Here is a 144,179-nt window from a genome sequence, read left to right as displayed (position 1 = left end):
CAAAACAGAAATGTCAGAGATGTATGCCCTCCTGAGACCTGAGGAGACAGAAGGAGCCAGTGATGATGATGATGATGACCAGGAAGAAGAAGAGACTTCTCTGCATTTCCCTGATCTGTATCCTGACCCTAACGACAATTAGTTGTATACAGTAAACTTAAAGACCTCCTGCTACTTTTTTAATGACATGTACAGATAAAACACACCATGATGTCTTAACTGAAAATCTGAGAAGAAAAGGTTAATGATTGATGTATCAAGTGTTTAAAACATTTATAAAGAGGAGGAAAATGTTAGGGTTAATTAATGATTATATATGTTTTAACTTTAATAGAAGTGAAGCTTGCTGTTCAGAGTGATTATATCTTATATGTACAAGAGCTGCAAGATAGAGACAGGATGTTCTAGAACATTCTGTCAGTGCAGCTGTTTCTAATCATTATGAGTGTGCATCTCTCCCTTTTTTGTGCTTGGAACATTCTGTAACCAGGGCCTCTTCTCTTATGAATAAAAGGCAGAGAGAGCAGGGGCTGTTTCAGAGTGTTGGTGGAGGATTGTAACTGAGCAGCCTCTGAAACACTCTCACCTGCAGGTTAAAATGAACTAACTTCTCTGTGTCTTTCTTTGTGCAGAATTGTGAAAGTGTTTGGTGTTTAAACCTAACAGATAGTAAACACAAACAGCTCTGGGAAAACGGCGGATCCCGATATCACATAACACATCAAAGTTTCAACAAGCAAGGTTACATGCACATATTATTCAGAACACATGAGATCCTAACCAGCGATTCCGATCGCTTCTACAACCTCTGACCCTGCCCAGGCCTTCTAATAAAGCAATAAAAGATAAAATAAAAAGGTTGGTTTTACTTGGTGTCGTCTTCTTCCAAGTGAGGGAATTCGAGCGAGGAAAAGTGGGGTTAAGTTAATGTGCGTCCACAATTAACTTCAGGGGAGCGGTCAGTCTTTGTCCTTTGGTCTTCTTGACAAAAAGGAAAAATATGATCTGACCATCAAAGTCGACTTGAAAATGAAACACGATAGCGGTTCGTCTCTCCGAAACTCCGTGTCTTCAGTTACGTGTTAACTCACGTCTTCGATCGGCAAAGTGAAATCTCTGGCCTTCTTAGTCCAAAAACTTCCGTTATGAATGGTTCGTTGTCCAACGAGTGAGAATGAATGAACTCTGCACAGAGTTCTTCTCTTAAAGTGACGCGCTTCAGTCGCTAGACCGGTTTTCTAGCAGAAGGCGAGTTTTCAAACAGGAGCGCCTCCTATATAGCACCCTGTGATGTCAGACTGGGGACGCCCAGTCATATCAGTCGCAATGCTCGATGGGATATGTAGGAGCGGGCTGTCCTGGGTACAAAATGGCCGATGCCATTGGAGGGGCACAGTGACGTCCAGCAACGTGCAGATAATCCAATACTCAGCAAACAAGTGGTCCAACAACGGAATGCGTGATGGCAGGATTGAGGAGATCCTCGAAGTACTCCTTCCACCGCCCGATAATGTCCTCAGTTGAGGTCAGCAGTCTCCCGCCCCCACTATAAACAATGTTGGTGAAGCACTGCTTCCCCCTCCTGAGGCGACGGACGGTTTGCCAGAATCGCTTCGAGGCCAACCAGTAGTCCTTCTCCATGGCCTCACCGAACTCCTCCCAGGCCCATGTTTTTGCCTCTGCCACAGCCTGGGCCGCAGCACGCTTGGCCTCACGGTACCCGTCAGACGCCTCAGGAGTCCCACAAGCCAACCACAGCCGATAGGACTCCTTCTTCAGCTTAACAGCATCCCTTACTGCCGGTGTCCACCACCGGGTTCTGGGATTGCCGCCGCGACAGGCACCGCAGACCTTACGGCCACAGCTACGGGCAGAATATGGCAGAAGAGATCACACTCTCCACAACAGACTTATAGAAGATATGCAGCATCTTGCTGCAAACACCAAAGGACCTAAGCTTCCTCAAGAAGTACAGTCTGCTCTGCCCCTTCTTGTAAATGGGTTCACAGTTGCATCTCCACTCTAGTCTGTTGTCCAGGTGAACACCGAGGTATTTATATTCCTCCACGTCCTCCACTTCTTCTCCCATGATGGAAATAGTTTTTGACTTATTCCTGTTTCTCTTAAAATCCACAATCATCTCCTTTGTTTTAGTCACGTTCAAGATGAGATTATTGTTTCCACACCATGCCACAAAGCGGTCCACCACCTTCCTGTACTCAGCTTCTTGTCCATCTCTGATCCACCCCACGACTGCAGAATCATCAGAGTATTTCTGCAGATGACAGGAGTGTGTCTTGTACTGGAAGTCTGAGGTGTACAGAGTGAAGAGGAATGGTGAGAGTACCATCCCCTGTGGTGCTCCTGTGCTGCTGACTACCTGGTTAGACTCACAACCCTTCAGTCTCACAAACTGTCGTCTGTTTGTCAGGTAGTCTTTGATCCAGGAGATTGTTGAGTCCTCCACCTGAGTCTTCTGGAGTTTCTGACAAAGCAAATTAGGTTGAACTGTGTTAAATGCACTAGAGAAATCAAAGAACATGATCCTCACAGTGCGGCTGGCTTTGTCCAGATGACAGTGGGTTTGTTGAAGCAGGTGTATGATGGCATCTTCAACCCCAACTCCACAGCGATAAGCAAACTGAAGGGGGTCCTGATGGTTCATTGTTCGCTTACTCTTGTGGGCCAACAGGAGTCTCTCTAGGACCTTCATGATATGGGATCTCAGGGCAACAGGACTGATGGGCGAGTTTTCTTTGGTACCGGAACAAGACAGGAGGTCTTCCACAACTCTGGAACCTTCTTCTGGGTCAGGCTAAGGTTGAAGAGGTGCTGCAGAATCCCACAGAGTTGCTCTGCACAGGTCTTCAGGACTGTAGGGCTTCAATGATGCTTCAGCCTGTCAATCAGCCTGAGAATGTTGACGTTTTTATCTTTAAAACATTTTTCTTCTAAAACTATGTTGATACGATGTTAAAAATGAGCTAAAAACACAATAACTTTACTTTCAGGATATTCAGGAGCCAGGTATTGACTGGGATGTCACAGCTGATTTTGGAGAAGATGTGCATGGAGCAGTGGGGGTTCCTGAATCAGAATCAGAATCAGAAAAGCTTTATTGCCAAATACGTTTTTGGACATACAAGGAATTTGTTTTGGCGTAGTCGGTGCAATACAGTACAAATTAAACAGTATAAACATATTGTTGGACCACTTGTTTGCTGAGTATTGGATTATCTGCACGTTGCTGGACGTCACTGTGCCCCTCCAATGGCATCGGCCATTTTGTACCCAGGACAGCCCGCTCCTACATATCCCATCGAGCATTGCGACTGATATGACTGGGCGTCCCCAGTCTGACGTCACAGGGTGCTATATAGGAGGCGCTCCTGTTTGAAAACTCGCCTTCTACTAGAAAACCGGTCTAGCGACTGAAGCGCGTCACTTTAAGAGAAGAACTCTGTGCAGAGTTCATTCATTCTCTCTCGTTGGACAACGAACCATTCATAACTGAAGTTTTTGGACTAAGAAGGCCAGAGATTTCACTTTGCCGATTGAAGACGTAAGTTAACATGTAACTGGAGACACGGAGTTCAGAGAGACGAACACGGTAGTGTTTCATTTTCAAGTCGACTTTGATGGTCAGATCATATTTTTCCTTTTTGTCAAGAAGACCAAAGGACAAAGACTGACCGCTCCCCTGAAGTTAATTGTGGACGCACATTAACTTAACCCCACTTTTCCTCGCTCGAATTCCCTCACTTGGAAGAAGACGACACAAGTAAAACCCACCTTTTATTTCTTTATTAGAAGGCCTGGGCAGGGTCAGAGGTTGTAGAAGCGATCAGAATCGCTGGTTAGGATCTCATGTGTTCTGAATAATATGTGCATGTAACCTTGCTTATTGAAACTTTGATGTGTTATGTAATATCGCGATCCGCCGTGTCCCCAGAGCTGTTTGTGTTTACTATCTGAACGCGGGTGCGTTGCAAGACTGGACTGTTAAAACGACCTCATGGTAAAATTCTCCATTTTACCTTTGTCTTCAATCTCACTCTGCTAGCTTGCCACCAAAAGTTATCAATCCTTTGTGTTCAGGAGTTAGGGGGAAGTTTTATGATGAGAAGATTATAAAAGACACTCTAAGCTGCGCTCCAACCCCCCACCAGTTGCCACCACACCCCCTTTCATATCCTCTCCCTTCGTCTGTAGTGCCATAAACTGCTGGTTGACTCAATACATACCCACTACCGTTTGTTGATTTTGCTTATTTAGATGTGTTACCCCTGTGTGTGTAGAATTTTGCATGTTGAGTAGGTGAAAATTAATAAATATTCACATAGATAAAGAGAGAGCGTTTGGTGTTTCATTGTGTGCAAAAGTGATGTGTCAGTCAAAATAAGGTTCAAGTTCCACCTGTTTCGGCAGAAACGGTCGATTAAACAGTGACATCTCCGGCAATAGTTATTCATTATTACGGAGTATTTAACGGTTGTAATTGTCAGAGGTGTTGAGCCACAATTACAACACCAGAAACCTCTCTGGTCTCGATTCGTAAATGAGGATTTTTGGTTAAGGAATTGATTTTGTCAGATTATGATTTGTAAGTATAATTATTGATCAAGATTATTCAATCACTAATCATAATCCCAACACATATCTACAATATAATATAAATATATGTGCACAGTTTTAAGTGAGTGAGAGTAGATATAGAGCAGTATTGGGTGCGAGAGCAGTACAACAGTGCAGGTGATCATTGTGCAATTATGGCAGTCCAAGTAAAGCAGGACTCCAAGCTGAGCGTTAATGTAACGCATAGAGTTACAAGTTACAAGTGTCCTGTCAGCAAAAAAGGGGGGGTGTGGGGGAAAGGGAGAATGTCAAGGTGGTTTCTGGGCTTTGTTAACCAGGCTGGTGGCAGATGGGAAAAAACTGTTCTTGTGGCGTGAGGTTCCTGGACTTGCCAGAGGGGAGAGTCTCAAAGAGTCTGTGACCGGGGTGGGAGGGATCAGCCAGAATCTTCCCTTCCCGCTTCAGGTCCTGGAGGTGTACAGTTCCTGGAGCGACAGTAGATTGCAGCCAATCACCTTCTCAGCAGACCGAATGACACACTGCAGCCTCCCCTTATCCTTATACCAGATGGTGATGGAGGAGGTGAGGATGGACTCAATGATGGCTGTGTAGAAGTGCACCATCATAGTCTTTGGCAGGTTGAATTTCTTCAGCTGCCGCAGGAAGAACATCCTCTGCTGGGCTTTCTTGATGAGGGAGCTGATGTTTGGCTCCCACTTGAGATCCTGGGAGATGATGGTTCCCAGGAAGCGGAAAGATTCCACAGTGTCAATTGCGGAGTCACAGAGGGTGATGGGGGCAGGTGGGGCTGGATTCTGCCTGAAGTCCACAACCATCTCCACTGTCTTTAGAGCATTGAGCTCAAGGTTGTTCTGGCTGCACCAGTCCAACAGATGGTCCACCTCCCATCTGTACGCAGACTCGTCACCATCAGAGATGAGTCCGATCAGGGTGGTGTCGTCCGCAAACTTCAGAAGCTTGACAGACTGGTGACTGGAGGTGCAGCTGTTGGTGTACAGGGAGAAGAGCAGAGGAGAGAGAACACAGCCTTGTGGGAAACTGGTGCTGATGGTCAGGGAGTCAGAGACGTGCTTCCCCAGCCTCACGCGCTGCTTCCTGTCAGACAGAAAGTCAGTGATCCACCTACAGGTGGAGTCGGGCACACTCAGCTGGGAGAGCTTCTCCTGGAGCAGAGCTGGGACGATGGTGTTGAAGGCAGAGCTGAAATCCACAAACAGGATCCTGGCATAGGTTCCTGTGGAGTCCAGGTGCCGGAGGATGAAGTGAAGGGCTAAGTTGACTGCATCATCTACAGACCTGTTGGCTCTGTAGACAAATTGCAGGGGGTCCAGGAGGGGGTCGGTGATGTCTTTTAGGTGTGAGAGCACAAGGCGCTCAAAGGACTTCATCACCACTGAGGTCAGGGCGACGGGTCTGAAGTCATTAAGCCCGGTGGTCCTTGGCTTCTTGGGAACAGGGACGATGGTGGAGGACTTGAAGCAGGCTGGCACATGACATGTCTCCAGTGAGGTGTTAAAAATGTCTGTGAAGACTGGAGACAGCTGATCAGCGCAGTGCTTCAGGCTGGCTGGTGAGATAGAATCCGGTCCAGCAGCTTTCCGGGGGTTCTGTCTCCTGAAGAGTTTGTTGACGTCCCTCTCCTGGATGGAAAGAGCCGTCCCCGGCGTGAGTAGAGGGCTGGTGGGGGGGAACTTCAGGGTGGGGGTTGGAGGTGCCAAGGCCCCTCTTTGTCCCTCTTTTGTCCCTTTGTCTTTCAAAGCGGCAGTAGAACTCGTTCAGGTCGTTGGTGAGGCGTCGGTCATTGATGGAGTGGGGGACTTTCGGCTTGTCGTTGGTGATCTGCCTGAGCCCTTTCCAGACAGATGCAGAGTTGTTGGCTGAGAACTGGTTTTGGAGCTTCTCAGAGTACAGTCGTTTGGCCTCTTTCACTGCCTTGCCAAACTTGTACTTCGCCTTTCTGTATATGTCTTTGTCCCCACTCCTGAAGGCCTCTTCCTTATCCACTCTTAACCTTCTGAGTTTGGCTGTGAACCAGGGTTTGTCGTTGTTGTAACTCACCCTGGTGCATGATGGTACACAGCTGTCCTCACAGAAGCTGATGTCACAGCCTCTGTGTACTCGTCCAGACTGTTGGTAGTAGTCCTGAAGAAATCCCAGTCTGTACAGCCTAAACACGCCTGGAGATTCTCCACAGCCTCACTGCTCCACTTCCTTGACGTCCTCACAACAGGTTTGCAGAGCTTTAGTTTCTGCCTGTATGCAGGAATCAGGTGGACCATGATGTGGTCGGATTGGCCCAGTGCAGCACGTGGGACAGCGTGATAAGTGTCTCTGATGGTGGTGTAACATTGATCCAGAAAGTTGTCTTCTCTGGTCGGACATTTAATAAACTGTCTATATTTGGGGAGTTCGTGGGTGAGATTACCTTTGTTAAAGTCACCAGCGACGATAACTAAGGAGTCCGGGTTCGTCCGCTCCACACTCAGTATCTGGTCGGCAAGCATGCGCTGTGCGACCTGCACGTTAGCTTGCGGCGGGATGTAAACACCGACCAGGATGAATGAAGCAAACTCACGGGGGGAATAGAAAGGCTTACAGTTTATGATGAAGGCTTCCAGGTCTGGAGAACAGTGCTGCTGAATCACTGTCACGTCTTTGCACCAACCACTGTTGAGGTAGAAACAGATTCCTCCACCTTTCGCTTTGCCGGAGAGTTCCGTGTCTCTGTCCGCTCTGTAGAGCTGGAATCCTGCCAGCTGCAGCGCAGAGTCCGGTATTAATCCACACAGCCACGTCTCCGTGAAGCACAAAACTGCCGATGAATAAAGGTCCCTGTTTTTCCCCAACAGCAGTTGTAGTTCCTCAATTTTGTTGGGAAGTGAGCGCACGTTAGAGAGAAATATTCCAGGTAATGGTGTTCGTAGTCCACGCTGGCGAAGACGTACCAGCACCCCAGCCCGTTTCCCTCTCTTCCGGCGTTTCACCGCGTGAGCAAAGGTGAGCGCACCTTTGTCCAGAATGTCCAAAAATTCCAGAGCAGTGGGCAGAAAAGTGGGAAATAACTCCTCTAGTGTAGTAGCCCTGATGTTCATGAGTTCTTCTTTGGTGAGAGAGCTTCGGGTACCATCACAGTTGACCGTTTTAAAGCAAAAAACAAAACAAAACAATGTGCACCAACACGCCGAGGCGACCATCTACGGCCATCTTAGATGTAAATTTGACTGCCAGTAACTGAAGACCAGTTGGTGTCAGAATCTCATCAATGACAACCAAAATTGGACAGCAGGTTCTTGTACCTCCTGTGTCGTGAATATCTGGCTACTTCAAATGCTTAATTCATAAAATGTTTATATTTGAATATTTGGTACTTAGTAATAATTTGTAATGCTTTGAAATCACAAAACCCTACATGTAGTTACTTTGCAAATACACCCACCTCTGCATGCAGTCAGTGATGTCATAGAGGTAACTTTTGGATACCCAGACACATTTGCTTGTAAATAGTTAGGTTAATGTAAGATCTAGGTACAAGTGCACATGTAACTACAATAAAACTGCAGAGCAATTCTTTGAAAACTTTTTTTTCTGAAAAAGTTTACGCTTTAAATATTTTTCAGCCTTTCAAATACAATAATAGGGTTGAAACAATCACAAGCCAACTTTAGCTCCAAAACAAATCATAACTCAAGCTATGTTTTTAAGTAGTTATTTAGTACCTACTAAATTCATAACCAAACTCTAGTGCAGTGCTCAGGTTCTTCTCAAAGTCACTATATGTCTGTAAGTGACATATGGAAATGTCACACTAACCCCACAGGCATTGACAACTGGGTAACACATACCATGTTCCCCATAGACGGAGTTGCAGTTATGCTGAAAATTGATGGTGATTTTGAACATGCTTCGCTGAGACTCAGTGGTATGTGAGCATGACCTGTGACCTACTGAAAGAAATTCTGGAGTGAGAGATGTTGGCTTCCCTTGCCAGCTATTTCTTCTCCACTTGCAGCTGGTTTTTCTTTAAGTCAGAAACAATAAAGAAGACAGTTTTTTCTATAAATACTGATCATACTAATAGCAGTCACCAAACGAAAAATGTCCAAACTGGAATTGTTTGACACAAATTCTCAAATTTTGTCAGTCTGGCAGAGAACAGGGGTAGCAGACACAAGACCCATCATTATGTGTCAAGTTCTTCCATTAGATGTACCTAAAGGAACTTGCGAGAACTGAAACGCTTACCATAAATTCTCTCTGAAGGCAGGTATTCTTAACGGGAGCCAAACACTTGTACATACTCCTTAAAAAAGTGAAGTCAAACCTGTATCTTAATTATTCATGGATTTCTTAATTTAATGAATGGAAGTGTGAGACTGCTTTCACTCTGTATTCATTTTGCTTTCTCTTAAAGTGAAATAGTTAAATAGTGGAGGAAAGAACTGTAGAATGAACTGATAATCTGTAATATGGACATTATGTCTCTGTTCCCTGTCAACCATTTTTCTTTGAGTTAATGTTGAGATACAATGCTCAAAATAGGCTTAATATGTCATGTCTTATGTCTGTCTTCAAGATTCTGCAGGAAGTCTTTCTGACATCTGGTAGATCCTTCCTCAGTTAAGTTTGGAGAAAGAACACCAACTATGATGTCTGCATCCACCTGAATCATGAAAATAATAATTAAAACCAAACTATAAATCCTAAAACAGAAAGAAATAAGAAGCTGCACAAAGTACAAATAAATGACACTCTTTATATTTTTATAGATCATAATTTTGCTACAGCATGTTTTGGTAAAATTATCACAAATGTTGAAATGGAGGAAGAAAACAAACAAAATACAGATGTAAAAACAGTCGGATTAAAAGTATGGAATATTTCTTCAATATATTGCTTACTTTTGTAATACTGCCAGGAACAAAATTTCCTGATAGAGTTGCTCGTGCTGTGCCAAAAACTCAGTTACCCCATACAAATTAAACCCCTGACGGAGCTGAGTCACAATCGGGATCAACCTCACCACTGAATGCAGACCAATGGCCCTAATAAGCAGTAAGACAAGAATGCTTGCTGAGTGAATTTAGATAAAATGGAAGCATGTGAAAATGATACTAATAGTGTTACTAATAGTGTAGATACTTTGTGATAGCATTTTTCTTGTCAACACTTATTGGTCCTTGGTAAACACAAGCAACAATAGCATCTGACAATTCTATAATTTTTTCATCATCTGCAATAGCACCTAAAAGTGTAAATTCATCATCAATACAGCCCTTCATCAAAAATTTAAAATAATATGGGTAAATATACAATGGGAAAGAAAATGATCCCAAAATGTAGGATTAAAAATTGTCATTATTATTATTATTATTCTGCAATGGACTGGCGACCTGTCCAGGGTGTACCCTCCCTCTCGCCCATAGACTGCTGGAGATAGGCAACAGCTCCCCCGCGACCCACTATGGAATAAGCGGTAGAAAATGACTGACTGACTGACTGACTGACATAATTATTGCTATTATGAAAGATTATATAAACTATTTCATGGCATATTCTTTAATATTAGTTTGGCATATTCCAAGCTAATATGAAAAGATACACTAAAGAAAGTCAACATTTTAATGCAGTGCTGTACTAGGCTGTAGTGACAAGCAAACCAATCTATTTTTTTAAACAACTGGGTTGAAAGAAAAGCACAGGTGACCGGGTATATAAAAGTGTCAAACTGGTTGATTACAATACATTAACCTTAGTGTATAATAGTTTGAGTGACACACTGACAGTGACAGTGAAAACAAAGAACATCAGTTTGTTCCGTTTGTACCAGTACCTCAGCCTTCAGGTTTTTCATGTCCTGAGCCTTAAACCTTCTCAGGAACATCAATGCTCATCTCCCCGTGGCACAAGAAATTGTAGCACCATGCTGTAAGGAAATTTGGTGCAGGACCTCCCTGCACCAAACTTGTGGTTAGAATCTCCTCACAAGTCCTTTTGTGACAAAAATACAAACTATTAAGAAGGTAATTCAGTACACTTACCCTTGATATAAATTGTTTTGCAATGTACTTGAAATTGTAGTCTTGATAGTCCAAGATACTGTATTTGGGAATTTTGCCTCTTTCCCCATCTCCTTCAAAATTGCTTCAGTTCCACACACTATTTCTGTATAAAGAAAAAGCACTTTCTCACACACGCAATATATGACTTATATCAGCACTTTTCTGTACTCATCTTTAATGACCTGAAATAGGCTTAGTGGAACACATACCAGTAAGGAACTATTTTCGTTGAGCACCTTGATCTATTCCATGTTCACAGATAAAGGAAACACGAAGGAGATTCTTCAATGAGGCCTTTTCTTGTCTGACCCACTGCTTCACCCCCCTTTGAAACTGTACAAAAGACTGTAATTTACCTCTGGCAAGTAGGGAAAGTTAAGAGCGTCATACCTGGAGCAGATCGACGCATGAGGACGCATGAGGACCGCTGTCGTTCAAGTTAAAGGCAGAACTTACAATCGTCCAGTTGTTCGCCTCATTAAGCTGCCAGCCCTACCACAGGACAATGAAGACACCTAGGGGGCAAATTTGAATACCACATTTGGGGGCAGCTGTACAAAAGACTGTAATTTACTTGTTTTCAGCCCTCTAGTTCAGTGTTTCCATTAAGGTTGTTTTTTTTTTCATGTAGTTCTTATTTCTGCCACTAAATGGCTATCAGACCACAATAATACAGACACTGTAGTTCTGAGCATTACAATGTTCTGAGAGGGATCAGCATGAAACGGACATTGTTTATTCCAGGCTCTTAACTGTGTGCGTCAATTCAAAGTGAGGAATACTATTTGTGCTCTACCCTTGTCTCTTAAAAGCCTTAAAGCTGTATTGGAGCAAGTTTGAGAGAGTTTTTCTGTGTAGTTTGGGGGACTACCTGCTAGCTGCTTAGTATTGGTAATTAAGCTCTGTTTAACTCCATTTGATTCTGTTAATGTTGTTGCTCTCGTTTTAAATTTAAAATGACTTATTTGTGCTGTAAGTTTTTATCATTAGACCATTATTGGCAGATGTGGTTATTGTTAACTCTTAGTCTTATGGTAGACATTAGTCACATGTTTATTCCCCCTTGTGGACAATTTTAGTTATCTTTGTGAAAGGAGTACTTACAAACTAGTACTAACAATTGCTTATTGGTTTATTTCTCCTTGTAGAAACCACACACACACTCACACAAACTGCTGATACCCGTATGGAACAATGTTGATGCCTTATTAGAGATAACTCAAAGATACATTTTAGACCCGGACATTGTGTTGTGTCATCTCAACTCGCCTGAACAGATAAATTGCTGTCCTGGTCCGACACCCTAAAGTGATTTCTAAACCTCCTTCTAATAAGTTACAGTCCTACATTACAGAAACAAGTCCTCGCTTGTAACTGTGATGTTAAATGTCACAAAAGTATTCACTCTCTTCTCTAGTGCCATCAGGATGTCTGATACACTAAACAGCTATATAAAAGCATTATGTATAAGCCAGGCCAAATTAAAGCCCACAGATGAAGATGTGCATCACTGTCATGATACAAAGTGCTTTTCACTGCATATCTGCTGCAGTGCCCATGGGTCTTCTCACAAACAGTGAGACAGATCTTCAGCTGCGTTTTTGTAAAATGTGACAACAGGTTTTCATATCTGTAAAATATTTTTGAAAACCATCCTACAAAATAAATTTTAAATTTTGTTACCTCTCCCCACAAACACTTGCATGCACACAGATGTCATCCTTAGTAAAAAGCTGACTACACAATGAACAAGCAACCTATAAAAATAAGAAGTCAAAGTTATTGTACAGCAGAGCATCTAAAGTGGCTTTTACCAAGTAATTAATTATTAAAAGTGTAGGTTTTCAAATTATGTCGACCAAATAATACATTTATATCTTATAATGTATACTGTGGTGTGCTTACCTTAAACATAATTGAAGTGTAATGCTCAAATCTCTTTGCAGTTCAGTACTTACAATACAATTATTTTGTAATAAAAAAAGTTTGACTCAATCTTGTTTTGTATCTCTGATTATCATAACTATCAGGCACAGACAAACTGAGGAAAGTGTGACAACTATTCAAAAGAGCTAAATAAATTATGACAAAGCATTTGCAGTTTCAAGTATGAGGGGAAATTTGTATGGTATGACAAAAATGACCTGCTTTCCCACAACTTCACATAATTACATTGTGCAATTATAATGTTTAATATAATAACAATAATTAATAACTCACCTCATCTACACCTATGTATCTGCATCATCCACAAGTGCAATCTGTAAAAGTTGAGAGAAAGAAAAAAAAAAGAAACAGAAGTTATGTATATAGTACTAATTAGGAAAGTGCTAAACATGAATCTCCACCTTACTGTGGTGGAGGTTTTTTAATGCCTAATAATCATAAATGCTATATTGGGTGGGTTTCTCCCTAAGCAGCTCAGGCTAAATAATTCCAAAAATAGTTTTAGGGGGAAATAACCTATCTCTGATTGGGCCTTTGTTCAGAGCTAAGGTGTTTTTGTACATGTTCAATCAGGAGAAGGTCTATTGGCATAACCAATACAAACTGTAGAGAAAATATTTCTCAGCTGGTCAGGGAGCATCTTGGTATCCTACAAGAGGAACTAGAGGAGGATGAGGGTAATAGGAAGTGTGGCATTTTCTGTAAAGGAATCTGCCCCTGTGACCAAAGGCATGACTAGAATGTAAGAGGTGTCAGCAGTCATCCTAAACAATAAATTTGCCTGAACAACAGGAAATTAACAGGTTGCATATGTCTGACAGCCTTACCTCATCATCATTGCCAATACAGATGTTACACTCCTTAACATGGAGTGCAAGAAGCTGCTCAGGTATTATCAAAGACCTCTGAAGTGGTGGTCTCTGCATTGTCTCCTGCCTGGAGTCCCTAGCTGCTTGTTGTGTGGTCTGTCCCTCATCTTTATAAATAATACATGTTACATAAAAAACATCAACTCAACAACACATAAGTTTCACTTTTGAAATAATTTCTGGTGCTGTTTAGTGACAGCTCAACTACAGTCAAGTGCTCCATAGCTGAAAAATTATCAACTGCAAGTGATACTTGTTGCTGGATTATTGAGTGTTCTGAGCATTTCTATAAAGTTCATTGCAGCACTGTGCACTTCATCCTAAAGGATTTTGGAAAAATGAATGAATGCACTAGCAGAAAACAGTAACTCTATTTTCTTTTTCTTTTTTAGATAATATCAACCTCTTTTGGGTCTGCCATTTAGAGATTTGGAAAGATGATCTGGAGGTACACAAAACCAGAAGTTAGGTTTATGAAGTACACTGCTCAAAAAAATGAATCAAACTTCTGTGAAATCAAATTGTCCACTTAGGAAGCAACACTGATTGACAATCAATTTTACAGCTGTTGTGCAAATGGAATAGACAACGGGGGGAAATCTTTGGCGATTAGCAAGACACACTCAGTAAAGGAGTGGTTCTGCAGGTGGGGACCACAGACCACTTCTCAGTACCTATGCTTTCTGGCTGATGTTTTGGTCACTTTTGAATGTTGGTGGTGCTTTCACACTCGTGGAAAGTTCATCCAGGATGGCACATCAATGTTAGCTGTGGCAAGAAGGTTTGTTGTGTCTGTCAGCGTAGTGTCCAGAGCCTGGAGGCGCTACCAGGAGACAGGCCAGTACACCAGGAGACGTGGAGGAGGACGTAGGAGGGCAACAACCCAGCAGCAGGACCGCTACCTCCGCCTTTGTGCAAGGAGGAACAGGAGGAGCACTACCAGAGCCATGCAAAATAGGGTTAGGGTTAGGAGTGTGTTTTTCCACTTTAATTTTGTGTGTGATTTCAAATCTAGGCCTCCATTGGTTAATAAATTTGATTTCTATTGATGATTTTTGTGTGATTTTGTTATCAGCACATTCAATTTTGTACAGAACAAAGTATTCAATGAGAATATTTCATTCATTCAGATCTAGGATGTGTTATTTGAGTGTTCCCTTTATTTGTTTGAGCCGTGTACATAAAGTAAAAAAATACATGAAGAAAAAAAACAAAAAAACCCTACGTTATTGTCCAGTTGTTGTCTCCATTGTGAGATCAATAAATTTGATCTTATCTTATCTTAATACTTAAATACCCACTCAACCTATAACTGAAGTGTGTCAGACAGCTAGCTACAGAACTAACACGGCTCATTAATTAAACAAATCCACAGCTAACCGTTATCCAATAAAATAAATGTAACCAGTAAAAAAAAAGTGTTGCAATCAACAACCAACTTTTCCTTTCCTTTCCTTTCCTTACCTTCTTATTCGTCGTTTTCTTCAATGCTTTGAATCCACGTCATGTTTCTTGCTCTTCTTCTTCCCCAATAACGCTATGTCCTGAGCTGGTTGAACATTAAACATTTTTATATTATATCTTCATGAGGTCCCTCACGGTGCAAAGAGGTACCCCAGTGGATGAGAGGGTCGCATCTCTGCGCCTTCGGGTTGGGGAGAGGTCTCTGACTATCATTTCACCCTACGGGCCGAGTGGTAGTGCGGAGTACCCGGCCTTCTTGGCGTCCCTGTCGGGGGTGCTGGATAGTGCCCCTCCTGGGGACTCCATTATTCTGCTGGGGGACTTCAACGCCCACGTGGGAAACGACAGTGACACCTGGAGAGGCGTGATCGGGAGGAATAGCCTCCCCGATCTGAATCCAAGCGATATTTTGTTATAGGACTTCTGTGCTAGTCACGGATTGTCCATAATGAACACCATGTTCAAATATAAGGGTGTCCATCAGTGCACTTGGCACCAGGATACCCTAGGCAGGAGGTCAATGATCGACTTTGTTGTCGCATCATCAGACCTTTGGCCGCATGTTTTGGACACTCAGGTGAAGAGAGGGGCTGAGCTGTCCACTGATCACCACCTGGTGGTGAGTTGGATCCGCTGGGGGAGGAGAAAGCAGTACTGACTTGGCAGGCCTAAGCGCATAGTGAGGGTCTGCTGGGAACATCTGGCGGACACCTTGGCCAGGGATGTATTCAACTCTCACCTCCGGGAGAGCTTTGACCAGATTCCAAGGGATGTTGGAGACATAGAGTCCGAGTGGACCATGTTCTCCGCATCTATTGTCGATGCTGCTGCCCGTAGCTGCGGCCGTAAGTCTGCGGTGCCTGTCGCGGCAGCAATCCCCGAACCCGGTGGTGGACACCGGCAGTAAGGGATGCTGTCAAGCTGAAGAAGGAGTCCTATCGGCTGTGGTTGGCTTGTGGGACTCCTGAGGCGGCTGACGGGTACCGTGGGGCCAAACGTGCCGTGGCCCGGGCGGTGGCAGAGGCAAAAACTCGGACCTGGGAGGAGTTCGGTGAGGCCATGGAGAAGGACTACCGGTTGGCCCCGAAGCGATTCTGGCAAATCGTCCGGCGCCTCAGGAGGAGAAAGCAGTTCTTCGCCAACACTGTTTACAGTGGGGGTGGGGAGCTGCTGACCTCGACTGGGGACAATATCGACCGGTGGAAGGAATACTTCGAGGATCTCCTCAATCTTGCCATCATGCATTCCCTGGTGGAAACAGAGGCTGGGGACTCGGTGTTGGACTCTTTCATCACCCAAGCTGAAGTCACCAAGGTGGTTAAAAAGCTCCGCGGTGGCAGGGCTTCGGGGTTGGATGAGATCCGTCCTGAGTACCTCAAGTCTTTGGATGTTGTGGGGCTGTCATGGTTGACACGCCTCTTCAACATTGCCTGGCGGACGGGGACAGTGCCTTTGGAATGGCAGACTGGGGTGGTGGTCCCCCTACATAAGAAGGGTGACCGGAGGGTGTGTTCCAACTACAGTGGGATCACACTCCTCAGCCTCCCTGGTAAGGCCTACACCAGGGCATTGGAGAGGAGAGTCTGGCCGACAGTCGAAGCCCGGCTTCAGGAGGAGCAGTGTGGTTTTCGTCCCGGCCGTGGAACACTGGACCAGCTCTATACCCTCTACAGGGTACTCGAGGGTTCATGGGAGTTTGCCCAACCGGTCCACATGTGTTTTGTGGACCTGGAGAAAGCATTCGACTTTGTCCCTCGTGATGCCCTGTGGGGGTGCTCCAGGAGTATGGAATCGGGGGCCCTTTACTAGGGGCCATCCGATCTCTGTACAAGTGGAGCAGGAGTTTGGTTCTCATTGCCGGCACTAAGTCGGACCTGATCCCGGTGCATGTTGGACTCCGGCAGGGCTGCCCTTTGTCACCGATCCTGTTCATAACTTTTATGGACAGGATTTCTAGGCGCAGCCAAGGGCCGGAGGAGGTCTGGTTTGGGGACCAGAGGATTTCGTCTCTTCTTTTTGCAGATGACGTGGTCCTGCTGGCCCCCTCTAGCCAAGACCTACAGCATGCACTGGGGCAGTTCGCAGCGGAGTGTGGAGCGGCTGGGATGAAGATCAGCTCCTCCAAGTCTGAGGCCATGGTTCTCGACCGGAAAAGGGTGGCTTGTCCTCTTCTGGTTGGAGGGGAGTTCCTGGCTCAAGTGGAGGAGTTTAAGTATTTCGGGGTCTTGTTCACGAGTGAGGGAAGAATGGAGCAGGAGATCGACAGACGGATCGTTGCGGCTGCCACAGTAATGGGGGCACTGTGCCGGTCCGTTGTGGTTCCTACCCTCACCTATGGCCATGAACTTTGGGTCATGACCGAAAGAATGAGATCCCGGATACAAGCGGCGGAAATGAGCTTCCTCCGTAGGGTGGCCGGGCACTCCCTTAGAGATAGGGTGAGGAGCTCGGCCATCCGGGAGGGGCTCAGAGTAGAGCCGCTACTCCTCCACATCGAGAGGAGTCAGTTGAGGTGGCTCGGGCATCTATACCGAATGCCTCCTGGACGCCTTCCTCGGGAGGTGTTCCAGGCACGTCCCACCGGGAGGAGGCCCAGGGGGCGGCCCAGGACACGCTTGAGGGACTATGTCTCTCGGCTGGCCTGGGAACGCCTTGGGCTCCCCCCAGAGGAGCTGGAGGAGGTGTCTGGGGAGAGGGACGTCTGGGCGTCTCTGCTGAGTCTGCTGCCCCCGCGACCCGGTCCCGGATAAAGCGGAAGATGACGAGTACAAGTATCTTCATGAGGTGGTCACCTAAAATGGTTTTCCAAATAGTTCTGAAATAATTTCCCAGAGGTTAATTAAGGGACGGCCCAAGGTTATTATTTCAGTCATCTCAGCAAAGGGTGGCTACTATAAGGAATCTAAAATATAAAACATAATTCAAGTTCTTTTACAATTTTTTGTTTGTTACATAATTGCATGTGTTCATTTACTGTTTTGATGCCTTCAGTGAAAATCTACATACAATGTAAAGAGTCATAAACATAAAGAAAACCATTAAATGAAAAGGGCGTTCTAAATTAAATAAAATTACACAGATTAAATGTCGCCTGTTTTCCATATTGCATTAAATTACTTTAACCCTATTACCAATGTTATGACAAAGCATAATAAAAAGACTGTCTTTAGCTGAAATGGTTATTTTGCACTTCTGATTGCTCTTTACAGTTTCCAGTCTTAGCTGTGTACTATTACAAATGTTTTTTCTAAAGGTTTAGCCTTATCTGAGTTATTTATTGTAGTTTTGTCTTTATTTGTAAACACTGGTATCTATATTCCCTTCTAAGTATTTATTCCACTATGGAAGACACCTCTTGGGAAGGATTTTGGTTTTCGGCTATGATGTAAAATACTACCATATTATTATATCCTTCTATTTCAGAAACTTTATCTACCTGGACTTTAGCGCTTATCACATTGCTGTTTTCTTCGAATACTTTCCAGTTTGCTTTATCTAGATTTTATCTAGGAATGCATATTTGTTATGATCACTGGATGTTAGATTTTGGTTCTCATTTGTGTTAATTTTCATTATTCTCCTGCTGGTCATTATGTTCCCAATATTCTTATCATAATCTAATCATTTCTCTGTGTTTAGTCTTTTTATTTATCCATGTGTTCCATTGTGTATTCAAGTATATTCCCCTTATACAAGTATTTGCCTTTTCTTCTTGATTTAGTGTTTCTCTGAATCTCTGTTCAGGTCCACTGGTGTTAATTATTCTCAGCTGATCCACATATCCCCGATTACTCACATCTGCATTCTGTAATTTCTCCACTCATCGCTCAGTGTTCAAGCTCACTTGTTGCCATTGCTCTCCGCCGGATCCACCTGTTACACACTCCATTCTCATGTCCTTGATTCTTCCTGTGTTCCTCGTCCTGTTTCCTTTGTGACTCCTGTAAGATCAATCAATCCTTCTCTCTGCCCCTGGGTTTTCCTGTGCTACCACACCTTAAAACAATATTCTCTGATTTTGTTGCATTCTTATACATATAATAACTGTAATGGAATAACCATGGGTTGCCCATGGTTGTCTTCTTCTGTATGTCCCATTCAGTAACATTGGTTATTCCACTAGAATCTAATGTGAGATCTATTGCACTCTCTGTATTATTTCTGTAATTATATCTTCTTCCATTTTCCATCAAATCCTCATACTAATGCCTTCTCCCCTATGTATTGTTCTACAAGTGATCTATTTGAATGAGTACTCCCGCTTCCCCACATCAAATTGCTTTCTTGATTTACGAATATATAGTTATTCTACAGCAAAGGTTATAATAATCAAGGACTGTTAAATTTCCCTTTTTTATATGTTTCTGTGCGTATATGTACTACGTTTGGTTCTTATTACTTACCAATATTTATTAATTTATTTGGTCCACTTTCTATGTAGATTGAAATGCTCCACCCATTTACCTTTTCCCTGTCCTTATTTCAACCTGAAAAGACTCACAAATGAGAGAAACACAGAAATGGCAATTAGAGAAGTTTATTACCTGATGTTTGTTTTCTTTTGGCGCTATGACCCCTGTGGAAGACATGGATGCTGATAATGAAATGAGTTTGAATGAATATCTTAGGGTTTGAATTAGAGAAGTCTTCCCCCCAGGATCCTGATACAGGTGGTGGAGTGGAGGTCTGAGGAGATAAGGGAGTCGGAAGGAGCTTGGAAGCCAGATGGTGGAGATAAGGTTGACGAGGGTCGAAGCTCAGCTGAAGAGCAGGAGATTCTGTGTATGAAGATCTTTTAAAGCGAAGCCTTGAGGGATGATTGGCTGAAGAGGAATGCAGACCAGAAGCTGATTGGTTGGAGCGGAGACTGTATTGGAGTAGTTAGACGGAGCCGGAAGTAGAGGTGAGTCTTTCAAGTTGAATTTTCGTCTGAACTCCATATACAGTACAGACCAAAAGTTTGGACACACCTTCTCATTCAAAGAGTTGTCTTTATTTTCATGACTATGAATATTGTTGCTTCAAACTGAAGGCATCAAAACTATGAATTAACATATGTGGAATTACAGGTCCTTCTCAAAATATTAGCATATTGTGATAAAGTTCATTATTTTCCATAATGTCATGATGAAAATTTAACATTCATATATTTTAGATTCATTGCACACTAACTGAAATATTTCAGGTCTTTTATTGTCTTAATACAGATGATTGTGGCATACAGGTCATGAAAACCCAAAATTCCTATCTCACAAAATTAGCATATTTCATCCGACCAATAAAAGAAAAATGTTTTTAATACAAAAAACGTCAACCTTCAAATAATCATGTACAGTTATGCACTCAATACTTGGTCGGGAATCCTTTGGCAGAAATGACTGCTTCAATGCGGCGTGGCATGGAGGCAATCAGCCTGTGGCACTGCTGAGGTCTTATGGAGGCCCAGGATGCTTCGATAGCGGCCTTTAGCTCATCCAGAGTGTTGGGTCTTGAGTCTCTCAACGTTCTCTTCACAATGTCCCACAGATTCTCTATGGGGTTCAGGTCAGGAGAGTTGGCAGGCCAATTGAGCACAGTGATACCATGGTCAGTAAACCGTTTACCAGTGGTTTTGGCACTGTGAGCAGGTACCAGGTCGTGCTGAAAAATGAAATCTTCATCTCCATAAAGCTTTTCAGCAGATGGAAGCATGAAGTGCTTCAAAATCTCCTGATAGCTAGCTGCATTGACCCTGCCCTTGATAAAACACAGTGGACCAACACCAGCAGCTGACACGGCACCCCAGACCATCACTGACTGTGGGTACTTGACAGTGGACTTCTGGCATTTTGGCATTTCCTTCTCCCCAGTCTTCCTCCAGACTGTGGCCCCTTGATTTCCGAATGACATGCAGAATTTGCTTTAATCCGAAAAAAGTACTTTGGACCACTGAGCAACAGTCCAGTGCTTCCTCTCTGTAGCCCAGGTCAGGCGCTTCTGGCGCTGTTTCTGGTTCAAAAGTGGTTTGACCTGGGGAATGCGGCACCTGTAGCCCATTTCCTGCACACGCCTGTGCACGGTGGCTCTGGATGTTTCTACTCCAGACTCAGTCCACTGCTTCTGCAGATCGCCCAAGGTCTGGAATCGGCCCTTCTCCACAATCTTCCTCAGGGTCCGGTCACCTCTTCTCGTTGTGCAGCGTTTTCTGCCACACTTTTTCCTTCCCACAGACTTCCCACTGAGGTGCCTTGATACAGCACTCTGGGAACAGCCTATTCGTTCAGAAATGTCTTTCTGTGTCTTACCCTCTTGCTTGAGGGTGTCAATAGTGGCCTTCTGGACAGCAGTCAGGTCGGCAGTCTTACCCATGATTGGGGTTTTGAGTGATGAACCAGGCTGGGAGTTTTAAAGGCCTCAGGAATCTTTTGCAGGTGTTTAGAGTTAACTCGTTGATTCAGATGATTAGGTTCATAGCTCGTTTAGAGACCCTTTTAATGATATGCTAATTTTGTGAGATAGGAATTTTGAGTTTTCATGAGCTGTATGCCAAAATCATCCGTATTAAGACAATAAAAGACCTGAAATATTTCAGTTAGTGTGCAATGAATCTAAAATATATGAATGTTAAATTTTCATCATGACATTATGGAAAATAATGAACTTTATCACAATATGCTAATATTTTGAGAAGGACCTGTATATACTGAACAAAAGAATAGTGAAACAACTGAAAATATGTCTTATATTCTAGGTTCTTCAATGTAGCCACCTTTTGCTTTGATTACTGCTACGCACACTCTTGGCATTTCCTTAATTGGTCTTTAATATACTGGAAATGTCTTTTAATGTTTAACTGAAAATAATGAATGAGGTATCTTGGTAAACTTGATAAACGTTGCTGGAAAATTTCTTACATACCTGAGGTACATTTACTAGATTTTATAATGCATTAATGGGACAAACAAAATATAGTTTAGTCAGACCAATGTACTACAGGTCCTTCTCAAAAAATTAGCATATTGTGATAAAGTTCATTATTTTCCATAATGTCATGATGAAAATTTAACATTCATATATTTTAGATTCATTGCACACTAACTGAAATATTTCAGGTCTTTTATTGTCTTAATACAGATGATTTTGGCATACAGCTCATGAAAACCCAAAATTCCTATCTCACAAAATTAGCATATTATTAAAAGGGTCTCTAAACGAGCTATGAACCTAATCATCTGAATCGACGAGTTAACTCTAAACACCTGCAAAAGATTCCTGAGGCCTTTAAAACTCCCAGCCTGGTTCATCACTCAAAACCCCAATCATGGGTAAGACTGCCGACCTGACTGCTGTCCAGAAGGCCACTATTGACACCCTCAAGCAAGAGGGTAAGACACAGAAAGATATTTCTGAACAAATAGGCTGTTCCCAGAGTGCTGTATCAAGGCACCTCAGTGGGAAGTCTGTGGCAAGGAAAAAGTGTGGCAGAAAACGCTGCACAACGAGAAGAGGTGACCGGACCCTGAGCAAGATTGTGGAGAAGGGCCGATTCCAGACCTTGGGGGACCTGCGGAAGCAGTGGACTGAGTCTGGAGTAGAAACATCCAGAGCCACCGTGCACAGGCGTGTGCAGGAAATGGGCTACAGGTGCCGCATTCCCCAGACCTGGGCTACAGAGAAGCAGCACTGGACTGTTGCTCAGTGGTCCAAAGTACTTTTTTCGGATGAAAGCAAATTCTGCATGTCATTCGGAAATCAAAGTGCCAGAGTCTGGCGGAAGACTGGGGAGAAGGAAATGCCAAAATGCCAGAAGTCCAGTGTCAAGTACCCACAGTCAGTGATGGTCTGGGGTGCCGTGTCAGCTGCTGGTGTTGGTCCACTGTGTTTTATCAAGGGCAGGGTCAATGCAGCTAGCTATCAGGAGATTTTGGAGCACTTCATGCTTCCATCTGCTGAAAAGCTTTATGGAGATGAAGATTTCGTTTTTCAGCACGACCTGGCACCTGCTCACAGTGCCAAAACCACTGGTAAATGGTTTACTGACCATGGTATCACTGTGCTCAATTGGCCTGCCAACTCTCCTGACCTGAACCCCATAGAGAATCTGTGGGATATTGTGAAGAGAACGTTGAGAGACTCAAGACCCAACACTCTGGATGAGCTAAAGGCCGCTATCGAAGCATCCTGGGCCTCCATAAGACCTCAGCAGTGCCACAGGTTGATTGCCTCCATGCCACGCCGCATTGAAGCAGTCATTTCTGCAAAAGGATTCCCGACCAAGTATTGAGTGCATAACTGTACATGATTATTTGAAGGTTGACGTTGTTTGTATTAAAAACACTTTTCTTTTATTGGTCGGATGAAATATGCTAATGTTGTGAGATAGGAATTTTGGGTTTTCATGAGCTGTATGCCAAAATCATCCATATTAAGACAATAAAAGACCTGAAATATTTCAGTTAGTGTGCAATGAATCTAAAATATATGAATGTTAAATTTTCATCATTACATTATAGAAAATAATGAACTTTATCACAATATGCTAATTTTTTGAGAAGGACCTGTATATAAAGGGATACATAAAACATTATAGGCCTACTTCAGGTATTTGACGTTGTTACATTTAGCATACAAAAAGTATGTTAAACATCAGCTTTTTGGGGGTTTAAGTTCAAATAAAATGTACAAAGCATTAACATTAGTTGTTCTTAACGAGCAGCTTTTACATATGCTAAATCTTAAACTGACTCAAAATATACTGATCAGTCTGCAAGTATGCCAAGGTAAAAATATATGTATACTTAATATAGCTTATTTTCTTTGGGGACAAAAGTCTATTTTTTTCAAATGCAGCCGAAATCTTTGAGGTCACATTCCTTTTCAAATCCACATGGTGGCAGTGTTGCCTTAACTATAGTCAAGCAATTCTCCGCTCTAGTTTATCTTCCAATAACGGTTTGTAATAACAGACAAGAAGCTGCTCAAGCAAAACAGCATTTTAAACTGGTCTCCACTGCATGGCTTGTGTAGTAAACTTTAAAATCTGTCCACTTCCAAAAATGGACAGCTCAAGGCAGATGAATTTCATTTCAGTAAATAAAAAATGCTGTGCTCTTTGTAAGGTTCTGAAATAAACACCAGAAATTAAGCTAATTTTACTCACTAAACAAAGTATATCAACTAAACTGTGTTTTCCGAGGAAAAAAGTTGTAACACTCAATTCCCAAAGCTGGTTGTATTCTGAAATAACGTCGGTGAGATGTTTCTTGTAACCATCTATAGCCTGTTTCAAATCATCCCCAGAAACTCAATGAGATCAACATCTGTACCAAAGAAGGCACAGCTTTCATACTGAAAGTTTGTGGTAGGGAGACAATCCAGATGTATGAAACTGTAAGTAAATATGCTTTTATGAATAGACGTTTAATTCAATATATGTGCAACCTATTTGTGATGCGCAAACATGTCTCACAAATGCACGTTGGCCTCCTCAACTCAAGATTCCTTTATACTACAAAATAATTATAATACTTGTGTTGGGAACAAACCTCAAGTAGGGACTGTGGCTTCTAAGTCAATATTTATGTGATGTGTTTAATGGTTTTAAAGATTTGAAGTACTTCACAAGTTTTTCCACTGAAAGAAACCCTTTTTGGTTCTCCTGAACTGTCTCTGCCTGATGTGAATGAGCAGTGGCTCTACTCCGAGTCTCTCCTGGATGCCAGGAATTCTCAACCTATCTAGAGGAGAGCCCACCTAATTTGCAGAAAAACTAATTTCAACCGACTGTATCCGTGATTCTCATTCTTTCGGTCACTACTCAAAGTTTGTGACCATAGGTGAGGATAGGAACGTAGACCAACTGGTAAACAGAGAGCTTTGCCTTATAGCTCTGCTCCCTCTTCACCACAATGGATTGATACAGAGCACACAAAGCTGTGGAAGCTGCACCGATCCATCTGTCAGTCATATGGTCCCTTTTTTCATCACTCGTGAACAAGACCCTGAGATACTTTAACTCCTCCACTTGGGGCAGCACCTCATCTCCAACCCGGAGAGAGCAGTCTACCTTATCCAACTGAGGACCATGGCCTCAGATTTGGAGGTGCTAAACCTCAACCAAGCCAGTTAACACTCGGCTAAAAAAACGCTCCGGTAAGAGATCACAGTGCAATGACACTAACAAGATTACATCATCCGACGTCACCGAACCTGACCCCTTCTCCCCCCAAGCTACATTGAGAGATTTTGCCCCCCTCCCCAAGGTATCCCAGGAAACACAGTCCAATGCCTTCTCCAAATACACAAGTACACATGTAGGCTGGTTGGGCACAGCTGAGAGGTGGTGGAACCCGAAATTGATCCTCCGCGGTTCGACTACCGACAGGACTTTTACAGCACCTATGAATAGACCTTACCAGGGAGGCTGAGTGGTGCAGTTCCCCAATAACTGGAACACACCCTCTGGTCTCCCTTCTTAATAAGGGGAACCACCACCCAGTCTGCCAGTCTCGATGTCCATGCACTGTTGGCGAAGGTGGCTCAGGTGGTTCGTCTTGTAACCAGTGGCCGTCCGTCTCAGTTGTTATGTCCTTGGGCAAGACACTTCACCAACCTTGCCTACTGATGGTGGTCAGGGGGCCTGGTGGTGCAAATTGTTTGGCAGCCCTGCTTCTGTCAGTCTGCCCCAGGGCAGCTGTAGCTACAATGTAGCAAACCAGTGTCAGTGTGTGAATGTGTGTGTGACTGATTGTATTGTAAAGTGCTTTGGGGTCCTCAGAGTAGTATAGCACTTTACAAATGGCAAATAGCCTCATTTACCAATGTTGCAAAGGTGTGTCAACCAGGACAGCCCAGCAACAACCAGAAGAAGGAACTCCCCGGTGCGCTGCCGGAATTTTTAGCTACCTCGGCAACCTCAGCCCGGGTACCCCTCAGCTGCCTCTGGAGTCCTACCAGCTAACAACCATCTTCAGCTTGACAGCCTCCCTCACCTGGGGTGTCCAGCATGGCTGCCACAAGAGGCACAATCAACCTTGCTGCCTCAGTCTGAGGCAGCCGCTTCGACAATCGAGGCACGGAACATGGTCCACTCTGACTCAATGTCCCCTGCCTCAGCTGGGATGCAGTTGAAACTCTGCCAGAGGTAGGAGTTGAAGATCTTTCTGAATGGGTTTTCTGCCAGGCATTCCCAGCAAACTCTCACTACACATTTGGGTCTACCTGGTCTGTCTGGCATCTTCCCATGCCATCTAATCCAAATTGCCACCAGGTGGTGATCAGTTAATAGCTCTGCTCATCTCTTCATCCAAGTGATCAAAGCTTACGGCCACAGGTCAGATGACATGACAATAAAGTCTATTATTGATCTGCGGCCTAGCGTGTCCTTGCGCCAAGTGCACTTATGCACACCCTTCGAACATGGTGTTCACTATGAACATATCATGACTAACACAGAAGTCCAACAACAGAACACAGCTAGGGTTCAGATCAGAGCGGCCATTTCTCCCAGTCATGCCCCTCCAGGTTACACTGTCATTACCCACATGAGCACCGAAGTCCCCCAACTGAGTCACCAGCCAGGGCACCTTCCAGCACCTCAGCTAAGGACTCCAAGAAGGTTGGGTATTTCAACCTGCCATTCGGTGCATTGGCACAAAGTACAGTAACAGCCCATTCCCCCACCTGAAGTCACAAGGAAACTACCTCCTCATCAAACAGGAAAAAAACACAAGTGGGCTATAAGTAGACCCACACAAGCCAGGCACCAGTCACTATGGGCAACTCCTGGGTGAAATCTTTCTGTGTGATATTTATCTATTTTGTTTCCCTTTATGAATTAAGTTACTGAAATAAATTGACTTTTCAATTTTATAATGGTCTGTTAATTTATACTTTCTGTCAAAAAAGTCAAACATTTGCAAATTCTGTTTCGTTGGATTGCCTTTAGCTGTGAAAACAGCAAACATCTGCTGTTGCACCATTTTTCTGAGCTTCTATAATGTTAGTGTGTGTAAAAACACAAATTAACTGAACAGAAAACAATACACAACATTTTGAAATACATATTTGCTTTATTGGTGACAGGCTGGTGATGGGGCATTAATGCAAAAATATAAACTGTAGACTGCATTCAAACAAATGGGTGATACAAGACAAAACAATGCAAAAAAGCAAAGACATCTGTGCATTTACAATTACCACTAAAAGTGCATGTAGTTTTTTTTAATGTTTTTGTTTTTGATAATCAGTGGGGCTGAGTGATCCCAGCAAAAAGCTTATTCCTTTTTATTTAAAATCCTTTAATTTCAGACTTTATAAACCTTGATAGATGGCTACCTTAAATCATTTCTGTTGAACCACCTAATTTCAGACTGGCTGACCAAAATGCCCTTGACAAAATAAGTGTAGATTTATCAAAGATTCAGATTAAAGCTGCTACATTGGAGTAACCTATGCATTACATAAAACAGCAATTGTTTATTTAAGAACACAATATAAACATGGCTTTCGTTGGTTCTTCAAAAGTAAGGCTATACGCTGTGAGCATAAAGACAGGAAGAGGACTAACCTTAAACAGACATTTCATTTGTGAATCTGTAAAACTAATTAGCTTTCTGTTTAGCCATACCTGTGAGGCTCATGCAAATCATGCAATATAGAAATTGTGCCAAAGCAAAAGGAGGCCCTTTAAGCTTGTTCAACTTTGTACATTAAACCTGAAAATTAGACAGATTTCATTACATTTAGCAGATTACATTTAAAGTACTCTTAATTTTGCAAATGGTTCATCCGACTGTAAGTAAAATTATCTTTTGGAGTGGCCATGCCAGAGACTTTACTTGAATCCGATTCAGAATTTGTATGAGCTAAAGATTAGGGAAGGGGATATTTCCATGTAAACACACAAATTAATCAAAGAAAATTAGTTTACGACAGAAGTTATGGTTAAAAAATAAGAATGGCCCATGGATAATTATTTAACACACAGAAATTTATTAAATACCTTGTGGAGAAGGCTTTCTTGGGGTTAAAGACTTCAAGACTCCCCCTGTATGGAGAAGCTAGTTACATACAAGACCCAGGTATGATTTTGGCCTATTCCTGTCTAAAGCTGTATTGAAATCAAGGCAACTCTTGGGATCATTTAGATGCACTCATTCCATTGTGTTTTAATTATATACAGGTCTGGTGATTGACAGGGACATTCTAGTTCTAGTGTTTGGAACTAATGTCTTTTGTGGAAATCCCCACTTATTTTATTTTCAGGATCTTATCAAGAATGCCCTGGCTATATATATATACAGTGCAGACCAAAAGTTTGGACACAACTTCTCATTCAAAGAGTTGTCTTTATTTTCACGACTATGAATATTGTAGCTTCACACTGAAGGCATCAAAACTATGAATAAACACATGTGGAATTATATACTGAACAAAAAAGTGTGAAATAACTGAAAATATGTCTTATATTCTAGGTTCTTCAAAGTACACTCTTGGCATTCTGTTGATGACCTTCAAGAGGTAGTCACCTGAAATGGTTTTCACTTCACAAGTGTGCCCTGTCAGGTTTAATAAGTGGGATTTCAAGCCTTATAAATGGGATTGGGACCATCAGTTGTGTTGTGCAGGAGGTGGATACATTACACAGCTGATGGTCCTACTGAATAGACTGTTAGAATTTGTATTATGGCAAGAAAAAAGAGGCTAAGTAAAGAAAAACGAGTGGCCATCATTACTTTAAGAAATGAAAGTCAGTCAGTCCGAACAATTGGGAAAACTTTGAAAGTGTCACTAAGTGCAGTCGCAAAAACAATCAAGCGCTACAAAGAAACTGGCTCACATGAGGACAGCCCCAGGAAAGGAAGACCAAGAGTCACATCTGCTGCGGATGATAAGTTCATTCAAGTCACCAGCCTCAGAAATTGCAGGTTAACAGCTGCTCAGATTAGAGAACAGGTCAATGCCACACAGAGTTCTAGCAGCAGACACATCTCTAGAACAACTGTTAAGAGGAGACTGTGTGAATCAGGCCTTCATGGTAAAATAGCTGCTAGGAAACCACTGCTGAGGACAGGCAACAAGCAGAAGAGACTTGTTTGGGATAAAGAACACAAGGAATGGACATTAGACCAGTGGAAATCTGTGCTTTGGTCTGATGCGTCCAAGTTTGAGATCTTTGGTTCCAACCACCGTGTCTTTGTGCGGCGCAGAAGAGGTGAACGGATGGACTCTACATGCCTGGTTCCCACCGTGAAGCATGGTTGGAGGTGTGATGGTGTGGGGGGTGCTTTGCCGGTGACACTGTCGGGGATTTATTCAAAAGTTAAGGTATACTGAACCAGCATGGCTACCACAGCATCTTGCAGCGGCATGCTATTCCATCCGGTTTGCGTTTAGTTGGACCATCATTTATTTTTCAACAGGACAATGACCCCAAACACACCTCCTGGCTGTGTAAGGGCTATTTGACCAAGAAGGAGAGTGATGGGGTCCTGCGCCAGATGACCTGGCCTCCACAGTCACCGGACCTGAACCCAATCGAGATGGTTTGGGTTGGGCTGGACCGCAGAGTGAAGGCAAAAGGGCCAACAAGTGCTAAGCATCTCTGGGAACTCCTTCAAAACTGTTGGTAAACCATTTCAGGTGACTACCTCTTGAAGCTCATCAAGAGAATGCCAAGAGTGTGCGGAGCAGTAATCAAAGCAAAACGTGGCTACTTTGAAGAACCTAGAATATAAGACATATTTTCTGTTGTTTCACACTTTTTTGTTCAGTATATAATTCCACATGTGTTAATTCATAGTTTTGATGCCTTCAGTGTGAAGCTACAATATTCATAGTCATGAAAATAAAGAAAACTCTTTGAATGAGAAGGTGTGTCCAAACTTTTGGTTAAGCAAGCTTCAATGTGCTCTTCCTTTAGCGGTGGAGCCTTGCAGTGACTTTCCACAGATGCCATTGTTGTTGCATGCGCTGCTTATTAATATTAAGGGAAAAACTATACCTGCTATTCCAAGTTATTCTGATGTTTTCTGATGTTTCTGATTTTCATGAGTTCAATAGTAATTCTCTGTGTCATTCAAATTTTTTACCCATAACTTACTTTCAGGACAAATTTGCTTTGACTTCTGTATGTGTGGATTACTTGTTTTTCTTTGCTGACATGAGGAAGAAATGTTACCAGCAGTATTTAAATAGTAACTTTTCTTAAAGTATAAAAGCATTTTCTATTGCATTTTCATAAAAACAAATGCTGATGCTGACTTTCCAGCAAAGCTACTTTTGTCTAACATGAGAGCTGTGACAAATACAGGTCCTTCTCAAAATATTAGCATATTGTGATAAAGTTCATTATTTTCCATAATGTCATGATGAAAATTTAACATTCATATATTTTAGATTCATTGCACACTAACTGAAATATTTCAGGTCTTTTATTGTCTTAATACGGATGATTTTGGCATACAGCTCATGAAAACCCAAAATTCCTATCTCACAAAATTAGCATATCATTAAAAGGGTCTCTAAACGAGCTATGAACCTAATCATCTGAATCAACAAGTTAACTCTTAACACCTGCAAAAGATTCCTGAGGCCTTTAAAACTCCCAGCCTGTTTCATCACTCAAAACCCCAATCATGGGTAAGACTGCCGACCTGACTGCTGTCCAGAAGGCCACTATTGACACCCTCAAGCAAGAGGGTAAGACACAGAAAGAAATTTCTAAACGAATAGGCTGTTCCCAGAGTGCTGTATCAAGGCACCTCAATGGGAAGTCTGTGGGAAGGAAAAAGTGTGGCAGAAAACGCTGCACAACGAGAAGAGGTGACCGGACCCTGAGGAAGATTGTGGAGAAGGGCCTATTCCAGACCTTGGGGGACCTGCGGAAGCAGTGGACTGAGTCTGGAGTAAAAACATCCAGAGCCACCGTGCACAGGCGTGTGCAGGAAATGGGCTACAGGTGCCGCATTCCCCAGGTCAAGCCACTTTTGAACCAGAAACAGCGGCAGAAGCGCCTGACCTGGGCTACAGAGAAGCAGCACTGGACTGTTGCTCAGTGGTCCTAAGTACTTTTTTCAGATGAAAGCAAATTCTGCATGTCATTCGGAAATCAAGGTGCCAGAGTCTGGAGGAAGACTGGGGAGAAGGAAATGCCAAAATGCCAGAAGTCCAGTGTCAAGTACCCACAGTCAGTGATGGTCTGGGGTGCCGTGTCAACTGCTGGTGTTGGTCCACTGTGTTTTATCAAGGGCAGGGTCAATGCAGCTAGCTATCAGGAGATTTTGGAGCACTTCATGCTTCCATCTGCTGAAAAGCTTTATGGAGATGAAGATTTCATTTTTCAGCACGACCTGGCACCTGCTCACAGTGCCAAAACCACTGGTAAATGGTTTACTGACCATGGTATCACTGTGCTCAATTGGCCTGCCAACTCTCCTGACCTGAACCCCATAGAGAATCTGTGGAATATTGTGAAGAGAACGTTGAAAGACTCAAGACCCAACACTCTGGATGAGCTAAAGGCCGCTATCGAAGCATCCTGGGCCTCCATAAGACCTCAGCAGTGCCACAGGCTGATTGCCTCCATGCCACGCTGCATTGAAGCAGTCATTTCTGCAAAAGGATTCCCGACCAAGTATTGAGTGCATAACTGTACATGATTATTTGAAGGTTGACATTTTTTGTATTAAAAACACTTTTCTTTTATTGGTCGGATGAAATATGCTAATTTTGTGAGATAGGAATTTTGGGTTTTCATGAGCTGTATGCCAAAATCATCCGTATTAAGACAATAAAAGACCTGAAATATTTCAGTTAGTGTGCAATGAATCTAAAATATATGAATGTTAAATTTTCATCATGACATTATGGAAAATAATGAACTTTATCACAATATGCTAATATTTTGAGAAGGACCTGTATGCCTTCAAAAGGTCCATCACTAGATTAGAAAGGCCGAAAATGGTATTCGAAAAAATTCAGGCATATTAATACGCTGATATATGGACACAAGAACATTTAGATGTAAACAGCTGTTTCATTTCAAAAAGCCAACCAATCTGTTTTGCCTTGAATCCGAACATTGATATTTGTTATGGATGAAAAAGCTATCCCGTTTTATCAGTAGTATGTAGAAATTCAGTATATCCAAATTTAATGGACTGGGTTTAATGTAAAAAGAGTTGATTTGAGTCTGTCTTTGAACGTGCCCTCGGATAGCTTTTGTTCTGATTTGGAAATAACATTAAAAAACTGAAATAATATGGAGGGGGTTCTGGGAAAACAGCAATAAAAGCAGCATAAAAGGCACATAGAGAAAGCTTACTGTTCAGAGGCCAACAGCACAGAGGGAAAAAGAGGAAATGGTCGATTTGAGAAATGTACAATTAAAGTTTGTACATGATGCACATCTATTTCATTATCTGAATGTTTTGGTAAGGAAACAGTTACTAATGTCCTTACATGAGGTTGGGGTGAACACCTATCTAAATGTTTAGACAGGTGTTCTCTCTACACACTGTTACACACTGTGTCTTTAAGTCATACTGGTTTTCTAATAGAAGTCTATAAATAAAAGGGTGAAATAATGCAGCGGATGTTCTGTTACACCCTGTATCATATTTAATTTAGAGAAAGTACTCTTTTTCTTTAAAAAAGAAAAGAGTATTGCATAAATAATTATTGCAAATGGTGTCTCAGTCCTTTTACAAAAGAAATTAAATAACTAACAGCTACCAAATTTGATTGTTATTTGGAAGAGTGGAAAGATTAACATAATACACAAATGATTTGCCAATTTTACTTTAAATTAAAAATGTTCATTTTATATTTAAAAACAAGATTTGTTGTCTTTATAACTACTGTACTCAAAGCTCTGCATAAGAATGCTTGTGTGCAAATGTGCTGTGGGTCCTACAGTTATGTCTTTCTGTACAAAAGAAAAATCCTCCCCAATATTCTCCCAAGGATGATGTGTGCAAAATTCAGATAAGGGGGATAAGAATTTTTTCAGATAAAAACCTTATGAGAATAGAGCTGTATGTAGTCAACATTTAATATTACCACAGCCTAAATATTGTAGAATTTTGTACCTGTTTTAATCTGTAGCCAAGTTACCACATAGAACAAGGTGGAGATCCAAATGTTTGAGGAGCTAGTAGTAGTAGTAGTAGTAGGAAGACAAGACTGGATTTATGAAAGGGAATATTCCCCCTACCATAATGCACTCTTACTTGTATATGCATAAAGTTATAATACATTTTTTTTAAAGCTTTTACAGCTGGAAAAACAAACCAGCACATCTCAATAATTCTTTATCTGATGTTGGCTGCACCAGTCTCCATCTAGCTCTGTCTCTGGTGTGCTTCTCTCTTACACCACTCATCTGCACATCCTCTTTTAATACTTCCATGAACCTTCTCTGTGGTCTTTAGTGCTCCCTCCTCTGTGGCAACTGCACAATTACTATCCTAAAACATTTCTGTGATTATTCAAAAACAGCCTTGTTCAATGGCATTATTTATAATGATTGAGGTTATTAAGGACCACATATCAAATTTCTGAACATGAGCAGAAATTTGTGTTGGTCACAAGCATAACTGCAGAGGAAAACCTTTATTTGAGAACTGCTGATGCAACACACACCCAAACACTCATTCTCACACATGCACCCCCTCTTGTTTTTAAAGCTGCTGTGATAGTACTAAAAGAATCTGTACAATATTTAAATACTGTATTTATAGAAATAAAATACTATGATCTGGCCTGCACTTTTTATTCACAGTTACACCTGAATCAAAACCCTACCAAGCAGGAAGCAGTGTTTCCAAAGCTACTCAGAGGTCACAACAAATGAAGGCAACAGGGAAGGGAAGGCTGTTCTTGCTTTCAGATTGAGTTTGGAGCAAAGTTCAGTTTTCCTTTTGGGGTTATTTGTCCTCATACAAAGCAGCACAGCATTTGATTTGATCTGTGGTAATTAAAAGAGTAATGTTAATTCTCCAACCAAAGTAAACATTATCTGGGGGTAATTGAAATAAGACTATGAGGTTTGGAAAAACATTTTCCAAAAGGGTTCTTTTGTGAGGTGTAATGCTTGTTATAAAGATCATAACAATCCTGTAAACACAGGTAAGAAGCCAAGTAGCAAATTATTGATGCATGTGCAAAATATGTCTGTAATGTTACGTTACCTACTTAGCTTTTCAGTGACTAAATATGAAATTATTTGCAATGAAACTGGCCCAGATAGAAGTCAATGAATATGTGATTCACAGTTTAATAACTTTGTTCAGCCTGGTATAGGTCACTGGTCATATTTTCAGATAGTCAACTTCATCCACTTGCTGCAGAGTTCAATACAAGACGAATGCTAATAGAAGCTCTATTTTCTCTCGGATAGGAATCCTAAAGCAGTTAAGCAGTGATTAATATTTGGTTAATACAGAACAACTCTAATATCAGTTGTTACCAATGTTGTTACTTTCAAATACTTGCTGAAAATGTAGCAGAATAAGCATTCATTTAATCTTCTACAGAATATGGACGGAGAACCTTGTGGACAGGGTGCTGGGATGAGAGAGCTTTTGTGAGGAATTATTTTTAGCCACCAGTCACCTACTTCGTTCTGCTTAGTTTGGCAAAAAGGCCTTTCTGTATGATCAGACTAAATATTATGGTAGGGGTTACATGGGTGGGCTACAGATGAAACTGTAATTTTTAAGAAGCCATTGATTACTGAGGCTAAGTTAATTAATTTATATATCTACGTAGCTTTAAGACTGCAAAAACATTCCATGACAGCAGAGATCAACTAGCCCCTCTGATCCATAGCTATGTTAAAACAAACGGCTTCCATTAACATTCCCAGGAAATAACAGGGAATTATTGTTACTTGCACTATATAGACTTGAGGGATTGAATTGCACTTTGGATATTTTGAAACATGTTTTTGACAGTTAAAGAGCTAAATAATACCTAACAAGCTTAATAATCCTTAAAGATGGTAAACAAATGCTGCCAAAATGTAGATAAAGTATGGAAAAATTACCCTCGTATTTCCCTAGGGCAAGTTATCATAAAGTAGTTTTTTCAACAATGGGCCTTGCACACTGGTCTAATTCAGATACTTGAAAACAGCAAAACTCAGAACATACAAAAAAATGATGCAAATAAAATATCTGGGTGACTATGAATTCTGTGTGAAGCACATATGTGGCTTGCCTCTAGAATACACTGTAAGAAAATGTGTAATAATACATAGTGACTCAGGATTCAGCAAACAGATATCAGAAATAGAAAAGTACTAATGGCTTTCCCTTTCAAACCTGACAAAATAAACAGGGCTTGTTTTAAGCCTTTTAACACTACAGAGCTCCTCAGTAAATAAAGTGGAAACATGGAAACCAGTGACAGCTAAAACAAACTGTATTTGATCCCTTGTCTTAAACTGTACAATCAACCATTTAGGGGGATTAAGCTGAACACTATCACCATTCTAAATCACAAGTGTCTAAACCTAGAATGTTATTATACTTTGCAAATTTCTGGTTAATATTCATTGTTGTTATGTGGATGCTGTGTTTTCTTGTCTAATGCTTCTGGGAATTCTGGAAGCTAAACTCTCATACAGCCTTAGTGGCTAAGGAAGTCAATGCTAGCTTTGACAGTGCGCCCAGTGGACACATCTATTGCTATGGCTCGAATCTCTGTGTCACCAAACTGCATGAGGGTCTGGATCTCCCGACGTGGTGCTGAGCTTTCTGTTCCACTTACATCTAAGCGAAGTGTCCCACACTTCTTGACACCTGGCTCACTGATAAACCCCACCCTCTCCTTTTCTGAACAGTAGACATGGATAACTATAATCTGCTGGGATGGCTTTGCCGGCGTATAGCTGCGCTTTACCATCTCACCCAGCGCCACGGATTGGTCAGCAGCAATGAAGGTATCAAAGACATCAGTGCACCAGCGTGTCCCATCCTTTATCAACAGTTTCTCTGATGGGTGCTTGCCCTCCACAAAGCGATTGAGGACACCTACTCCATATGTTAGGGGTGAACGACGAACTTTAATGACACTAGGGTCTAGGCCAAACAGCACAGCACCTTTCAGGATGGTTAGGCCAACATCGTGGGGGATGATAATTCTGCAGCGGCTCTGAAGCATGTTCTGGACAGCTTGCTGCAGCAGGGCAGACTCTGCAAAACCTCCAACAAGGAACAGGAACTTAATGTCGCTAACCTCTGGCTTATCAAAGAGCTCGGCTAGAGAAGACAAAAAATGAACATTATTAACAAACAACAAAGTGGACAAAGTTCATTACTATGAAGTAATCTGAAAATATAAATTCAGTGCAGAAAAAACCCTGAGTCAAAGCAATTATATAAAATAAATCACTGGTGGCACAGGAATTGAGACCCCTTTTATCACGTTTGTACAACCCCCTCCTACCAAAAGGACAACAGTTAGTCTTCTTGTAACATTTCACAAGGTTGGAGCATATGAAGAGAGGGGTCTTTGACCATTTCTCTTCGTACAAACTCTCTAGATGGCCCAGAGTCCTTCATCCTATCCTCTCTGATCCTCTCTTCTCTTCAGTAGCTCAGCCACAGGTTTTCTACAAGGTTTAAGTCTGGGGACTAAAATGATCATAGGGGGTTGATTTTATGTCTGGTGACCCATATGTGATGATTTGAAAATTTATTTTGGATTATTATCCTGCTAACAGATGCAATGATGGCCCCCTTTTCACTTTACAGGCTTTCAGATTTGATTTTAAATCTCCCATTATTTAAAAGAGCTCATGATACCGTGCAATCTAACAAGGTTCCAAGCGCCTTTCGAATAGACACAAAGCAGACTCTTCACCCTATTTAGCATTGACATGGTTCTTTTTCCACATACCCCATCTTTGTTGCACTCCTAACTCTTCTGGATGTGTGCTGCCCAAAAGCTCAATCTCTCTTCTGCTCAAAGCAAATGGTTCCTGTTAAAGCCCCAGTATAGTTTAGTGAACTCCAAATCTTTATGTCTGTGATGGTTGGGCAGAAAAAGCTTCATCCTAGCTTCCAGAAACACTTGCAGGCATGAAACATCAACATAAACATCTAATGGTTGTGATGGAGATTTGGTGACTCTGAGGGGGAACACACATAGGGAGTTTTGTTTATATCCTGGGTCCCAGATTTCTGATCAATGTTTCTGTTCCTAGAAAATAGGATCAACTTAAAAATTAAAGTATAAATAAAAACATGCTTGAATGACACTTGTTTTGAAGGGGTAGTAAAGAGTACTAACAATTGTGCCAATTGTGATTTTTTACTTGGGATTAGTTTCCCTACTCGATGTGTACTCTAGAAATAGGATTTGATTAAATGTTTATCAGGGTGGGCAAAATATGTAAATGGTTTCTCACTTCAGGCAACTTTGGTATGTCATCTTTGTGCACTTCATTTTCTATGTTTTATTTTTTGTTTTATTGCTTAAACTCTGTAGAACAGCACATTCATCCATGATGACCTGTAGACATTATTTTAGCAGACAATGTAAGACAAACATTCTGGCTGGTCTGCTGAAATTGTTTACAAGAAGCTGGAAAATTCATAATTTGAGTATTTTACATATCACCATTATTACACAAGGCAATCCAAACTGCTTGAGTATTGTACTCTCCTGTTCCTTAACCAGTGTTTGATTTCATACTGTGATGACATCTTTCAAAAAAAAAGAAATCCCAAGTATATTCTTCAATTGTGAGGTAGTTGCATCTGTTTTCAGCACATCATGATGCATTTACCTCAAAAACAGAAAAATATTTTTGGGGCCTTCATGGTAAATATAGACAAAATAAACACTGTAAAGAAAATTCTTCCCGGAAAAGAAGACATTTATATCTACATAAGGTAATCTAGTTGTTTAAGCTCACATGTTTAATCTGTTATTTAACATTTTTCTTATCTTTCAACAATATGGACATTGAAGAAATTGATAAGTTGTGTCCTAAACATATCTATCTTCCACCTAACTATGAGAAAACTGGCCTTCTAAACAAAACCTATTATCAGAATGATTTCATTCCAACATTTGTTTGACAATAAAGTTCCCGGGCAGTTACATATTTCTTTAAACATTGACTTTATAAATAGAGCTTACTGAGATGTTGGATGATGTGGTCTATGGTTGGTTTGAAGAGTGTATTCATTGCATCTGGGCTCATCCTCAGCATCCCCTGAGATGACCATTTAACAAAGTCCACACTAAAGAGGAAAGGAAAAATCACTTTAATGCAAAGCTTGTCGCATAGCTCAACTAAAGAAATCAGAGGAATAAAACAATTTCACAGACTGCAAATTTTTCAACCATATCATTAATTGGTAGGACTCTCCTTGTTGTTTGACAGAGTTGCAATGTAACCAAAATGCCAAAATAGCTGTAATAACAGTAAAAAGGCAGCATTTAAAATGATAACCATTTTAATGAAAATTTACAGTCAAGCACAAAATTCTTCATAGGCCCTGACAGATTTATACTTAAAATATATTATCAAGAATCTCAAAGAATGTCAAATTCTTGTTTCAACCAAGAATTTTGTATCTTACTGGGAATTAAACAGGCTTCTTAGACACTGTTATTGTGGAAAGCCATACTTGGGCTAACTGGGGGGGGGGGGGGGTTTCATACGTATACATACGTCAAATACCAAATACGTCATCATGTTTTCACTCTGCCTTGAACAGAGAAATCTGTTCAATATTGCGGTCCTCTCGAGCGACAGGAGAGTACATTTGGGATAACTTGTCGATAGACCAAGACTTTATTAAGTTTTAGCTTGTTGTAAAGTTGCAAAGATATAAGGCAGCTAAGAAACAGTTTTTAGTTTTGAATGTGAAATAAAAACTCCCTGATTGCGCACACCCCTTTTAGTCAGGTGGTGTTCGCGACCCTTTCTTTGAACATTTGTCGTTCTTACTATTTTAACCAATTATGTGCCAGGGCAAAAATAATAGATAATACAGAGAAAATGTAAAAATCACACGCCTGAGAAAAGTTTGCCTGATTTAGATATAAAACTAATTTCAACAGCAGCCTCAAATCCTGCGCTCACGTTAACAATCCATTAAAAATTGGATTTTTGCTCCATATCTGTTTCTACATTGGCAGATTTTTAAATTATACACAACAACAGTTATTTTTGCATTACTACTGTTTGAGTATACAACAGTGTGTGTTTTCTCATTTAAGTCGTCAAGTGTTTTATTTTGATTTGGCTTTGACAAACAATTTTTCGGTTCTTAATGACTTAGTGAGGTTTAGTAGCAGCTTCTATCTTCAACGGTTACAACTAATATCCAGATTCAAAGCTAGCTAGAAATTGCATATTGAGTGTACAATCTTTTTCTGAAACTTTTTCTCTGCCAAGGTTAAAGACGCCAAGGCAGAAGCTGAGGTTTTAATTCACAGACCTTCCAGTGGTGACACTAAACACAGGTGAATTGAGATATTTTTTCTTTCTACACTGAAAAAAACAATTTTCAAGAAAGTAAAAAACCCTTGTTTATAGACATTCTTTCTTATTTTTTGCCTAAAAAGAAAAAAAATATTCTTTACAAGCAGGTTTTGCACAAGAAAATCAAGCTCATTCTAGGAATATATGTCTAACTTTTTCTTAAGATATTTCAGCTCATCTTCAGCTTTATTTACCAGTTATAAAGTATGACACTGGTTTGGGTGAAAATCCAGAATAAGGATAAGATTATTTTTCTTATTGAAAGAGGAAGGCCACTTAAACAACTTCTCAATTTAATAAATGTATTTAATGACACTAAAGTTTGATATGGCTGTCAAGTTTCACAAAACATGTGTTTTTACGTTAACAAAAGCTGCAAGACTCAAAGCACATGGTAAACATGAAATACAGTTAAGCAAGACCCATTTGAAAACATACCATACAGGACAACTCATAGCTTTCACTTTAGGCCAGGTCAACATATGAACACCTTTAGCATTTTTTTATCCATCTTCACTATGACAATCATGAGCCAGCTACAACAGCATTCGACTGTCAGTCCTTGCTAGACAAGGCAACCATTAAATTCTCAAAATTGCTGCAAAACTGTCCAAAACAATAATCTGATGAGTCAGTGCATCCATGTACAACAGAGTACCTTTTGTAATATATCAGGTGAGCTTATGTGTAGACCAATTACATCACCCAGGTAATATTTCATAACAGCATATGTCATATTTGTGTGAAACTGTAATAAGGAAAGAAATCTATAAGTTTATCAGCAGATATCAGTTCTGTTGCTTGTGCAATGTTTGGAATCTCTATCTTACATGACATGAAATTTCTGTCATAATAAATGGTATTGGGCTGTTGGAATTCAAAACAATACAATGATGAATTGATCACATAGATATTTCTCACAAGCCCAAATATACAGGTCCTTCTCAAAATATTAGCATATTGTGATAAAGTTTATTATTTTCCATAATGTCATGATGAAAATTTAACATTCATATATTTTAGATTCATTGCACACTAACTGAAATATTTCAGGTCTTTTATTGTCTTAATACGGATGATTTTGGCATACAGCTCATGAAAACCCAAAATTCCTATCTCACAAAATTAGCATATCATTAAAAGGGTCTCTAAACGAGCTATGAACCTAATCATCTGAATCAACGAGTTAACTCTAAACACCTGCAAAAGATTCCTGAGGCCTTTAAAACTCCCAGCCTGGTTCATCACTCAAAACCCCAATCATGGGTAAGACTGCTGACCTGACTGCTGTCCAGAAGGCCACTATTGACACCCTCAAGCAAGAGGGTAAGACACAGAAAGAAATTTCTGAATGAATAGGCTGTTCCCAGAGTGCTGTATCAAGGCACCTCAGCGGGAAGTCTGTGGGAAAGAAAAAGTGTGTCAGAAAACGCTGCGCAACGAGAAGAGGTGACCGGACCCTGAGGAAGATTGTGGAGAAGGGCCGATTCCAGACCTTGGGGGACTTGCGGAAGCAGTGAACTGAGTCTGGAGTAGAAACATCCAGAGCCACCGTGCACAGGCGTGTGCAGGAAATGGGCTACAGGTGCCGCTTTCCCCTGGTCAAGCCACTTTTGAACCAGAAACAGCGGCAGAAGCGCCTGACCTGGGCTACAGAGAAGCAGCACTGGACTGTTGCTCAGTGGCCCAAAGTACTTTTTTCGGATTAAAGCAAATTCTGCATGTCATTCGGAAATCAAGGTGCCAGAGTCTGGAGGAAGACTGGGGAGAAGGAAATGCCAAAATGCCAGAAGTCCAGTGTCAAGTACCCACAGTCAGTGATGGTCTGGGGTGCCGTGTCAGCTGCTGGTGTTGGTCCACTGTGTTTTATCAAGGGCAGGGTCAATGCAGCTAGCTATCAGGAGATTTTGGAGCACTTCATGCTTCCATCTGCTGAAAAGCTTTATGGAGATGAAGATTTCATTTTTCAGCACGACCTGGTACCTGCTCACAGTGCCAAAACCACTGGTAAATAAATGGTTTACTGACCATGGTATCACTGTGCTCAATTGGCCTGCCAACTCTCCTGACCTGAACCCCATAGAGAATCTGTGGGATATTGTGAAGAGAACGTTGAGAGACTCAAGACCCAACACTCTGGATGAGCTAAAGGCCGCTATCAAAGCATCCTGGGCCTCCATAAGACCTCAGCAGTGCCACAGGCTGATTGCCTCCATGCCACGCCGCATTGAAGCAGTCATTTCTGCCAAAGGATTCCCGACCAAGTATTGAGTGCATAACTGTACATGATTATTTGAAGGTTGACGTTTTTTGTATTAAAAACACTTTTCTTTTATTGGTCGGATGAAATATGCTAATTTTGTGAGATAGGAATTTTGGGTTTTCATGAGCTGTATGCCAAAATCATCCGTATTAACACACTAAAAGACCTGAAATATTTCAGTTAGTGTGCAATGAATCTAAAATATATGAATGTTAAATTTTCATCATTACATTATGGAAAATAAGGAACTTTATCACAATATGCTAATATTTTGAGAAGGACCTGTAGGTAAACCACTAGAATCAACAGAACTCACTGTTAATGACCTATTCCTCATGTATTTGTTACCATTTAGATTAAGCAATTTAACACTCACTGCATGGTTTACTTCATCATTTTCATGGAAGGCCCTCATCTTTTATTTTAAGTATGAATTGTTGCTTATTTCTGATGTTGGTCCTAATGTTCATTCATTTGAAAAAAATGTGGTGGTCAAAACTACCCACATTCTGACAACATTCATACATTCAGGTGACTGTGGCTCAGTAGGAAGAGTAGTTGTCTTGCAATCAGAAGGTTATGGGTTCGATTCCAACTTCCTCCTGCCATATGTTGATGTGCCCCTGGGCAAGGCACTTAACCTCAAGTTGCCTACCGATCTGCATATTGGTGTATGAATGTGTGAGCGTTAGTGAGTGCGATTGGGTGAATGTGGCTCTAGTGTAAAGCGCTTTGAGCGGTCTGTATGACTGGAAAAGCGCTATATAAGTTCAGTCCATTTACATTTGATTATGCTTTATTAAAGACTTGCAGACATTTCAAATTTATTTTTGATGCCTATTGTTTGAAAAAGCAGTTTGGGATGGTGTGTGAATCAAATAATGTTGTTTTAGTGTGATATTGTTATCTGGGAAAAGGTTTTTCATATACTTAAAGTGCTGTTCAATGAGTGTTTTAAACTTGTTAATTGTCTGTAGACCAATGATAGAAGCAAGTAAAATCTGAACTATCTCTATGAGCTCAAGGATGACCGCATAGTGTTCAGTACCTTTTGCTGTATCAATCAGAAAAGGCAGAATTTTCAGCAGAACAATAATTTGCACAGTGGCGCAGTTGGTAGCAATGTTGCCTTGCAGCAAGAAGGTCCTGGGTTCAATTCCTGGCCTGGGGTCTTTCTGCATGGAGTTTGCATGTTCTCCCCGTGCATGCGTGGGTTCTCACCGGGTACTCCGGCTTCCTCCCACAGTCCAAAGACATGCCTGTTAGGTTAATTGGTAACTCTAAATTTCCCTTAGGTGTATGAATGAGTGTGTGCATGGTTGTATGTGTGTTGCCCTGCGATGGACTGGCGACCTGTCCAGGGTGTACCCTGCCTCTCGCCCATAGACTGCTGGAGATAGGCACCAGCTACCCCGTGACCCACTATGGAATAAGCGGTAGAAAATGACTGACTGACTGACAATAATTTGCCCCGAGGACTGCTTCAACTTATTGTCACTAGAAACTAAAGTACTGTAGGTAATAGGGCTTGGTTTATCTCCAATATCAACTGGAGAGTAAGGGAAACCAGTTACAGCAGCATTGAAGAGAGCTAAGTCTAGATCTCTCACAAGAACTAAGTCTTTCAACACACACTTTATTTCTAATGGAGCAATCCCTTCAAAATTTACATGCATCATGTCTTGGAGTGTTTGTTGGATCAAGTTAAAGGCTGGGAAATCAATAAGTTTGCTTCTTCTGTTTATACCATATGTTGTTTTTAAGCTGTTTCTGAGATACCGGTTCCCCCCAAGGCTGTGTTCTCTCTCCTCTGCTCTTCTCCCTGTACACCAACAGCTGCACCTCCAGTCACCAGTCTGTCAAGCTTCTGAAGTTTGCGGACGACACCACCCTGATCGGACTCATCTCTGATGGTGACGAGTCCGCGTACAGATGGGAAGTGGACCATCTGTTGGACTGGTGCAGCCAGAACAACCTTGAGCTCAACGCTCTAAAGACAGTGGAGATGGTTGTGAACTTCAGGCAGAACCCAGCCCCACCTGCCCCCATCACCCTCTGTGACTCCACAATTGACACTGTGGAATCTTTCCGCTTCCTGGGAACCATCATCTCCCAGGATCTCAAGTGGGAGCCAAACATCAGCTCCCTCATCAAGAAAGCCCAGCAGAGGATGTTCTTCCTGCGGCAGCTGAAGAAATTCAACCTGCCAAAGACTATGATGGTGCACTTCTACACAGCCATCATTGAGTCCATCCTCACCTCCTCCATCACCATCTGGTACGCCGCTGCTACAGCCAAGGATAAGGGCAGGCTGCAGCGTGTCATTCGGTCTGCTGAGAAGGTGATTGGCTGCAGTCTACTGTCGCTCCAGGAACTGTACACCTCCAGGACCCTGAAGCGGGCAGGGAAGATTCTGGCTGATCCCTCCCACCCCGGTCACAGACTCTTTGAGACTCTCCCCTCTGGCAGGAGGCTGCGGTCCATCCGGACCAAAACCTCACGCCACAAGAACAGTTTTTTCCCATCTGCCACCAGCCTGGTTAACAAAGCCCGGAAACCACCCTGACACTCTCCCTTTCCCCCACACCCCCCCTTTTTTTGCTGACAGGACACCTGTAACCTGTAACTCTATGCGTTACATTAACGCTCAGCTTGGACTCCTGCTTACTTGCACTGCTTTACTTGCACAATGATCACCTGCACTGTTGTATTGCTCTTGCATCTTATACTGCTCTACATTTACTCTCACTCACTTAAAACTGTGCACTTATATTTATATTATATTGTAGATATGTTTGTACTGTTTAATTTGTACTGTATTGCACCGACTACGCCAAAACAAATTCCTTGTATGTCCAAAAACGTACTTGGCAATAAAGCTTTTCTGATTCTGATTCTGATTCTGATACTCTGTGTTGGCCTTCTCAATTTCACTTCACTGCCAGAAATATCGTTCAAATGTCCGTTCCTCAGAGTTATCCTCATCAAAATGAATTTGCATGTCCTCAAATAAACATTCAGGCTGCCTGCATTTACTATATGCAAAACCAACACCCTCTTTGAACCCACAAAGCTCATGTTGAGCCAATGTATCTCCACATATTGAAACTAATGCTTCAAATATTTCACGTTCACCATTTCCAGTTTGAATTTTAACTCCATTATATAGCTTTACTAAGTCCCCATGCAGCGTTTGCAAGATTCTATCTACACCACATTCAGAAAGTTCACTTTTTTTGCAGTGGCAAGTAGACAAATTGCAGCTAGTTTTGAACAATATTTAGGATTAATGTTTCCCAAAGAATAATAGAACATTACCAACTTCTTTTTGGAGGCATGAGACCCAAGTGGGTTACAAATTTGAATTTCATCTGAGTAAAGGATTATCTGTAAGGCAGAGGGTGTGCGGAGGTGTGCGGAAAATAAAGGGTGAGACTTCATTAGTTCCCCATCTATGATGTCATACAAATACTCATTTCTGTAATTCTGCTCCTCAGTCCTTGAGGCAGACACCCTGTCTACTTTTAAGGTTAGGCTTAAAACTTTCCTTTTTGATAAAGCTTATAGTTAGAGTGGCTTAGTTGGTTGGAGTAAGGGGGAGTCAGGTTTAGCCTAAACCGGCTCAGTTATGGTTGAGGTGCAAACACACCCTCCGTTTCTGCTACCTGTGTGACCCCTTCTCTTTTCCGATGGTTATAATCAGTATGACAGAGAGAGGTATCCCAATCGTGGTTTTTAGTATAACAATGACCATCAGTGGGACCCTTTGTGGGGTGCCTTGCTATAGGCTTAGGCTGCTGGAGGACATAACGACCACTTTCACCCTCTTCGCTACATTCTCACACTACTCTCCAATTTTGCATTATTTGCTGTTATTTCAGCTTTTAACCTTGTTCTCTCTATTCTCTTCCTAGAAGCTACACCTGGCCTGGCTCTGTGTCTACCTGTGACACATTTCTGGAGAGGGGAAGCGTCCGAGTTTCTGCTGGCAACATCTTAATGCTCACAGTCTACCGATGATCCACATAGCCGTGTCTTTTAGTGTTTAACCCTTTCTCTCTCCTAGACATGGTGATTGACTGAGCTTAACTGTAACAAACTATGTGCTCTCTTTCAGACTCTAACCTTGAAAACTGGCTCAGAGTTTATCTGTTCTTTCTTTCTAGATGAAACGACTAAAGGAGCTACATCCATTAACATTTACTTTTCCTTCCCATAGAAAGTACTCCTGGATCAGTGCTTCTGTGTTCTTTTTGTGTCTCTGCTCTGTTCTCTCAAACCCCCAGTGGGTCGTGGCAGATGGCTGCTCACACTGAGCCTGGTTCTGGTTCTGCTGGAGGTTTCTTCCTGTTAAAAGGGAGTATTTCCTCTCCACTGTCGCTACACGCATGCTCAGTATGAGGGATTGCTGCAAAGTCAACGCCAGTGACTGTCCACTGTCTCTAAATGCTCATCCGGGAGGAGGGAATGCTGCAAGTCACTGACTGGATGCAATCTGCTGGGTTTCTTTAGATAGAAAAACTTTTTATCCAATTTGAATAAAAAGCTAACTCCAACTGCACTGTTCAATTGTTAGGATTAATTGGAATGTATGTACCTGACTGTTGTGAAGTGCCTTGAGACAACATATGTTGCGAATTGGCGCTATATAAATAAAACTGAATTGATTTTTTACCATGCAAGTGGTATGCCCAACAGAAACCTCATCAGACTCTACAAAATTGACATTTTTCTTTATCACACTGCCCTGCCTGTATGTTGTTGAAATAAAAGCAAATGGATCCTCAATCTTGTCGAACAGTGCCAAAGCGTCTTTTTCAGGTTCACTTCCTTGATGCTGTTGGAAAGCCTTTTGTAGCTGACTTCTCAGATTAGTCACCAATGTTTCTTGACACTGGTGCATTGCTGCAACGATATCATTAACACCCCTCTGAAAAACAGACAAAAAAGAGAACAAATTTAGCTCAGTAATTTGCTAAAAAAGGGATAATTGTGTTGTGCACCTCCTTTTAGGTTTAGACAATAGACCACTTATTGTATAAGCATTAATAATGGTATGATAAACACCTGAAGAATCTCAAAGCCCTTATCATCTGAATAATGGGAGACAGTTTACAATTGTGTATTTATTCAGTGTGTTGAGCAAGAACAAATGCCTATTACTACAAAACAACATAATGGATAGATGTAATTTGCATCACAGAAAAAGAAAGCACGTACAAGGGTTGCATGTTACAAAAAAGGACACAAGTAAACTCCAAAGGTGGAAGCACATACACAAACATTCAAAAGTTTGGACTCACCTTCTAATTCAATAATTTGTCTTTATTTTTATTAATACCTCTGGTAACTCTTTTAAGACAGCTGGAAAACCATTTAAGGTGACTGCCTCATGGAGAAAATGCCAAGAGTTTGCAAAGCAGTAATTAAAGCAAATGGGGGCTATTATGAGGAATCTAAAATATAAAAGATGTTTTGAGTTTTTTCACAATTTTGTGGTTGCTTCATATTTCTTTCTTTTGCTTAATAGTTTTGATGTCTTCACTGTGTATCTACAGTGTAGAAAGTAATAAAAATGAGGAAAAGCCATTGAATGACTGAGGTGAGTCCAAACCTTTGACTCGTCGGGTTTAGTTTTTAATAGTTCCTATTAGATAATCTTTAATAAATTACATTAAAGGCTGTTACGTTTTAGGGAAAATGTTAATATGAAATGATGGAATTTAACAAAACAAATAACCGTAGCCACCTGCTAAAATGGTAATTATAATTTTGCATGAGCACAAACCTGTGAAAGACGATGTTTTTCTCTTGCAGTCAATACAAAAGTTGTTGCTTGTCTCCTAAGAGCATCGTGGCTGGAGTCATCCTTCAGAAACAGGAAATAAATGTAAGTGTAATAAACTGGTGTAATAAACTGGTAAAAAGTTTTATCAAAAAAGTTATTGTGTTTAAGAGTTCTATGTCAATAGACTTACCATAGTTTGGCATGATGCTGCGCCATCTACAAACTCACTTGGACAAGCAACTTGAATGTTTGGAGTCAATGAACCATTGATGGTCTGGGATGGAACAAGGGGTCTTGGCGAGGTATGGATGCCATCATCAAAGCCAGAGTACAGTGGCATATTACCGTCAAAAGTACCAAAATGTTCTGGATCCACACTGTCTGGATCAGGTTGTATTCTGTTATTCTCAATCACTGCATCTTCTTCTGAGTGCACTCTAAGGTCTACAGCTGCATCCATTGTTAGTCAGTTTTCCACCACTGATTCAGTCCTGCAAGCCAACATGTTACTCAGATTTCTGTCCACTACTAATGGGGGTTCCCTCCTAGTAGAACTGCAATTAAGATTAATTGATTAACTGACTAGTTGAGGAAAAGAAAATTAGTCACAAACTACTCAGACGATTAATAAATAATTATATTCTCTGAAATACACTGCATTTCATAGTTTACTGTAGCTATCTCTAAATATGTATGTTTTCAGGCTGAGTTTAATGAATTGATATTAATTAAATATTGATTGATACAAGGAGGCTTAGCTGTAGTTGAAAAGCCTTGAAAAATTCTCATGTGTCCATTTAAAACAAATGAAAAACAAAACAAAAAATGTGTACAAACACATTCAGGATGTTCAGGGTTAAATACTCCAACAAGAAGAGTCGTAGATAGACAGCAGTGATGTAGATCACAAGGAATTAGCATTAAAATATCTATTGTAAAAAAAAAGAAATGCTGACATTTATTTTTTTTTACTCTACCATGAATGTTTTAAAGATTATTTACAAAGATATCAAACTATATAGTCAGTCTCACCTTACAGATTTCTGTGTCCTCCGGCTACCCGATCTGGTCCAGCTTCCATTGTCAAGATGTTTGGAGTGTGTTCGACAAATGTGATACCAAAGTGAGTTGTAAACACGATACTCTTTGATACATCCATCTATCCCACAAACTACACGGAAATCTGGACCACGACTATTTGGGGAATTAATATGACTCAGTAAGGATTTGAGGGTCAGACCCACAAAAACAAAGCAAATAACACAATGCCAAAAAATTTTGTTCTACTGGTCTGTGAAATTTTTTTCCCATAAAGCAAAGATGACCTGGATTAGTCTATTATGATTTAACAAGGTACTGGAAACATTCCTCAGAGAGTTTGGTCCATATTGACATGATAGCATCACACAGATGCTGCAGATTTTTCGGCTGCACATCCATGATGCGAATCTCCCGTTCCATCACATCCCAAAGGTGCTCTATTGGATTTAGATCTGGTGACTGTGGAGACCATTTGAGTACAGTGAACTCATTGTCATGTTCAAGAAACCAGTCTGAGATGATTTGTGCTTTATGACATGGCGCATTATCCTGCTGGAAGTAAGCATCCGAAGATGGGTACACTGTGGTCATAAAGGGACGGACATGGTCAGCAACAATACTCAGGTAGGCTGTGGCGTTGACACGATGCTCAATTGGTACTAAGGGGCCCAAAGTGTGCCAAGAAAATATCCCCCACACCATTGCACCACCACCACCAGCCTGAACCGTTGATACAAGGCAAGATGGATCCATGCTTTCATGTTGTTGACACCAAATTATGACCCTACCATCCCATCTGAATGTCGCAGCAGAAATCGAGACTCATCAGACCAGGCAACGTTTTTCCAATCTTCTATTGTTCAATTTTGGTGAGCCTGTGCAAATTGTAGCCTCAGTTTCCTGTTCCTAGCTGAAAGAAGTGGCACCCGGTTTGGTCTTCTGCTGCTGTAGCCCATCCGCCTCAAGGTTCGACGTGTTGTGCGTTCAGAGATGCTCTTCTGCATGCCTTGGTTGTAACGAGTGGTTATTTGAGTTACTGTTGCCTTTCTATCAGCTCGAACCAGTCTGGCCATTCTCCTCTGACCTCTGCCTCAACAAGGCATTTGCGCCCACAGAACTGCCACTCACTGGATATTTTCTCTCTTTCTTGGACCATTCTCTGTAAACTCTAGAGATGGTAGTGCGTGAAAATCCGAGTAGATCAGCAGTCTCTGAAATACTCAGACCAGCCCGTCTGGCACCAAAAACCATGCCATGTTCAAAGTCACTTAAATCACCTTTCTTCCTCATTCTGATGCTTGGATTGAACCGCGGCAGATCATTTTGACCACGTCTACATGCCTAAATACATTGTGTTGCTGCCATTTGATTGGCTGATTAGAAATGTATATGTATAGATAGATAGATAGAGAGAGAGAGAGAGAGAGAGAGAGAGAGAGAGAGAGAGAGATAGAGCAAAGCGTAAGTGGAGTGCAGCGCACCGCTTTGCAAGCTCCCGCACACACCGTTGTTAAAGTTCAAGAGTTAAACTGTGACCGCTGTGTGCAGCGCAAATGCGCTGAACCCAACAGAAACCACAGCATGTCTGAAAGGCCCTTTAAACCTAAAGGCGCTGCACTGTTTTGTAACGTGCTTTAATATGACACTCCTACCAGGCGCATCCTCACAGCTGCAACTGTGATCAGTATCTGGGCTGGAGGTGAGCTGCCGTGATTGAAATGCAGCTGCAGAACCTGAACTGTAAAAGGAAGGTTCGGCCCATGATATTTGGAGCTCAAATCTAAATATGTCACTGAAGCAGAAGCTTAAAATACGAACAATTTGGACCAGAGGGAGCCACCGAGTCCTCGGCCTCAAAGCAGCCTCCGTACACATGTGTGTTACTTCCCCAAACCCAGAGAAATTCTCCGGGGAGATCAAAGATTGTGGAGGTATTTTGTTGCAATGCTCCCTAGTATTTAACCATTCCCCACAGTCAGTCCCCCATGATGATGTGAAGATGGCATATATCATAGGTCTTCTGACAGGTAAAGTACTTCGCTGGGCAAAGGCCAGATTTACCGATTATAATAAATTTGGTTGCTCTTATGATGAGTTTATCCAGGAGTTTAAACAGACTTTCTCCAAAGATTAAGATCAATCAAGTGTGGCCCGTCACCTGATGGCGCTAAAGCAAGGAAATAGACCTGTATCGGAGCTCTCCGTAGAATTTTGGACCAAAAAATAAACCAGAAAACCCCTAGCCTAACCTTGCCTGCTACACTCCTATTCAACCAAGATCAATTAAGTCTGTCTGCCTTTATTGACTCCGGGTGTGAACAAAATCTCATTGGTCAATCCTTAGTTCAACAAACTAATACTGAAGTGGAACCTGTAGATCCACCCCATCAAGTCCTCGGAAAAACACTCCACCGAGTCACCCACCGCACCAAACCTGTCGAACTCATCATTTCAGTTAATCACCGTGAAAAAAATCACATTCTTTGTTTTCCCCATCTCACAGAACTCTCTGGTCTTAGGATTTCCCTGGTTACATCAACAAAACCCCCATATGAATTGGTATGAAGGTCGCATTGAATCCTGGTCCACTAAATGCCTGTCTTCTTGCCTCCAGTCTGCAGCCTCACCTTTGTCCCCTCCTGTTGATTCAGTGGAACCAGAACCATCTGATCTATAACAAGTACCAGAAGAGTATTTAGACTTAAGACGGGTTTTTAGCAAATCAAAGGCTTCTTCACTTCCACCTCATCGTCCGCAATAGATCTTCTTCCTGGTGCACCACTTCCCTCCAGTCATTTATATAATATTTCACGCCCTGAAAGGCAAGCCATGGAAAAAAACATTTCTGAGTCATTAGCTGCAGGAATAATTCGCCAGTCAACCTCCCCATTAGGAGCTGGGTTCTTTGTGGGTAAAAAGGACGGCTCAGAGCGTCCCTTTATAGACTACAGAGGACTTAATCAGATCACAGTAAAGAACAAGTATCCTCTTCCACTTGTCAAGTATTCCAGCCACTTGTCAATGACGTGTTAGGAGACTTTTTGAACATCTTTGTTTTCGTCTACCTTGACGACATCCTCGTTTACTCAAAAAATATTACAGTACACCATCATGTCTGCCTGGTCCTTCGATGTCTCCTTGAGAACAGACTTTTTGTAAAAGCAGAGAAATGCGAGTTCCACAAGCCATCAGTCACCTTCCTGGGTTTCATCTTAGAGTGTGGGCAGGTTCGCTCTGATCCTGAAAAGATCAAAGCAGTACTCGAATGGCCCACTCCATATTCATGAAAACAACTTCAACGTTTCCTGGGATTTGCAAATTTCTATCGGCGATTCATAAGAAACTTCAGTCTGGTTGCAGCCCCACTAACTGCACTTACTTCAACAAAACAACAATTCAAGTTGACACCGGAAGCCGACACAGCCTTCTCTCAATTAAAGGAGAGATTCTCCCAAGCACCCATCCTCGTTCACCCAGATCCCTAAAAGCAGTTCAAATTAGAGGTGGATGCATCGGACACATGAGTAGGGGCTGTGTTATCTCCATGCTCTGATTTGGATGGCAAACTTCACCCACGTGCTTTCTTTTCCCGCAGACTATGCAGAGCAAAACTACGATGTGGGAGACCGTGAACTTCTGGCCATTAAACTGGCTTGGAGGAGTGGCGCCCTTGGCTGGAGGGTGCAGAACACCCGGTGATAGAATGGACTGATCATAAAAATCTAGCTTATCTTTAGTCAGCTAAACATTTGAACTCCCATCAAGCTCGTTAGTTCTTTGTTGTTCTTTTCCTGATTTAACCTGTCCATTTCTAACAGACATGGAGATGAAAATGTGAAACCCGATGCCTTGTCTCGCCAATATTCCCCCGACGACTCAGGTAATAAACTCATCACTATACTCCCATCTAGCTGCATTGCAGGCTCTCTAACCTGGGAGATTGAGAGCATTGTGACCCAGGCTCAACAGTCTGAGCCAGACCCCGGTACTGGTCCGCCTAATCGTACCTATGTACCATCAGCAGTCCGCTCAAAACTCATCCACTGGTTTCATACCTCCAAGTTCTCAGCCCATCCTGGCACCAGTCAAACCATAGCCCTCATATCTTGGAGGTTTTGGTGGCGATCTGCCCATAAGGATGTAAAAGAGTATGTCAAAGCCTGTTCAGTTTGTGCATGAAACAAGTCCACTAACCAATCACCAGCAGCTTACCTTCAACCCCTCAGTATCCCTCAAAGACCCTGGTCCCAAATTGCCCTGGATTTTGTCACCGAACTCCCCTGCTCACAAGATGACCACCATATTAACCATAATTGACTGTTTCTCCAAATCCTGTCACCTTATTGCTCTCAGGAAACTTCCCTCGGCTTTTCAAATGGCCCAGCTTCTGGTGAAGCATGTCTTCTGGCTACATGGCATCCCTCAGGAAATCCTCTCCGATCGTGGACCCCAATTCACCTCGCAAGTGTGGAAACAGTTCTGTGCAGCGCTGGAAGCCAAGGTATCACTCACATCAGGTTATTGCCCACAGTCCAATGGCCAAACTGAGCGTATGAACCAGAAACTCGAGTCAACCCTTAGATGCCTTATGTCTACTAACCCTGTAGATTAGAATAAATACTTACCTTGGGTGGAATACGCCCACTACACTCATGTTTCCTCTGCCACGGGATTCTCACTGTTTGAGATCTCACTTGGCTACCAGCCCCCTCTGTTCCCTGCCAATGAAAGAGATATAGCTGTCAGCTCAGTCAGCCATCATATCCAGCACTGTAAACAGGTCTGGAAATCAACCATCCAAGCACGCCATTGCACAGCTCAGCAAAATAAGAAATTCGCTGACAAAAAACGATCACCTTCTCCCCAATACCAACCAGGACAAAAGGTTTGGCTTTCCTCCAAAGACATTCTCCTGAAGTCTATGTCCAGGAAACTGTCACCCAGATTCATAGGCCCTTATGAAATCGAGTCCATGGTCAATCCCATCTCAGTCTGTCTTCATCTCTCTGCCAACCTTCGCATACATCCAACCTTTCATGTCTCCCAATTAAAACCCGTGCTAACCAGCACTTTGTGCCCTCCAGCCAAGCCCCCTCCACCCGCCCGGGACTTCCAGGGGCATCCCATCTACATGGTCCGACGATCCGTCGGACCGTGTAGATGGGATGCCCATAGACTCCTGTCGGCGGGGTAGGGGCTGGCAGTACCTTGTCAATTGGGAGGGCCAATTGACCCAAGTCATTCATTTGTGACCCTTCTTTGATCACCGACTATCTTGCTTCTCTGCCATCTACTTCCTCTTCTCGGCCGCCAGAAGGCAACCGTTGAGGGGGGCGTGATGTCAGAGTCTGGGAGTTTTCATGTATTGTTTTTGCCTGCTGCTAACATTTACTCTCCACTAGATGCCGCCAAGAACCTCCAGTGCCAAGGGAAACAGGTGTTTCCCATTGCCATCAGCTGGAGGAGCATAAGAAGGTGGAGCTGTCAGCACTCCAGTAGAAACCTGTTTGGATCAAGTTCTAGCTGACAGCACAAACCCTTTGTTCTCAGGCAAGCGAACCCTGCTCACCCTCCACCAACTAACTCCACAGAAACCTCACCAGGTAATCTCAGTTTCCTATAAACAAGTATTTGGATTTCCAACTGTCGAGTCCTCACCTGAACCTTCACCAGAACGCTCACGGTCTCCTTGGATAAACTCTCGGAATCTGCAGCAGTATAAGATCCGTCCTCTCAGGCTCCACATCATTCTCCCTCTTTCAACCACCTCACCATTAACTGTAAGCAAAGACTCAAATTCTGTTACTGTAATCTCTCGTCCAACTTCAGAGTTACTTACCTGGTCTTCTTCTCTGTACAGTTTGGTGCCTCCAGGCCCAGTTCCAGTTCCTGAAAATAATAAACTTGTTAAACTTTTTCTCCTGTCTCCTGAGCGTGATAATTGTAAACCTATATTGCAGAAGCAAATGTTGGACAAGCTCTGCTGTCTTCACTGATGACATCAAATATCTTTTTCCTGGTCCTTGTTGGACCATTTGTTCGCTACTACATCTCCTAGTGACATCTGCTACTATATACCCCAGTGTCGTCTGATACCACAACTCCCAACAGGCATTGTCACTAATAGGAAGGGGCGTCACAGCTCTGATATCACAGTGGGCTATATAAGGACATGGGAGACGCCCCACCATTGCTTTTTTCCCACTGGAAACCGAGAAGCATCATACTGGAGAAGAAACCACACATGGGTTTTCATTAATTCTCCTTACTGACAAACTCATGAGAAGCTCAACGAGCTAATGGTTTGCAGGGATACAAAGACCAGCAAGTTTTACTTTACCGATCGAAGGCATGGATTTAACAGGCAACCCAAGAAAAAGACGAAATGTTCCTCTTTGCGTTTGCTCCAGTCGACTGCTGAATCCAGAGAAGACGACACCAAGTAATCCTGTTTTGTTTTATTTCTATTAGAAATAGCTTAGGCAGGATAGAGTAGGATTTTAGGGCGATTTAGAATCGCCACTTATAGTCCAATGTGTTCTAAGTTGTATGTGCATGCAATGTCTTATTGAATCTTTGATAGCTGTTGGACTCTGAAAGCCGCCATGCTTTGAAGTTGTGTGTGTCTCACTGTGTTTGAACACCTGAGCGCAGAGTCAGGTGAACTTAAATTTGGACTGCTAGAACCTCATGGTGGAATACTCACTGTTCCATTGTCTTCACTCTTAGTGTTTTTCCACTGGTTGCCGCCTAAATGTTTTATGACCCTTTGTGTTTCATTGAGCTCCAATTTTGGGGTTTTTATGACTGCAGCCTGGTGGAGGCCGCTCCCAAAGCTTCGCCCAGTACCATATTTTCTCTTGTTTTTGCCATAACTGTTGGTTTGACTTTCATACACCCTCAATGTTGTTTTATCTTGTTTAGTTAGTTATTTTACCCCTTTTGTGTAGAATATTTGCATGCTTGATTAGGTGTAGATTATTGAATCAGAATAACGAGGCGTATCAGGGCTGTTGATTTAATAAATATTTACGTAGATAATGAGAAAGCGTTTGTGTCTGTCAAAATAAGGTCAAAGTTCTTCAACTTTGGTAAGGCGGTTGATTAAACAGTGACATCTAGTAATAGTTATGAGTTATTACTGAGAATTTAATAATAGTAATAATCAAGGGCCATAATTCCAACACCACAGGACATCTCTGATTTCGATTTGTAAGCAATGATTTTTGGTTAAGAAATAAAAAACAATTCAAATTATGATTATAAATTATAATTCTTGATAAATATTAATTAATCAATAATCATAATTCTTACATCCTGAACATTTCCTCAGGCGTTGAGCTCTATGGCTTTCAGTACACAAACATGAAGAAGTAAGTTCTAAACTGAGAACACACCAGTTCATTTTAAGCAGTTTCAAGTAATTTTACCAATACACACTTAACAGATACCCAAGAGAAGGGATGTTAATCATCTTCTTTAGTTTTGGCTTAAGAAAAATGGCCTACACATTTATCATATGCACACATTTTTAATTGTACAACACTTTACTGATATTTTGCTGTCCTGTCTTTCATGTTTAGAGACCTAAAGTGCTTATGCAATTTTATGTGAAATTAGCCCTGTGTAAATACACTGTATTTTAGGACGAGACTGCTGCTGAAAAACCGTTAACAACCACTGGAGATGGTGAATTCTGCTGAGACGAACCCAACACTTCCAAGTTTGTGACTATGTGCGACCCAGAGTACATAGTCTTTACAGACAGTGAACTTGAGCAAGCTCGACACTCCTACTTCAATCAGAAGCGGCTGGGGACAGAGTGTACTGAGCCCTTATCAAAGAAACTCTTTTGTCTACTCATAAACCACAACCAACATGATTTAAATAGCAAGAGCCGCTGAGGACTCCAAATACCCCAGAAAACATGAGGTTGATGCCATGGCAAAGCGATTGGTGGAGCACTACCCAATGCTTTAAGGATCATGTGGTGAGTGGGTAAGTAGCCTTTGCTCACTCCACTCTTTGTTAAACATGAATGGTGTAAGCTTGGGTGTCTCATCGTCTTTTAATTTTTACCATTTGTACCTGTCAGGAGCATGTTGCTAAAAAACTAATGAAGAGACTCTCAAAAGTCCAAGAAGGGCAAAAATCCTCCTTCAAAGAAGAATGAAAGCATTAAAACAAGCGACGGTAGTGGAGATTCCAGTGCATCCACTATTATTTTGGATAATTCACCAGCTAGATCCATGGGCATCCCAGTACAACAGCAGGATGGCAGTGATGAAGAATGTAAGTATTATATAATACACCCTCTTAATACACCCACTGTGCTTCTGTACGTTTTGGGTACAAATATATATATTTTTTAACATTCCACCAACAATGGAACCCAATCACATAAATGTTTATTTTGGGATCTTTGCGTTCCAGTTCAATATTGTGATAAGTTGATGGCATGAATGAATAAATTGATTATGTTCCACGTTTGATCTAAGTTACAGATTTATCTTGCAGTTTTTCTTGTATGGTAGTATTTTTTATGTTGTTTTACATAAAAATATGTACATAAAGCCTTACTTTGGCATTAAATGATTTCCACACCTATTCTCTGTGTTTAGCTGGTTCAGCTGACGTCTTTGACAGCCAGAAAACTCAAGCAAGACACTACAAGACTCTTCAAGAAATATACAAGACCAAGAAGCCAAACAAAGCTGCTGTAACCTAACTACTGAACCCAGAGTTTGAGTCTAGAAGACAATTCATTAACTCTGATGCTATAAGAGATCAAGACAGAGCAAACCCATGTCTCAGAGAAGTGGATGTAAGCAGCAGTACTAATTTCTTTTAGACATTCCAGTATTCCTTTGGGGGCATTTTGATATGATTTTCCAATTTCTTAAATACTGGCCCACATGTTTAAATGGTTATCGCTCATTGTCAAAACCAGATATAGAGCCAGACAGATCTTTCTTAGTTGGTTTTCTGTCTGTATTTTTCAGGTCCTGGATGAGCTGCGGAAAATTATTCAACCATCCAATTCAGGATACATTTCTGAGATGAAGGATAGATCGGAAAGCTTCTACTCGAATGTGCAGTTCTATGGTGTCATGAAGAAAGTTATGAAGCCTTCAAAAACGTTGGATGGAGGTAATGCTACAGTAACTTGAATTGTAACTTTGATTGATTTTTAGAAGTTTATGTTTTGCAGATTGCATTATTTGCTATGATTAATTGTGTTACCTTGTCTTATTTCTCTTTTGTCAAACCAGTGGAACATGCAAAAGCTGTGTTCAGAGCCCTGCCACTTCTCTTCACAGCACCACCTAAGAAGCTGGGCTCCTGTAGTGAGGCTTTTTTCCATGGCTTAAAGGTGAGGCTGCAAGATTCTATGTGGATATATTGTTGTATTTTGCAGTTCATTATGCTTTCACATATTTTACTGAGTGAAGATGCTCTAAATATTCTTAAAGTTCAGATCTCAGATAACGTGTTGGTGTTGATAAAACCTTCAAAGAATACTGGATACATTTTAAGCCGTGATACAACTCAGAAATGACAATAGATTCAGCCTGGTCAGCTGTTTCTTTGTGATGGAGGTGAAGTTCACATTACATTCACCTTCCAGGGTGAGTTTGAGTTCCAGCTGGATGGAGACACATACTGTCCCACATAGTTGGAGTGTGATCATCTGTATGTGTGATTCAGAAATCATGTAGGGAAAAATGATAAGGTGTGGTGTAAAAAAGATAAGTAACATTAGACTGTTTAGTTTCGACTACAAGGACAAAGTAGAAACCTGTTCTAGAGGAACATTCGGTGTTTTGGCCACAGGTTGCATCTTGCAGTTGCTAAATAGCCATTCATATCTCGACTTTACGTTTTTTGCATTGGACTATAGAGCAGTTTATATTTAGATGTCGTGATAATCCTCCATCTCTTATTAAAAATACATTTCTGCAAGGACACTGAACAGAAGCTGGAGTTTAAAAGGTTAAATTTACAAACAAAATCACAATAATGGGAAGAAAAATCACAATTAGATTAGATCATTCAGGACTCAGGGTTTCCGCTACATGTAATTGATCGTGGTGCACCGCCATTGAAAAATAAAAGCTGCCACACCTACAGAATAAAGGTTTCTTTTTTTTTTAAAATACATGCGTTATGTTAATTTTTATTTACGCATTTACAAGCTTGAAATTTAAATATCATGAAACCTTGAAATTTACTTATTTTGAAAAACCAACACCACCGGCTCCTTCCTGCCTGCGAAGCTGCTACAGTGTTTTGTAGAGAGAGGCAAAATAATTCCATATCCTCTGTTCCTGCTCTGTTCCGTTCCGACCGACGGAGCAACTCTGTTGATATGTTAATTAACAAGAACGGTTCCACATTCTCAGTGACTACTCTGAACATCACCGTTGACGGACCTGCTCTCTGTCATTCGGAAGACCCTGAAGGCTACCTGCGTCAGCGACCCCTGGCTTGTCCAGGTCTGCTCATCTCTGAAGGAAACTGTATGATTGCTGTTGGAACCACATCAATAATCACCTTTGACCAAAAGGATCTTTTTGAGGGACTGCTTTATCTCAGTATATTACTGTGCCCTCCACCTCACATATCCAAAGTGAATTTCTATATCTTGCAAACTGAAATACTCAAAGACTCCTTCCATGACCGAGATTCAACCCCCTCTTACAAGAAGGTGCTTGGTGAGCAGAAGTCATTTATTGATTGACTCTCTCTTTGACTCCACTTGCCTTTCTCTATCAGACTTTGTGTTAGCTCTTTTCAGAAAGGTTGTTCAAATGTAAGACACATGTTTATTTGTGTGATCTTTAAACTTGTTCTTTTGAGAAATTATGCAAACTAGGAGTTGGAATATTCATTACTTCATGCTGCAGGGAAATTTGTTTTTGATACTTGCATTGAGTATGTTATACTGTTATTCCTATTAGAGTATCTGGAATATGCACTTCTTACAGTGGCATTGTTACACAGTACCCTGCTCAAATTTAGGTAATGTTAGACATCATGCTGTTGGAAGACACTGTCAAAAGTCAATAACTGACCTTTTGCTGTGTCAATAAAAATACAAAAACTAAGAATGCTTCTGGTGCCTTGATTTGAGATGAAATCCCGTATCTTTAGTATGGTTTTTGAACAAATTGTGTCTTTTTCTCAGCCATTTTTGCTAATTATTATTCCCAGAGTTGAGATATAATTCTTATAGTTAGTACAATCAAGAAAGAAACTATTACGTTTTAAGTTGATTTGTCCTGTAGTAAGCTTTTTTTGTTTATGTGAAAATCTAAATTAAGGTGTGAAATCTTAAATTAAGCAAATAATTCTTGAAATTAGCTAATTCAATAAAACATAACACTCAGTTTAGGTAAAGATTTTCTACATATCAGAGTCTCTTTCCTTGTAATAAGTCAAATGTACTTAAATTAAGCATAAAAAACTAAATCAGCTTAATTAAGGAGGCATGACGATCAAGAAAACATTTCTCAAAAAAAGGTACTTTTGCTTGTAATTTTCTTCATTTTGTCTACTTTAAAAGGCACACAGCAGCTAGATACATTTGTTAGTTTTAAGAATTCTAGCCAAGCAAATTTTGCTCGCCCCATTGGCAGATTATTTTTCTCAAAACAAGATAATATAATCATATTTAAGAATATATGGCTTATTTCAAGTACTGCTGTTTTTGCAGTGTATAAGCCCAATAAAAGATTTGTAGGTTAGAATAAATTATTTTACTTATAATATCACATCCTTAATGCACTGAAACATGTTGAAAAGGTTTATTCTCAGAGTTCCACCTATTTCTATCCATTATTAATACTTGCTATTCTGCTTCAACTTTCTATTACTGTATTTAATTCAGTATTATTAATATCCTTTTTAAATGTGCACCAACAATTGTTGGAAAATTTGTAATCACTCTGTTGGTATTTATCATTATTTTTGCATATGCAGATCTACCTAGGGTCACAGGCATAGCTCACCTTTTATGGTAAGTTATTAAACTTCAAATTATGCCAATGCTGAACATGTGTTAGTTTGATTAGCCCTAACCCCCTTTAAATAAGTTATGTTTATTTGAACCTAATCAATGAGGATGCAATCCGGTGTGTAAACCTTAATGCAGAATTTTTGACTTTTGACATGGACAACCACAGATAAAAATGTTCTGAAGAACGTAGACAAAAAGCGTTTACAATGTCATGTCTAATAGTAGAACTGGTGTTTGTTTTTCTGTGTTCTTTTTTTTTTTTTTTAGGTTTTTGCTGAGTTCCACCGTATCACAAACATTAACCTTCGGAACCAGATCTACACTGAATTCAACAGACACACACTGCGACTTATGGCCCTATACAGGCAGAAGGCAGCATGTACTGGCAAGAATCCTGAGGCACTACGCAATATCCTGAATGTTTATGATCTTCAGGTGAATACTAATGAAGACACATTTGTCACCACAGTTACCATATTTGAGTGAAAGTCACTCAAGTTGTCTTGATCTATTGCTTGTTGCAACACTGTTTTGTCCTGGAAACATGTTTTCTCCACAGATTACAAAAAGCTCTGATCCAAAGAAAAGCACTGTAAATAACTTAAACTGATTGGAATTTTCGTGAAATGAGACAGAAAGGTCATAGCTACAAGGCAATGTCTCAAAACATGATGTAGGGCTTAAAGGAGTGTGACTACCATTTACAGCAGTAGTGCATCCAGGAAGTATTCACAGAGATGCACTTTTTCAACATTTAGTTATGTTTCAGCCTTATTCCAAATGGTATTAAATGAATCTCTTTCCTGCAAATGCGAGACACAATACACTATTATGACAGTAGGAAAATGTTTTTTGAGATATTCCCAGCAAAACAATAACAATATGTATCTCAATAGATACCTGATCAATATCAATAGAAAATACAGGGGTTGGACAATGAAACTGAAACACCTGGTTTTAGACCACAATAATTTATTAGTATGGTGTAGGGCCTCCTTTTGCGGCCAATACAGTGTCAGTTCGTCTTGGGAATGACATATACAAGTCCTGCACAGTGGTCAGAGGGATTTTAAGCCATTCTTCTTGCAGGATAGCGGCCAGGTCACTACGTGATACTGGTGGAGGAAAACGTTTCCTGACTCGCTCCTCCAAAACACCCCAAAGTGGCTCAATAATATTTAGATCTGGTGACTGTGCAGGCCATGGGAGATGTTCAACTTCACTTTCATGTTCATCAAACCAATCTTTCACCAGTCTTGCTGTGTGTATTGGTGCATTGTCATCCTGATACATGGCACCGCCTTCAGGATAAAATGTTAGAACCATTGGATGCACATGGTCCTCAAGAATGGTTCGGTAGTCCTTGGCAGTGACGCGCCCATCTAGCACAAGTATTGGGCCAAGGGAATGCCATTATATGGCAGCCCAAACCATCACTGATCCACTCCCATGCTTCACTCTGGGCATGCAACAGTCTTGGTGGTACGCTTCTTTAGGGCTTCTCCACACCGTAACTCTCCTGGATGTGGGGAAAACAGTAAAGGTGGACTCATCAGAGAACAATACATGTTTCACATTGTCCACAGCCCAAGATTTGCACTCCTTGCACCATTGAAACCGACGTTTGGCATTGGCATGAGTGACCAAAGGTTTGGCTATAGCAGCCCGGCCGTGTATATTGACCCTGTGGAGCCCCCGACGGACAGTTCTGGTGGAAACAGGAGAGTTGAGGTGCACAATTAATTCTGCCATGATTTGGGCAGCCGTGGTTTTAGGTTTTTTGGATACAATCCGGGTTAGCACCCGAACATCCCTTTCAGACAGCTTCCTCTTGCGTCCACAGTGAATCCTGTTGGATGTGGTTCGTCCTTCTTGGTGGTATGCTGACATTACCCTGGATACCGTGGCTCTTGATACATCACAAAGACTTGCTGTCTTGGTCACAGATGCGCCAGCAAGACGTGCACCAACAATTTGTCCTCTTTTGAACTCTGGTATATCACCCATAATGTTGTGTGCATTTCAATATTTTGAGCAAAACTGTGCTCTTACCCTGCTAATTGAACCTTCACACTCTGCTCTTACTGGTGCAATGTGCAATCAATGAAGACTGGCTACCAGGCTGGCCCAATTTAGCCATGAAACCTCCCACACTAAAATGACAGGTGTTTCAGTTTCATTGTCCAACCCCTGTACATCCAATAGAATGTTCTATAATTTAACAGAACCACACATTATTCTGGGAGATGTAGGCAGAGGAAAGTATTTAGCCCAATAAACACAGGAATCCCAGGAGTACCATCGCCGGGACTACCGCAAGCCCCCCAGAAAAGAGCAGGGGAGAGTCCCAGGGAAACCACCCAGCAGCCACAGTGCAGAAGCCCCAGGGAGCTGCAGCAACAAGCCCACAGGCCCCACCGGCAGCCGTCTATGCCCAAGCAGATCCAGCCATGGACCCAGAGACCGGCGACCCTGGGACACATCACTCCCCAAGCAGAGGCCTGACAGAGCCCAGGGGTTCAGGCCCCGGCAAGCAGCCAGCGGGAATGAGCTGGCACAAACCAAAGCACCCAGCTCTGGACACTGAGAACCATAAGTACACCAGCGGGCACAGACACCAGCCACCGGCAGGGAGTGTGGCAGGGAGAAAATAGGCCCCACATTTGATGGGGGGCCTTAAACTGATCTAGGAGAGGAAGCAACCCAAGACCCAACCTCACATAAAAACAGGCACACACAGTCACAATCACACATTCCCAGCCTCATGCGTGGACATAAAAACACTCACACCCTCGCACCCAATGTAAAGACACACGACAATGGACATTGTGCACTCACTCACACTCCCCATACATACACTATACTCAGGTCCAGGTGCCGATACCCCAAAGGGGCAACCAGCCCCTGGACCCGGGAGGTGGACCCCTTCCCTCCAGGGTGGAGACAGGCACACTGCCCCAGCATCACCCCGGACTAGTGCCGGCATCGCCCAAACCCAAGTTCTGGTGTTGTTTAAACTTTGAAGTTTATGTTCTCTCTTAGTTTTTTCTTTTTCTAGAAGCTACTTCTGGCCGGACTCTGTATTTAGCTGTGGTACCTTCCTAGAGAGGGGCAATCGGCTGGGATACTGCTGCCAACAACTTAATGTTCTTCTTCTATAGATGATATATCTATAGATGATACACTTGGCCCTGTCTTTCAGTGTTTCTTTTTCTTTCTGCTCTTGGTGGAGGAGGACACTTTTTCTCTGTCTCCCGCACCCCTCCCATATCTGCCCTGCTTCCGCTCTGTCTTGTCTTCTTTTTGGAGCCTCTTTTTGCATATCTTCCAAATTCTGAGTTATGGATTTGGTCAGCTGGTCTCTCAATGCAATTGATCAAATTTTCTCGACGAGAAGACAGGGTGAAGGACAGCCCAACTTGTCCGGGCTGGACGTTTTTCTATGGATACACAACGGACTCCTGGCAGAAGTGGAGGATTGTGTGTTTGTCGATAATGTCAGTCGAGGATGTTGAAGATATGTATATAATTGGATGTTTGATATCAGGATTTCTGCTTTTTGGAGTCAGCGGTTACCTGGCATATCGAGAAATTCGGAGAATGTCAGCAGCTGTTCTGGCAATTGTGAGGCTGCCTGGCATGTGTGATGGGATCTTCAGGGCGATCAACACTCAGACTGAGATGTTACGTGAGCTGAATCGCAGACTGGATGTGATCCTTACACCGGTTTCTGGACTCACGGGTGAAATGGGATAAATCTTGGAGAAAGTTGTTGGCTCGGATCTGGCGAAAGACCAGGAATTTGGCTGTTTGGATTCGCCTTTGAGAAGCACCAGCGAGACTCAAGGCTGACGGAAAATTAAGAGTCAGCCTAACCCAAATAATTGTTGTTTTTCTGAATTTGGCTCCCTTGCACGGCCTTGATGGCTGGCTATCTTCAACCTCTCCTGCAAGTTATGTAAACATGACGCTCTGCTCCCTCTGCCCCCTCCCTTTCCTGAGGACATCTGTGGACCTGCTCAGAACTTTGTGGCCGGTTGATGAACATTCCAACGTACCATCAAGGACAATGGCCTCTGTGACAGTGCTTCATGGACGTACTTGCACACACTCACTTGCATACACACACACATGCTCAAGATAAACATATGCACCCCCTCACATCGCCTTCACCGTTCCCAGCATGATGTTGTTTTGTAAACTTGCTTCTTTGTGCTGAGGTTTTTTGCAATCTCAAACTGTATCCTGCTAAGGATAAAGTGTGAAATATGATTTTTTTCCTCTACTTACCAGATGTGGCCTCTTTTCTCATCTAGCAAGGGCAGCGCCTGTGAGTGGGCAGCAAAGCCTCGGTGACCCGTCCTCCCCTTGTCTAGTGTCATGATGTATGTTTGGATGGGTTGTACTGGAATTCTAATTTCCCCTTGGGGATCAATAAAGTATCTTTGAATTGAATTGAATTGAACACCCCCACGACGTAGCCATTGGCTGAGCTTTTATTATGACTAATTGTATGTACTCTCTGTCATACTTTCATACAAGTTTCAGACTTGAAAACTGGCTCAGAGTTTCTCTGCTTAGCTGGGATTCTCTTCTGGATGAAGCCACTAAAGGAGGCACTACTGCCTTTAACGTTTAACTTTTCTTTTACATAGAAAGTACTCCTGGGTCAGTGCTTCTGTGTTCTTTTTGTGTGTATGCTCTGTTCTCTCAAACCTCTGGTCAGTCGTGGCAGACGGCCGCTCACACTGAGCCTGGTTCTCCTGGAGGTTTCTTTCTGTAAAAAGGGAGTTTTGCTTTCCACTGTCGCCACATGCATGCTCAGTATGAGGGATTGCTGCAAAGTCAATGCAAGCAACTGCCCACTGCCACCACATTCAATTCAATTCAATTCAAAGATACTTTATTGATCCCCGAGGGGAAATTAGAATTCCAGTACAACCCATCCAGGAAGGGTGAATGCTGCAAATCACTGACTCGGTAGAATCTGCTGGGTTTTCTTAGACAGAAAACCTTTTAACCAATCTGAATAATAAGTTGAATTTACTTCATTGTTTGGAGAGAGAGGGAAGCCATGCGGTATCAAACGGAGGATACAAACTAAAAGACAGGTGAGGGTACGCTAACGCTACCTAATGCTAGCTTGAAATAGTGGTCATATTCAATTCAATTCAATGCAGTTTTATAAATGAATCATACAGATTTAAAGTTGGGTACTTACATTCCAATTAACCCAAACTATCAAGCAGCGAAAAAGTCTGTAAAGTCGGATTTAGTTTATTCAGTCATATACACAATAAGCCAAGAGTAAAACGATATAACAGTTTAAGATATAAGAAATTGAAATATGCTGTGACTAGTGACACCGCCCCCAACCCAATCAGTGACTGATAGTCTTCTGAGGTCGGGTTTTCACTGCTAATTGGAATGGTTTTAACCACAAGCAAGGAGGTACTAAAAAGTAGTAATGGTTCCATGTAACCCCTACTAATGGAAAAACCAAAAAAGCTGTAGATTTGAGCCGTAGCGAACCACTCTAAGTAGGGACTAATGGAAAAGGGCTATTACTACTAAAATTGTCCTCACACTCTTCCAAACTTCAGTTGCCGTTCCAATACTGCAAACTTCTACCATTTTGAACATACTTTCATTTGCTAAATACTTATAGCAGATCCACTCAACTCCACTTCTGTTTAACTAAAATAACTCAATGAAAAATTCCAGCTTGGATTTTGACCTCGTTATCCTTTATAAACTGCTTTGATGAAAATTACTAGTAATCGGAATGACAGCTAATTTCCAATTTACTCACTATTCTCATTGTCCTTGAACTGAATGATGGCCATCCACAGCCACTCTGCTACCCAACTCTGAGATTTACTCCCACCAGACTTTGTAGACATTGAGTCTCTCCCTCTAATAAGATCCAGACTCACCTATTCAAACGTGTATACTTTCTGTAATTGCAATGTCCCATTTTATTTTGTTTTATAATTTTATTGTAGTTATTTTATTGTTTTTGTTTGGACAGTGTCCAGTGGGAGTTTTGAAAGGCACATCTTCTTCTAATTATTCTTTTTATTATTAAAAAAATATCTACTACTACTACTACTATAGGAAGCTCGTTTGGATGATTTCAAGGAACATTTTCTAGACCACAAAACACTGTACCAACTGTTAAGCATAGGTGTAGCATCATGCTGAGTGTCCTCTTAGCTGCAAGTGTCACTAATGCATTGCTCAAAAGTGGGTAATAATATGGAGAAATTCTACCTCCAAATTCTTTAACTCAAATCAACATCTAGATTACTGAAAGCTTGAGACAACTGGGCTTTTCAACAGGACAATGATCACAAACATACATCAAAACTGGCTTTGAAATGGATAAATTAGGCTAACATTAGGCTTCTGGAATCACTTTGACCTTAACCCTTTTGAAAATTTGTGGACTATAATTAAAAGTCGGATCTATTCCGGGAAACCATTGACAATATTGATGGCTACAAAATGAGTTGTTTCTTTGTAGGTTGCTGAAGGACAAGTATCCAAATGTTAGTGGAAATCTACATATGTATATCTGAGCCTGCATGAATAATTTAGACCCTTTTTGGATTAAATACTCCACAGTACATTCAATTCACTAGTATACCAAATTCAGTTTTTTTAAAATCTATTCAAGTTTTATGTTGAACCAGGTTTCCACCCTGGAAAAAGAATGGCTCGAATAAATTATTAAAAGACCCAAATAATTCATACCCTCAATAAGTACATGTAAACTTCTCATCAGCACTGTATGTATAATATTTATGTTTGCACTCACTTGCTTTTGCGCAGAGCATGGTCGACACTGTGACCCCGGAACTTCTTGTAGTAGTCAATGAAGGAGAAGGGCAGGTTAATGTTGAGGGGGTTGGTTCTCTCAGGAGCTGCTGCTCTCTTCCGAGACTCAAATGCAATCATCAGGTCAACCCACGCGGCTGGCCTCTTTATTTTAAATTGGTCAATAAAATCTTGGCCAAAGATCTTACACAGCAACTTCTCAAACTCATAATCAACCCCGATAGAGCCATAAGGTCCTCCTAAGAAAAAAGACAGGGTTGCGTAAGTAAATCAAACAACTCTGAATACAATGTTTGGCTTTAAAAATGATTTCTTCCCAGACCTGAGGCCTTGTACAGCTCTTTTAGATGTCCTTCTGGAAGACGAATTTGATGGACAGTCAGGTCCACTGTTCCTCCACCACAGTCCATTACCACATAACGGTCACCTGCAAAGAGAATAGGTAAAAATAAAACACATCCTTCCTCAGAGCATTGCTTCTACATGTAGCTTTCGTTAAGCATCCAATTCACAGCTGACGTGACTCTGTAGAAAGTCGTGCTGACCAACATCTTAGCTACAATGTCACATTGCAAGTAATCAAAGAATAAGAAGAGTATGAGTTCAAGATAGTGGATAGCAGCTGGATGTTTGGGTAAAGTGTAAACATTCAGCTTAGTCACCTTAGATATTTTTCAATGCATTTAACAAAAGGTGAATTGATCACAAAACAAATTTAAAAGATAATAAAAAAATTTCAAACAGATCCTGATAAGAAATTGTAATGAAATATTTTTTAATGCACGTCCTCTGAATTTCCTGACAGCTTGAATTCTTTAAGATATTATCTTTTTAACATTCTTACTTAATCAGGCTCAAACTTTTAGAAGTTCTCTGAGGGATTAGGTTTGGTCATTTACCTGTTTTTGTTTTACCACAAGAAATGCTGCAAAGATTTCATCCTAGGATATGAATTGTTTGCGTGTTTTTCCTGGAGAATTCTTTTTTACCAATCTTTGCTCTGTGGTATTATCAGTCTTTCAATCAGCAAACCCATTTCCAATTGATAGAATGAAAATCTCTTCAAAATATTACTGTCCACTGGTTAATTTACTTTAGATGTCCTTTACCTAACATTTAACTCCATATCATGGTAGTGAGTCGAGTTTAACCACCTACTCTGAACTAGTCTCAGCCTATGCAGATCCAGTTACATCTAAAGTGTTTTTATGCATTTAAGCCACTGTGAATTTCATAGATTTTTATCTGAAGTGAAGGATTAATAATAATCAGTTGATTAATTAATTTCTTGTTCACTTTTTAGGCTTATCAGCACTTTATGTTTTAACGGACAATTTTGGTTTTCTGGACTGTCATTGGTTGCGGCTGGTGCATTCAGTGCAATGCTGTTGGGCCACCATTACTGGAAAGAAGACTATATCTCCCAGCAATAACTGCAATTCCGCTGATATTACAGAACGAGGTTATATAAGGAGGACACGCACGTACCTACAGGTCCTTCTCAAAATATTAGCATATTGTGATAAAGTTAATTATTTTCCATAATGTAATGATGAACATTTAACATTCATATATTTTAGATTCATTGCACACTAACTGAAATATTTCAGGTCTTTTATTGTCTTAATACGGATGATTGTGGCATACAGCTCATGAAAACCCAAAATTCCTATCTCACAAAATTAGCATATTTCATCCGACCAATAAAAGAGAAGTGTTTTTAATACCAAAAACGTCAACCTTCAAATAATCATGTAGTTATGCACTCAATACTTGGTCGAGAATCCTTTGGCAGAAATGACTGCTTCAATGCGGCGTGGCATGGAGGCAATCAGTCTGAGGCACTGCTGAGGTCTTATGGAGGCCCAGGATGCTTCGATAGCGGCCTTTAGCTCATCCAGAGTGTTGGGTCTTGAGTCTCTCAACGTTCTCTTCACAATATTCCACAGATTCACTATGGGGTTCAGGTCAGGAGAGTTGGCAGGCCAATTGAGCACAGTGATACCATGGTCAGTAAACCATTTACCAGTGGTTTTGGCACTGTGAGCAGGTGCCAGGTCGTGCTGAAAAATGAAATCTTCATCTCCATAAAGCTTTTCAGCAGATGGAAGCATGAAGTGCTCCAAAATCTCCTGATAGCTAGCCGCATTGACCCTGCCCTTGATAAAACACAGTGGACCAACACCAGCAGCTGACACGGCATCCCAGACCATCACTGACTGTGGGTACTTGACACTGGACTTCTAGCATTTTGGCATTTCCTTCTCCCCAGTCTTCCTCCAGACTCTGGCACCTTGATTTCCGAATGACATGCAGAATTTGCTTTCATCCGAAAAAAGTACTTTGGACCACTGAGCAACAGTCCAGGGCTGCTTCTCTGTAGCCCAGGTCAGGCTCTTCTGCCACTGTTTCTGGTTCAAAAGTGGCTTGACCTGGGGAATGCGGCACCTGTAGCCCATTTCCTGCACACGCCTGTGCACGGTGGCTCTGGATGTTTCTACTCCAGACTCAGTCCACTGCTTCCGCCAGTCCCCCAAGGTCTGGAATCGGCCCTTCTCCATAATCTTCCTCAGGGTCCGGTCACCTCTTCTCGTTGTGCAGCGTTTTCTGCCACCCTTTTTCCTTCCCACAGACTTCCCACTGAGGTGCCTTGATACAGCACTCTGGGAACAGCCTATTCATTCAGAAATTTCAGGTCGGCAGTCTTACCCATGATTGGGGTTTTGAGTGATGAACCAGGTTGGGAGTTTTAAAGGCCTCAGGAATCTTTTGCAGGTGTTTAGAGTTAACTTGTTGATTCAGATGATTAGGTTCATAGCTCGTTTAGAGACCCTTTTAATGATATGCTAATTTTGTGAGATAGGAATTTTGGGTTTTCATGAGCTGTATGCCACAATCATCCGTATTAAGACAATAAAAGACCTGAAATATTTCAGTTAGTGTGCAATGAATCTAAAATATATGAATGTTAAATTTTCATCATTACATTATGAAAAATAATTAACTTTATCACAATATGCTAATATTTTGAGAAGGACCTGTATATCACTCAATTAGACCATCTCACTACAAGTAGATTCATTAACTTACTGGCAAGTAAAAAAGAAGCCTAACCCGCAAGATATTTTTTATTTGAATTATCCCAACTGAAGAACATATTTTAGCAGTTGGCAATCCCAGTTTTTCAGGCCAGAGATGGTGTTCAAACGGGACATAAATGATCCTGCTCACAAGAGGACATCCTTCAAGTAAGGCCCCCACACTTGTTTCCTGCAAGCAACTCCATTATATTGCTCGAACTATGAGGCTAGTTAACCAAACCAAAGCCCAGCCAAATTTTGTGCTAACTGGCTGTGAGTTGCTTACTAGCTGAGTGCTACTGAATAAGCTCTACCCAGGTTAATCAGACCCTCCTCACGTCGTTGTCCTTGGAAAATCAGTCAAGGATATCTTGTTCGTGACGGCCAACTGTTGATGGAAAAATAATTACTACTCTTCATAAACAAGCCGGAGGTTGATGGTCTTTGCTCAATAAGCAGTTATTTATTGACTTCAAGAATGAGAATAGTTTACAGAATTCGAAGTGTGTCCAGAAGGTATTCCGCATCTGCTGTGACCCCACAGGGAAAACCACTGTCCTTTAAACATTCTTGTTAACGAGAGGTGGCATTTCAGAGCAACTCCTCAACACCTCTCTTGAAATACAAATGAGCCATCTGCTGTACAAGATAGAGTGAATACTTTTATTGGGTTATACATCATACAACAAGGCTAGATTAAAAATATTTATCATCTTACAGGAGTGCGGATTCTAGAGTGGCCTGCCTGCAATCCAGACCTGTCTACCACTGAAAATGTGTGCCGCATTGTGAAGACTAAAATAAGACAATGGAGACCCCGTACTGTTGAGCAACTGAAGTTGGGCATTAAGCAATAGCGGGAAAGAATTCCACCTACATAGCTTCGACAATTAGTGTCATTAGTTCCCAAACGCCTATTGAGTGTTGTTACACGGAAAGGTGATGTAACACAGTGCCCCTATCCCAGTTTTTTTGGAATGTGTTGCAAGCATCACATTCAAAATGAGTGAATATTTGCACAAAAGCTAAGTTTATCAGTTCGAACATTAAATATCTTGTCTTTGTAGTGTATTCAATGGCATATAGGTCAAATTAGATTTGCAGATGATTGTGTTCTGTTTTTATTTATCTTTTACACAAAGTCTCAAATTCACTTGAATCGGAATTGTACAGTGCTTTTACAGAAAAGAAAGTCATGGTTGAATTATGCAGATATGCATGGTATCAAGAGATCATCAGATAAACAGCTTGGGGAAGAAAGAAACTATATCTGTGGCGACTGTTTTTTGCAAATAGCGTTCTGTACCACTGTAGTAAGTCTAAACAGTTTGTTTGCAGGATGTGTGGGATCTGCAGCGAAGTTAGCTGCCCTTTTCCTGACCCTAGACCTGTACAAGTCCTGGATGGACATGTACAGGTGATCCTCTCTGCAGATCTAAATGTTGCAGTCAGGACCGGTCCTGTTTTGTGGATAAGACAACCACACAGTGATGGATGTGCACTAAACAAACTGAATAGCGGCAGTGTACAAAATTACCAGCAGATCCTGTGGAAGGTTGTGCTTCCCTTCTGGGCCTTCTGACGAACAGTGTCTATATGTGAGGACCATCTCAGGTCCTGAGAAAGGGTGGTTCCATGGAAGTGATCCACAGTCGACAGTGTTGTTGAGGATGGTGAGGGGAGGCAGTGTGGGGAGCGTTCTCTGTATCCCACCATCATCTCCAATGTCTTGAGCAGGTTTATGCTCCAAGTTGTTCTGACCACACCATTGGACCAGCTGATCCACCTCCTGTCTGTATGCAGACTAGTCACTGTCCCAGATCAGACCAATAACAGCGCTGTCATCTGCAAATTGCAGGAAATTCACACATGGGTCCACTGAGGTGCAGTATATAGGGAAAAAAAGAGTGGGGAGAGAACACAACCGTGGGGGACGCCAGTGCTTATGGTTCTTGTGTAGAAGATGCTCCACAGCCTCACCTGCTGTTGCCAGTTGGTCAGGAAGCTGGTAATGCACTTATAGGTAGAGACCTGCACTGTGAGCTGGGTGAGCTTCTGTTGGAGGATGTCTGGGTTAATGGTGTTGAAGGCTGAGCTGAAGTCCACAAACAGCATCTTGGCGTACGTCTCTGGGTGGTCGAGATAGTCCACCACTATCTCCCATATTGTCTTCTTTCTGATTCAATTCAATTCAGTTCAGTATTATTTATATAGCACCAATTCACAACACAAGTTGTCCCAAGGCACTTCACAAAGAGTTTGGAGTGGTGCGGGGTTGTTGGGGAGGTAAGAATAAACTACTGGGTGTTAAGAGTGTTTGGCCATTTTAGAATGAGCAACTCTCTTTGTAAGAGAGTTGCTGATTGCTAATCAGCAACTCTCTTATAAAGGAGGTATGTGAGGCACAAAATCATCCCATTTGCCTTAGCGATCATGCTTCAGTAACTATGATGATGATGGAAAAAACATTAACACCAAAAATCAACATGTCCAGCATCTATACCTGCAACCAGAAGTCTGGTGAGACCACAGATGAGTTCATTTCATTTAAAGTGATTGAAAGTGTCACCAAGAACAGTCATATGCCTAAGCCTAGTGATTTGGGTGAGGAATCCGGAGTGTGGGAGGCTTTGGTTTGTGATGATGTCATAAAAGGGATGCTACCTTATATAGCACAACCTTTCAAAGTGGCTTGTATGGGCTGGGTTGAACAACCTCGCCTCAGTTTTCACAAGCATGCCAGGCAGTCTGTTGAGTTATACTGTATCATGCATACGTCATAAGGTCCTGACAAAGACTTTGAAAAAGTTTGTTTTTGCATCTGTCTTGAAACACTAACCAGTTATGTGCTGCTCTGGGATTCAGATCCAACTGTGGTTGCAATGTCACTAACAACAACAGCTGAGGCTTTTCCTGTTCTGTCCCACAAATCCCTTTGGCTAAACCCTTAAGGTGGAAATGGGTGGATGTGGGTTGTTTTGTGTGTGAAAAAAAATCTGATTGGTCAGTGCCACCTCAAAATAATTTTTCACTAATGTTTACTGTCAAAGAACTGTTCAGCTAGTAGCAGAAAATGGCATTTCCCCTTCGCATCGCTCATTTGCAGAATTTGACATCACAATACATCCCTATTTGTCCCAAATTCCCCCCCTGGTCTTTGGGCAAAAGGTAAATATGATGTGGACTTCATGAAAGGTTGTGAACCCATTGTGACCCCAAAGTCAGATTACAGACCCTGTATGAAACAGTATCCACTCAAACCGTAAGCTGTCGAAAAAATCTATTCTGTTTTCCCCTTTTACAAGAGGGGGTTTTTATTCCATGTGAAATAGCCCCGTTAGAATATCTATGTTTCCAATCAGGAATATCAGAGAGAAAGAGGAAGCTGCAGAATGGAGATTTGTGGAGGATTTGCTAGATGTGAATGCTGCCGTGACAGTCCCAAACCCTCACAGTATTTTGTCACAAGTTAGCTGGGTCATGGGGGCTTGGTGCCCTGACAGCCCATCAGTTAAGAGCAAAGCACTGCTTTTTTCCCTGCTAATGTGAATTTCTGACACCTGCCCCTCTATCCCTTTAATGTTTATTTCAAGGATAAAATAACAGATTAATAAATTGTTGGGGGAGTTGTAGCATGCTTGTCTACACGACATAGATTTGTGGGTATCTCTGAGCTTTTCGTACCCACTGTGGTCAGTGGAGAATATAATGCTATCTCCTACAACAAGGATTTAAGTTTTCCACATGTATTTTATGACATTTTTAGACTGTATTTTTGTGTTCAGTGAAAATGTATTGTAACAGTATTTAGTATTGATCTACAGTACTAGTGAACAGAATGAAACTTGTACTTGGATTGGAATCGGAAATCTAGCTTTATTGAAATTAATTGTTCTGAACTGGAATCAATTTGGATTGATTTGTATTGGGCATAACCACAGAGAAATTCCCCCTGTTTGTCTTTTGAAGAGCCTTAGTTAACACTAAAAGCAAAGCTTGCAGGATTACAAATTAAATAAACTTGCATGTTTACTAAATTGACAAAAAAATTATGAAATCCATGCCATGCTCAAAAACTAGCAATCAGCTTCTGATAGACATTTTTGGGATGTTTTTCATTTCTTACTCTGTCTAAAGTTTAATACAGTGAATTTAAGTTACCTTATTTTTCACCACTTTCATCTGTTTTAATGACTGTTTAGACTTTTTATACTGTATAATGTTTGTAGCGTAGTTTCCCTTAACTATTATATTTAGGTTATTTGTATTTGTTTTTATTGTCAGAATTTGTATAGTTGTATAGTTCATTTAAACATTTAAACTTTGTATTGTTATAGTGTAACCATTTTGTTGTTTTAAGTGAGACAAATATTTCCATTTGTCCAGGGACAACAGATGAAAAATTCCAGTACATTTACAGCAATGTTAATTAATGTACACTATCCCTGTTAAATAAATCAACAAATTTAATTAAATTTAATTTATTCAAATCACGAACAGCCCTCTTCTCATTTGTTTTAGTTTCCTCTTTAATGAAGCATCACGTAGAAACATAACAGATATGATGACATATGAGCTGCACAGTGGCACAGTAAAACAATGTTGCCTTGCAGCAAGAAGGTCCTTGGTTTGACTGGTCTGTCTGCGTGGAGTTAGCATGTCTTACTTTGTGCTTCTTTTTCTCTAGTCTACTGTCAGTGCAGCATTCTACTAGACTTTTTAGAGCACTTCATGCTTCCTTCTGCTGACAAGCTTTATGAAAAGGGTAATTTTATTTCCGGCAGGATTTGCCATCTGCCCAGAGAGCTGGGACCGCAGTCTCAAAGAAGACCAGCAGTAACACCCTACGCTGCCATGGATTAAAATCCTGCAGCGCACGCAGGGTCCCCCAAAAGGTATTAAAGGCTGGTTCAGGGACCAGCATATTTGCCTGACTCGAACCCCCGAAAAGAATCAGTTTGGTTTTTTGTTTTTGACAGTTTCCGACAGTATACTAGGGAAAACACAATGGACCAACAACAGCAAATGGCATGACATCTTAAATCATCACTGACGGTAGAAACTACACACTGGACTTTAGTCAAGGTGGATCCCATACTTGGGTTTTAAGTAACATTTTCTGATTTATGTTGCGCTTTTGTACTACAGTCGTGCATAAAAGAAAGTACATTCCCTTCAAATAATTTTCTAAATTCTAGGGTTATGTCTTAACATTGCTAGTGATTCTATAAATACACTTAATTAGAAAAAAAAAATTTTTTTGGTTTTGCTTCTTTATATTTAATAAATAATGACATGGTGAATCCCGGGATGTGTGTTTTGGATGCTTGAAGTTTTAAGTACGTTTAAATAATTTTAGAATCTGCTTAAGACCAAATCAACTACGAAATAAAATCCAAGACTTGATATTTTCTAAATCATGACTGTGTATACAGTGGGGAGAACAAGTATTTGATACACTGCCAATTTTGCAGGTTTTCCTACTTGCAAAGGTCTCTAATTTTGATCATAAGTACTCCTCAACTGTGAATGACGGAATATAAAACAAAAATCCAGAAAATCACATTGTGTGATTTTTAAGTAATTAATTTGCATTTTATAGCATGACAATTATTTGATACATCAGAAAAACAAAACTTAATATTTGTTACAGAAACCTCTGTTTGCAATTCCAGATATCAGATGTTTCCTGTAGTTCTTGACCAGGTTTGCACACACACTGCAGCAGGGATTTTGGCCCACTCCTCCAACCAGATCCTTCAGGTTTCGGGGCTGTCGCTGGGCAATACGGACTTTCAGCTCCCTCCAAAGATTTTTGAATGGGTTCAGGTCTGGAGACTGGCTAGGCCACTCCAGGACAACCCATCTTCAATGCCCTTAGAGGGAAGGAAGTTGTTGGCTAAGATCTCCTGATAGATGACCCCATCCATCCTTCCCTCAATATGGTGCAGTCCTCCTGTCCCCTTTGCAGAAAAGCATCCCCAAAGAATGATGTTTCCACCTCCATGCTTCATGGTAGGGATGGTGTTCTTGGGGTTGTACTCATCGTTCTTCTTCCTCCAAACACGGTGAGTGGAGTTTAGACCAAAAAGCTCTATTTTTGTCTCATCAGACCACATGACCTTCTCCCATTCCTCATCTGGATCATCCAGATCGTCATTGGCAAACATCAGACCTGGACATGCAGTGGCTTGAGCAGGGGGACCCTGCCTGCGCTGCAGGATTTTAATCCATGGCAGCGTAGGGTGTTACTGCTGGTCTTCTTTGAGACTGCGGTCCCAGCTCTCTTCAGGTTATTGACCCGGTGCTGCCGTGTAGTTCTGGGCTGATCCCTCAATTGATGCCCCACGAGGTGAGATCTTGCATTATCTTGAACTTCATCCATTTTCTTATAATTGCTCCAACAGTTGCTGTCTTCTCACCAAGCTGCTCAGCTATTTTCTTGTAGCCCATCCCAGATGTGTGCAGGTCTACTATTTTATCCCTGATGTCCTTACACAGCTCTCTGGTCTTGGCCATGGTGGAGAGGTTGGAGTTTGTGTGATTGAGTGTGTGGACAGGTGTCTTTTCTAGAGATAACGAGTTCAAACAGGTGCAGTTAATACAGGTAATGAGTGGAGAACAGGGGGGCTTCTTAAAGAAGAACTAACAGGCCGGTGAGAGCCGGGATGCTTAGTGGTTCTTACTGGTTGTGAGGTTGTTACTTGTTCTCCCCACAGTAAATATACTGAACTGAATTGGTTCCTAATAATCTTTATACTTTTTTTGAAGAAAGAAGAAAAAAATTAAAAAGAACATCTTTTTAGGAGTCATGCTCTAAAAAGATGCTGTTTAGCCTTTAATAATGTAATTTTATCTCAGTCTTACCAAATAATAGTTAACTAAAACTAGAAAATATATGGCAAAGATAGGTAAACAATAAAAAACTGAAAACCTATTATAACTTTGTAAATATAGCAATTTAAATGAATGACTGAATGTTAGTTTCACAAAAGAATAAACATGCTCAAATTTAACTGTACAGAATGCAGCAGAAACAGCAAGCACAGTAAAGTTAAAACAGGTACAAGAAGAGAAAGACACTACCTTCTTCCAGCTCCGACCAAAGCTCCCCTATGACATTTTCCACCAAAAAGGTGCGGCTTTGTCGATTGCGCCGTACATGCTCCTTGGCTGGTTATTAACAAAGAGAAAATTTTTTGATCAGTCTCAGGATGGCATAGAGTTCTACTGTGTGATGCTTACAATCCCTTATGTGTATAAGGCAAGCAGCAGACTGAGGTGAACCTCATCATAATGTTATGTATAACAGAAAAGCTACATTTAACAAATAGAAAATTGATTGTATATGCACATTTGCTACACAATATAAGATCCCTTTCCTTTTGGCATTGGTATGTTTTAAGTGTATAAAGTGGTATTTTTGTTTATAATTCTAAAAGTAATGATGCATAAGAAAATTACAGAAAAAAGGTTGCTTGTTCTTAGGTACATCCAGTTTCCTTTAATATTCCATAAAATGTGTATACATGACCTGACTGATCTCCTGTTGTTTTGACTGAACATTTCTGAAAAGTTCCATCTCGGCAACAAACTGGGAGAATAAAAGGGATTTCAGGGACAGACGAGCCTAGGTATTTCTGAAACTGATAAACTGGTGGGACTTGCACGCACAATCATCTCAGGAGTTCACAGAGAATGGTCTTAAAAAGAGAGAACCTCCAAACATAGTGGTGGTGTTAAACAACATTGTATTTTCTACATTGTATTTGTAGTAGATGGGACCAAAGTCTGTACAGTTTTGTGAAACAAAAGTTTGGAGCAGCCTCTCTAGTCACGAAGTCAGAACAGAAAAATGCTAAAGGGTTTATTGAAATTAAAGGTATTACCTTACTATTATGAACCTATTTTAATATTTTGTGTATTTAAAAAAGACTTTGACACAAGCTAAACAGTTTTGACAGGGAAATGGAAATAACTAAACTTTCGCCTAATACCACTGGGGGGTCAACCTAATGGAAGGAAGAGAGCTTAGGTTTTTATTATTGTCAGAGATACACCGAGAGCGATTAAGAGAATATTAATGCTGTTTTCTGGACACAGATTGTGTATGACCGACAAAACTAGAAGATTAAAGCTGACTGGACAACCAACATAGCAGCAATCTCATGGCGACAGATTAGAATGTGTTGTCATTTGTAGTAATTTTGACCAATATTGTAGAAGACATGAGCATTTTTTAGGTGTTTTGCAGAGAAATTCCTTTCCTGTGGTATCTTTATGTTTGGAGACTTCATTATTGCTTTTTTTAAACATTTCTATGGACACATACTAGTGTATACAAACATAGTTGAGTTACTTGGAACAGAGGAGGTATTTACAGCATGCTCCTAAACTCTGTACTTTATGACTAGAAATCTAACAGCAATGAGCTGAGAATGATTATTGTTCATTTGAATGATGTCATTGTAGACTCATTTATTCGATGACATCCCATCAGTTAAGAGCAAAGCACTGCTTTTTCCCCTGCTAATGTGAATTTCTGACACCTGCCCCTCTATCCCTTTAATGTTTATTTCAAGGATAAAATAACAGATTAATAAATTGTTGGGGGAGTTGTAGCATGCTTGTCTACACGACATAGATTTGTGGGTATCTCTGAGCTTTTTGTACCCACTGTGGTCAGTGGAGAATATAATGCTATCTCCTACAACAAGGATTTAAGTTTTCCACATGTATTTTATGACATTTTTAGACTGTATTTTTGTGTTCAGTGAAAATGTATTGTAACAGTATTTAGTATTGATCTACAGTACTAGTGAACAAAATGAAACTTGTACTTGGATTGGAATCGGAAATCTAGCTTTATTGAAATTGTTCTGAACTGGAATCAATTTGGATTGATTTGTATTGGGCATAACCACAGAGAAATTCCCCCTGTTTGTCTTTTGAAGAGCCTTAGTTAACACTAAAAGCAAAGCTTGCAGGATTACAAATTAAATAAACTTGCATGTTTACTAAATTGACAAAAAAATTATGAAATCCATGCCATGCTCAAAAACTAGCAATCAGCTTCTGATAGACATTTTTGGGATGTTTTTCATTTCTCACTCTGTCTAAAGTTTAATACAGTGAATTTAAGTTACCTTATTTTTCACCACTTCCATCTGTTTTAACGACTGTTTAGACTTTTATACTGTATAATGTTTGTAGCGTAGTTTCCCTTAACTATTATATTTAGGTTATTTGTATTTGTTTTTATTGTCAGAATTTGTATAGTTGTATAGTTCATTTAAACTTTGTATTGTTATAATGTAACCATTTTGTTGTTTTTAGTGAGACAAATATTTCCATTTGTCCAGGGACAACGGATGAAAAATTCCAGTACATTTACAGCAATGTTAATTAATGTACACTATCCCTGTTAAATAAATCAACAAATTAAATTAAATTTATTCAAATCACAAACAGCCCTCTTCTCATTTGTTTTAGTTTCCTCTTTAATGAAGCATCACGTAGAAACATAACAGATATGATGACATATGAGCTGCACAGTGGCACAGTAAAAGCACTGTTGCCTTGCAGCAAGAAGGTCCTTGGTTTGACTGGTCTGTCTGCGTGGAGTTTGCATGTTCTCTCTGTGCATGCGTGGGATCTCTCCAGGCACTCCGGCTTTCTCTCACAATCCAAAAACATGTCCGTTAGGTTAAATGGTCTCTCTAAATTGCCCTTAGGTATGAATAGGTGCGTTCATGGTTGTTTGTCCTGTGTGTCTCTGTGTTCCCCTGCGACCCTGTCCAGGGTGTACCCCACTTCTCGCCCGTAGACCGCTGGAGATAGGCACCAGCTCCCCTGCAACCCTGTATGGAAGAAGCAGGTATAGGAAAGGGATTAATGGTGACAGAAACAATAGGACATTATAAAAGATGGATTAAAGATATGTAAAAGAATGTGTAGCTTAAATAGAAATACAGCATACATGCACAGTAGTGATGTTTGGATGTTTAGAATGGAATGCTTAACTATCTTGTTTAGTAGAGGCGCTTTTTCACAGTTTACATTTTAGACTTCTGGATCTCTACTTGAGGGCTCTGTAACCTGCAGCTCCAGACCCACATGTGGCTCTTTAGACCTTCCACAGTGGCCCATAATAACATTGTTCAAAATTTTATAGAAGTGACCCATATTTTTAAATATAAAAGCAATAGAACATAATTGTTTTAACTGTTCTTTTATCTGTTTTAATGCATTATCTGCTTACTCTTGACAATAGATTAGGTTTGTTATGCAGTCTTGAAAGTAAGTAGTATGGTGAAATATTTATATTTGCAAATTGTATTTCCTTTTAATTAAATATGTGAAATTCCCAAAATGAGTTGTTTCAGACAGATTACACCTCAGATGATTACTTCCTTCTAAGACATGATTACCATAATGTCAGCTGTTTCTTTAACTATCACATCATGTTTTGCATTAAACATTTAAGCATTAATGTCTTTGGAACAACAAATGCATGTGTGGTCTCTTTGTCTGTATTATCACATGTGATGGAACAGATAAAGACATGGGAGAACGCTAAGATTTTTAGACTTAATCCCTGTGTTAATTCTTGTTCTTATTATTTCTTCCTTACAGTCTATAGGCCTTATCTTCAAAAGGTTTGTGTGTACAAAACTACACTGTGTGTGTGGAACAGCAGGCGCAAACCTTTTAGCATGTTTACCTTCATGAATATGCAAAACATATGATAATGACTCAAATATGCAAATTTATGGGAGGATATACAAATGTAATCCTTTACCACCCGCAACATGATTGATCAAGCCTGAAACGAATTGCCATGCTGCTTTTGCATCTAGATTTAGCACGTTTGAAATGCAGGTACTAACTGGGATGCAAAAATGTCTGCGGTGACTGTGGCCAGAAGGAGGCATCTATCATTCTGATAGATGACGGAGAGAGAATCTTCTGTACATGTCAACAGATTTGGATTGTCAAAAAAAATTTTTTTATGAGAATAGAGAATTCTATGTAAGATTATCTGAGGTCTGATTTGGAGCCAATCACAAACAGAAACCATGACATATCTCCTATGATAGAACATTCGGCAACACTTGTCACTAAACAAAACAAACTGCATTATTGACAGTAACATTGTGTCACTGCACAGCAATTGAAGTTGGACAAGTTTGATTACGTTGATTAATTGTGAACATATACCAAAGGAGGGTTTATACAGTAAAAAATTATTTCCTGTCACCGGAAAAACAATTTAAACAATTGAACACGGGCTGCACGGTAGCGCAGTTGGTAGCACTGTTGCCTTGCAGCAAGAAGGTCCTGGGTTTGATTCCTGGCCGGGGGTCTTTCTGCATGGAGTTTGCATGCTCTACCCGTGCATGCGTGGGTTCTCACCGGGTACTCCGGCTTCCTCCCACAGTCCAAAGACATACCTGTTAGGTTAATTGGTAACTCTAAATTGCCCTTAGGTGTATACATGAGTGTGTGCATGGTTGTTTGTGTGTTGCCCTGCGATGGACTGGTGTACCCCGCCTCTTGCCCATAGACTGCTGGAGATAGGCACCAGCTCCCCCGCAACCCACTATGGAATAAGCAGTAGAAAATGACTGACAATTAAACATGTTGTATATCATTAAAAGATTGGCAAGACAAACAAAAAAATTCAGTACAATCATTGGAAAATAATAAATTTTTATGTGCACAAAGGTTAAATTTAAATTCTTTGCAGGACAATTATGTGAAGTATGTTTTAAAATTAGCAAAGCTATAATATACAGATAGATAACTCCTACAACAAACTATTTCTATGTTGCTAATATTACGTTCAGGCTTGAATATTATTGGTGTTTATGATAAACCTTGAACTCTCCAAACATATCCTCTAAAAAAAAAAGAACACAGTTTCACAGGATTACAAGTTCAAGGGAGGCAAACTCTAATAAATTAATTAACAGACATATTTGTCTTTTTTATTGTTAATATTGATTAGCCAATTTCTAAGCGAGTTACATCAAGCAACACAGTTAAAAAGCTTTGTGCGCTCCTCTGGTGCTGTCAGCCTGGAGTGACTCTAGGCAGACAGCACTGACAGCTGCCCCGTGTGTGCACCAATGGCCCAATGGCACAGGGCACGCACTGGGGCTTCACTGGGGCCATCCGGACCACAAATATAAAGTATCTGCTTGCAAAACAACTTCAAACACAGCCTTCTGCATGCGCAATCACATACTCAGAGGCGCCTTGCGTAAATGTACCGAGAGGGAAAATAATTTTGTCAGGGCAGAGGCTGCGATGACAAACCTGCTTCTGTCAACAGCGATGAGGAATGTAAACTCAACATAACAGTTCAGAAAAGCAGGAGCAGAATGGAACAGAAGGAAGTCAGCAACTGGATCATTTATAAAGATGCAGCACAACAACCACTGCATGTTTCGAGCCACACTGCAGAGAGGATCTGTTTGCTTTTCCTCCAGATCCACTGGGAGCAGTAGCAGCCAGCCAGGAGCACACATCTTCATTAAAATTGGGCGCTCTGCATCTCTTTTGCACCTGTTATCCATTGCACACGCAATTTTTGAAGATCACACACAACATGCCATTTATTGCACGTGCACAATCAATCTAACATCCCTTATTTGGGATCTTTTTCAGGGCCAATTATTTTTTATGGCACTTGGAAGTTTAAAGGATCTCCTCCATAGAAACATTACATGTAAATTTAAATCCAAGTCATGTTTTATATGCTAAAAATGTTTTGTAAATTGATCAATAAATTATAGAATTTTGAGTCTGGAAAAATAGAGTTTTTAATTGAAACCTTGAAAGAATGACCTTAGTACTACAAATTATGCTCTTAGTAATCAGTTGGGATGTCTTACAAGTGAAGCTCCTGAAACGACAGGAGCCGGATCCTGATTATTACACATTGGCTTACTAATTGGAAAAGGCTGTGGCCTGTGCTGCAACACCATGAGCTGAGGCTGCTGATACAATAATGGGGTCTATTTAGGATGTCTATGTTAATATAAGGGTGAACTAGTGGTTGGAAGATTAATAAAACACTGGACTCAAATTGCAAATGAGTCACTTAGTCTCCTGGCCTATTAGTCTGGCTTAATTTTCAATTAATAATTCATTTAGCGCATGTATTTACATTATTGTGCACAATAAATCAATTCAAGCAACAAAAACCTAAAAAGCCGCTGGGGAACCAAAAAGAGATGGCTTTTTAAAGTAAGCTGAGCCAAGCAAACCGGTTGTTTATAAGAAGTCGGAGTTCCCATCACTAGTATTGAGTCCTTTTATATCAGATTGTGAAAAACAATGAGCTTTGTTGCTGTTGGCAATGTCGCCTTACAGCAGGACAGTCCTGGATTTTAATCCAGACCTGGGGCCCTTCTGCATGCAGTTTGCATTCTCCTTGTGCATGTGTGTGGATGACGCAGTACTTAAAGCTGATGAATGTGTTTGGATTTATATCAAACATCTTATGTCTGTCAAGCTTCTAATGTGAGTGCTTGACTAATTTTTATAGATGGAACTATTTGTCAGTCAACACACCTATACCTGCTTTTGACTGACTGACTGTTTTTATTGTTATGCGATACCATGCAAAGCTTTTCTTGCCTTCCCCATTTTAGTTTTCATTAATTTATAAATTTTATAAATTTGCCACTTACACTGTTGAGAATGTCTAGATTAACTTCTTGTAACATTTAACGACAGATGCCTTTTTTACTTTTTTCTCACACATGTACAGTTAGTCCCAAAATTATTAACAACCTTGGTAGGCTTAGATTTGCAGTAGTTTGTTTAATCTGACATGTTTCTTCAGACTGGAAGTAATATTGCCGTTTTCCAGAAGCCCAGCGAGAGCAAAAGAGTCCTTTCTTGAATGTAACAGTCTGTGGACTAGTTTCCTAAGAGACACAAACTTTTTGTTTGAACAAATAATATAAATTCTAAATTTGCCAGGATTATGAATATACTTGGGGTCATCTGTATGGTTTTATGGTTTTCAATAAACATACAAATGGTTTTTTTTGTAGTCAGACTAAAAAAATTTATGATTTTACAATATCACAGATAATGCTATTTCTAACCAGAATACATTAAGATTATTGGTCACCGGGTCTCATTGTTACAGTTTAATAAATAGCAAGAAACGTGTTTGCTTCATGCTTTATAGTTGAACTGTTATTATATCTGTCATAATATCACAATGTTTTTTTAATAACATACTCTGATGTTAAATCAAAAGTATTAGTCAATTAAATCCATTAAAGAAGCTCAAAGTACTTGTATACTTTGTATAAGTAGTTGTGGTGGAAGAATATGTAAGTAAAACAACAGGTTTTTCAACATGAATCCGACAGGTTGGTTTTCTGTCCCAGATGTGAAACATTGACAGTATATTTCCTTCTGTCTTTTGCTGTCTCTTTCACTGACTTTCGTTAAACCAAGGATTTCTCTCCTGTATGTCACTTAAAATGAAAATTCATGTCCTGTCGGTAAGACTTGTAAAAATTCCTCATTCTAAGCATGGACAACAGGTTTTGATCTACTTTAACTATTTATGCAGGTCTTGTTTTTGCTAGTTAACTTTGCTTGTAAAATACTGTACGTTTTTCCAAATCTCATGCACGTGACCTTACGCTTTCATGAAAGGTATGAACTTTTCATATTCAACATTTTCTGTAGCAGCTGTGTGGTACGTGGATTGCTGAATGCTACCAGCCATGTGAACTAAGGTTAATGGCTTATGCAGGAAGACATGTCAGCAGTAAATGTCAAAGGAGCATTTCCTCCTGGTAGAAGTGCAGAGATGAAAACAGAAAAAAAACAGCTCTCTAATCCTTTTCAGCTGTGGAGAAGGAATGATGAAGGAACATCATGTTACACCAATAATGTCTTTAACCCAAAGTCAAAGTAAAACTGCAATCCTTTCATCATAAAGAGAAGAACAAAGAATACAGAGTAAAATACACCAGAAAATATAACACTCGTTTCCTTTTCAGACCAGATTCGATGAACGGAATACAGTGCTGTGAAAAAAGAAATTGTCATCTTTAAGATCATCAAACCAATTTCATTATCAGACTAATATAATCTGGGTAAATGCAAACTGTTTTTAAATTATGTTTTATTTATTAATGAAAAAAGCTATCCGAAAGTACCTAGCCCTAGCCCTTTATACAAAGTGACTGTACTATGAACAAGCAACTACCATCCACCATTTGCCATAACTGGAAATCAGTTTTTTTCAGTACTGCTGAGGAAGTTTGGCACGGTCTTCTTTGCAGAATTGTTGTAATTTAGTCACTGTGGAAGGTTTTGAGCAGAAAATATAGACTCTGTCTAGGCCACTCTAAAGCTTTAATTTAGTTATTTTGAGCTATTCAGTGGAGGACTTGCTGATTCCCTTTAGATCATTTTGCTGGACTATAACCCAATTGAACTTGAACATAAGGTCACAAACTGATGGCCAGACATCGTCCTTCTAGTATTTCTGTTAGAATTCATAGTTCTATCAGTTTGAGCAAGTTGTCCAGGTCTAGAATCTCCAAGGCAGCCTCACACCATCACAGTACCACCTCCATGTTTCACTATTGATATGTTCTTTTTCTTAATTGTTGTGTTAGTTTTATATAAACTAACACAACACTATGATGTCATGGGAGGGACATTCGGTCTCAGTGGTCCACAGAATATTTTCCTGAAAGCATGGGGACTTGCCTACATGTTCTTCTTTTTGGTTTTCACCCTGGAAGTCTATGAAGGAGGTGGTTCTCTTTCCTATTGTTAAATCATGAACACTGACCTTAAACTGAGGTAAGTGAGACCTGCAGTGTTTTAGATGTGTTTTGATGTTTTTCTATGATCTCTTGAAAGAGTTGTCGAGGGTGGTTTTATTATGACAACCACTCCTGGGGAGGGTTCACTATCAAATGTGAAACATGGTTCTCAATATGGTTAGCTGTAGCCCCAAAGCCTTATTAATTGTTTTGTGACACTTTCGAGACTGATAGATTATAAAGACTGTCTTTCATCTGTTTTTAAATTTCTTTAGCTCGGGGGCATGATGAGATAGTTTTAAGATATTTTAGCCTGCTCCAGATTCTCTGTGGTATTAGAAGTTTTAGACGATCTGAAACATTTTTTGTGTGACAAAAAAAGTGAAAACGGAAAAAATCTTTATGGGGGCATTTGTTTTCATAGCACTGAAATAAACTAGATTAAAACAGCAATTATCCCTGCGACCCACTATGGAATAAGTGGTAGAAAATGACTGACTGACGGACTGACAGCAATTATGATTACAAACAAGTTCCTGTATTAGCATATTTCAAATTCATGGGTAAAAAATAGCACTGATTCATGGAACTTTACCACACTTTGGAGGCATCTGAGATTAAGAAATGTGAAAACTCTAGATTCTAATAAAGAAGTAAACTTCTTACAGCAAGTGACAAAGTGTGAGAATATAGGTTCTGGCTGCAACATTTAGCAGAATATTCTATTTTCCTTTCTGGACACTGTTCATCCCCATTAGTGAATAAGGATTTGATGTATATAAACACTGTTGTTTTCACTCAGTGAAGCTCAGAAGTGCATATTAAAGTTGATTGCAACCTTCTTGTGGAACAAACTTCAAGAAAACCTTGCTTTATATGGAATGGGTTTATTAATATCCTTGACTTACACACCTTATGATCAAAATACTTTTCAGTAATGATTAAAAAAAAGTTAAGAGTGGAAATGACTTGTTCAGTACAATTCAGTTTTATTAGTATAGCACCAATTCACAACAGATGTCGTCTCAAGGCACTTTACAAAGACAATTCAATTGTATCATACAGATTTCAAGTCAAGTTCATACATTCCAATTTTCCTACCTATCAAACAGTGCAGTCAGATTCAGCTTATTATTCAAACTGGTTAAAAAAAATTTTATCTAAGGAAACCCAGCAGATTGCATCGAGTCAGTGACTTTCACTCCTCCTGGATGAGCATGTAGAGACAGTGGACAGTCGCTTGTATTGACTTTGCAGCAATTCCTCATACTGAGCATGCATATAGTAACAGTGGACAAGAAAACTCCCTTTTAACAGGAAGAAACCTCCTGCAGAACCAGAACCAGGCTCAGTGTGAGTGGCCATCTGCCACAACATACTGGGGGTTTGAGAGAACAGAGCAGAGATACAAAAAGAACACAGAAGCACTGATCCAGTAGTACTTTTTATGGGAAAGATGCAATGTCCAGCATGCGAGGCATACACAGTGTGGGATACACAGTGTGGGTTAACACAGCGTGTGTGGATGCTGTTACCTACCCTCTGTTTGAAATTAAGCATATTTGAATATTCTAGCATTTGTTGGAATCCCCAAGATAGGATTATGGTGCGTTCACACCAAATGCTATTTCTGCGAATTTTTTGCCTCATTTGTGTGCTTTTGCCCGCTTCACATTCCGCGTGAACTCCGCATTGGCATTCGGCAACAAGCGGCAACGCTTCGCCACGTCATCAAAGAGGAGGAGTTTCCATCTGCTGCTTGCTGGTTTCAACTGAACATGGCGGACATGGATTTCACGGATAATCACGGTGTTTTACCTATGGAGAGCCGAAAAACGCCGCCGACGTCAATGTCCCTGGGTTCACCGGATTCTTCAGGGACGGGAACAGTTCGGAGATTACCACCACCTATTCCAGGAGCTGCGTCTGGATGACGATCGATTTCAGCGGTACTTCCGTCTATCCAGGACCCAGTTCGAAGATCTGCTGCCCCGCGTTGGGCGATGAATCGGCCTCCGGCACGCCAACTACCGGCGACCGCAGTGAAGCCAGCCCGAAGCCGGACACCGGACACTAGAGTTGCCAACCGTCCCTTGAAAAACGGAATCGTCCCATATTTAGAATAAAAAGTACGCGTCCCGTATTGAGCTAAAACGGGACGCACGTAGTCCCGTATTATTAGGTGGATCAAAAATCTTCACTAAAATGTCAATAGAATCGATAAATGATGGGGTGCTTTATATTTAACATTACGGTAAATTCATTACCAGCCATATCCTGCTCTGTGACCAATGAGCTGACAGAATATTTCGGCTCATCTCATTGGCCAGCAGGCACCGTTGCTAAGGATAGATACAGGTGTTACGTCGATTCGCGTTTTCCCATCAGATACTGTTTCCCCAGCATCTCCTCGCCGCTTACGCAACAATAAAGGCCCGTGTTTGTTCAGCGCTCGTAACCAGCACGCCGTGCTTCCGCCGCAGGAGATCTGGATGGATGGATGGATGGATGAATGGATGGATGGATGGATGGGAAAAGGCGAAGTGTCAGTCCAGTGGAACAGCAGAGAGGTGGATGCAAGTTCTTCAGGCAGCTGACATCTCAAACATCCAGGCTATTGTACCCTTTGTCCTCAGCATCCCTTCTTCTAGTGGGTTTGTGGAAAATATTTTCTCCATCGTGAAAAATAAGTGGACTGATGTGAGGAACACATGTTCTACAGAATTAATGAAAAGTGAGCTCATTGTCAGTCTAATTAATGAAATGTCCTGCTCAGAGTTTTACTCGGTAGTCCTGAAAAGCAAACAACTCCTTGCAGCAGCAAGAGCTCAAAAGAAATATAAATGGCAAAAATAGGTTGTTTTTACATAATTCACTACTGCATTTTTTAGTTCACTAGTTCAATATTTTTTTCACTACACCTGTACAGTCATGGCCTTTAAGGCACAAGTGTTTTATGTTTACAACTTTTCTACAGACTTTTTGTTTGCACTAAATCCACTATTACAAAAATGTTTTGCATTATACTGTTATGCTTTTTTATATTGTTTTAAGTTAAGCAGGACAGAGGGCTTTTCAATAGTGGTTTATTTATTTGAGAAGGATATTTGTTTTTGTCTAGTAATTTTATTTTGCAAAAAGAATAAATTATTTTATAAATTGCTGAATAATAATTTTTCCATGGATATTTGTATCAGTCACAAACATGCATCGAATTAAACTTGGGTTCGAGTCCAATGTTTCCAAAGTCATTTCACACAAAGAAAAAGGGTGAAAAAAATCACCAGGCCGCTAGAGGTGCAGACAGTGGAGTTAGACAGCCCTACCAGGAGGTGTCCCTTATTTATTTATCAAGGAGTTGGCAAACGTACCGGACACTCAAGCTCCGCAGAGCCAGCGGCATCCAGCCCACGGCCGATCCGAGTCAGGCACCCAGATTTCGGCTAGCTGCTCTCTGTTGCTCCCTCTTGTGACGCGCGGTGGTTCACTAGGGACCGTCAATAAGTTTCCGTACCAAACAATCGTGGAAAATCTGAGTGCCTGAATCGGATCAACCGTGAGCTAGATGCCGCTAACTCCGCGGAGCTTGAACATCCAACTTCAAACTAACTTCACCGCGGTTTACCGGCGCTGTATCCCCGCTGCTGAACGCCTGTCCATCTGTCTTCGGTGAGTAAATAAATCTCAGCTCAGTAAAAAAAACAGCCGATTTTTAATGTCCACATTTCCTAAATTTAAGATATTTGTGCCTAAACATAACCAGGCCAGGCCCTTTCTGTACTTGTCTCAGTAAAAGTAATTAGTTGAGTCAAATAACTCTGACTTGCCGCACACCGCCACTATGATCTGGTCCTCCATCATTGACAACTGCTTCTTCTCCACTTTGGTCCTTCACACTACGTCACAGCCACATCCAGTCCCTGATTGGTTGACGTGACGCGAATTTAGGAAAAAGTTCAGATTTCAACTTGTCCATCGCGCCGCTCCGCTCCCGCTTCGCTTGCCGCGCCGCGCCCTCCGCGTCCTTCGCTCTGCGCCGCGCCGCTCCTGAACGCGCCTCTACATAGGGATAACATGTAAATTGGCCGCTCCTTTCGCAGAAATCGCGTTTGGTGTGAACGCACCTTTAGAAATACCCGTTTCAGTTCCTGCACTTGAAACAACCAAAATGATTTTGTGTGTGTGGGAAGGTGGGCTTATCATTGGCCACTTACCACAAACATTTCTTAAAACTTGTGATCAGACGAGTACTATAAACCTAACTGACAATCACTTGTCATTTCTTATTTTTGGTGTGGGAGTGGTGCAGGAAAGAACAGTAAAAAGTGAAAAGTGTCAATTTGAAATTTGCTGTTTTAATGTGTTGCATGGTTGTTTGTGTGTTTCCCTGCGATGGACTGGCGATCTGTCCAGGGTGTACCCTGCCTCTCGCCCATAGACTGCTGGAGATAGGCACCAGCTCCCCCGCGACCCACTATGGAATAAGCGGTAGAAAATGACTGACTGACTGACTGTTTTAATGTATGTATAAGAAAAGTGGCTCTATTTGAAACTAGCTAAAAAAAAAAAAAAAAAAGAAACTAGCTTTATTCATTCATGGTACAAAAAAAAAAAGAAAAAAAGATTATACTAACTTTTCCCTAACTTGGGGGTTTTACATTAGTTTGTGGGTAAGTTTTTGAGGTGTACTTTTGAGTTGTACTGACGTGAACTTTAAATGAAATAATCATACGGATGAATCTTTAATGTGTGGTAATGCAAACTTGAGGTCAGAATAAAATGAACTTTAGAAGGGGTGATTATTCACATGTTACAAATGTTGACATAGGGTGTACTTTCCTTTTATCATTACTCTAGTAACTTGTGCCAACAATGAACTGCTGCAAACCTTGATATCCTCTAAGCCTTTAACACCATCTTCCGACAGCAGTTTATAGCAAAGCGTTCTCGAAGTTTTTGACTTTATTTGAAAGGCAACAGATAGTGTGCCTCGGGAGTTTCACACAATTCCCAACCAAACTAAGCATAGGGGCACCTTAAAGACATGTTCTCAGCAATGTGCTCCCCACTTTGCTGACACACAACTGCGCAGTCAAATTCTGCTCAAACTGGATCATTAATTTTGCTACCGACAGAGCACTAGTAGTGCTGACTTGTTTTTAAGACTTTTGTGGTGCTAAGGACTTTTTTTTTACTTTAATCAGAAAGGAAACAGGCAGAGAGAGTAGAAAGAAAGGCATGCAGCAAAGGTCTTAAGGTTTGGAATGAAACCCTGCTTCAATGGTTACAGCCAATATATATGGGCCACCCGTTCTATTGCTAAACCACGGCTTACCCCCTGACTTAGATTGATTGGAAGGGGTGCATACCTTAATATGAATATTTAACTGGACTAAAGGAAATCCTTCAGACAAATCCAATATTTAGAAGTAAAAAGAACTCATAGGTATTTAAGTACTAAGTAATTTTAGCTTATTCCAAAAAATTGCACTGTTTAATTTGTGCAGTAACTTCAATTATGAAACATATTGTCTAGCTACAGGGTTGTAAGAAAAGAAGTAACAGCAAGTTGAAATGTGATGAATTCAAACTATTAATTTTGTGTGTTCATGCAGTTTGTGTTGTTTACCTGGAGACACTATAGAGAGAAATGGTGTAAAACAGGAAGAAAACAGCATATTACAATGTCAGTTCTATTGTTACTAAAGTAAGTCAGACTTGCCTGTATAGTATGTTTAAAATAATATGTGCTCAGATATATTCAGTATGGTGCTAGGCATGATACACAGTGTGAAAGGCACTTTCTGTTTTATAGTAGAAAAATGAAAGGCGCTTTTTTGAGAACATAGATCAAACATACCTTGGGTCATTCCACTTCCCACTTGGTCATTGGGGTTGAAACCATTCTGATGGGTTTGTGTACCCAGGTCAACAATCTGATGGAGGCGGAGCTTACGACAATAGATGGATGCTGCCTCTGGCTCTAGAGCAATGATCAACTGTTCTGGGTTTTCACGTGACACTAGAGCAGACTGCAGAAAGGAAGAGGAAACAGAAAATGCTTATTTATAACATGGCTCAGCAACTCCAGTCCTCGAGTGCCACTGTCCCGCAACTTTCAGATGCATCCGTGCTCCAAACATACCTAATTTCAAATGAATGGTTAATCACCATGCTTTGCAAAACTTGCTGCTATGCCAATGAGGTAATTTAGCCTTTTGATTCAAGTGTGTTAAAGCAGGAATGCATCCAAAACTTGCAGGACAGTGCCACTTGAGGACTTGAGTTGCAGACCCATTACTTATAACAATCAGAAAACCTTCCGTCTTACATAACATCCTACAGAGTGTGCTCATGGACTTAGTTTTATTGTTGTTCAACAGAATTTTGAATGTTTAAAATGTAAAAAATATATTTGAATGTGTGAATGTGTAGTAACAATAAAATATACGAATTTAATCTGTCAAATCCATTTTTAGCCAACAAGCAATAGGAGTGCTTATAACATTTGTTGAAAAAACAGGGATTACTACTTGTTACTTCTTTTATGGAGGCATGGTTGGTTATATTCAGAATATTGTTGTGGGTCTTATTTTTGCCCCACTGTTAAAGGTGCAATTTGAGATTTACCTTGTGCTTAAAAATTGTATTAGTCCCCATAGATCTGATCCATATTAAGTTTGTAATGTATAAATTGTACGTGTATTTATAACTTGCAGATTTTAATTTTAATTTTGTCTAATCCTAAATATTTAAATGTCTTTCTATTTCAAGGTTTAACTTTTTTTTTTATTTTGTCTTATAAGATATGTTGAAATTTATTCCAATCTTTTAATTGTTGCTTACCTTACCCTCTCGTAAAGCTGACTTGAAAGACCCTCAAACATGACTAAGTTTTTTTTTTTTTTTTAAGGCTGCTGGGTGGCCTCTTTTGGTAGAACTGTTTTAGGAATTTAGAAAAAAAAAACAATGGGGTGACTGTGGCTCTGTGGGTAGAGTAGTCTTCCCGTAATCCCAAAGTTGTAGATTTATTTACAGCTTCTTCCTTTCAGTAGTTAATGCCCCATGTTGCCATAAGCTGCGTATCAGTGTATGAATAAGAGTGTGAATGTAGCTATAGTGTAAAATGCTTTGAGGGGTCAGAATGACTGGAAAAAGCCAGTCAGTCAGTCATTTTCTACCGCTTATTCCATAGTGGGTCGCGGGGGAGCTGGTGCCTATCTCCACAGTCCAAAGACATGCCTGTTAGGTTAATTGGTCTCTCTAAATTGCCCTTAGGTGTATGAATGAGTGTGTGCATGGTTGTTTGTGTGTTGCCCTGCGATGGACTGGCGACCTGTCCAGGGTGTACCCTGCCTCTCGCCCATAGACTGCTGGAGATAGACTAGAAAAAGCACTTTACAAATACAGTCCATTAACCATGTAAATAATTCACACAACATGTTGTGTTGTGTAGTGTCGAGAAAAGTAAGGTGTTGTTGTGCCTGCAGTTTCTATCTTGTTTTCTCTCTTCCTGTATTTCTCATTTTGTCCTCTGTAAACTGCCGAACAAATAACTCATCTTGCAATATGGTGAGTCACTGTAGATGCCCAACCTTCTCTCTAACACCTTTTGTCATGTTTTGTGGCGTTGGAGACGTTCCAAGGGGCAGCCAGGAGTGATGATACAGCACAGTGAAATTATTTGTTTGAAGGGGATGATAAACTTACAAATTCAGGAAACAGGCAACAGAGGATCAGAACAATGGATCATCAGAAGACTCGCGCAACGAAGAGGAAAAATGGAGGCCAGCCAGTGAGTTTGACATGTTTGACACGCATGGAGGACTCACGGAAAACCTTGCCAGGAGGTTGGAAGAGGGCCTCAAAGAACCCACGGAGAAGCTATGGGGACTGGAATCCACAAAAAATCTCTGGAGCCTGGAACCCACAAAGGAGCTCTGAAGCAAAGAATCCACAAAGGGGCTCAGGAACACAAACAAGCTTTGGAACAGGAACATCAGGGAGGTCCACCTGGACACCCTTGTCTGAGACCCCAGGAGCTGGAGCACGAGGCTGGTCCACCTAGCCACCTTCGTTGGAGAACTAGGGAACTGAAGCACGGGGTGGAAGCAGCAGCTTAAGGCAAGGAGCAGCCACTGGCACTCAGAGGCAGCATGGCACAGGTATTTGGAAACAGCGGGGAGCTAGCTCTGGTGCTTGGGAGCAGTGAGGAGCAGGCACTGAAGCAAGTTCTGGGACCTTGAGGTGGCGTGAAGTGGGCTTTGGAACTTTGAGGCAGTGGAGGTGTCAGCCAGATCAACTGGAGAAGGAGTCGAGGCACCCTGGCTACAAGGTCCACATCTAAAACTCCTGGAATGTGTCCAACCTAGTGGCGCCCCAACACCTGGAGACAGGACGCACCCGACTGGTAGACTGGCACACAACAGTGGAGTGCACTCTCACTGGTGCACCGGCATATGGAGAGAGATTAGGTGACTGTGGTGTGACACCCCACTGACCCTGGCGGAGAATGTGCAAGGCATCGAGCCAAGATACCAACGGCGAGGCGGGCATGAGCTGCCAGTGTCCTCTGCGCTGGGCTGATGGAGCATGCCAAGGAGGGAGAAAGGAGGCATACCGCTGCAGGCTGTACCCTGGTGGCGTGAGCACCAGCTGGAACCCCAAAAGGCCTGCTGCATTTCCTCCAGCAGTAGTCAGAAGGCAGGATCTCATCATCTTTATATAAATGTTCAACCTCCTCCAGCTGCTGCTCAATCCACTGCAGACTTGGACAGATTTCCTTTGTGCTTGCTCCAAATACTGGCAAGATTCTTCTGTCATGTTTTGTGGAGTTGGAATGGACCAAGACACCGACTGGCAAGATGATGCAGCATAGTGAAGATATTTTAATGTAGGAGATATAAACTGACAAACTCAGAAGGCAGGTAACCATGAAAGAGAACGACATATCTACAGAAGGATCCAGCAACGAAGAAACAAAAATCAGGAATGAGATTTAACGGGCTACATGGAAAACTGGTGAATGCATTTAACAGAAACACAAACAGGTAGATGATACCTTTCATTCTCATTGGATTTACCAGCCTCCTCTGTTCATTAAACTGACATTTTCGAGAAAAAAAAAGAACAGAACAGAACAGATGAGATCCCTCATTTTAAAATGGCATCATAAGGATCCTTCCTCTTCTTTTAAAAAACACCAATTTATAAAAGCCAGAAGCGTTTTCTGGGCGGACAATTATTGTTTTCGGATAAACCAGAGATAAACCAAACAATTTCGCCACATGAGCGCCACAGCTCTGACTTATGTACATCGCAAATATGCGGCACTGCTACAGAATTGCTGCAACTGCCACTGCAACTCAAATACACTCCTGATCAAAATCTTAAGACCAGTTAAAAAATTGCAAGAATTTGCATTTTGCTCTGTTGGATCTTAAGAAGGTTCTAAGTAGAGCTTCACAATACTAAAAGAAGAAATGGACAAGAGAAAAAAGATTCTGAGGAGTCAATTTATTGACAACTGCATTTAAACTCAAACATGGTTTTGTTGGCTGTTTAAAAGTTTAAGACCACAGCCTTTAAAAGCCTAAATCTGTGCAAAGATTTGGATTCCATGTAATTTTTTGTTCAGGATTCACATCATCAGGATCTGCTGATAGCAAAGGCAAAAAGTTCACTGTCTTTCAATGCGGTAGGATTTTTGAGCTGCACAACATGCCATCAATGCAGAGATTGTACGCAGTAAGTCATTTTGACTTTCATAAAATATCCTGATGGAACAAAAAAAGTGGTAGACCCAAACAAATTTTCACCAGTGCTGACCCATTGGATCCGATAGGCTGTTTGTCAAGACTAGGGACAAACCTCAACCCACATTAAGGCCATAACTGTTGCTGATTGCAGCCCAACAACAATCAGACGGCGTATGTGAGGAAAAAAAAACAAATCTTCTTCAACAAAGAAATAGCCCATTTGGACTTTGCAAGGGAGCATCAAAGGGATACTGAAAGGTAGAAGAAAGTTTTATTCTCAGACGAAAACATTTTTTTTATAGCTTAATGCGGATCATTGCAATGTATACCAAATCATTGTAATGACATGAATATGCCTGCAATATTTCTATTAGGAAGACTGTCACCACACACACTATGTGAAGAACTTTAAAACAATTCAGGACATCTTATAAAATAAATAAAACCTGACCTAGAAGCCAGCCACTGTGCATGGAGCCTGCTTGAGGTGTGTTCCAAACACAACTATTATAATTACAATAATTAGAATCATCATTATAGTATAATGGAATAATGAGCTGAGGAGGCCACTGTCTCATTGCATTTGTGAGACAAATGTTTACATCACAAATTGGATAAATAAAAATTCTTTCTATTCACCAATACATATTCACTTAAAGATGTTGCCCTTGTAGCAATACGAGTGCAGTCCATAGCTCAGAAATTGGCTCCTTGCTGCAAATGAGCAACATACAGTTGAGGCCGCTGCTCAGCGATGAATGTTAAATACACAACCTGTCAGTTCCCTTTGAAAAGCGCCGGCTGAAAGGACCGCAGCGTAGTGGGAACTTGAACTGGCACAGGCGACGCACGGAAGTTTTACAGTTTACATCAAACTGAGGTTGTACATTATTTTTTGAAGTGTTTCATGTTTTTTTTTTGTATGAGGCCAAATGTGAGTCAGTTTCATCGTTGGGTTTAGACAGTAAAAGCTCAAACTAATGAAAAAACATCAGATTTCACGTTTCATGAATTAAATAAAACTGGATGTAGTTATATTTCAGTGTATTTAGGCGAGTTTCTAGTTCTTTGTAGTTCATTATTTTCAATTGAAAAGGTTTGCTTGGCTGCCACACATTTTCACAGGATTACTGCACACTTTCATACATTTTTCTTTTATGTACATGCCAAGTCTTGCGTAAAACATTGCACCGCAAGGTTTCTGTGCGTATGCACACTTTGTACACGAGACCCCTGATGTTCATTATACTGGAAATGATACTTTCCTCATCTAAACTCATTATAAAAAATTAGGCACACTTAACAGCAGTATTACATCTATCATATTATGTTGGTGCTTTATTCCAGCATCTTCTGTTGTTGGACATCTTTAACACCATGGTATGGGATCCAGTGAAATGAAAATGACTTATTTCTGTTAAGACTAAAGTAGTCTTTTTTTTTTGGTTGTCAAAACATTTAGCTTGATATTAACACCACCACAGCACAGTGTAATCTTCCAAAATTTATAAAAAAATTATTTTTACTCTTAGTACCTTTTAAACAACATTTTACCTTTGCTGTACAGATTGTCCACTAATTTGTCCAAATTTGACCTAAACAACAACAATTAAGGTCAAACCAGTAAAGTCTGGATTAAAATCCCTGAACAACTTGTAGATGTGTTTACCTCTTTTGCTTTTCAGCCACATTGTTTAGATAGAAGGTAAACTAATCTTTTCAGCAAAATTTTCTTATGGAGACTTTTTGCTTTAATGTTCAAAATTAGTTATCTATAAGAAGTATGGAAATAAAGACGATTCTAAGCCCACCTTATAGGCTGCTTCCCTCATGAACTGCTTTGCAGGCATTTTCCAGATCGCTGGAACTGTGATTACCCATCTCACACTGCTGTTGTCAAACTCACTGCCAGTTTGATCACTGAGTTCCTGCCAAAAAAACAAACAAAAAAACTGTTAAAAACATGGAGGTTAGTGCCCACTCCTGGACTAAGACAATCAATATAAAGACAATCCTGTGTTCAAAAGTGTAGCTTTAATGTCCCTGTTTTATAATATATTATATTTTCTATATATATCTATATATAAATATATATATGGCTATAAATATATATAGTGCTTCCCTAAACCCCCCTATGATAGCGCCCTGAGTTAAACTATTTTATATTACTTCCCTTTGTAGAATTTCAACTTAAACTTTTTTATATTCACACCAACCCGAAAGTGAAAACCGAATAATCAAACACTGTATCTTAACACTCTAATTTGTTAGCAGGTCAGAAATATATATGTACAGTACAGACCAAAGGTTTGGACACAACTTCTCATTCAAAGAGTTGTCTTTATTTTCACGACTATGAATATTGTAGCTTCACACTGAAGGCATCAAAACTATGAATTAACACATGTGGAATTATATACTGAACAAAAAAGTGTGAAATAACTGAAAATATGTCTTATATTCTAGGTTCTTCAAAGTACACTCTTGGCATTCTGTTGATGACCTTCAAGAAGTAGTCACCTGAAATGGTTTTCACTTCATAGGTGTGCCCTGTCAGGTTTAATAAGTGGGGTTTCAAGCCTTATAAATGGGGTTGGGACCATCAGTTGTGTTGTGCAGGAGGTGGATACAGTACACAGCTGATAGTCCTACTGAATAGACTGTTAGAATTTGTATTATGGCAAGAAAAAAGCAGCTAAGTAAAGAAAAACGAGTGGCCATCATTACTTTAAGAAATGAAGGTCAATCAGTCCGAACAATTGGGAAAACTTTGAAAGTGTCCCCAAGTGCAGTCGCAAAAACCATCAAGCACTACAAAGAAACTGGCTCACATGAGGACCGCCCCAGGAAAGGAAGACCAAGACTCACTTCTGCTGCGGACGATAAGTTCATCCGAGTCACCAGCCTCAGAAATTGCAGGTTAACAGCAGCTCAGATTAGAGAACAGGTCAATGCCGCACAGAGTTCTAGCAGCAGACACATCTCTAAAACAACTGTTAAGAGGAGACTGTGTGAATCAGGCCTTCATGGTGAAATAGCTGCTAGGAAACCACTGCTGAGGACAGGCAACAAGCAGAAGAGACGTTTTGTTCAGTATATAATTCCACATGTGTTAATTCATAGTTTTGATGCCTTCAGTGTGAAGCTACAATATTCATAGTCATGAAAATAAAGAAAACACTTTGAATGAGAAGGTGTGTCCAAACTTCTGGTCTGTACTGGACGGACGGACAGATGATGTTACATTTAAACACAAAACAATAGAACTCGTGCCAGATCTGGTAATCTTAAGGTTTCTTTAAACCAAAAATCAGTCTCTATTAGTTTATTACAATAGCATTCTGTCCTTTAAATAAATCAAAACTGTACACTTCTCAACCCTTTTCACTTCAAATTTAACGATCATCTTTGAACACTGCGCTTGGAACAACTTGTGAATCCACTTTAACCCTACACCAGCTGGTGGTAATAAATGAAAACCTCCAAAAAATCAGTGCTGTTTACCAGTTCGCATATGCAAATTAACCCCCCACGTTGCAGGCCTGGTCGACACTTAGGAGCAGCAGGGCCAAATACAATGCGACCCGTTAAATCCAATGACTCACAAACTAGATTGGAGTACTCACTCAACCTCGGAATATTTTCTGTGTCCGTATGTGTCCACCTTTCGACGTTATACAGCTTGGATCCAGCTAAACTCAACACAGACGGTCAGCACGGCTTGCCAGAGGTGCTATCAGGCTTTCTGGTCACCTGAACTGCTATCTGGTTTCTGCCACCGAGGATCTTCCGGTACGGTCCACACACACAGCCAGGTCACGCGGAGATCACTAATCCCACGTCAGTCTAGTGTAGCTGCACTGCAATATTACTATAGCGTACTATTTTAAGCACATCTTTGTAAAGTTCGGTGCATTCTTTAACGTAGCTTATACAATACTGACATACCTGCACACATAAACTTTTAACTAAAACTCTCAACAAGTTTAGTCCTTAGATCAGTTTCTTGTTTTTGTTCTCTTCTTCAACCTTCTCTCTCTTTTTTCCCCACTGTTCTCACACTCCTCCATCCTCCCACCTGCTCCCTCCCCTCAGTCAATCATAATTTAAAATGGTGGATTGTTCATTTAAACTTCCAACCACTGAGAGACAAAAAGAAAAAACAATAATCTTGGCTGTTTCACATAAGGAGCACGTTTTCTCACAGTACCTTTTTCAGACGATACAAACAGAAGAAAAAAAAAAATTTTTATATATATATATATATATATATATATATATATATATATATATATATATATATATATAAGCAGTTTATATATATATAAACTGCTTGTTTGCTGCAGAAGCTGTACTACTACAGTAGTATCTCCTTAAGAGTTATGGCTTATAGATTTTAATCTGCAAAGTATTGACAGACACAAAATAACAAAAGAAAATCAGGTCTTAGAAAATAGAAATAAAATGTTGCATTGACAGGTGAATGTTACCTTTAATGCTTGCTCCTTAAAGAATGCCAGTGCATATGCAAAGATGTCCAGGGCTTTCACTCGCTTTCCATTTGCTGCATGGATCTCAGTGTCAATGGACAGATTCTGGCGACAGAAGAGAGACATGGGCCCAAAGTGTCAGTGGCTTTTTAACTCACTTTCTACTGCTGTAATGTACTTTTATTTAAATGCAATACGATTTTATAAGGAAGATAAACTTCAAAGAGAGATTGACAAAGTCATGTAAACCATGGAGAGATGATTTCTCAAGTCCAAGTTATAAGGAGTCGCAATAGTCTAATCTAGCTGTAATGAAGGCATGGACAACAGTTTTGAGGTCTTTAGAAGAAATGTAAGATATGACTTTGGCATTTTGATGTAATTGATAAAAACAGGTCTTGACAACTGTGGACACTTGCTTCTCAAATTTAAAACGACTGTCTAAAAACACTGATATTCCATGGAGGCGCAATGAGGTGCAAGAGGGCCAAGAATATCAGGTGACGTAGTAAGAGGAGTACGATCACCAAACACAATAATTTGTTTTAATTCAGGGTCAGACAATTCTGAGTCAATCAATCTTTGACCTCTCGAAGAGAATTAAACAGGGGCTGCAATGGGTCAGAGACATCCAGATTAAAAGGGTAATATATTTGGACATCATCAGCACAGCAATGGAAATAAACATTTTGCTTTCTAAATATGGAACCCACAGGCATGTTATGGGTGTATGATTCTGTGGCCTTTTCTAATCATCTCTTTGTTTCCCTAATTAAATATATCTGCCCTTGTTGCTTATGTGCCGCACCACTCACTGCTACAGCTTACACAACATAACTGTTGATTTCACATAAGATGCAACCCATAGTCAAAGATAAACTGATACAAGAGGATGACACCCTTTAGGAGGGTTAAGAACCGGCATAAATAAAAGCAGGACTCACGCTCCATTCTTTGCTCCTCTCGGTTCATCCCTAAGATGGGCTGGGGGGGGCCCGGTACCGAAGGTGAATGTCACTCTGTATCTGTTCAATTGTATACTCTGTTCACTGATCATTTTGGCATTAAATCTTGATTTTATACTTAACCATTTCTCATTATTTCACAAGGTAAATCCTTTGCTGGTTTTAAAGATATATGCATACATATATTTAAAAACCCAGAGAGCAAAGTGTACCGGAGTTAAATTCCTTGTTTGTATGTACAATCTTGGCAATAAAGCTGATCCTGATTCTAAAATTAGACCTGAATATTTATCAAAAATTCAGGAAAATAATTTTTTATAACCAAAAATCATTACTTCCGAATAGAAATCAGAGACATCCTCTGGTGTTGTGATTATGGGCTCAAAGCTCTCAATAATTACAATTAGTAATTTTTTTTTTTAAAGATATTTTTTCGGCACTAGTGGCCTTTATTTTTTATTTTTTTTGACAGTAGGCAGACAGGAAAGAGGGGTAGAGAGAGGGGGAGACATTCGGCAAATGTCGCCAGGTCCGGGACTCGAACCCGGGACAGCCGCTTCGAGGGCTACAGCCTCTGCATATGGTCGCGCGCCTTCGCCCCTACACCATCAGCGCCACACCTACAATTAGTTATTTATCATTAATAATTGATAATTATTAACCAAAACCACTAAATGTCACTGTTTATTCAACCGCTGCACCGAAGGTGGGGGAACTTCGACCTTCTTTTGACAGATAAATCACTCTGGCACAAAATAAACACAAACGCTTCTCTTAAATAAATATGTGAAGATTTATTGAAGCCATATAGGCCTGGTATACCATCATTCTGGTCCAAAAACCTTCACCTAACTAACATGCACCATTCTACACAAAGGGGATAAAAATGACAACCTAAGAATAATAATAAAAGAAAATATATGCGCATTGAGTGTCTATGAAGATCAAACCAGCAGTTTTATGGACAAAATGTGCAATTTGGGTTAGCTTAGAAAGAGAAGTCCTCGTGGTGTGCTGATGTCTCGATTGCAGTGATCACCCCTTTAGCCACTAGCAGCTGATTGCCCCGAATCTCAGTGGAAAACTCCAGTAATAAAACTGGAACAAAGGAGTGGTCAGGCGAGGCCCAGACCACAGTTGCTTTGAATGAAAAACTTTAAAAGTCCAACTTCTAAATCCTGGCTGATTTGGGATCAGCCGGACAAAAACATTAACACACACCTTGCACAGCAAAAACACAGCTCAGCATAAAACACTTCAATCAGTATTGCATGCAAAAAAAGTTTATAACTTGGATTAACTACTGGTGATTCTAAATCACCTTAGGTATGCCTCACCCTGCGCAGACTTCTAAATGCACCTATCCAATTTAAAATAAAAAAAAGAACAAAATTACTTTGACGTTTATTTCTTCTCTCCACCGGTTGAAAAAAAAAAAAAAAACGATAAACTTCTCATCTGTCCAAAATGGGAAAAAATATGAGGACTGTTTAGTCGACTGAATCAACAAGGAGGAAACTCATCTCCTTGGAAATAAAACCTCTGTGGGTTTTTCACCTGCGCCGGGTGTCGGCGTGGTCTTCGATCGGTATGTGAATCTTCTGACCTTGCTAAAATTCTTGCATTTAATGCAACTTCGAACCTCACATATATACACAAATAAAATCAAGAAATTGAAGCTTAAAATGCATCAATCACTTATTTGCTTTTACTGCAGTAAGTGTCATCAGTAGAAGTAAACTACCCCTTCACAAAATTAAATTAATTTTCAAGTTTTGTCATACTTCAAACTTGAGACTTAAAGTATAGTGTAATATCTGTAAAAGGCAGTCAGTGTTTACTAATATGCCTCAATTTAAGTTTGCTATTTGATTTTTAAGTTGATGTGAGATGTTTTATTTCACATCTATTTTTGCACTTTTAAAAAGTTTTTTTGGACTTCAAACTTCAGACTGAAAGTATAGTGTAATATCTATAAAAGCCGGTGTTTACTAATATGCCTCAAAACTTTTTAAGTTAATATGAAATGTTTTATTTTTCTTCTGTTTTTGCAAGAACAAGATTTTTCATATTTCAGACTTAAAACTAAAGGTGATGTTTGAATCTTATTGCATTTTAAGCAAGAAAAATGCAAGACAAATGTAAAAATTAATTGAATTTTTACCTGCATTTTCTCTTTCATATATTTCTACTATCTTAAGTTGCTACAGCAAAACAGAAGTTTTATTCAAATACTAGATTAATCATCAGAATAATCAATAGAATACTCGATTACTAAAATTATCGTTTACAACAGTCCTAATTAAAACATGGTCATGACTTAGCAAACAAAAACCAGCAAGTCAGCAAATTCACTTATAAAATCCTGCACACATTTAGGTGGATGGTACACCACCGTACAGAGCACTGAGGCCAGAAGCTCAGTTCTAAAAGTTGGATTTCGAAGCTTGTGTAGGAGCCAAATGAAAGCTGTTGAATAAATGTCTTATTTGCCAGTGATCCAGTATTTAGTAGAGCCATCTGGAGGGTGGTCATCACAGGAGAAGAAGAAGCTTGTCCCAGAAGGCAAAGGTTTACTGAATTCACACCTCCTCCACAGAACCGCACCTGATGCCAAACAGGTGGATATTGCACCGGTTGGCTCGAAAGATCGGGTGGGCAAACCGGCTGGATTCAGCAGTGACATCGGGATGCAAACGACTGCCAAGCAGAATGCAATACATCCATCACAGTCTAGTGACTAGTCAATCCAAGAGACTTCAGGTGATTCCTGATGCGTACCAAGACGCAAGCCCGTTTTCCATGTCTCTTCCTACGGGGAAAGCTGAGTGGAAGTTGGCGTAGGAAGTCAGGTATGCCCGCAAGTAGCGGAGGAAGACTTGCATTTCACTTGCTTGGATTAAAAACGAGTAAATCAGACAGTCCGAAAACTCAATACTGTCTGGCAATCAAAAACATGTTAAGCTGAACTATCAGGACAACAAAAAATTCATAAAATAAAACTAACAACAAGCAGAAAGCAAAGAGACCAAGAGAGACAGCCCGCCATACACCCTGCGCCATCATCTCAGTCCACATTGGGATACAATTACATTTGTTATAGTACAGTGCAGGTAAGTTTAAAGGAGTCCAAATACAGAATAGATATAAATATGGAGTCTAAAAATAGAATTAAGAATTAAGCTCTAGGCTACAACTATGGCCTAATTTGAAAGAAGTTCTGTGTTACTCTGACCTCAAAAAAAGGCCGAAACTGAGGCGGAAGTAGCATTGCTTTGGCCAGTGAACATTCCAGGAGACACTCCAACCCTCATTCGTGAATCTATTTACACTGAGTGTACAGCTTTAAATTATAACAGTCATATTTATTATTTTCATGTAAATCTATTCTAAGTCTCCTCAAATAATAACACATCACTAATCTAAACTAGGCAATGAGATGGCTACAGTGGGGAGAAGAAGTATTCGATACACTGCTGATTTTGCAGGTTTTCCCACTTGCGAAGCATGTAGAAGTCTTTCATTTTTATTATAGGTACTCTTCAACTGTGAGTGATCTAAATCTATAACAAAAATCCATAAAATCACATTGTGTGATCTTTAAGTAATTAAGTAGCATTTTATTGCACGACATAAGTATTTGATCACTTAACAAACTGATAATTCCAGCTCTCACAGGCTTGTTATTTCATGTTGAAGAAGCCCCCCTGTTCTCCACTCATTACCTGTATTAACTGCACCTGTTTGAACTCGTTATCTGTATAAAAGACACCTGTCCACACACTCAATCAAACAAACTCCAACCTCTCCACAATGGCGAAGACCAGAGAGCTGTGTGAGGACATCAGGGATAAAATAGTAGACCTGCACACGTCTGGGATGGGCTACAGGAAAATAGCCAAGCAGCTTGGTGAGAAGACCGCAACTGTTGGAGCAATTAGAAGAAAATAGAAGAAGTTCAAGATGACGGTCAATCTCCCTCTGTCTGGGCCTCCATGCAAGATCTCACCACGTGGGGCATCAGTGATCATGAAGAAGGTGAGGGATCAGCCCAGAACTACGCGGCAGCACTGGGTCAATGACCTGAAGAGAGCTGGGACCACAATCTCAAAGAAGGCAGGAGGAGTGTGTTGCTACACACTACGCCGCCATGAATTAAAATCTTACAGCGCCCCTGCCCATGCCAGCGCATGCCCAGGCCCATCTAAAGTTTGCCAATGACCATCTGGATGATCCAGAGAGGGAATGGGGGAAGGTCATGTGGTCTGATGAGACAAAAATAGAGCTTTTTGGTCTAAACTCCACTTGCCGTGTTTGGAGGAAGAATAAGGATGAGTACAACCCCAAGAAAACCGTCCGTACCGTGAAGCATGGAGGTGGAAACATCATTTTTTGGGGATGGTTTCTGCAAAGGGGACAGGAGGACTGCACCATATTTAGGGGAGGATGGATGGGGTCATGTATCAGGAGATCTTGGCCAACAACCTCCTTCCCTCAGTAAGGGCACTGAAAATGGGTCGTGGACTGGGTCTTCCTGCATGACAATGACCCGAACCACACAGCCAGGGCAGCTAAGGAGTGGCTCCATAAGAAGCATCTCAAGGTCCTGGAGTGGTATAGCCAGTCTACAGACCTGAACCCAATCGAAAATCTTTGGAGGGAGCTGAAAGTCCGTGTCGCCCAGCGACAGCCCCGAAAGCTGAAGGATTTGGAGAAGATCTGGTTGGAGGAGTGGTCCAAAATCCCTGCTGCAGTGTGTGTGTAAACCTTATCTAGAACTACAGGAAATGTCTGATATCTGGAATTGCAAACAAAGGTTTCTGATGCATCAAATACTTATGTCATGCAATAAAATGCTGATTACTTAAGAAATTACAAAATGTAATATTTTCTGGATTTTTCTTTTAGATTCTGTCTCTCACAGTTGAAGAGTACCTACGATAAAAATTAAAGACTTCTGCATGCTTTGCAAGCGAGAAACCCGCAGAATCTGCAGTGTATCCAATACTTGTTCTCCCTACTGTAAATAGTCACTTCTCATATCTCTTTGTCAGATGAGCCTACTGAAATACAAAAATCTGAAAAAGTCTGCTTATCATGTCATCCTTATTCTGCAAAAAAATTATGTATCAGACTAGTTAAGGTGAGCCAGTCATCGAATAACCCCACTACTGCTGCCGCAACACAAAGTTAATCATCATTTATTGATCATGTGCTGCTGATAAACAGTGTGTTTTAATCTTACTGCAGTAGTGTGAAGCTTCATTTTGAATTTCTCCAGGTACAGCCAGTGTTTGGACTCGCTGGGGTCCAGATCATGGTAGAAATCACGGGCTGCATAGCCAAAGCTGTGGAACTTTCTGTCTGGAGTGAGTAGGATGGTGGTTGGGGTCTTCTGATTGGACACACCAGGGTCTCCACCCTCCCAACGCCTGAAAAGAGACAAGTCAGTTTACAAGTCAGTTAATAAATAGTAAATTTAAATTTCTAATTACAAGCCACTGATTTGGACTAATGTAGTGGAAATGTGTGCAGGACCTTTAAATGATATCTGTTAAGACATGAGAAACTACCACATTTCTCACTATCATCAAAGTCTAGGTTTTATGAAAATAAGTTCTGATTTTGAACTGTTTTTAGGTTGGTGTGAAGATCAATACTTTTAATCAATTTCTATCCTGACCCAAATGCTTCTAAAATCTTTCTAGACTGGGATAAAGGACATCATCCAACATGCCTGGAACATAGTCTGTACTAATTAGACTTTTACTTATTTGTATCCAAATAAAGTAAAAGAAAATGTGTAAGTAGAAAAGAATGAAAGCAATTATATGGAGCTAAATTGGGGCCAAACGAAAAAAATTTGAACCTGAAAAATAAGTTTGTTCAAACGAAAAGAATTTGAACCTAAAACCCTATTTCGAACTTCCCCCCAAAAAATGTGAAAACTGGAAAAAAAGTTTTGCAACTGAAAAAAAACAAAAAACAGATGTGAAACTGGAAGAAAAAAAAAGTTCAAAACTACTTTTCAAATTCAAGTTTTTTTTTCCGCTTCAAACTTCTGTTTTGGCGTGGGGGGCGGGGCGTAAGATCACGGGGGTGCGGAATCATGATGACAGCTCAACACAGCGGCTGAACATGTTCCCAGCTGTTGCATTCAGGGACCGTGGGAACTGGAATTATCTCTAATACATCATCGATATTCTTTATTTATGTGGTTGGTTTTGAAAGATAACATGCTTCACCAATAGAAGCAGCTGACGTGTATACACGACGCGCATCTCAGAGGAGAAAATATGATCTTGACAGATTTGCACAGCATTTTAAATCCGTGTTGGAGATTTCCCATGCTCTCAACATCAAGCAAAAGAACCGCCAGTCTAAGCGGCGGGAATGAAACCAGATGCAAAACGAGCTAGTATTTTGTGAATATCCTTGCATAATTAAACCTGGACCTGTTTTCACATGGACTGGACTCGGGTTTCTGTTTCTGGTGCATTTTTGATTAAAACGTGTTTGGTCTTCATTCAGTGAAGTGACTCACAGCAAGGGGCAAATTGGCATATGGGGGAACCGGGGAAATCCCCGGTGGACCGCTGGCTTAGTGGGACGGTGGTTCACCTTAGCCCGTGAAGTGAACCACCATTTTATACAGTGCCTTGCAAAAGTACTCGGCCCCCTTGAACTGGTCAACCTCTTGCCACATTTCAGGCTTCAAACATAAAGATATAAAATTCTAATGTTTTCTGAAGAATCAACAACAAGTGGAACACAATCATGAAGTGGAATGAAATTTATTGGATGTGTCAAACTTGTTTAACAAATAAAAAACTGAAAAGTGGGGCGTGCAATATTATTCGGCCCCCTTGTGCGTTAATACTTTGTAGCGCCACCCTTTGCTGCAATTACAGCTGCAAGTTACTTGGGGTATGTCTCTATCAGTTTTGCACATCGAGACACTGAAATTCTTGCCCTTGTAAAACAGCTCGAGCTCAGTGAGGTTGGATGGAGAGCGTTCGTGAACAGCAGTCTTCAGCTCTTTCCACAGATGCTCGATTAGATTCAGGTCTGGACTTTGACTTTGCCATTCCAACACCTGGATAGACACCTGACTAAAATGGAGGAATCACATTCAGGAATAGCTTTTCTAAATCAATGTGATGATTTTCATGATCTGCTACAATTTTTACAAAATATGTAATCGTTCATCCCTTAAACTGATCCCTTGAAAGATAAAAAGCACTAACTAAATTTTTAATTTTAAATGTATACATGTTGATTAAAAGATGTATCGACTGTGGTAACAGGATTATTATCAGGCAGAAAAGAAAAAACACTGTTGTGATTATGAATATCAATATATTACTTAATATTAATACTTTAGTCAGTCAGTCATTTTCTATACCGCTTATTTCATAGTGGGTCGCGGGGAACAAATAAATATATATATAAATCATCAAAAGGTTCATATTATAATTTTTGAAAGGTAAATTGTGTTGTGATTATGACTATATATTTAACATTATTACTTTAATATTTTACTAAATAATATTCCGGTCTGTTAAGGGTTGTCCTGTGAATACCAGCCCAATAAGGCGGTGGTATTAGGACAAAGTCAAAAGGGATGAGCCAAGCTCTGACATTATTGAACAGCATAAACTCTTGGATAATCTTGAAGAATCTGGAAATGAAGTTTAGTCTTGGAACTAACTAAATAAATAATTGGTTTACCTTCAACCATTCACAATGCAATACCAGATAAAAGATTATTTTAATAAAACAACATTTTAAAGAATGATTTGCTGAAAAAAACCAACGTTCTGGATGACTAATCCTCAGCTGTGTTTAATTAGCTGCCTTTGTTTATTAAAATAATATTTAAGGAAATATTATTTTGAATAAGAACCAAATTTTTTAGATAAATGGGTCTTAATGGTCTTTAATTAGTTATCACATCTAGTACAATAATATTTGAGGAAATATTAAGGAAATGTTAAAATAATATTTAAGGAAATATTTTGGATGAGGACCAACAACCTTTCTGGTTAAATGATCTTCAGCTGACTCATAAAGTGGGCAAGCACGTGTTCTTAGCCGTTTCTGTTTTTTCTCTTCCTAGAAGCCATATCTGGCCTGAAGTTATGTTTATCTGCGGCAGGGGGTATGGGCTGGGCTACTATTGCCAACTTCATGTTTTCCTTCTCTAGATAATAAGCTTGGGCTCGTCTTTCAGTGTTTAATCCTGTCTCTCTCCAAGACATATTTATTGGCTGAGCTTTTAACTGAATGTCCTCTTTCATCCTATGCACTTGAAAACTGGCTCAGAGCTTATCTGTTCAGCTGAGTTTCTACAACTAGATACTACTCCAATGTGCTTCACTTGGAATATGTCTGCATGATTTGATTGATTTGACTTTTCACTTGTAACATGCGTTGAGAAAATGTGAATTGCCACTGTATAAAAAGAGGAGTGGAACCGAGTTGAATTTGATCACAAATGATTTTCTCCAATAGCATTACAATTACTAACTCCACTATCTCTTTCAGCAGGTCATAGCTTTGTATCTTTTCACTCGTTTCCATTATCCTTAACTGTGATACCAACTTTAAACTCTTGGAAATTCCCCTTAAACCACCTGTAGAATATAAACTATCTATGTGTGTAACCTGTGTGCAGATATAGGGGAGTCAAGCTTAGGGAGTGAAGCATAGAAAATGCAAGGTCATAAATTGGTGAACGACAGGGGAGAAAGGGCAGAGAGAGAGCAAGGTCGTAAATAGATGGAGGATGGGTCACACATGCTGCTGTGCCCCCATTCAATGGCTACTAGAACTAATTATTCATCAATGCCACCAATATGTCAACAATTAGCGATGTAGACAATGGGCGAGTAGGTTTGGGACTTTGCAATACTAATAGTATTAATATAGTTTTTTAAACTGCTGCTACAAACATCTGTTCACTAGGCAGAAGTATACAAGATTCGTGCCTGTTTGTTTTAATAGAAAACAAATGATCTATTTTATATAACTGTTAAAGATATGAGAGGCTAGCAAAGCATTTTGTGTTCACACAAGCATACATCAGATTCAATCAGACTCTGACCATTTTTTAATAACCTTTGAGTTTAATTTAACCGAGTACTCCACACCTGAAAGAAAATTTCATTATAGTAGATCATTATTAGACAATGCTGTAACAACCTTTAAAGAATCTGTTCCACTTTTAATTTCCTCATTATCACAGAAAAACACAGTGGAGGGCAATAATTTTGTTTCTTCTCCTTCTCAAATTGATTATCTTGTTCATAGTGTTACTTCATCATTGCGTGGTGCATTAGACAATGCAGCCCCCTTGAAAAAGAAGGTAATTTTTCAAAGGAGGCTGGCTCCCTGGTTTAATTTAGAGCTGCGTACTTTAAAGCACAATGTTAAAAGATTGGAGAGAAAATGACGCTCTAGACACCTAGAGGATTCCTACTTAATCTGGAAAAATAGCCTAGTGTTGTATAAAAAGACACTTCGCCAAGCAAGAACAGCTTATTTCTCATCATTTTAGAAGAGAGCAATAATAATCCTAGGTTTCTCTTTAGTACAGTTGCTAAACTTACACAGTCATAGCTCTGTTGAGTCACCCATTCCCTTAGCTCTTAGCAATCATGACTTTATGGGATTCTTCTTAAATAAAATTGATTCTATTAAAAATAAAATTATTGACATACTCCCAAAGATGATTACTTCATCCTCAGCAGGTGAGACAACATTGGAAGTAACTGTAGAACCTGATCTGTGTTTGGACTGTTTTGATCCTGTGGAGCTTCCTGAGTTATCAGAAATTTTAGCTTCATCTAAACCTTCAACTTGTATGTTAGACCCAATCCCAACCAAATTATTTAAGGAAGTGTTCCCTCTGATTACCAGCCCCATTTTAGATATGATTAATCTATCCTTAGTAAATGGATATGTACCACAAGCTTTTAATGCAGGTGTAATTAAACCTTTACTTAAGAAACCTTTGCTCGATTGAGATGACTTGAAAAATTACAGACCTATATCCAATCCTCCGTTCTTATCTAAAATTCTGGAGAAAATAGTTGCTAATCAAATGTGTGAGCATTTACACAGCAATGACCTGTTTGAAGAGTTTCAGTCAGGTTTCAGAGCTTATTATAGCACTGAAACAGCTCTGCTGAAAGTCACTAATGATATTCTTGTGGCCTCATAATGGACTTGTGTCTGTTCTGGTTCTGTTAGATCTCAGTGCTGCATTTGATACAGTCAATCACAATATCCTCTTAAAAAGGCTGGAATATGCTGTAGGGATCAGGGGAACAGCGCTAGGCTGGTTTAAATCTTATTTGTCTGACAGATTCCAGTTTGTTCATGTAAATGATAAATCATCTTTAAACTCCAGGGTTAATTGTGGAGTACCATAGGGTTCAGTACTTGGGCCATTTCTCTTTACTATATATATGTTTCCAATAGGTAAAATTATCAGGCAGCATAGGATAAATTTTCAATGTTACGCTGATGATACTCAACTTTACTTATCCATGAATCCTGATGAGCCCAACCAGTTAGATAGACTACAAGCATGTCTTGAAGACATAAAAACTTGGATGACTTTACATTTTCTGCTTCTAAATTCAGACAAGACAGAAGTTGTCATCTTTGGACCGGAGTCTTTAAAAAAGAAACGGCTTAGTCAATCACTTAACCTGGATAGCATTAAATTGACCTCCGATAATAAAAGGAAAAAACCCTGGTGTTATTTTTGACCAGGACATGTCATTTAAATCCCATATTAAACAGGTTTCTAGGATTTCCTTCTTTCATCTCCGGAACATTGCCAAAATTAGAAATATCCTATCCAGGAGTGACACTGAAAAACTAGTCCATGCATTTGTTACTTCAAGGCTGGACTATTGTAATTCTTTACTACCAGGATGTCCACAAAATGCAGTTAAAAGCCTTCAGCTGATTCAAAATGCTGCAGCAAGAGTTCTGATGAAAATTGAAAAGAGAGATCATATTTCTCCTATTTTAGCTTCCCTTCATTGGCTCCCTGTTCCAGAATATAATTTAAAATTCTCCTCCTCACATATAAAGCCCTTAATGATCTAGCTCCATCATACATCAGAGATCTGATTGTTCCATATGTTCCTAACAGAGCTCTTCGTTCTCAGACTGCAGGTTTACTGGTGGTTCATAGAGTCTCTAGAAGTAGAATGGGAGGCAGATCCTTTAGTTATCAGGCTCCTCTCCTGTGGAACCAGCTCCCAGTTTTAGTCCGTGAGGCAGACACCCTGTCTACTTTTAAGGCAGGCTTAAAACTTTCCTTTTTGATAAAGCTTATAGTTCAAGTGGCTCTCTGTAGTTATGCTGCTATAGGTTTAGGCTGCTGGAGGGCATAATGACCACTTTCACCCTCTTCGCTACATTCTCACACTACTCTCCAATTTTGCATTTGTTGCTGTTATTTCAGCTTTTAACTTTATGTTCTCACTCTTTTCTCTTCCTAGAAGCTACACCTGGCCTGACTCTGTGTCTACCTGTGACACCTTACTGGACGGGGCATAGTCCAAGCTTCTGCTGGCAACAACTTAATGCTCACCTTCTACCGATGACCCACTTGGCCCTGTCTTTCAGTGTTTAACCCTTTCTCTCTCCTTATATGTGCTCTCTTTCAGACTCTAACCGTAGAAACTGGCTCAGAGTTTATCTGTTCTTTCTTTCTAGGTGAAATGACTAAAGGAGCTACATCATTAACATTTACTTTTCCTTCCCATAAAAAGTACTCCTGGATCAGTGCTTCTTTCTTCTTTTTGTGTCTCTGCTCTGTTCTCTCAAACCCCCAGTCGGTCGTAGCAGATGGTCGCTCACACTGAGCCTGGTTCTGCTGGAGGTTTTTTTTTGTTAAAAGGGAGTTTTTCCTCTCCACTGTCGCTACATGCATGCTCAGTATGAGGGATTGCTGCAAAGTCAACACCAGTGACTGTCCACTGTCCCTACATGCTCATCCAGGAGGAGTGAATGCTACAAGTCTCTGACTCGAGGCAATCTGCTGGGTTTTCTTAGATAGAAAAACTTTTTATCCAATTTGAAAAAATAACTGAATCTGACTGCACTGTTCAATGTTTAGGATTAATTGGAATGTATGTACCTGACTTTTGTGAAGTACCTTGAGACGACATGTGTTGTGAATTGGCGCTATATAAATAAACTGAAATGAATTGTTTGACTTCAAAGTGATTTATTTCAGTCACATTCAAACTAAGAAGGTGGTGAAAGATAAATGGGGAAAATATTGGCAGCAGCAGCAAAAAAATAAACTCTGACCAAAAAGTAAAAAGTGAATGAGAGTCCAACTTTCAAAACTCACACAGACACATCCATGGAAATCTAGATGAATCTACATTTTATAAAACAAGAGATATGTCAAGTTCAAAGGTTCACCCATAACAAACTAATAACCCAAAGTGTTGTACTCAGATTGCTATTGCAACAGTTCACTTTAAAGAAAGAATGCTGCCCATTTGTGTAAAGTTAGTTTTGTAATTTAGACCCTAACCTCAGAGTCATTATCTCTATATGTCAGTGAACTGTTTTAAAACACTGTCTACAGGATAATATTGTGCTTTTCTTGATTTATCCCACTCTCCAGGCTTTACACCAATTAATTTCTGTATTGCAGTGTTGGCCCACCTCATGGTGTGAATGCACTCTGGCTCCTTAGTGAAAGCGTAAGCATAACCACTTGACGTTGTACCAAAATCGATGGCAACCACCACCACAAAGGACGGTCCGGACTGCACCTGGTCCGTGTCACTTTGCTGCACGCACAAGAGATTACACACAAAGTTAGCACAACAACATACAGCAAAAAAACAGATCAGTAGCAAGAACATACAGCAAGGAAGTAGGAAACAACACAGAGCAGAGAATTTGTGCATGGTAATTTCTGTTGGGGCTACAACAAGTGTTTTATAAAAGACTAGGGTCAATAGTTTAATAGCTCCTCAAACGATTTGGAAATGTTTATATCCAGCAAAGGTTTCTCGCCTCCATACTGTAACACTGCTATGTAGACAGACTATGGAGGTAGATTTGTTTCAAAACATCCAACATCCACTTGTATTCTGGATGTGAACATCTGTGCGTTATGATGTGAAAAGTGATTTCTGCCATTTTTGATGGCACATCAAGCCAATGTAAGTTCGTTTTCAGAGTCTTTATAAGTTTGGTCCTTGTGTTTTTGGTAAACAAAGTAACAAAGACCAACAGGACCTCACTCTGCTTATTACGAGGTATTTCGAAATAAACTATAAATGAGTGGTCGAGTTAACGTTTATGGCTTGCTAGGGTAAATAATAAGTACTAAATAATCTCTGGATCTGGTTTTTAGGTGATTCAGTGAAAGTGTAGCTGTTTCACTCATTACACAGAAGTAGAAATATGCACCTTGGAGAGCCTTAGTTATACATCTCCATGTTTCAGGTACATTGTTAATATGATTGGTGGACAGACACAAAACAAATCACCAGGAGTTTTCTCAGTTGCCAAATCGCACTTCTCTATCTGGCAATCTGATGGACGAGTCTGGGTTTGGCGGTTGTCTGACTGTATTGTGCCAAGAGTAAAGTTGGGTGAATGGGGGATTATATTGTGGGGCTGGGCTCGGCCCCTTAGTTCCAGTTAAAGGAACTTTGAATGCTTCTGCATGATGAACAATTCCATGCTCCCAACTTTTGTGGGAAAAGTTTGGGGAGGGCCCCTTCCTCTTTCAACATGACTGTGCACCAGTGCACAAAGCACGGCCCATAAAGAGATGGATAAGAGAGTTTTGTTTGAAGGAACTTGGCTTGCCTGCACAGTCCTGACTGCAACCCAATAGAACACCTTTGGGCTTAAATAGAGGAGAGGCTAAGAGCCATGCCATCTCATCCAACATCAGTCTATGACTGATAAATGTGCTTCTGGAAAAATGGCCAAACATTTCCATGAACACGCTATTAAACCTTGCAAACAGCATTCACAGAAGAGTTGAAGCTGTTATAGCTGCAAAAGGTGGACCAACATCATATTGAACCCTATGAATTAAAAATGGGATATCACTTAAGTTAATTTCCAAGTTGAGGCAGGTGAGTAAATCTAGTTTGCAACATACTGTATTTATAGTGTTTTTTTACACACTTGTTGTCTTGCCAACATTTATATTCTTCTCTCCTATAGCCTGGATCACAATTGCATGGCCAAATATGTAAATTAGCTGATGACATCATATAAGAACTTCGAGTGACTTTTAGGACAGCCAATATCTACCTGCCTTACTGAGGAGTTGGCAACAGTGCCAAAACAATGAGCTGGTGCTAGAAGTTTAAAACTCATCCAACATGGCGATTACATCCATTAAAAAATATGCAACCCCCTTTAGCCAGCAAGGCAAACAAAAGCATTATTTTGAGGTACTAGGAATTCCCCAATAAAAGTGGTAAACATGTTTTTCCCTGTATTTGCTTTGTGAGCAGAGCAGGAAAATTTACCTAACCGTTTAACTAACTTTACTAAGAAACATTATATTAAAGTCAAACATTTGACTCAGTCCACGTTTGACTCCAGTTCAAACTGAATACTGCAGTCAGGGGTACCTGGATGTGACCCAGTAAGCCAAGGCAGAGCTTTCAAAGAGTCTCTGGCTGCGGGCTATGCATCCAGAACCATGTCAATCACATCTGAACTTGTAAATGCATAATGTCGCAGTACTATCCTAAACAAATTTCAAAAATCTGCAAATCTGATTTTTTTGTCTCTTCTATGTGTAATTTTATCGTTAAGTTGTCTTTGATCAAATAGTACAGCTGTTATTTTTCCAAGCATGCTACTACAAAATATACCAGTTGAATTGTTCAGTTTTAACAAGAAAGCCTTACAAGCATGGCACTCATTTATAAACATAGCATCGCCCCAGTGTTACTACATCCAGAATAATGAGCTGAATAGCTGAATATTTTCAAGAAGAATCATTAGTAATATTTAAAGATGCAAATATAACATTGAAGTTATTTAAATATGTTTTCCTAAATAGACTGGGAACATGTTCTTATGGCTCTAGGGTTAGGCAGTACACTGAAGGACGACAGTGCCCTTTTACACATTAGGTTGTTGTAGATTCTGTGTCTCTGGGTATCTGCAAGTTTTAAGCCCCTTTATTTGTTAAGGCATGACAAGTAACTGGGCTTCACTAGTCATTTTGGACCCTGGATGCTTCTGAAAATTAAATATGGACCATTAAACACAAGAAGTATGTGTACGAAAGCAAACCTAACAAACTCAATGGAAATACAAAATACATAATTTTTGGAATGAAGTAACAAGTACAACAAGCCGAAAACTGGCATGTTTTAGTGAGCTGGAGACCCCCTAACATTACTGTAGTTAATACCTATTACAGTCCTATCCTTTTGTCAGAAACAGTCACTATGAAAATCATTTACATTTAAGATTTTAATTTATAAATTCCCATACACAGCAGTATTTACTGGAATCTTAAACTTCACCCTATTTTAACAAGTTTGGCTTCTCCTCTTGCAATTAGACTTGTTAAAACCAGAACTAGGTCAAATCTGACCTCTTGTATGCATCTTGATCAATGGCAATTTTAAGAATAGGATATTCGCCTCACAAGCAGAAATTTTAGTGTTATGGCAGTGGTTACAAATAAATAAGTTGCAAGCAATAATATATACAAAAAAGACAAATTAATAAAAGTTACCTGGATGTGTGAGGGAGACAGAGGGGTAATTCCAGGGTCACCTCCACTCTTTGACAAGGAAGGATTTGCCATCTCATCTGAAGAAGAAATAAAAGGAGATTTATGCCATGATTATATTGTACCTTATTAGTTTTTTTATTTAGTTAATTTATAAACAGTCATAACATGACCTTTTATAGTAAAACAAATCTACCTTTATCAGTTTCCCTCATATTCACATAACTCAACAACAGCTGATCCTACTTATAACAGTGCATCTAGGGTACTACATTTTTCATAGCAGTATTTGGTACCATTTAGTTATGTTGTGATTATGAATCTGAATATATTATTTAATATTAATACCTTAATATTTTGGTCTGTTAAGGGTTGTCCTGTGAATACCGGCCCAATAAGGCGGTGGTATTAAAAAAAAATTTAAAAGGATGAGCCACGCTCTGACATTATTGAACAGCAAAACTCTGCACGCACATGGAATGAATTCACACAATTTCTTAAAATACAAGAATTTATTAACAAAAATAAGTCAACTCAAAGTCAAACATATTTCAATCAACAAACTCTTTACTGTGCTAAAACAATCTAACTAAACTACCAAGCAAAATTAAAGAATAGGGAAGACTAATGGGCTATGTACAATATAAACAAGTTGATTAAAGATGATTGGAAATCATGACCAAAAGAGTGATGCAACATTACCATGCAATGTTTATGTTTGAGAACCAAGGATTATCTTGAAGAATCTGGAAGTGACGTGAAGTTAGTCTTGGAACTAACTTAGGCAATAATCAGCATACCTTTAGACAACCCTTCACAATGCAAGATCAGATAAAATATTATTTTATTATTTTAATAAAATAATGTTTTAAAGAATAATCAGCTGCATAAAACTAACCTTCTGGATGGCTAATTCTCAACGGGTTTCATTAGCTGCCTTTATTTATTAAAATAATATTTAGATAAATATTATTAAAGGAAATGGTAAAATATTTAAGTAAATATTTTGGAAAAGAGCCAAATCTTTCTGGAGAAATGGGGCTTAATGGTGTTTACTTAGTTAACAAGTTTAGTAAAATAATGTAAGGTAACTATTATTTACTGTATTGAAAACTAACAACCTTTCTGGGTAGATGATCTTTGTTGTGTTCTTAGCTGTTAGCAGTTAAAGCTAACAAAGAAGCTGATAGCTTAGCACCAGAATCAAACACACACCTTTAAAATACCATTAATAAAAGGGTTAACATGGATAAGCGCCGACGGCACGTTATGATCAATCTTCTGTGTTTAAAATCACCCTTTAAATAAAGTTTGTCTTAACTTTAAAAAACACACAAACACAGAACACAAACTGAACACGTGTGCTGCAGATAGTCTTCTAGCACTAAGATAGAGTGTCACAAACAAAACAAAACTTCATGAAATGAAATAAAATAAAATGTTTAGATCATTTCATCCTAAATTACTTCTCTCTGCCCAAACCCCTAACCTCGTATGTGAACCATGCTGAGGAGAAGTTGACCGGGCGACGATGAAGTTTGAAGAAAGCTTTGTGAACAAAGGGTTAGCTTCAGCTAACCTCCATAGCTGTGGGGAAGGCGGCTCGCTCTGCCCGCCGACTAAACTGCACAGTTGCTACGGTAACCTTGGTGATGCGGTCCCTGTTGTCCTCCTTTCAGACGGGAAACTGCTTCACTTGGCGTCGTAGAGACAGGGTCTCTGCTGGGAAACTCTCTGCAAACAAAGTTTGCCTCTGTAGACCTCAGAGAGAAAGTCAAGCAACGCTTGTACCTTAATTACCCCGTTCATGAATGAAATACCGGATACACGAACAGTAATTCATTCCTACTTAACTTAGTGCATATGATCGGTGATTGTATGATACTCTTGGATCCAGTTGAAGAGTTATGTCTGTTTGCCAGCACAGGGACATTAGCGCGCTGTGTCTCTCTGTCCAGGCCCCTGGGTGACCCGCGTAGAAGAGATCGATTCATTGGAAAGTTGGGGGTTTTATACGGCAGTGGCATCATTGGAAGTCCGCTGTTACCCCCCCTTCCTAAGTTGTGCTGGAAGTCGGTTAATGCAATTTATTTTGAAAGTTTCAGAAAAGTTTGTACCGCATCTTGATGTTGTAATCATGGCTGTGGTCCCAACAATTAATTTATTTCAATTCAGTTTTATTTATATAGCTCCAATTCACAACACAGGTTGTCTCAAGGAGCTTTACAAAGTCAATTAAATCGAATCATACAGATTTCAAGTCGGGAACATACATTATGAGAGTCTCTTGTAAATTAACTACACTTGAAGTTCACAAATTTGTATCTAGTTCCCCATCAAACTCTTTAATTTGTGAAAACATCTAACGAGACCCACTAAAATTATTCATGGGTAAAAATATTTTGAATCTTAATTCTTAAAAAACTGATGTTACTGTCCTGTACTTCATGTTTCTGTCGTATTCTTTCCCCTGGAGCAGTCAAAGCACATGGAAGCTGTTCAATTAGGCTGAACATAGAGTTTTCAGTAAGGCACCGATGCCAATGCAGGTAAAATAAACAGCAAGAAGAAAGGGTTACACACGCACACACATAGTGCAATTTGACAAAAGAAAGATGCTGGGCAGATCTGCTTTTGTCTTCAATCAAATACTAGTCCTTCTCAAAATATTAGCATATTGTGATAAAGTTCATTATTTTCCATAATGTAATGATGAAAATTTAACATTCATATATTTTAGATTCATTGCACACTAACTGAAATATTTCAGGTCTTTTATTGTCTTAATTCGGATTATTTTGGCATACAGCTCATGAAAACCCAAAATTCCTATCTCACAAAATTAGCATATTTCATCCGACCAATAAAAGAAAAGTGTTTTTAATACAAAAAACGTCAACCTTCAAATAATCATGTACAGTTATGCACTCAATACTTGGTCGGTAATCCTTTGGCAGAAATGACTGCTTCAATGCGGCGTGGCATGGAGGCCATCAGCCTGTGGCACTGCTGAGGTCTTATGGAGGCCCAGGATGCTTCGATAGCGACCTTTAGCTCATCCAGAGTGTTGGGTCTTGAGTCTCTCAGCGTTCTCTTCACAATATCCCACAGATTCTCTATGGGGTTCAGGTCAGGAGAGTTGGCAGGCCAATTGAGCACAGTGATACCATGGTCAGTAAACCATTTACCAGTGGTTTTGGCAATGTGAGCAGGTGCCAGGTCGTGCTGAAAAATGAAATCTTCATCTCCATAAAGCTTTTCAGCAGATGGAAGCATGAAGTGCTCCAAAATCTCCTGATAGCTAGCTGCATTGACCCTGCCCTTGATAAAACACAGTGGACCAACACCAGCAGCTGACACGGCACCCCAGACCATCACTGACTGTGGGTACTTGACACTGGACTTCTGGCATTTTGGCATTTCCTTCTCCCCAGTCTTCCTCCAGACTCTGGCACCTTGATTTCTGAATGACATGCAGAATTTGCTTTCATCCGAAAAAAGTACTTTGGACCACTGAGCAACAGTCCAGTGCTGCCCGGGTCTGGGGAATGCGGCACCTGTAGCCCATTTCCTGCACACACCTGTGCACGGTGGCTCTGGATGTTTCTACTCCACACTCAGTCCACTGCTTCCGCAGGTCCCCCAAAGTCTGGAATCGGCCCTTCTCCACAATCTTCCTCAGGGTCCGGTCACCTCTTCTCGTTGTGCAGCGTTTTCTGCCACACTTTTTCCTTCCCACAGACTTCCCACTGAGGTGCCTTGATACAGCACTCTGGGAACAGCCTATTCGTTCAGAAATTTCTTTCTGTGTCTTACCCTCTTGCTTGAGGGTGTCAATAGTGGCCTTCTGGACACCAGTCAGGTCGGCAGTCTTACCCATGATTGGGGTTTTGAGTGATGAACCAGGCTGGGAGTTTTAAAGGCCTCAGGAATCTTTTGCAGGTGTTTAGAGTTAACTCGTTGATTCAGATGATTAGGTTCATAGCTCGTTTAGAGACCCTTTTAATGATATGCTAATTTTGTGAGATAGGAATTTTGAGTTTTCATGAGCTGTATGCCAAAATCATCCGTATTAAGACAATAAAAGACCTGAAATATTTCAGTTAGTGTGCAATGAATCTAAAATATATGAATGTAAAATTTTCATCATGACATTATGGAAAATAATGAACTTTATCACAATATGCTAATATTTTGAGAAGGACCTGTATATTTTAGATACATTGCACACTAACTGAAATATTTCAGGTCTTTTATTGTCTTAATACGGATTATTTTGGCATACAGCTCATGAAAACCCAAAATTCCTATCTCACAAAATTAGCATATCATTAAAAGGGTCTCTAAACAAGCTATGAACCTAATCATCTGAATCAACGAGTTAACTCTAAACACCTGCAAAAGATTCCTGGGGCCTTTAAAACTCCCAGCCTGGTTCATCACTCAAAACCCCAATCATGGGTAAGACTGCCGACCTGACTGCTGTCCAGAAGGCCACTATTGACACCCTCAAGCAAGAGGGTAAGACACAGAAAGACATTTCTGTACGAATAGGCTGTTCCCAGAGTGCTGTATCAAGGCACCTCAGTGGGAAGTCTGTGGGAAGGAAAAAGTGTGGCAGAAAACGCTGCACAACGAGAAGAGGTGACCGGACCCTGAGGAAGATTGTGGAGAAGGGCCGATTCCAGACCTTGGGGGACCTGCGGAAGCAGTGGACTGAGTGTGGAGTAGAAACATCCAGAGCCACCGTGCAAAGGTGTGTGCAGGAAATGGGCTACAGGTGCCGCATTCCCCAGACCTGGGCTACAGAGAAGCAGCACTGGACTGTTGCTCAGTGGTCCAAAGTACTTTTTTCGGATGAAAGCAAATTCTGCATGTCATTCAGAAATCAAGGTGCCAGAGTCTGGAGGAAGACTGGGGAGAAGGAAATGCCAAAATGCCAGAAGTCCAGTGTCAAGTACCCACAGTCAGTGATGGTCCGGGGTGCCGTGTCAGCTGCTGGTGTTGGTCCACTGTGTTTTATCAAGGGCAGGGTCAATGCAGCTAGCTATCAGGAGATTTTGGAGCACTTCATGCTTCCATCTGCTGAAAAGCTTTATGGAGATGAAGATTTCATTTTTCAGCACGACCTGGCACCTGCTCACAGTGCCAAAACCACTGGTAAATGGTTTACTGACCATGGTATCACTGTGCTCAATTGGCCTGCCAACTCTCCTGACCTGAACCCCATAGAGAATCTGTGGGATATTGTGAAGAGAACGTTGAGAGACTCAAGACCCAACACTCTGGATGAGCTAAAGGCCGCTATTGAAGCATCCTGGGCCTCCATAAGACCTCAGCAGTGCCACAGGCTGATTGCCTCCATGCCACGCCACATTGAAGCAGTAATTTCTGCCAAAGGACTCCCGACCAAGTATTGAGTGCATAACTGTACATGATTATTTGAAGGTTGACGTTTTTTGTATTAAAAACACTTTTTTTTATTGGTCGGATGAAATATGCTAATTTTGTGAGATAGGAATTTTGGGTTTTCATGAGCTGTATGCCAAAATCATCCGTATTAAGACAATAAAAGACCTCAAATAGTTCAGTTAGTGTGCAATGAATCTAAAATATATGAATGTTAAATTTTCATCATGACATTATGGAAAATAATGAACTTTATCACAATATGCTAATATTTTGAGAAGGACCTGTATGTCAGGATCTGCCATTTTGGGTTTTGTGTTTATTTACTTTCTCAGTTAGGTGTTTCTATTCCTTTGGGTTTAGTAGTTATGTCTGTTTATTCCTTCTGTCATCCTGATAGTTTTGTTCTCTCTCCTGGCTGCTAGTTTTAGTAGTAATTTCTCCCCTCACCCATAGTTCCCTTGGTGGTTGCTGTCTCATGGTTTTTCCTCTGGTTATCAGTACAGTTCTCCTTGCTTCTCTGGGTTTTCTAGTTTAGTTTCTCGCTTATTGTTTCTGTGCTTGTTTACCGTTAGGTTATTTATTCTTGCTGTATTCTTCTAGTTTATTAGTTCCTTTTCCCCCTCTGGCCTTAGACCCCCTTTTGTTATTATTTACCCAGTTGCTTGTTTCCCTTATGATTAGTTGCCCTTTCCCAGCCATGCTCTTTTGTATAGTTCATCATGTCCCTGCTTTGTCTAGTTAGTGTTTCTCCCAGTTAGTTTAGTGTTTGTTTCCTTTTTATCAGTCAGGTGTTTTTTTTGTTTTTTGTTCCCTCTACATTTAGTTAATGGTTATTCTAGATTCTTATGCTTCATTTGGTTATTTATCTTTGCCTATAGTTTTGCTTAGATCTGTTTTCCCTTGGTTATGTTAGGTAGTTTAGTATCTTGCCCAGCTCCTCGTGTTCCTGGTTACCCTTGCTAATTAGTGTCACTTATTCCCTCAGTTCCCTGCAGCCTGGTCCACACCTGTTACATGTTTCCTCTGATTACCTGCCTCCCTGTCTTATTGGTCCACACTCCACTTCCCTCAGTTTATAAGTTATTTAGTTTTCATTGTTCCCTGCTGGTTCCTCCCATTCCCTACCCTCTTGTGCCTCTGTTGGGATAATAGTTCATTTTGGAAACTTCATGTAAGTTTTGGACTGCCCTTGTAAATTTTGGAATCGTCTCCTGTAAAGCTTTTAAAAAACCTTTGGATTAAAGAAAGAAGCTGTCCCTCATCATGTTGCTGCCCAGTGCTTGTCTGCATTTTGGTCCACTACAGCCACAGACTTTGACAATAGATGGTGTTAAAAAAAAAAAGACAATTAGGTTGTGACAGTGTAAAACTACTGCCATGTTAGCTTTGTTTTACTTTTCTTAAAGATCAGGGTTTCTACTACAAACTCTAGTCAAGCTTTAAATGCTAGCAGTAATGGCGTCCCCTTTTAAGCATTCACTAACTGATTAACTGATAACTCCATCCTCTTCCTAAAACAAAAACAAACAAAAAACTAAAACTATGTTTTTTCTTGCATTTTTGTGCAAGCTGTAATTAAAACAACCTTAAAAGTCTGCTTTCTGCACTAGAAAAAGAAGGACTGAGGGACTATGATATGAAAAGATTTAGCTGATACACAATATCTTGGAAGTTAAACAAGATTTTTTGCATATTATTATGAGTGTATATTTGCTGTTGATTTTGCCATCAGGTAAACCTTATGGGCCACTGGGAGGTTTTTGGAAACTGTTGAGTTTCTAATTGAACATATTCTAATTATTCCTAGAGACATTTTGAAGAAACATAAATCTGTTTTAAACACAGCCTTGTTAATATAACCATAGTCGGGGGAGGGGCTGTTTGATCACTGAACTCTCAGGAGGGCATTTAAAACAATGCTTTGTAGGGGTTGTCCGACAAGCAAATTGAAGAACTGTTGAGATGATTTTCTTGCACAGCTGGTGCTCCTAGCACAGACAAAATGTCCCAGAAGCTAACAAAAGTGAACAGAAAATCTGTGAGTCACTATCCTTGCTGCTGAACCTGAGCTTTGTGAACTCACAAGGTATAAATGGCTGGAAAGTGAAAAAAGAAGCCTGCTTTTCTAAAGCACAATGACAACATGCTCTCCATTTAAAAAGCTGAAAACGCCTGTTGCACCTGTCTTTTAAACACTGACATTTCAATTCAATTGAAGATTGTCTCCCCATTTGTGACCATCATTTTCATTAGTGTAGCTTAATAGCCTTTTCTAAGAGTGTTCTGTGAACACATACAATAATAATACTCCCTCAAGGTATTGTAAGTGTCTGGCAGAATTGTCTCTCAACGGGACATCATGTTATCCACCCTATTTTTTGCCTCACTCAACCTTTTCTCTGGTACACCCCTACAGTGAGGATGAGTGGTCTAAAGAACTGTAAAACACTTTGCCAAGCAATTACTCCACAGAATAACAGACCACCTGTGGCTAAAATCTAACTAGCCACCATCCAGCTTGTCTCCCTGTAGCACAAGAGTTTACTCCCAAAATTGCAATTTATACCAGAACAATAACTCCAACAATCAAATCACAATAAATGCATCTAAATGAACATTTCATGAGCACCATCATATACCATCAACATAAAATGCATAGCTTTTCAAATTCTTTCCAATCTGTTAAAAGTATGTCCAAATTATTTTTGTTTGCAATTCTGTGACAGTACAATGTACACTATTTTTGAATAAAATGGCTTTTCAAATATTGTTAAAAGTAAATTTGTTCCTTGAGGGGCAGACATAATGTAGTAAATCTGGAAAACAATAATGAAGCACTATATGTGTTTTTACCGACATTACTCAATTCCAAAAAAATCACAGATGTATAGTCATTCTGGAGGTACTTGCAGTGACTAGTAAAGATAAGTACTCTTAGCAGTGCTAATATATACACTACAGACCAAAGGTTTGGACACACCTTCTCATTCAAAGAGTTTTCTTTATTTTCATGACTATGAATATTGTAGCTTCACACTGAAGGCATCAAAACTATGAATTAACACATGTGGAATTATATACTGAACAAAACGTCTCTTCTGCTTGTTGCCTGTCCTCAGCAGTGGTTTCCTAGCAGCTATTTTACTATAAAGGCCTGATTCACACAGTCTCCTCTTAACAGCAGAGATGTGTCTGCTGCTAGAACTCTGTGTGGCATCGACCTGTTCTCTAATCTGAGCAGCTGTTAACCTGCAATTTCTGAGGCTGGTGACTCGAATGAACTTATCATCCGCAGCAGATGTGACTCTTGGTCTTCCTTTCCTGGGGCTGTCCTCATGTGAGCCAGTTTCTTTGTAGCGCTTGATTGTTTTTGCGACTGCACTTGGTGACACTTTCAAAGTTTTCCCAATTGTTCGGACTGACTGACCTTCATTTCTTAAAGTAATGATGGCCACTTGTTTTTCTTTACTTAGCCTCTTTTTTCTTGCCATAATACAAATTCTAACAGTCTATTCAGTAGGACTATCAGCTGTGTAATGTATCCACCTCCTGCACAACACAACTGATGGTCCCAACCCCATTTATAAGGCTTGAAATCCAACTAATTAAACCTGACAGGGCACACCTGTGAAATGAAAACCATTTCAAGTGACTACCTCTTGAAGGTCATCAACAGAATGCCAAGAGTGTGCGGAGCAGTAATCAAAGCAAAACGTGGCTACTTTGAAGAACCTAGAATATAAGACATATTTTCAGTTGTTTCACACTTTTTTGTTTAGTATAAAAATTCCACATGTTAATTCATAGTTTTGATGCCTTCAGTGTGAAGCTACAATATTCATAGTCATGAAAATAAAGACAACTCTTTGAATGAGAAGGTGTGTCCAAACGTTTGCTTGTATAACTTTTTTAAAAAGACAAATCAACCACAACCCAGAGATTTATAGTATCCCCACTTTCTAGATTGGAAATGTTTATTTTGTAAACATTTTCTTTCTCAACTCTCCTGTTTCCACCAGAACTGTCCATCGGGAGCTCCACAGGGTCAATATACACAGCCGGGCTGCTATAGCCAAACCTTTGGTCACTCATGCCAATGCCAAACGTCGGTTTCAATGGTGCAAGGAGCACAAATCTTGGGCTGTGGACAATGTGAAACATGTATTGTTCTCTGATGAGTCCACCTTTACTGTTTACCCCACATCTGGGAGAGTTACGGTGTGGAGAAGCCCCAAAGAAGCGTACCACCCAGACTGTTGCATGCCCAAATTGAAGCATGGGGTGGATCAGTGATGGTTTGGGCTGCCATATCATGGCATTCCCTTGGCCCAATACTTGTGCTAGATGGGCGCGTCACTGCCAAGGACTACTGAACCATTCTTGAGGACCATGTGCATCCAATAGTTCAAACATTGTATCCTGAAGGCGGTGCCGTGTATCAGGATGACAATGCACCAATACAATTCAATTCAGTTTTATTTATATAGCGCCAATTCACAACACATGTTGTCTCAAGGCACTTCACAACAGTCAGGTACATACATTCCTATTAATCCTAACAATTGAACAGTGCAGTCAGAGTTAGCTTTTTATTCAAATTGGATAAAAAGTTTTTCTATCTAAGGAAACCCAGCAGATTGCATCCAGTCAGTGACTTGCAGCATTCACTCCTCCCGGATGAGCATGTAGAGACAGTGGACAGTCACTGGCGTTGACTTTGCAGCAATACCTCATACTGAGCATGCATGTAGCGACAGCGGAGAGGAAAAACTCCCTTTTAACAGGAAGAAACCTCCAGCAGAACCAAGCTCAGTATGAGCGGCCATCTGCCACGACCGACTGGGTGTTTGAGAGAACAGAGCAGAGACACAAAAAGAACAGAAGCACTGATCCAGAAGTACTTTCTATGGGAAGGAAAAGTAAATGTTAATGGATGTAGCTCCAATACACACAGCAAGACTGGTGAAAGATTGGTTTGATGAACATGAAAGTGAAGTTGAACATCTCCCATGGCCTGCACAGTCACCAGATCTAAATATTATTGAGCCACTTTCGGCTGTTTTGGAGGAGTGAGTCAGGAAACATTTTCTTCCACCAGCATCACGCAGTGACCTGGCCACTATCCTGCAAGAAGAATGCCTTAAAATCCCTCTGACCACTGTGCAGGACTTGTATATGTCATTCTCAAGACAAATTGATGCTGTTTGGCCGCAAAAGGAGGCCCTACACCATACTAATAAATTATTGTGGTCTAAAACCAGGTGTTTCAGTTTCATTGTCCAACCCCTGTATATGCAGCGAAGAGCAGTAAAAAAAAAAAAAAAAAAGAAATATACGCGGTTAAATAGTGAAGCTGAAATTAACTTAATAAAGTACTAAATACAAATGTAAAGCACAAGGTAGTCCTTAATATTGCACCTATAAGTGAGTGAAATATTGCACCTTTGGTGGGTGAAGTGTTTAGTGCAGGTCATTGTGTAGTGAGAGTCTACAGAGTGTGGCCATGGTTCAGCAGTCTGACAGCTTCAGGGAAGCTGTTTTTGAGCCTGGTGGTCTTGCTCTGAATGCTCCTTAGCCGCCTGCCTGAGGGTAGGGGCTGAAACAGTCTGTGTGGGATGGGTGGAGTTCTTCATGATGCAGATGGCCATCCCCCTGCATCACGATGTGTAGAGGTCTAAGGTGGTGGAAGGACTGATCCCCACAGTCCTCTGTGCAGCCTTTACCACCCTCTGCAGAGCCTTCTTCTCAGCAGCAGTGTAACTGCTGTACCATACGGTAATGCAGGTGCAGCGGATGCTCTCCACTGCACAGTGGTAGAAGCTCCTCAGGACTGAACTCCCAAGTCCAGCATTCCTCAGTTTCCTGAGGAAGTAGAGATGCTGGTGAACCTTCCTGACCAGACGGGAAGTGTTGGCACTTCAGGTGAGGTCATTGGATACATGCACACCCAGGTATCTGAAGCTGGGGTCCACGTACACAGCTGCTCCTCCGGTGTGCAGGGGAGGGAGAGGGTGCTTGTCCCTTCTGAAATCCACCACCATCTCCTTTTCACATTGATACAGAGGTTGTTTTCTCTGTACTACTGCACCAGGTGTTCCATCTTCTGATGAGCCAGTGTTGATGGTGAAGGAGGAGGAAACAGTGTTGTGGATCCTAACAGCCTGATGTTTGTTGGTCAGGAAGTTCAGCACCCAGTTCCCCAGTGTGGGACTTCCATGAGAAGAGAGCGTCTGCACTAAGTCTGTGGGATGAAAGTATTAAACGCAGAGGAGAAATCCAGGAAGAGTAGACGGATGTAGGGTTTACTGCTCTCCAGATGTGTGAGGGCTGTGTGGACCACCGATGAGATGGTGTTGTTAGTGGAGCGGTTCTTCCTATAGGTGTATTGGTGGGGGTCCACAATGATGTTGATGGAGTCCTTGACATGAGTCATGACCAGCCTCTCGAAGCACCCTCTAGCCTCTCATATTTCTTTAAGGCATAGGCGTATTAATGAGGATTTCATGATCCCACCATTTACATTGAAGTTTATTTTATGGTTTCCCTTTTAATTTCTCACACTGTGGTATTAAAGTTGTTATTGTTCTGCTGTGTCTTATTCTCCTTGGCTAAATAATCAAACTTGTGACCCAATGTTCCTTTTGAAAATCAGAACGACTTTGGCAAAAAACAGGACATTCTGCGTTTCTTGGCTTTTAAATTTTCATTGAATTGAACATAGAGTGAAGCTAAAGCACAACATGTCTATTCCCCAGCTGTAACCTACCAATAGCCTATTTTAGTACTTAAAGATCCTGGATTGCTTTTCAGTTGTACGACATTCTTTAAAAGCAGCAAAAAGTAGCATGCTGCTGATTTGAAAGCTACCAATAACACATTAACTGTAGCATCATGTGGCAGTACTGGTGGGAGATGCTGAATTTATGCACAACATATCTTTCTACAATTTATGACTAAGTAATGTAGGGCCCTATGATTCCCATGATCCGGACATTAGGACCATAACTGGGGATATGGACAAAAAAATGGAATACCTAAAAGCAAGTAATCTCAGAGAATTTGGCCAGAATTGGAATTACAATCACAATCAGCTTTATTGCCAAGTTTGTGCACACAAACGAGGAATTTGACTCCGGTACACTTTGGATCTTTGTACATACACTACAGGTCAACAATTGTAGACACACTTTCTCATTGAATGGCTATGTTTATTTACATTTCAAGACTCTTTGGAAAACCATTTCAGGTGACCACCTCATGAAACTCATGGAGAGAATGCCAAGAGAGCAAAGCAGTAATCAAAGCAAAGGGTGGCTATTTTGTAAAAGTCTAAAATATAAAAATGTTTAGAATTATTGCACACTTTTTGTTTACTATAAAATTCCATGCGTACAGTACACCACACCAGTTTAACCCTAAATATTAAGAATTTAGAAGCTCTCTCATTCCTGCAAATTCATTCATATACCAAGATCCTCAGTTGAAACCGGATGTGCATTTACTGAAACATTTACTTGCCATAATCCTTTTGTAAAGGTAACAATAAAGCCTTGCATGTTTTAGGAGAAGGGTCATTTCAAATGTTTTAGCTGTTTTCTGAAGCCCAGTTTACCCTGTTGGCACATTCACAGTAGAGGCTGACATTTTTTCGGGAGTCCCACGGGTCACGGGAGACAGCATCAGTAAAGATCACGTGATTGGGATGGTACAGGATAAAAAATGAACGGGAGCAGACGGGAGCGGGAGCTAATCAATAGGAGGGAAAATAAACTAGGATCAATTGTCTTTGGAAATGTAAAACTGAGACTTTGTTATAAACTTTAAGAAAAAAAAACTTGGATCGACGCCGCCATTGTGTAGTTTTTTTCCAAGAAGCCTATACTATAATGCGGGTCAAACGAACTACACGACCCACAAGCCAACAGTGCTTCTGATCGATGTTTTCCACTTGCGTTCAGAATGGGGGGAGCAAACGCAGGTGGAGAACTGGACGTGGTAAAATTGGATTTGCAATGTAAAGTCAGAAGTAAAGACTTATCTATTAAACTCATAGAGCTGACGGGAAAGTCGCAAATATGACCGAACTTCAGGAGAGTTGAATGTAGCGGTGTTAACACGCAGTCTGCTGCTTGTAAAACGTGTTTAGTCGTAATCAAGGACACCAGTGATTAAGGGACACTTGTAAGACAGATTCTGGATTGAATCAGCCCTGCATCTCTTCATTCATCAAACCAAAAGTACCATCATGTGTCAAGACTCATCTGACCAACAAAATTGCTGCATGTGCACTAAAGATTTAAGAGGTAAGGTACGGAAGCCCGTGAGGGGACATGGGGAAAATTATTTCTTTTGCATCCCCACGCAATACTTTTGCGTTCGGCATTTTGGAGCAACAGCACAGATGACAAACTGCTCATGAAACAAACAGTGATTGATATGGTTTATTTTTCATATGCAGGTTAACACACAGTAAACAATGCGATTAAATGCTTTGGATAAGAAGAACTGTTCAAATCACGATAAAAACAAAAACACTAATGGCGTACAAAAAAAAGTACACATCATGCAGCAGTAATAAGCAAACAAAGTGTCACAGATGTGGTTTCATGCAGTATTATTGTTGAGTAGTTTGTTTGACAGCTTGTGGCTAAAAACTGTCTTTTAATCTGATTTGAAGATAATTTTATTTAAGGCCGATTTCAAAATAAAACTCAATAAATCTCAAAACGGGTGTAGTGTTTGTTCCATTTTTGCAGTTATCTGGTTTGGAAACTATCCCACAAAGTATTGCGAAATAACGCAAAGACTATTGCGTGGGAACACAAAAAAGAAAACAATTCCCCCATGTCCCCTCGCGGGCTCCGTATAGAAAGGCTTCATCAAGGGAAGATATTAAATAAATATGTTGTGAAATAGAAAAAAATTGAATGTACCATTAAATGTACAATTTATTTAATACATCATTAAATATTAAGTGTACCACTAATTACGTCATGTCGTCTTTAAAATTATACTTAATTATTCAGTGGCACATTTAATTGCATAATATTCCATTTCATGATATAATGGTACATTTATTGTTTCTAATGATGTATTAAATAAATAAATGGTACCTTTAATTTAATGGGACATTTAATGTTACATTTCTTTCATGATACATTTACTTCACTTATGGGACATTCACAACATTTATTTATTTAATGATGATTTTATTGTATTAATTTTGTCCAGTTTGACCCTCCATTCTTGATGCCTGTATAGGAGGTCATGTCAGAATTTGAATCAGGTGTTCTGGAGCAGACACACATCTAAAACTTGCAGGGAAGGGGTCCCTGAGGACCAGGGCTGTGAACCATTGAGGTACAGTTTCTAAATTGTGAAAGCAATGCCTTTTTGCCCTTTTGTTCAACAAGTACAGTTCTCTTACTAGGTGCATTTTTCTTTTGTTCCAGCAACTTGAAACATAAAAGTGATGTCATTGTTCAAAGGAAACGATCACTTAATAAATAAGTAAAATACAACTAGGTACATTTTGTTTATTCAACTAAGATAGGCATGGTCTGTTTCCTTGTTTGATATTTTATTATTTCTTCATTATTATTCTTTTTACTTTAACTGGCCTTTACTAAACAAAGAAATTGCCAAAACACTAAATGAAGAAAACAAAAATGGGAGTGGCACAGGAGTGGGAGTCGTTCTGAATGGGAGCGGGATGGGAGTGGGAGTCAATTTACCAGGAGTGGGACGGGACAGGATTTTTTTCGTTATGCTGGCCTGGGATTGGGATGGGACAAGACATTTTTCTGTGGGAGCGGGATAGGACAGAAGAGAAAATCCACTCCCGTGTCACCCTCTAATTCACAGCAGTATTGCAGCGTATGTGATTATCACTAAACTCTGAACTTTGAGTTCATATCCTTGAGCTTGACTATCCTCGAACAGTTTGCTTACATTCATAATAAAAAGTGTTCTACTTTTTTTAAATACTGACACCTTGTAGACAACCGAGATATTAAAGAGCTTCACAAAAACTTAAATTATTGCTCGTATTGAATTTAACCTATTTATTTGTAAATCTGTAATATTTGCTTTAATAAAACACATGATCATATTAACCTTTTTAGGCGAAAGAAAATTTTTACAATGCTAAAACAATGTATTGCTGAAATTACTCATATTTTAACCACAGCTCTTGTTCTCTTTCAAGAGTTAATCTTTAAGTATGCCATTTATGGATTTCAGTTTTTACTTCGATCAACCAGTCATGTTTACATTGTTTCACATTTCCATGCTGAAGTAGAAGGACACAGAATACCTTTTAGTGATGTTGGGACCCACAGCCATGGTTACAACATGAAAGGCCAGTACAGACTTTCCTGGAACTTCCAAAATAAATTATATTAACCTACTTTCTGCAACTGAGCAAGGGGGGGGTCCAAGGTTGTCATACGATCCCGCAATCATATGCATAAGTTAAGTATTGATGAATTATTGTTGAAAGAATCTGGTATTCATTCAGTCAGTCAGTCATTTTCTACCGCTTATTCCATAGTGGGTCACGGGGGAGCTGGTGCCTATCTCCAGCAGTCTATGGGCGAGAGGCAGGGTACACCCTGGACAGGTCGCCAGTCCATTGCAGGGCAACACACATACAACCATGCACACACTCATTCATACACCTAAGGGAAATTTAGAGTTACCAATTAACCTAACAGGCATGTCTTTGGACTGTGGGAGGAAGCCGCCCTTTCATTCATAAAAGGGGTAAATTAATGTATAAGCATTGCTTACTTTCTCTCTGAGGCCTGCAGAAGCAAACTGTCCCAGAGAAGTCCCCAGTAGAGACACTGTCTCTACAAGCCGAGTGAAGTGGTTTTCCCTGCCTGAGAGAAGCACAACAGGAGCCGCATCACCGTGGTTACGGTAACGTGCAGTTTGGCCGTCAGACAGAACAGCCGCCACTCCCCGCAGCTAAGGAGGTTAGCTGTAGCTAACCGTTTAAAGACTGTGGATTTTCTTCAAACTTCGCCGCCCTGGACAACATTCCTCACCACAGTTAAGTGTTTGGGCAGAATAATATAGAATCGATTTAGATTGAATTGATCTAAACGTTTTTCATTTTATAAAGTTTGGTGTTATTTGTGTTGAACTCAGCTATCTTGGTGCTAGCAGAATTTCTGGAGCACACGTGTTCAGGTTGTGTTCTTTGTTTGTGTGTTTTTAAAGTTAAGACAAACTTTATTTAAAGGGTGATCTTAAACAGAAGGGTGATCATAACGCACCGTCCGCGCTCATGCTTTTTAACCCTTTTATTGACGGTAGTTTTAGAGGTGTGTGTTTGATTCTGGTGCTAAGCTTTCAGCCTCCTTTGTTAGCTTCAACTGCTAACAGGTAAGGACACGTGCTTGCTGCCAATTAATATTTACCCCGAAAAGGTTAGTTTTCAATCCAGTAAATAATGTGTCCCTAACATCATTTTACTAAATTTGATAACTAAGTAAACACCATTAAGCCCCATTTCTCCAGAAAGATTTGGCTCTTTTCCAAAATATTCCCTTAAATATTTTACCATTTCCTTTAGTTGTAAAATCTCTGTGCTCATACATAACAGAAACAACAAAGCCAAAAGGATTAGAGACAGTAATAAACAATCAACAAAAGCCATAAACTGTCAGGTACAACCACACACAGAGTTAATATCAACAACTAAGTCATATAAACTAGCTATACTGAACATTAGATCTCTGTCAGGAAAATAATTTTTAATGAATGACTTCATTACTGACAACGATCTTGGTGTTATGTTTTTAACAGAAACATGGTTACATGAATTTAATGAAGCTCCCATTCTGATAGAGGCGACGCCTCCGAACTACAATTTTCTTTGTGAGAGCAGACAACAAAGAAAAGGTGGAGGGGTGGCCACTTTGTTTAAAGATTTATTAGAGTGTAAAAAAGTATTTCTGGGCAAATTTGACTCTTTTGAATATTTGGCTCTCCAGGTAAAGAGCCCGGTTCGAACAATGTTCTTGAATATTTACAGCCCTCCTAAGTCCAAAACAAACTTTATCAGTGATTTTAATGAGCTTTTATCTGTGATATGTGTTGATTATGACTGTTTAATTATTGTGGGAAACTTCAACATTCACATGGACAAACCTGAAGACAGAAGAGCAATAGATCTATGTGACACTCTTAGAAATTTTGGTTTGACTCAACATGTTAAACAGCAAACGCACAAACAGGGACATATTTTGGACTTGATCATCACTAAGGGTCTAAACATTTTCAAGGCATCTGTAACTGATGTTGCTCTATCTGACCACTTTTCTGTTATTTTTGAAAGCATCACTTGCAATGACTCAGTTTGCCAAAGAGACATGATAAGAAAACGCATCTTTAAGGACAGTGCTGCTGAAACCTTTAACCAGATTTACTCTTCTACCGCCACTTTGCCCTGTAACACTGTAGATGAGCTGGTAGATAACTTTCATTCTAAAATCTCGGACATCATTGATTCAATTGCTCCAATTAAAGTGAAAGTCGTTTCTGGGAAGAAAATGTCTCCATGGAGAAGTGCTACACCAGTCAGAAGTGAAAAAATGGAGTGTCGAAAAGCTGAACGCAGGTGGCAAAAGACTGGAATCCAGGTTCACTATATTATCTATAAAGAGAGACTATACAGATATAACCTACAACTGAAAAAAGCAAGGGAATCTTTCTTTTTTGAGATCAGCAAAAACATTAACAATGCTCGTGCATTATTTGCCACGGTCGACAAGTTAACAAACCCTCCTGTAACTGTAGCATCTGAACTCCACTCTACCAGGGCCTGCAATGAATTTGCTAAATTCTTTACTGAAAAAACCCAAAAGATCAGAGAGGCAGTCAGCACATCCACATCAACTCCAGTACCAATGTTGTCTCCAACTAGAACTGATTTTGACAAACTTTCCCAATTTCACCAAATAAACTGCAAAATCTTAGAAGAACTCGTACAGCAAATAAGCTCTTCTTCCTGCTGTCTCAATCTTTTACCCACAGCTTTCCTTAAGAAAGCTTTGCCTGTAATAACATCTGATTTGACACAAATAATAAACACATCCCTTTTGTCTGGTGTTTTCCTCCAGGCCCTGAAAACAGCAATTATCATACCTCTATTGAAAAAGAGCAACTTGGACAAGCTGCTACTACAGAACTACAGGCCTATATCAAACCTCCCCTTCATCAGTAAGATTATTGAAAAAGCTGTGTTTCAGCAGTTAAACAACTTCCTAACAACGACCAACCGCTTCGATGTCTTCCAGTCAGGCTTCCGTGCTCACCACTATACAGAGACTGCTCTTGTCAAGATGTTCAATGACATCCGTATAAATGCAAACTGTGGAAGAACCACAGTACTGGTATTATTGGACTTTAGTGCAGCATTCGACACTGTTGATCACTGCATTTTATTAGAGCGCCTTCCTGGTACAGCACTCATTTGGTTTAAATCCTACTTGAAGGACAGGGACTTTTTTGTGTCAGTAGGTAACTTTACATCAGAGAGCACAAAAATCACATGTGGCATTCCCCAAGGGTCCATCTTAGGGCCCCTCCTATTCAATATCTACATGCTCCCCCTAACTCAGATTTTAATAAACAACAACGTAAGTTATCATAACTATGCAGATGACACACAGCTATGCGTTACGATGTAACCAGGTGACCATGAACCCATTCAAGCGCTGGTTAAATGCTTAGAAGAAATCAATGCATGGATGTGCCTAAATTTTCTTCAGCTGAATCAAAACAAAACTGAAGTAATAATCTTTGGACCAAAGGAAGAGCGTTTAAAAGTTAGCACACAGCTTCAGTTAATACAGCTAGAAAACACTAGTCAGGCTGGAAACCTGGGTGTAGTGATGGACTCAGACCTGAACCTTCAGAGGCACATAAAGGTAGTAACTAGGTCGGCCTTCTATCATCTAAAGAACATCTCCAGGATTAAAGAATTAATATCTCAGCAGGACCTTGAAAAACTAATTCATGCGTTCATCTTTAGTAGAATTGATTACTGCAACGGTGTCTTCACAGGTCTGCCTAAAAAGTCAATCAGACAGCTGCAGTTGATCCAGAACGCTGCTGCCCGCATCCTCACTAGAACTAAGAAAGTGGAGCACATCACCCCGGTTCTAAAGTCCTTACACTGGCTCCCTGTAGCTCAGAGAATAGAGTTTAAAATACTTCTGTTAGTCTATAAATCATCATTTTGGCTTAGCACCAAAAGACATTACAGACTTGTTGTCAGTGTATCAACCAGCCAGACCTCTCAGGTCATCTCGCTCAAATCTACTCTGCGTACCCAAAACCAGAACCAAACATGGAGAAGCAGCTTTTAGTTTTTTTGCTCCACTAATCTGGGATAAACTGCCCGAAAACTGTAAAAGCGCCGAAACCCTAAATTTGACTGTGCCATCTAGGCATGATTAGTTGCGTTCTCAGTCCAATTTTCCTTTGATTTTCTTGTCCATCATTCTATTCTCTTTACTTTATTTTACTTTTTTTAATTACCTCTGTTGTTTGATTTTATCATTTGATTTGTTTTTCTCTGTCTGTATCTGTTTATTTGCTTTGTGATTGTATTGTAATTGTATGTACAGCGCTTTGAGTGTCTCGTTGCTGAAAAGCGCTATATAAATAAACTTACCTTACCTTAATAATATTTCTCTAAATATTATTTTAATAAATAAAGGCAGCTAACGAGACCCCGTTTAGAATTCGTCATCCAGAAGGTTGGTTTTATTCAAATCATTCTTTAAAATATGATTTTGTTAAAATAATATTTGACCTGATCTTGCATTGTGAAGGGTTGTCTAAAGGTATGCTGATTATTACCTAAGTGAGTTCCAAGACTAACTTAACTTCACTCCCGGATTCTTCAAGATAATCCTTGGTTCTCAAACATAAACATTGCATGGTAATGTTGCATCACTTTTTTGGTCATGGTTTCCAATCATCTTTAATCAACTTGTTTATATTGTACATAGCCCATTAGTCTTCATTATTCTTTAATTCTGCTTGGTAGTTTAGTTAGATTGTTTTAGCACAGTAAAGAGTTTGTTGATTAAAATATGTTTGACTTTGAGTTGACTTTTTTTTGTTAATAAATTCTTGTATTTTAAGAAATTGTGTGAATTAATTCCATGTGTGCAGAGTTTTGCTGTTCAATAATGTCAGAGCTCGTCTCACACCTTTCTATTTTGTCCTAATACCATCGCCTCAATGGGCTGGTATTCACAGGACAACCCTTAACAGACCAAAATATTATTTGATAATATATTAAAATATTAATATTAAATATTAAATAATATTCTCAGATTCATAATCCTAACAGTGAAAATGATGTTATATTACTCAAAGAGTCCGTTGGAATGATGAATTTTGAAAAAAAAAATTAAGAAGCCCATCAGTTAGAGTCTGAAAAAGGCAGATTCCTGAAGAGGTTACAATCTGAGGAAATGCCTGAAAACTCTCTGCTGAACAATGGCTTTCCTTCCTGTCTGTCTGTAATGGAAACATCTGATAACAATAAAAGCTCCAGTTTTAATCCTGCCTGGATGCTGAAGTGTTTCCTTAATTCAGGTAAGAGTATATGACAGCACAGTGACATCCAGGTAAGCATATCATTATATGTATATTTTTGCATTATTTTCAACCCACCCACTATTATCTTTGACATCAGATGTCTGCAACAGAATGCCGTATAAATATTTGCTTTTTAAAGCTGTCTTTTGTGTTCTGTCAAACTTATCAATATCCAAGTAATCTACTACAAACATTGCTTGTTGTTTAAAACAGCCTTTATAAGTTCAACTTTTGACATCTAAAGGAGAAACAGCACAAATAGTGTGAATATAGATGATAAACTGTGATCCAGGACCGAAATTCTAAAAACTTCCACTGTGGAAAACCTGACCAGTGTGCACTAGTGACTCTTTTGTTTCATGAAAAAAACAAACACTGCAGTTAACAGCAGATCATTCTCATTACAAATCACCAACAGCAGTAACTACTAATCTGGCAGCTGTGAGAGATGGCATAAACAATTTATTTTTATAAAACGGATACATACAAGCATATGCACTGGGATAGCCAACACCCAATCAGCAGTGCACAACATAATTTAAATCTGTAGTCAACAATGTATCTATAAATAAACCCCAAAGTAGCTGTTAAACATCCAATCATCAATTTACCGTTTCAGGTATTTGAGCAAGACAAGGTCTGCACAGTCCACCATCAGGCTGCAGTTGGCATTCAGTGAGTGCATTGCATAACAATGGACTGCTGCCAGCCCCCAGAAAGACCAGCCTCATCAACTAAACTCTGTATACATGTTTTCCCCCTTTTTAGGCTACATGCCTCAAGTGTTTGCTGTCATGGCAATAAATTGGAGCAAAGACTATCTCCCATATTTGCGAATAAGAATGTCCATCTCATAAATACTAGAACTGCTCTACAATTTATTGACATTTGCGTATTTTCAAGGAGAAACCTGAAACTAAAGCTCAGTAAAATTTAATGGAGGTTTGGTGCAAAGAAAAACTGCAAAGAAAACTGTAATGAGGCGTATTTGTAATGATTTACACAGTTGGAGTAAAGAAGGTTCCAGGAAAGCCAAAGTACATTTTTTGCTGCACAGGCTTTTGGAATACTGTGGGAATTTATTCATATTCTAAATCAATACCTGTCCTATTACCAAAAAACAAACAAACCAAAAGTCAAAATATAACGTTCTTATACAATACTGTGCAAAAGTGTTAGGCAGGTGTGAAAAAAAGCTGTAAACAAAGAATGCTTTCAACAATGGAAGTGTTAATCATTTATTTTCATCAATCAACAAAATGCAGTGAATGAACAAAAGAGAAATCTAAATCAAATCAATATTTGGTGTGATCACCCTTTACCTTCAAAACAGCATCAATTCTTCTAGGTACACTTGTACACAGTTTTTGAAGGAACTCGGCTGGTAGGTTGTTCCAAACATCTTGGATAACTGACTACAGATCTTCTGTGGATGTTGGCTTCCTCACATCCTTCTGTCTCTTCATGTAATCCCAGACACACTCCATGATGTTGAGATCAGGGCTCTGTGGGGGCCATACCATCACTTCCAGTGATTCTTGTTCTTCTTTATGCTGAAAATAGTCCTTAATGACTTGGCTGTATGTTTGGGTTCGCTCATTTAGCATTTTGTAAATTGATAAAAAATAATCATCATTTATATTTCTGAAAGCATTCTTTGTTTACAGCATTTTTTTCCACACCTGCCTAAAACGTTTGCACAGTACTTTATGTACTATTAAGTGTTTATTAAGCTTGATGAAAAGTTGTCACTGTGGGGTAAATTGTAATGGTGTTAAAACTAAGCCTACTATGCATTCAGCAATTATAGTGTATAGTTATTCCTAGCTATGTGTCACTGAATAAAATATCTATAGTAATGTAAGTAGGAAGCAATTTATGTAATTAATTATTGATCATGAATATAAATGTAAGAACAAAAAATTGCATAAACAAAAACTACTGGAAATAAAGTATGCAGATAAGATCAAACACACTTATCAGAACTGGAACAGTAGATCTGTATAGTTCTTACCGTCCCTTCACTGTTTACAAAAGATAAATTGTTAAATTGAGGGTTGAATAAAGCCTCAACAATGTCAATCTGTAGTATGTTGAGGAATTTGTTTCGAATCTATTACACTGAAAAGCCGTATTTCGGTAACTGGAACTTAACCAGTTGACAACAACAAAACAAACCTTTGCGGTTATAATCCACAATTCCCCACTTTACAGCACTATTTAATGAATATCCGTAGCTACGAAACCCATCCTGGCCAGACCCCTGGGCGGTGATGAGCACTGCGTTACCTCAGGACATGCTGCAGACTTTGCTGCACTGAGTCACAACTCCGGGCCATGGGACCAGCCTGTGCGCCGTTACATTGAGCCGAACAGGGATGTGTCTACTCTTCTGTCGAGTGTGAACGCCCTAACGCGTAATGCTCTCCATTTCGTTCAGAAAACACAAGTCCCAGAGATAAACTTTGATAAGTGGCCTTTAAACTGCGGCGATGTCCTCTTTGCGCAAACCCCTGGAAAGCCCAGGCTGGGCTCCACACTAATATCCCGTTCCTGCAATGCGGCAGATATGTCGCAGATATTTTTTGAAACTCATCACCCGTATAATGTGAAAACGCCTTTATTTCAACTGTTTAACTGAACGCAGATCTAAAAAAAAAAAATACATACATCATGAACGCGCCCCAACGTCGCGCAGAGCGTTGACAAACTGCTCACAGTCGCGGAAATAAAAATAAAATAAAAAAACTACTACTGTTACAAAATGCAAACGCTTCAAACGTGTGGTCCAAACTAAGTCAGTCACCTGTTATTAGATTTTCTGTTCCGGTGTCCTTTTCGGTCATCATGTCGCTTAGTTCAGCCTCCACCCAAGCCTTTTCTCGATCCAGCAACACCAATCGGTTTTCCTGATTTAGTGGTCCGCAGGTTCTGAGGAAAAAATGAGCACCACGCTGCGAAATCGATGTTCGCTCCGGCCTGTCGTCTCTTCTCTGCTTGTCGTATTTAAGAAAAATGCTTTAAAGAAACATGTAACTGATTTTGGTAATGGGCTTATACGGGAAAAGGGGACGGCGAGCTTCAGCAGACAGGATGTTGGAGCTCAGACTCGCTGCTGCTGCTGCTGCTGAACGCCCCGCCCACCCTTTTCACTGTCCTGGTCAGGAATGCTGTCACTTACCGCTCTACTGCAGATCTGCTCAGAGCTAATCTTTGGCCTCACTCAGCGGGTTTCGCACATTGGGCTCTTTCTTAGGCTACCTCAGAGCAAGTGGCAAACAGCCTCATGTCGACTAATCAAACTTACATTTCCATGATTATTCAAAACTAAGAACAAGATAATCTGAACATAGCGACTTGGAATTTGGAAAGGAGATAGATAATTAGATCATAGGCCTCCTGACACTAATAATGCTCATTTAAAATACAGGCAATGCCACTTCTTATTCTTAATTATATCCAGTTCAGTTTTTTATATAAGATAAATTCATAGATTGCCTTGTGTCACTGTGTTTGAGTGCCCACCCAAACACGCCCTTTATATACAGGGGTTGGACAATGAAATTGAAACACCTGTCATTTTAGTGTGGGAGATTTCATGGCTGAATTGGACCAGCCTGGTAGCCAGTCTTCATTGATTGCACATTGCACCAGTAAGAGCAGAGTGTGAAGGTTCAATTAGCAGGGTAAGAGCACAGTTTTGCTCAAAATATTGAAATGCACACAACATTATGGGTGACATACCAGAGTTCAAAAGAGGACAAATTGTTGGTGCACGCCTTGCTGGCGCATCTGTGACCAAGACAGCAAGTCTTTGTGATGTATCAAGAGCCACAGTATCCAGGGTAATGTCAGCATACCACCAAGAAGGACGAACCAAATCCAACAGGATTAACTGTGGACGCAAGAGAAAGCTGTCTGAAAGGGATGTTCGGGTGCTAACCCGGATTGTATCCAAAAAACATAAAACCACGGGTCCCCAAATCACGGCAGAATTAAATGTGCACCTCAACTCTCCTGTTTCCACTAGAACTGTCCATCGGGAGCTCCACAAGGTCAATATACACGGCAGGGCTGCTATAGCCAAACCTTTGGTCACTCAAGCCAATGCCAAACGTCAGTTTCAATGGTGCAAGGAGCGCAAATCTTGGGCAGTGGACAAAGTGAAACATGTATTGTTCTCTGATGAGTCCACCTTTACTGTTTTCCCCACATCCAAGACAGTTACGGTGTAGAGAAGCTCCAAAGAAGCGTACCACCAGACTGTGGCATGCCCAGAGTGAAGCTTGGGGGTGGATCAGTGATGGTTTGGGCTGCCATATCATGGCATTCCCTTGGCCCAATACTTGTGCTACATGGGCACTAGAGGCTGACATTTTTTCGGGAGTCCAATGGGTCACGGGATTCCCACGGGAATCCTGCGGGACAGGAGACAGCATCAGTAAAGATCACGTGATTGGGACGGTACAGGATAAAAAATGAACGGGAGCAGACGGAAGCGGGAGCTAACCAATAGGAGGGAAAATAAACTAGGATCAATTGTCTTCGGAAATGTAAAACTGAGACTTTGTTATAAACTTTAAGAAAAAAAAACTTGGATCGACGCCTTTGTGTAGTTTTTTTCCAAGAAGCCTATACTATAATGCGAGTCAAACGAACTACACGACCCACAAGCCAACAGTGCTTCTGATCGATGTTTTCCACCTGCGTTCAGAATGGAGGGAGCAAACGCAGGTGGAGAACTGGACGTGGTAAAATTGGATTTGCAATGTAAAGTCAGAAGTAAAGACTTATCTATTAAACTCATAGAGCTGACGGGAAAGTCGCAAATATGACCGAACTTCAGGAGAGTTGAATGTAGCGGTGTTAACACGCAGTCTGCTGCTTGTAAAACGTGTTTAGTCGTAATCAAGGACACCAGTGATTAAGGGACACTTGTAAGACAGATTCTGGATTGAATCAGCCCTGCATCTCTTCATTCATCAAACCAAAAGTACCATCATGTGTCAAGACTCATCTGACCAACAAAATTGCTGCATGTGCACTAAAGATTTAAGAGGTAAGGTACGGAAGCCCGTGAGGGGACATGGGGAAATTTATTTCTTTTGCGTCCCCACGCAATACTTTTGCGTTCGGCATTTTGGAGCAACAGCACAGATGACAAACTGCTCATGAAACAAACAGTGATTGATATGGTTTATTTTTCATATGCAGGTTAACACACAGTAAACAATGCGATTAAATGCTTTGGATAAGAAGAACTGTTCAAATCACGATAAAAACAAAAACACTAATGGCGTACAAAAAAAAGTACACATCATGCAGCAGTAATAAGCAAACAAAGTGTCACAGATGTGGTTTCATGCAGTATTATTGTTGAGTAGTTTGTTTGACAGCTTGTGGATAAAAACTGTCTTTTAATCTGATTTGAAGATAATTTTATTTAAGGCCGATTTCAAAATAAAACTCAATAAATCTCAAAACGGGTGTAGTGTTTGTTCCATTTTTGCAGTTATCTGGTTTGGAAACTATCTCACAAAGTATTGCGAAATAACGCAAAGACTATTGCGTGGGAACACAAAAAAGAAAACAATTCCCCCATGTCCCCTCGCGGGCTCCGTATAGAAAGGCTTCATCAAGGGAAGATATTAAATAAATATGTTGTGAAGTAGAAAAAAATTGAATGTACCATTAAATGTACAATTTATTTAATACATCATTAAATATTAAGTGTACCACTAATTACGTCATGTCGTCTTTAAAATTATACTTAATTATTCAGTGGCATATTTAATTGCATAATATTCTATTTCATGATATAATGGTACATTTATTGTTTCTAATGATGTATTAAATAAATAAATGGTACCTTTAATTTAATGGGACATTT

General features: G+C 40.3%; 1 protein-coding gene across 2 annotated transcripts; it reads right to left on the bottom strand.

The window, feature by feature from the left end:
• Positions 1-31,753: 31,753 nt before the first annotated feature.
• On the bottom strand, positions 31,754-141,757 carry hspa12a (heat shock protein 12A). Of its 2 annotated transcripts, XM_047351940.1 has the most exons (14): positions 141,471-141,757; positions 141,096-141,282; positions 117,254-117,330; positions 114,187-114,314; positions 106,727-106,913; positions 100,517-100,621; positions 97,838-97,954; positions 92,129-92,300; positions 91,898-91,906; positions 77,540-77,626; positions 67,696-67,800; positions 67,354-67,612; positions 38,069-38,172; positions 31,754-36,180 (listed from the first exon to the last, which is right to left on the bottom strand). In XM_047351940.1, the coding sequence occupies exons 2-14, from the start codon at positions 141,136-141,138 to the stop codon at positions 35,549-35,551; spliced, it is 2,025 nt and encodes a 674-aa protein (XP_047207896.1). In that variant the 5' UTR covers positions 141,139-141,282; positions 141,471-141,757; the 3' UTR covers positions 31,754-35,548. The 2 variants fall into 2 exon arrangements, with proteins under 2 accessions (XP_047207896.1, XP_047207897.1); XM_047351941.1 differs by lacking the exons at positions 91,898-91,906; positions 141,471-141,757 and having other exon boundaries at positions 141,096-141,420.
• Between the last annotated feature and the right edge of the window lie 2,422 nt (positions 141,758-144,179).

The sequence above is a fragment of the Girardinichthys multiradiatus genome, chromosome 22 (assembly GCF_021462225.1).
Source record: "Girardinichthys multiradiatus isolate DD_20200921_A chromosome 22, DD_fGirMul_XY1, whole genome shotgun sequence".
NCBI classification, from domain to species: Eukaryota; Metazoa; Chordata; class Actinopteri; order Cyprinodontiformes; family Goodeidae; genus Girardinichthys; species Girardinichthys multiradiatus.
Note: the sequence above shows the minus strand (reverse complement) of the source record. Positions and strands in the feature narration are given on the sequence as shown.

Excerpts from the sequence above, each read along its gene's own strand:
- hspa12a (XM_047351940.1), bottom strand. The coding sequence starts at position 141,138 with ATGATGACCGAAAAGGACACCGGAACAGAAAATCTAATAACAG. Across the intron at positions 117,331-141,095 it reads AACAGAAAATCTAATAACAG|ATGAGATGGCAAATCCTTCC; the intron begins GTGACTGACTTA and ends TTTCTTCTTCAG. Across the intron at positions 67,613-67,695 it reads AGAGCTGTACAAGGCCTCAG|GAGGACCTTATGGCTCTATC; the intron begins GTCTGGGAAGAA and ends CTTTTTTCTTAG.